We start from the raw sequence: 121,896 nt of genomic DNA, 5'->3' as shown, positions 1-121,896 counted from the left end.
ATGTGTGTATTGTGTATAGCAGGTGTATATAAGGTGTGCGCTGTACAGATGTGTATTGTGTATAGCAGGTGTATATAAGGTGTGCGCTGTACAGATGTGTGTATTGTGTATAGCAGGTGTATATAATGTGTGCGCTGTACAGATGTGTGTATTGTGTATAGCAGGTGTATATAAGGTGTGCGCTGTACAGATGTGTGCATTGTGTATAGCAGATGTATATAAGGTGTGCGCTGTACAGATGTGTGTATTGTGTATAGCAGGTGTATATAATGTGTGCTCTGTACAGATGTGTATTGTGTATAGCAGGTGTATATAAGGTGTGCGCTGTACAGATGTGTATTGTGTATAGCAGGTGTATATAAGGTGTGCACTGTACAGATGTGTGTATTGTGTATAGCAGGTGTATATAATGTGTGCGCTGTACAGATGTGTGTATTGTGTATAGCAGGTGTATATAATGTGTGCTCTGTACAGATGTGTATTGTGTATAGCAGGTGTATATAAGGTGTGCGCTGTACAGATGTGTGTATTGTGTATAGCAGGTGTATATAATGTGTGCGCTGTACAGATGTGTGTATTGTGTATAGCAGGTGTATATAATGTGTGCTCTGTACAGATGTGTATTGTGTATAGCAGGTGTATATAAGGTGTGCGCTGTACAGATGTGTGTATTGTGTATAGCAGGTGTATATAATGTGTGCGCTGTACAGATGTGTGTATTGTGTATAGCAGGTGTATATAATGTGTGCTCTGTACAGATGTGTATTGTGTATATCAGGTGTATATAATGTGTGCTCTGTACAGATCTGTGTATTGTGTATAGCAGGTGTATATAAGGTGTGCGCTGTATAGACGTGTGTATTGTGTATAGCAGGTGTATATAAGGTGTGCGCTGTATAGACGTGTGTATTGTGTATAGCAGGTGTACATAAGGTGTGCGCTGTACAGATGTGTATTGTGTATAGCAGGTGTATATAAGCTGTGCGCTGTACAGATCTATGTATTGTGTATAGCAGGTGTATATAATGTGTGCTCTGTACAGATCTGTGTATTGTGTATAGCAGGTGTATATAAGCTGTGCGCTGTACAGATGTGTGTATTGTGTATAGCAGGTGTATATAAGGTGTGCGCTGTACAGATGTGTGTATTGTGTATAGCAGGTGTATATAAGGTGTGCGCTGTACAGATCTGTGTATTGTGTATAGCAGGTGTATATAAGGTGTGCGCTGTACAGATGTGTGTATTGTGTATAGCAGGTGTATATAAGGTGTGCGCTGTACAGATGTGTGTATTGTGTATAGCAGGTGTATATAAGGTGTGCGCTGTACAGATGTGTGTATTGTGTATAGCAGGTGTATATAAGGTGTGCGCTGTACAGATCTGTGTATTGTGTATAGCAGGTGTATATAAGGTGTGCGCTGTACAGATGTGTGCATTGTGTATAGCAGATGTATATAAGGTGTGCGCTGTACAGATGTGTGTATTGTGTATAGCAGGTGTATATAAGCTGTGCGCTGTACAGATGTGTGTATTGTGTATAGCAGGTGTATATAAGGTGTGCGCTGTACAGATGTGTGGATTGTGTATAGCAGGTGTATATAAGCTGTGCGCTGTACAGATGTGTGTATTGTGTATAGCAGGTGTACATAAGGTGTGCGCTGTACAGATGTGTGTATTGTGTATAGCAGGTGTATATAAGGTGTGTGCTGTACAGATGTGTGTATTGTGTATAGCAGGTGTATATAAGGTGTGCGCTGTACAGATCTGTGTATTGTGTATAGCAGGTGTATATAAGGTGTGCGCTGTACAGATGTGTGTATTGTGTATAGCAGGTGTATATAAGGTGTGCGCTGTACAGATGTGTGTATTGTGTATAGCAGGTGTATATAAGGTGTGCGCTGTACAGATCTGTGTATTGTGTATAGCAGGTGTATATAAGGTGTGCGCTGTACAGATCTGTGTATTGTGTATAGCAGGTGTATATAAGGTGTGCGCTGTACAGATCTGTGTATTGTGTATAGCAGGTGTATATAAGGTGTGCGCTGTACAGATGTGTGTATTGTGTATAGCAGGTGTATATAAGCTGTGCGCTGTACAGATGTGTGTATTGTGTATAGCAGGTGTATATAAGGTGTGCGCTGTACAGATGTGTGGATTGTGTATAGCAGGTGTATATAAGCTGTGCGCTGTACAGATGTGTGTATTGTGTATAGCAGGTGTACATAAGGTGTGCGCTGTACAGATGTGTGTATTGTGTATAGCAGGTGTATATAAGGTGTGCGCTGTACAGATGTGTGTATTGTGTATAGCAGGTGTATATAAGGTGTGCGCTGTACAGATGTGTGTATTGTGTATAGCAGGTGTATATAAGGTGTGCGCTGTACAGATCTGTGTATTGTGTATAGCAGGTGTATATAAGGTGTGCGCTGTACAGATGTGTGCATTGTGTATAGCAGATGTATATAAGGTGTGCGCTGTACAGATGTGTGTATTGTGTATAGCAGGTGTATATAAGCTGTGCGCTGTACAGATGTGTGTATTGTGTATAGCAGGTGTATATAAGGTGTGCGCTGTACAGATGTGTGGATTGTGTATAGCAGGTGTATATAAGCTGTGCGCTGTACAGATGTGTGTATTGTGTATAGCAGGTGTACATAAGGTGTGCGCTGTACAGATGTGTGTATTGTGTATAGCAGATGTATATAAGGTGTGCGCTGTACAGATCTGTGTATTGTGTATAGCAGGTGTATATAAGGTGTGCGCTGTACAGATCTGTGTATTGTGTATAGCAGGTGTATATAAGGTGTGCGCTGTACAGATCTGTGTATTGTGTATAGCAGGTGTATATAAGGTGTGCGCTGTACAGATGTGTGTATTGTGTATAGCAGGTGTATATAAGCTGTGCGCTGTACAGATGTGTGTATTGTGTATAGCAGGTGTATATAAGGTGTGCGCTGTACAGATGTGTGGATTGTGTATAGCAGGTGTATATAAGCTGTGCGCTGTACAGATGTGTGTATTGTGTATAGCAGGTGTACATAAGGTGTGCGCTGTACAGATGTGTGTATTGTGTATAGCAGGTGTATATAAGGTGTGCGCTGTACAGATGTGTGTATTGTGTATAGCAGGTGTATATAAGGTGTGCGCTGTACAGATGTGTGTATTGTGTATAGCAGGTGTATATAAGGTGTGCGCTGTACAGATCTGTGTATTGTGTATAGCAGGTGTATATAAGGTGTGCGCTGTACAGATGTGTGCATTGTGTATAGCAGATGTATATAAGGTGTGCGCTGTACAGATGTGTGTATTGTGTATAGCAGGTGTATATAAGCTGTGCGCTGTACAGATGTGTGTATTGTGTATAGCAGGTGTATATAAGGTGTGCGCTGTACAGATGTGTGGATTGTGTATAGCAGGTGTATATAAGCTGTGCGCTGTACAGATGTGTGTATTGTGTATAGCAGGTGTACATAAGGTGTACGCTGTACAGATGTGTGTATTGTGTATAGCAGATGTATATAAGGTGTGCGCTGTACAGATCTGTGTATTGTGTATAGCAGGTGTATATAAGGTGTGCGCTGTACAGATCTGTGTATTGTGTATAGCAGATGTATATAAGGTGTGCGCTGTACAGATGTGTGGATTGTGTATAGCAGGTGTATATAAGCTGTGCGCTGTACAGATGTGTGTATTGTGTATAGCAGGTGTATATAAGGTGTGCGCTGTACAGATCTGTGTATTGTGTATAGCAGATGTATATAAGGTGTGCGCTGTACAGATCTGTGTATTGTGTATAGCAGGTGTATATAAGGTGTGCGCTGTACAGATCTGTGTATTGTGTATAGCAGATGTATATAAGGTGTGCGCTGTACAGATGTGTGGATTGTGTATAGCAGGTGTATATAAGCTGTGCGCTGTACAGATGTGTGTATTGTGTATAGCAGGTGTATATAAGCTGTGCGCTGTACAGATGTGTGTATTGTGTATAGCAGGTGTATATAAGGTGTGCGCTGTACAGATCTGTGTATTGTGTATAGCAGGTGTATATAAGGTGTGCGCTGTACAGATCTGTGTATTGTGTATAGCAGATGTATATAAGGTGTGCGCTGTACAGATGTGTGGATTGTGTATAGCAGGTGTATATAAGCTGTGCGCTGTACAGATGTGTGTATTGTGTATAGCAGGTGTACATAAGGTGTGCGCTGTACAGATGTGTGTATTATAGCTGTAGCACAGGAGGGTCTGGAGAAGATCATGGACCAGTGCTTGGTGCCTGTACCTGGCGCTGCGGAGCACATGGTGGGTGACGTCACTGCCTCCTCGGCCTCTCCTCGCCTCCTGATTGGTGGCTGATGTCAAGTTTCCCCGGCTTTCAGCATCTTCTCCGGGTCTGGGCTGCTGGGGAGCGGGGAGATGGAGCGGCTGCTGCTGGTGCTGCTGCTCCCGGGACTCCCGGTGCTCTGCTCACATAGTGACCGGGAAGAAGAGGCCGACAGCCCGGGCAGGTTCCAAGTGGTGCGCTGGGAATGGCACATGGTGCAGACGCCTTATCTGGTGGCCGTGTGGATCCTAGTGGCCAGCCTGGCGAAGATCGGTGAGTCCTGGGCACAGGAGAGATGCCCGCTCTCTTCAACACTGGCCATCCATCCGCTCTAAAACCAGCGAGCACTGGGATTACAACATAATGCCATGTACTGTGCCCCCTTATCTGACCCTGCACTGTGCCCCCTTATCTGACCCTGCACTGTGCCCCCTTATCTGACCCTGCACTGTGCCCCCTTATCTGACCCTGCACTGTGCCCCCTTATCTGACCCTGCACTGTGCCCCCTTATTTGGCCCTGCACTGTGCCCCCTTATTTGGCCCTGCACTGTGCCCCCTTATTTGGCCCTGCACTGTGCCCCCTTATCTGACCCTACTCTGTGCCCCCTTGTCTATCGCTGCACTATACCCCTTATCTCACCCTGCACTGTGTCTGCCCCCTTGACCCTGCACTGTGCCTGCCCCCTTGACCCTGCACTGTGCCTGCCCCCTTGACCCTGCACTGTGCTCCCTTATCTATCCCTGCACTTTACCTCCTTATCTGGCCCTGCACTGTGCGACCTTACCTGGCCCTGGACTGTGCCCCCTTATCTGACCCTGCACTGTGCCCCCTTATCTAACTCTGCACTGTGCCCCCTTATCTGACCCTGCACTGTGCCCCCCTTATCTGACCCTGCACTGTGCCCCCCTTATCTGACCCTGCACTGTGCCCCCCTTATCTGACCCTGCAATGTACCCCCTTATCTGGCTCTGTACTGTCTGACCTTATCTGGCCCTGCGCTGTGCCCCCTTATCTATCCCTGCACTTTACCCCCTTATCTGGTCCTGCACTGTACTACCTTATCTGACCCTGCACTGTGCCCCCTTACCTATCCCTGCACTGTACCCCCTTATCTGGTCCTGCACTGTGCCCGCTTATCTGACCCTGCACTGTGCCCCCTTATCTATCGCTGCACTGTACCCCTTATCTCACCCTGCACTGTGCCTGCCCCCTTATCTGGCCCTGCACTGTGCCCCCTTATCTAATTCTGCACTGTGCCCCCTTATCTGGCCCTGCACTGTGCCCCCTTATCTGGCCCTGCACTGTGCCCCCTTATCTGGCCCTGCACTGTGCGACCTTATCTGGCTTTGCACCGTGCCCCCCTTATCTGTCGCTGCACTGTGCCCCCTTATCTGACCCTGCAATGTGCCCCCTTATCTAATTCTGCACTGTGCCTACTTATGTAACCCTGCACCGTGCCCACTTATGTAACCCTGCACTGTGCCACCTTATCTGATACCGCAGTGTGCTCCCTTATCTGATACTGCAATTCCCAAAAACATATATATGTATATATATATATATATATATATATATATATATATATATATATATATATATATATATATATATATATATATATATATATATATGGACAAAGACAGAAGAGGGCACCTGTGCAAGAACAGTATATGGGCACTTAGCAGCCCAATAATGTGTCTGTAGCAGAAGCTGCTTGCGTGTTTGGGGGTGGTAGAGCTCTCCCTTACATCTTGGACCCCTGTGTGCCTACACAAGTTGTAACTATGGTATGCCACCCCTATATGTAGTGAAAACACCTGCTGGTTTATTAAACTCGGCATCCACCAAGGCAGGGTTAGAAAACAAAAGCAGAGCCTTCCTGGCTTGATGGAAAACAAAAACAAATAAAGTGTAAGTGTCCTTTCTCCAGACTCCTGGTAATGTCCCCCACTCCTCCTTGGAGCTCGTGGGAGTTCCTCCTCTCCCAAGACACACACCCCACTGACTCTCCAGACAGGCTTTTCAACCCAGACCATGTGATGATCACCTGACCGTGACCTCATCACAGGTCCTGTTTACACACATGCCCTGTCCGCTCTGCAGGAGGAGATATGGTGTATAACACACACACACGCACGCACGCACGCACGCACGCACGCACGCACGCACGCACGCACACACACACACACACACACACACACACACACACACCATAAAACCAGCCCATGTATGGAGCTTTCTTTGACCTTCCCAACACTTAGTGTGCTGGATGGAGAATATCCTGGTTTCATACCACTGCCGCCAACATGCGCAGTGACACATATCTCCCCTCGTAAACTGTGCCAGTGATCCTGTCACAATGAGATCTTGCAGTTCTGGAGGAATCTTTGTTTTTTTCTGCTCACACAGTGTTTACAATTCCCATTTGCTCCTCTCAGCATGCAGATGTAAAGCAGCCTGTCATTCATCGATATCAGGGTGCACGTCCTGTCGGATCACTCATGCCCCTTGCAGACTGCGGCTATATAATCCTCCCATTCTCAGCAGCACTGTCAGTCTAATGACCTATAGTTATAAATCCCTTTATCCCTCCCCAGCTGCATTCATCCCTCTCACTGTGATCACCTGCAGTGTTATTTCTCCTTCATGTCACCTTCCGCCTCTGTGGCTGTTGTAATCTGCATCCTGCCTGGAACGCTGACCCCAGTAAATGGCTTCTCGCCCCCAGCACATGGCACCATACCGCCTTTCCATCCCATCCACATGAAAGCTGTCCTGACCATTACAATATTCATCTGGACTAGGGTTGAGCGAAACGGATCGTTCATTTTCATAAGTCGCCGACTTTTGGCAAAGTCGGCGTCTCATGAAACCTGACCCGATCCCTGTGTGGGGTCGGCCATGCGGTACGTGATTTTGGCGCCAAAGTCGCGTTTCGTATGACGCGTTTAGCGCCATTTTTTCAGCCAATGAAGGAGTGTGGGCAGAGTGATGACATAGGGGTTAGGGGGCGTGCACGGCTATCATCATTTTATCGCTTGTGCGCAGTAGGGATTTGCAATGTGTAACACGAGATTTTCTATGCTGGGACGGAGAGAGAGAGAGAGAGAGGAAAAAAAAATAAAAATAATCCCCATTGACGTGCATAGGGTTTCGTGTTCCGGCCGATCCTCGACTTTTCGCAGTAATCGGCCGATTTCGCCCGACTCGACTTTTCAAAAAGTCGGGTTTTGCGAAACATGACTCGACCCTAAAAAAGTAAAAGTCGCTCAACCCTAATCTGGACTGACACATTGCAGCAAACTATCAAGATGTGAGAAATCGAGTGAAGGACCAACCTAAAAATTCTATATCAACCATAGAGGATTCTCTAGACTTTCAGAAAACCGCTTCCCCCAGATTCAGTGTGTTAAAAAACAATAATAAATAATGACGCCTTACTCACCCTACCCGGGTCCATCACTGTGTTGCCACCGCTGTTCCCGGTGTCTGTCCTGGTCTGCAGCACAGATGTCATGATGACCGCCCCGCAGCTGATACCTGAGCTCAGCAGCACTTCCTGAGTAGACAGCAGAGCCGCCGAGCTCAGTGATTGACTGCAGCGCTGCTGACAATAATAACAGACACTGGGGAAGAGGAGCAGCCTCAGACCTGGACCTGGGGATGGCGACTAATGCAGAAAAACCTCTTTTATGGAAAGTCAACTAAACCCACTGATATCGGCGGGATCAGCTTACAGAATAATGTGTAAGGGGGTGTCCCGACCCTCCACTGTAGTGGGTGAAATCCTTGCAAATCCACAGGAAGAATTGACATTCTAAATATCTCGCACGTCATGTCAATTTCTGATCTCAATATCTGCAAAATGCAAAGGAGATTTTGGCAAAATTGCAACAAAAACTGACATGTAATAAATAGCACAGTCGCTTTTCATCCTAAGACTTCTTATTCACTGACAGCAAGAAGAGATCTTGTGAACGTCGAGGATTTCCTGTTCTGCATCAGTTACATTGTATCCCCTAAGATACAGTATCAGGCACACCTCGGTTACCGTGTGCGCTTGTCATAAATATCTGCGATGTCCTTGTGCCGCGAGTGTTTCCATGGAGCTCAGCGAGCTGCAGGACTATTTATTGCTTCTATTAAGTAAATCAGCTGCGATCGCTAAGTGACTGTAGAGAAGTTTGAGGGGACTCAGAGTGGGAGTTTGCACCAGTGAGGTGGGATGTGAGCCTGAGTGGGGTTAATAACTGAACTGGATAAAAAGCCATGCGTGGGGGAAGGGGAGTAATGTCACCGAAATTACTGGGAATCACACAGTGCAGCAAGAAAGATGCTGAATAGAATCCATGGAAGTGTATGTGGTGTGTGCTCCCCCCGAGTGACATTATCATTATCCCGTACTTCGAGTGACATTATCAGTATCCCGTACCCCTAGCGTAAGCGTCCTTATCCTGTACCCCGAGTGTCATCGTCATTATCCCGTTCCCCAAGTGTCGGCGTCATTATCCCGTACTCCGAGTGTCAGCGTCATAAATCTGTACCCCGAGTGTCTGCGTCATTATCCTGTACCCCAAGTGTCTGCGTCATTATCCTGTACCCCGAGTGTCGGCATCATTATCTCGTGCCCCGAGTGTCGGTGTCATTATCCCGTGCCCCGAGTGTCGGCGTCATTATCCTGTGCTCCGAGTGTCGGCGTCATTATCCTGTGCTCCGAGTGTCGGCGTCATTATCCTGTGCCCCAAGTGTCAGCATCCTTATCCCATTCCCCAATTGTCAGCATCATTATGGTAACGTTCACATTTGCGTTGTTGGGCGCAGCGTCGCCGACGCAACGCAAAACGCATACACAACGCAGCGTTTTTTGACGCATGCGTTCAACGTTTACATGAATTTTGGCCGCAGAAAAACTGCACCATGTAGCGTCGGCTGCGCCCGGACTGTTGCGCCCAAATGACCCATGCGTCAGACAACGCTAGACAACGCATATCGGCGCATGCCCATTCGCCCCTCATGTTAAAGATAGGGGCGCATGACTCATGTGTCGGTATCCGTCGGCGACGCTGCGCCCAACAACGCAAATGTGAACGTAGCCTATCCTGTACTCTGATTGTCAGCGTCATTATCCCGTGCCTCGAGTGTCGGCGTCATTGTCCCGTGCCCCGAGTGTCGGCGTCATTGTCCCGTGCCCCGAGTATCGGCGTCATTGTCCCATGCCCCGAGTGTCAGCATCATTATCCTGTACCCCCAGTGTCAGCGTCATTATCCTGTACCCCGAGTGTCAGCATCAGTATCCTGTACCCTGAGTGTCACGGTCCTTATCCTGTACTCCGAGTGTCAGCGTCATTATCCCGTGCCCCGAGTGTCGGCGTCATTGTCCCGTGCCCCGAGTGTCGGCGTCATTGTCCTGTACCCCGAGTGTCAGTGTCATTATCCTGTACCCCCAGTGTCAGCGTCATTATCCTGTACCCCGAGTGTCAGCATCATTGTCCTGTACCCCGAGTGTCAGCGTCATTATCCTGTATCCTGAGTGTCAGGGTCCTTACCTGTACCCCGAGTGTCAGTGTCATTATCCTGTATCCCGAGTGTCAGAGTCATTGTCCTGTATCCTAAGTGTCAGGGTCCTTATCCTGTACATTGCGATTGCTTTTAGAACAGTGCAGTAAGTTTGTTTGTCTTGCAATGTAGGTGTTCTCATTTTTTCTCCTCTTTTTCTTTGAAATGAACCCATCACAGCCATTTTACTACTGAAACTAGATTTTATGGCTTCATAGGTCCTAATACAATAAGACGTGATATCCACCTTGTAGAATTTTTTTTTTGTGACGGTAAAATGAAGCTTTGAAGCCACATGCAGATTAGGTTGGACGTGTATTGGGGGTGTGGCAGTGCGCCGAGTACTTGACACACCACCCACAGTGCATTTCCCAACTTATTTGTATGTGGCTTTTAGCCTGATTTCTATTACTTGATTCATAGTAAAATCCCGTTGACGAGTTCCCTTTAAACTAACTTGGCTCCTGGTCCCTATTCAGCTCCCGTCTGCTGTCCTGGTATTTTGGCTCATCCTACATTTCTTGCATCGCCTTCTTTTTCTTCCTGTGAGTCTTGCAGACATCAGCGATTCTGCCTGAGGGAAATTACACCGTGTGCTGGGCTACTGGATCATTACATAACATATATTACTACTGTGTTAATTTACACCATATGAGGCTGACTGAGCTGGCCGTTGTATAACTACAGCAGGGAGGCCGCTGTATAACTACTGCACATCAGGGAGGCCGCTGTATAACTACAGCACATCAGGGAGGACAGCTGAATAATTTCAGCACACCGGGGAGGGCCGCTGCATATCTACAGCACATCGGGGAGGCCACTGTATAACTTTTGCACATCAGGGAGGACAACTGAATAACTACAGCACATCGGGGAGAGCCGCTGTATAACTGCTGCACATCGGGGAGGGCGCTGTATAACTACTGCACATCAGGAGGGACAGCTGTATGACTACAGCACATCAGGGAGGCTGCTGTATAACTACAGCACATCGGGGAGGCCGCTGTATAACTACAGCATATGAGGGAGGCCTCTGTATAACTACAGCATATCAGGGAGGCCGCTGTATAACTAAAGCACATCGCGGAGACCGCTGTATAACTACAGCACATCGGGAAGGCTGCTGTATAACTACAGCACATCGGGAAGGCTGCTGTATAACTACAGCACATCGGGAAGGACTGCTGTATAACTGCATGTAATAATTATAGGAGATAACTCAGGAGACTCTTTGCGTGGAACAAGACAACTACAGGACACAGTTTTATAAGTGGTAAAGTCTATATTATCACACGGTGATTCAAACAGGTGCAGAGAGAAACTCAAGTCCACAACACTTGGTGCAAATAATAAACGCAGCTTAGCAGTCTATAGGAAACTTCAGAGGAAAATGCAATCACGCAGAAAGTCTATGAAGCACAATTATTCATGAGGATACTTGACACGAATAAATCCTTGTCATAGTCCAAACACAGATAGATAAGCTTATAAGGCAGTTCAAATCATATCTTAGCTCAACCAGGGAGGCCTGGTTAATAGTCTCAGGTTTTTGCAGAGCAGAAACAGCTTACATGTCCAGCAAATGAGATGGAAGTAAACAGGAGCAGCAGATGAAGGAGGATTACTGGAAACTGGTGTATGCAGCAGGAACTCAGAGCAGAGTAGCAGGATCACCACACAGGTTCACAGGAGCAGTTATATAGCCAGGGAGTGATCAGAGGTCAGGAGCTGGATGCAAGGCAGAATACTCTAGCACAGACTGAAGGCTGGGGTGGAGTTTTATAGCAGGAAGACACAGTGCACATGAGACCAAAGACGCCATCTTGGAAAAGGGCAGTAATGCACAAAAGGTAAAAAATGTTCAGAGTCCTGACATACGCTGTATAACTACAGCACATCGGCGAGGGCGCTGAATAACTACTGCACATCGGGGAGCGACGCTGTATAACTACAGCACATCGGGGCGGGCACTGTATAACAACAGCACATCTAGGATGGCCGCTGTATAACTACTGCACGTTGGGGAGCTACGCTGTATAACTACAGCAACACTGATTTCTGGATATATATATAGATAAATCAAAAGTGTGCTGCATTTTAGTAGAACAAAGCTATGACATAAGCTTCATCTATCACTTAGTAAGTGATAGATGAAGCTTATGTCATAGCTTTGTTCTACTAAAATGCAGCACACTTTTAATTTATCTATATATATGTATATATCAAGGAATCAGTGTTGCTATGGAAACGGTAAGGTTAGAATCCCAAATGTCTTGATATTTCTAGGCTGTATAACTACAGCACATCGGGGAGCTACGCTGTATAACCACAGCACATCGGGGAGCTACGCTGTATAACCACAGCACATCGGGGAGCTACGTTGTATAACTACAGCGCTTCAGGGAGAGCCGCTGTATAACTACAGCACATCGGGGAGCTACGCTGTATAACTACAGCACATCGGGGAGCTACGCTGTATAACTACAGCACACCGTGGAGCTACGCTGTATAGCTACAGCACATCGGGGAGCTACGCTGTATAACTACAGCACATCAGGGAGAGTCGCTGTATAACTACTGCACATCGGGGAGGGTGCTGTATAACTACAGCACATCGGGGAAGGCGGCTGTATAACTACAGCACATTGAAAGGGTTGAAGACAAATCCTCTAATGAAATGACTTACAAAGTTCCCTAACTTTTTATGCTATTATGCATTGGTTAAACACCTCCCCCGGTTTGGAGGGTGGTGTCTGTTCCTATAAATGCGACATAGCATTGGTATAAGGCGCCGCTCTTTTCTCGTATTAGAAGGGGCTTGTCTTCTGTAGGAAGATGATTCTCTGTTTCTTATCCTCAATTTCAGTAGTGTCTTCAGTAACTAAGGAAACTGTGTCTTATTTTAGGAGCGTGTAATTAGCACACTGGGAACATGTCAGCCTGGTGGTTAACACTCCGGTAATTAATATTCAGGGTTGCTAATTAATTTGAGGGCTTGACCATTGCAAGCTTCTTGAGGGCTGTTCCAATAAGTAGTGTTTCAAGTGCACTTGATGGAGGGAGCCATATTGTGGTATGAACCTGCAGTCATGAGAACACTTGTCTGTTCTCGAAGGTTCTTACAATCAACCATGTTGAAAAAAAGACACTTTTTCACCTCCGAGCATTGCCAGTTTTATTAGCATCCTCGGCCTATACTGTAGGACCCTATTTTATTCTACAAAAATAAAGGACATTTTTAGAAGTCCTTGGCTATAAGTGTGCGAGGTCCTCATCCATGTATCTTCATTACTTTGCAGTGTTCCACTTGTCCAGGAAGGTGACCACCGTCGTGCCGGAGAGCTGTCTGCTGATCATCCTAGGACTGGCCCTTGGAGGGATTGTCTTGGCCATAGCCCAGAGGGCTGAGTTCCAGCTAGAGCCCAGTATGTTCTTCCTCTTTCTTCTCCCGCCAATAGTCTTGGACTCTGGATATTTCATGCCGAGTCGCCTATTTTTCGACAATATTGGTGCAATTCTCATGTATGCTGTGGTTGGCACAGTTTGGAATTCCTTTGCCACTGGAGTAGCCCTATGGGGCGTCAAGCTATTGGGGCTCATGGGTAAGTCCAAAGATCTGTTATCCTAAAAGATATATATAATAGTAAAAATGAGCTGCAAATATTAGTTAAGTTCCCTCAACAGGATGTAAATTATCAGTGGAGAGATAGTAACGTTTGATAATGGCTATTGATATACAGGGATGGGCCACCAAGCATGGCACCTCTTACCGAAATTGGGGCCCTTCATTTCTGAACGTTCCTGTTCTCCCCGCTTGTGTTACTGGGAGAGACACATAGAGCTTTCATCCAGCCTATATTACTGGGAGACGCACAGAGCTCACATCTAGCCTTATATATTACTGGGAGAGACACACAGATCTCACATCCAGCCTATATTACTGGGAGAGACACACAGACCTCACATCCAGTCTATATTACTGGGAGAGACACACAGACCTCACTTCCAGCCTGCATTACTGGGAGAGACACACAGAGCTCACATCCAGCCTGCATTACTGGTAGAGACACACAGAGCTCACATCCAGCCTATATTACTGGGAGAGACACATACCACACATCCAGCCTATATTATTGGGATAGACACAGACCACACATCCAGCCTATATTACTGAGAGAGACACACAGACCTCACTTCCAGCCTATATTACTGGGAGAGACACACAGACCTCACATCCAGCATATATTACTGGGAGAGACACACAGACCTCACATCCAGCCTATATTACTGAGAGACACACAGATCTCACATCCAGCCTATATTACTGGGAGAGACACATATCACACATCCAGCCTTTATTATTGGGAGAGACACACAGACCTCACATCCAGCCTATAATTACTGGGAGAGACACACAGATCTCACATCCAGCCTATATTACTGGGAGATGTACAAATAAAAAGTTGCACTCTATTGTGCTAAAGCATGTGAAAGTGAAATATCTAAAGCACTGAAAACTCTAGGAGAGGAAAAGTGCAAAATAGGGTCTTTTCTCCGGAGGAGGAAGTTATGTGAACTTTGAAACGCGTTAAGAGAATAGTGAATAAAATACCAATTTCTTTATTCATATACTGGGATTGTGATTTCTACAGCAGCGCTGTCAATATTCATGTTTCCTTCTATCTGCTATTGTGAAATATCGGAAAATATGAATAGCAATATGGCTTCTGAATACTAGAAAAAAAGAGAAGTTTTGCACATAATTTGGCCAAGTCAGTGAGATATTCACATTGATAGGGACCCATCAGTTTTTGAGACCACCTTGACGTTGGTTGATGGACAGGCATGACTTAGCCAAATTATGTACAAAGTCTCATTTTTTTCTTGTATTCAGAAGCCGTATTGCTATTCATATTTCATATATTTCACATTGATGTCACAATAGAGTGCAACCTTTTTCTTGTATATTGTATATGGAGGTAGCTGCTCCTAGTTTGCACCTATTCACACTAGCTTGGATGTGCCAGTCAGTATTTTGTTATTTGTATATTATTGGGAGACACACACAGACCTCACAGCCAGCGTATATTACTGTGAGAGAACACAGAGCTTACATCTGGCCTATATTAATGTGAGAGACATACAGACCTCACATCCAGCCTATATTAATGTGAGAGACACACAGACCTCACATCCAGCCTATATTACTGTGAGAGATACACGGAGCTTACACCTGGCCTATATTAATGTGAGAGACATACAGAAGTCACATCCAGCCTATATTACTGAGAGACACACAGACCTCACATCCAGCCTATATTACTGGGAGAGACACACAGACCTCACATCCAGCCTATATTACTGGGAGAGACACACATACCTTACATCCAGCCTGTATTACTGGGAGAGACACATAGATCTCACATCGAGCTTATATTACTGGAAGAGACACACAGGCCTCACATCCAGCCTATATTACTGGGAGAGACACACAGATCTCACATCTAGCCTATATTACTGGGAGACACACACAGATCTCACATCCAGCCTATATTACTGGGAGAGACACACAGATCTCACATCCAGCCTATATTACTGGGAGACACACACATATCTCACATCCAGCCTATATTACTGGGTGAGACACACAGACCTTACATCCAGCCTATATTACTGGCAGAGACACACAGATCTCACATCCAGCCTATATTACTGGGAGAGACACGCAGACCTCACATCCAGCCTATATTACTGGTAGAGACACACAGATCTCACATCCAGCCTATATTACTGGGAGAGACACACAGACCTCACATCCAGCCTATATTAGTGGGAGAGACCTTCCCACACAAAAAAATCTGAAACTTTAATCAGGCTGCATTTCAGGGGGTCTGAAAATGAATGAAGGAATGAATATTGCTGATTGAAACTTAGAACATTTTTCTTAAAGGGGTTTTCCATTTTCTTTGGTTGTAGTTTGTTTTAAAAAGAAAACTGTGCTTTACACACCCTCCCCGGGACCATTTCTCCCTATGTCTGGTATTAACTGTAGAGCTGATTTCACGTTGACAGTGCTGCAGCCAATAACCGAGCTCAGCGACTCTGAGCGCCTCGTGCTATCTACTCACGCAGAGCCGCTAAACTCACTGTTAGACAATAAGACGCACCAGGACAGCAGCGACTCAGAACTGGACGCGGGGAAAGTGGAAAAAAAACTCCGTTTTTTTTAACAAGCAAATTGCAGCTGGAGGACAGAAAACCCCTTTAATTTAAGGTTACCACTGACATACTGACTACGCACATCTGTGATTTTGATGAACCTCAATCAGATGCCTCATTAATGGCGTCTGTGTGCAATTACATTACGGACCCCCTGTGTAAGTTTGTTCTGCGAAACGGTCTATGGGCATGTGACTAAGGCCCATAGACTATAATGGGCACATGATCTATCTGCAAAAAAGAAAATATTGGACATGTGAATGAGGCATAATTCTAAGGGGACTGTTCCAGTTGTAGCAAACGACCACTTGTGTAAATAATTGGCATTGGTGAATTTGATCCCTGGCGAGCTGTGTACTCCTCTATTTATTTATCAGTGGTTCCTGGCCCTCGTTACTCTGCACATGTAAGCTCTCGGAGTAGAGTTAATAATTCATAGAGACACATTGTTGGTGTTATATACATACATCAATAATGCAGAGCTCGGAGGTTGTCCTCCTGACACGCTCCAGACTCCTGGGGGTCGGATGATTATCGCCATCACGTGCTCCACTCATGCAGGATCGTGTGTCGTTAGGACAAGTCTGGATGCATCGTCTGCACTTTTGCATCGCAGTGCGCACCTAGGACACGTGATCACGTAAGGAGAACAAAGGATCAGAAATCGACATGCATGTCAGACATTTATCAGGAGAAGAATACGGGGAGTCCTGCAGCAGATGCATGGATTCCCGCCTGCAAGACGCATTTATGTGAATGGGACAGTCACGTGTTCCTGCAACTACCTCATCCTTAGCGTCAGGATGATTTATTCTGGACCTCATCCCCATGTGGCCTGGAAGTGATTAAGGAAGACAATGGTCAATAAGTATTGATCGCTGCCAATTAATTCATGGTTGTATGATTAGTTGCTCTTTATTAGTGGCAGCAGGATTCCAGCAGACCGTCAAAGCAGCGGCATATACGTTCACAAGGGACAGATACGTAAATTTTTTTTTTTTTTTGCCCTCGAGTTGTATGAAGAAAATCCGCAGCGTCTTTACAGCGAGTGTTTACAAAATATCACACTTAGGAATAATTTTGCATACAATACGTGTGTTTTTGGCATCTTTTTGCTTCGTTTTTATGTGTGTTCTTGAAAAACAATGTATGTGATGTGTGTCTATGATATTGCTTTTGTTGCAGACCCCCAGGTGGACGCTGGATTGATGGACTTCCTGCTCTTCGGCAGCCTTATTTCAGCCGTCGACCCCGTCGCCGTTCTGGCCGTGTTTGAGGAAGTTCACGTCAATGAGACCCTGTTTATCATAGTATTCGGGGAATCGCTGCTCAACGACGCCGTCACTGTGGTACGTGCCTCACACATTAGGATGTCATGGTAAATTTGCAAAAATGGCTGAACTAGGTTTAAAAGTCTTCTATATTATGCTCCAGAGCTGAACTCACAGTTCTGCAGGCTTCATATCAGCTTTCCTGATATGTGTAATGTACACAGCTCGTTACCGTATTTTTCGGCATATAAGACGCACCGCAATATAAGACGCACCCCAAATTTGGGGTGAAAATGCAGAAAAAAAGATTTTTTTATAAGATGGGGGTCTGTCTTATTGTCCGAATTTAAGATCTCTTACCTGAGGGCAGGCAGTGGCAGAGCAGGGTCACAGGAGGCATGGTGGTGGCAGAGGTGAGGTGATGCTGAGGTGCGGTGGGCGGAACGGTGTGCACCTGAGCAGGGTCCCATCCTGCTTAGGTGGGCGACGCCATGGCCTGGTGTCCATGGGGAGGTTGCTGTGGCGGTGGCAGACATGCGGTCACTTTCTCAGGTGGCAGCGGCCAGGGTCCCTTCCACATTTGAGGTGACGCCGCAGTAGTGAAGGAGAGCAGCAGAGCTGGGTGGTTTTCCTGGTGGCGGCGGGCTTACCGGCATTGTGGCGGCGACAGAGGTGCGGGCATGATGTGGCACGGTGAGCTGTATGGCGTGAGCAGGTCCCATCCATATTTGAGGTGAATCTGCGGCCCGGTATTGATGGAGAGCAGCAGCGCTGGTGAGTTACGGTATTTTCTGTTGGCGGCGGCCATCTTGCTGAGGCCGCGCGTGCGCAGATTCACTACTCTGCGTCCCAGGGCTTCAGGAAAATGGCCGCCACGATCTCCATCTGCGCACGCGCGGCCTCCCGCGGCCATTTTCCTGAAGCCCTGGGACGCAGAGTAGTGAATCTGCGCACGCGCGGCCTCAGCAAAATGGCCGCCGCCACCGGAAAATACTGTAACTCACCAGCGCTGCTGCTCTCCATCAATACCGGGCCGCGGATTCACCTCAAATATGGATGGGACCTGCTCACGCCATACAGCTCACCGTGCCACATCATCCCCGCACCTCTGTCGCCGCCACAATGCCGGTAAGCCTGCGTTCCGAATATAAGACGCACCCCCCATTTTCCTCACAATTTTTTGGGGGAAAAAGTGCGTCTTATATGCCGAAAAATACGGTATGTCCGGACCTCTGTGCGGAGCTACATTCATCTGCTTCTAGGAAAGCTGGGAGAGCACCAAGCAGTGCTGGTACGGTGTAGTCACTGGCCGTCACCCAGCTCTCCTGCAGTCCTGAGTGGTATATCGGTCTAGATACTCCGCTATCAGCCCCGGCTATTACTGGCAGAAATAGATCAACATGGTGATCTCGGATTTTACAGAGTGGTGTGTCAGCTGCCTCGCCACGTCTTTAGCAGCTGCGAGCGACCTCTTTGTACCGTCACATCGTCTTGGCTGCACCGTTATAGGATCAGATGGTGCAAGAGCTGAAAACCAACTAGTGCAACTATCAGCGCTCATGTCGTGTGTAGCTCTCATCTACAACAGATGTAAGGTACGGTGCAACTTTGGCTCCCTGAGTGTGCTGAGGAGCTGACAATCTAATGAGCCACAGTGAAGACCTGAGGCTCTGGGCCTGTAACAGTAATTTATTGCCCAGATGTGAGAGATTAAAAAATGCTTTTCGCATAGTCCTAACACGATTATTTATAGCCTATGAACAGGATAAACTATAAATGTCTGATAAATGCAAATCTCTATCCCAAAACCCGGACCCTGGAGAATGGAGAGGGGGCCACGCTTGTGGAGGAGATAATGGAAAGACTAAAGGTACCTTCACACTAAGCGACGCTGCAGCGATACAGACAACGATGCCGATCGCTGCAGCGTCGCTGTTTAGTCGTTGTGTGGTCGCTGGAGAGCTGTCACACAGACGGCTCTCCAGCGACCAACGATGCCGAAGTCCCCTGGTAACCAGGGTAAACATCGGGTTACTCACATTCCGGTGCCCGGCGTCCGCTTCCCTGCACTCCTCCTGCATCCTGTGTCAGCGCCGAACATCTCCGGCATCTCCCACAGAGCACAGCGGTGACATCACCGCTCTGCTTTACGGCCGGCACTTACACAGGATGCAGGAGGAGTGCAGGGAAGCGGACGCTGGGCACCGGAATGTGAGTATGTGTTTTTTTTTTTTACTTTTACAATGGTAACCAGGGTAAACATCGGGTTACTAAGCGCGGCCCTGCGCTTAGTAACCCGATGTTTACCCGGGTTACCAGTGAAGACATCGCTGGATCGGTGTCACACACACCGATTCAGCGATGTCAGCGGGAGATCCAGCGACAAAATAAAGTTCTGGACTTTCAGCAACGACCAGCGATCTCACAGCGGGATCCTGATCGCTGCTTCGTGTCAAACACAATGATATCGCTATCCAGGACGCTGCAACGTCACGGATCGCTATCGTTATCGTTGTAAAGTCGCTTAGTGTGAAGGTACCTTTACGCATGAGGTGGGATCTGCATATCAACGTGTAATGCCCGACATAGGCATACACCTCTAAAGTCTATGTAGCAGAGCCAGGTAGGACAGGGTCTAGTCCTAGCCCTGCTGGATTTGATTAGATGCATCTGCATGACTTTTTTACTAGAACCAGGGCCTGTGGTCACAAAATATGTCAGTCTACTGGATGGAGCAGATTTGAATGTGCTGCTGGTGAGTGACCAGCCAAAATGTGAGCTGTAGCTCAGAAATAAACGTGTTGGTGTCTCTTTGAATGGAGACTGTACGGATCAGCTAGGAAAGCTGAGCAGTCTGTGTGCTGGAGCTGGTGACTGACCAGCCAGAATGTGAGCTATAGTTGAGAGAGGGACGTTCCAGGGGTCAGCTAGGAAAGCTGAGCAGTCTGTGTACTGGAGCTGGTGAGTAACCAGCCAAAATGTGAGCTATAGCTGAGAGAGGGACATGCTGGAGGTCAGCTAGAGGAAAGCTGAGCAGTCTGTGTGCTGGAGCTGGTGAGTGACCAGCCAAAATGTGAGCTGTAGCTGAGAGAGGGATGTGCTGTGGGTCAGTTAGGAAAGCTGAGCAGTCTGTGTGCTGGAGCTGCAGACAACCCTGTGGAAGCTGCAGCCTGATCAGTGTGAACTGTGCCTGGGATTGAACACTCTTGTTTGACGATGGAAGCTGTTGGAGCTCGGGCTGAAGGTGACACCGTGACTGGGGGGGATCGGCCTCTTCTGTGTATGAAGTAATCTGTGGGGTGAGTCCGCAATGACATATATCTGTTGAATTGGCTGTTTATTAGCTGTGATCCCTTTGTGCCTAGAAGAGATTGTTTTGTTTTCGGTTTTGATTCCCTTGGAGTTTTATGAAAATGTAACAACTCTGCTGGCATCACTGCATGGCCTCCCATCCCCCACCTGCATTACACTCAAACTCACTTACTTCTCTGGGCCTTGTTGTGACTTCTCTCTGCTGCCAGCTCCATGCTGTGTGCCTCATGTCTGCTGTTTGCTCTGTGCATGCTCTGTCTGTGTGCATAGGGGTGCGACTGTGTGCACCTTGCTAAGGTGTCCCTGGCCAATCGCCATGAGGCTTCCTGTATTTAAGACATCCCCACCCATTGGTGGGGGCCTGTGCAACTTACTCCCTCAGCCAGTTCTTTGCTGCTGAGGTGCCAGGCCCTGTCTCGCTTACTCTGTGTCCTGTGTAGCCACCCAGAGGGGCTTAGTACCCTGGTCTATGTCCTTGTGTAGCCACCCAGCGGGGCTTTGTACCCTGGACTATGTCTGCCACCCAGAGGGGCGTCGTACCCTGGCTTGCGTCCATGTCTTTGTGTCTTGTCCGGTTCCTGAGTTTGTCTTAGCCTAGTCTTGCTCCTATGTCCGTTTATATCCCTGTCTTGGTTTCCTTTCCCTGTTGTGCGTACTCTGTGTCTTGCTTTGCCCTACTCTGCCCTCTGTGTCTTGCTTTACTCTGCTTTCGGCTCCGCTCTCTGCAACCTTGCTTTGCTCCTTGCTCTGCATTCTGTGACCTTGCTCTGCACTCTGTGGTTTTGCTCTCGGCTCTGCACTCTGAGTCTTGCTCTGCACTCTGACTTTGCTCTGCTCTCAGCTCCGCACTCTGTGGTTTTGCTCTCAGCTCTGCTCTCTGTAGCTTTGCTCTGTACTCTGACTTTGCTCTGCACTCTGTGGCCCTGCTCTGTGGCTCCGCTCAGCTCTCGCTCTGCGGCTCCGCTCCTTGCGGTTCTACCTGGCTCCGCTCCTTGCGGTTCTACCTGGCTCCGCTCCTTGCGGTTCTACTTCTGTCGCTCTTGGCTCTGCCTCCTGCGTTTCTGCACTTGGCTCTGCCTCCTGCATTTCTGCACTTGGCTCTGCCTCCTGCGTTTCTGCACTTGGCTCCGCCTCCTGCATTTCTGCACTTGGCTCCGCCTCCAGCTCTTGGATCCGCCTCCTGCGTTTCTGCACTTGGCTTCCCCTCCTGCGTTTCTGTTCTTGGCTCTAGCTCCTGTGCTTTCACTCTGCATCCGCTCTTGCGGTCTTTATCTACCTATTATTAAGTCCTCCTGTCTGAACAGGTTCTTACCTGTTTTACATGCCTGCCTGCAGACCGGTCCCTACCGGTTCTTCCAGTGTTCCAGTCTTGTCCGCCTGTCCTGCCAGAGAGCCAGCCGTGCCTGCCTGCCTACCAGAGAGCCAGCCGTGCCCGCTTTCCTGTCTATGTTCCGTTCCCCGGTGGGATCAGCAGCCACAGCCAGACTCCACCCTGGAGTGGTACCTGGTAGCTTCCTATTGCACAAGTCTGACCTCACCATCAGAGGCTCCAGCGAACACCTAGGAAGCTACTTGGTTACGCCCCTTCCAGGGAAGTTTGGTCTGTGGTCCAGTGGGGCCACCCCCCCGCACGCCCACGCCAACCAGTCTGGGCACGAGTGTGACAGAAAGAAAGAAACCTTCACGTTTGGCCTAAACCACATTGCCTGTGTGAACGCTCCCTGAGAGCGCGAATCCCTACATCTCCTATAGTAGATTTTCTGCATTCTCTCCATAAAACACGTCAATCTTTAGTGCGTCATATTTGATTTTTGGCCGATTTGCATCAGTCATTGATATAGAAGTCGATCGGGCGCTCATTCTGACCTGGACGAATGCTGACGGGAACAGAACGATCATTCATGCTTCATCCGGGGCAACATGCTGCCGATAATGAGGAGTTTAACGTCGGCACAAATTATCTGAACAGCAGATGATCGAGCATTTTGCTTCTTCGCCATGTGAGGCCGATTACACAGGTATGCAAACTGCAAAATTTGGTTTTATTAAAGTTTATTTCAAATCCAATGACTGATCCTTTTTTTTTTTTATGCCCCGATATAAAGAAACACTTCTATTTTTAACCATCACTTATGGATTTTGCACACAACGTGCGTGAAATTGCATACAAGCCAGATGAACAAGAAACATTTGTTATTGTAGCCAAAAACTCAATAATCTATTGAACATTCATTCTGCAACTTTATTGGAAACTCTTTTGCCTTTTTCCTTTTCTCTTCAAAGCTTCTTGATCTCTTTTCTCTTATAGAAGGCCTGCGGATCTTCTCTGTGAAGTAGTTTCCTCTCGTGTTCACGTTCCATGTAACTTGGTATCCTCATTCCATCTCCTTGATATCCTGGTGAAATCTTTCTCCTTGCTCTTCGATAACCACACCAAGGTTTTCAGGAAAATACTCCAAATGGAAACGTAACGTCAAATTCATCAGACAACCCAGGGCTCTTTGTAACTTTTCAGCATGTTCTCCAAGATGGACTTACCTTTTTGGATCTTTGTTGTTACCTAGAAATTTCTTCACAATTTCTGTAAAAGAAACCCAAACCGTTTTCTCAACAGCTTTGATTTTTGTTTCGAACACGTCGTCCTTCATGAGTTTCCGAATATCCAGACCCACATAAATGCGTTCCTTCACTTTTGCTTCGGACAGTCCCTGAAACTTGGTACAAAGGTACCTGTCTCTATTTCTTTTGGTAGATCTTTCATCTGTCCAAGCTGTATGGGATGACATTTTTTTAATATTTGTACTGAGTTCAGTGATCGAAAGTATAAAAATCACTTCTTACTTTTCAAACAATTTTACGCATGCGACCTGTGTAATCAGTAACGAGCATCTTTATTAACGATCCTTTGCCGATTATCACCTCCTCTAATTGTGCCTTACTATAGAGGGGCTTTATATTCAGAAGATTCTTTGTTACATTTTTCCTCTGTTTGCTGATACAATAACGATACATAAAACCCAGCAGGACTGATCTTCATGTGACCTGTTATCGGACGCCAACACCGGGCACTGCTCGTCTGGGAGCTCAGGGGATAAAAGCGCTTTTGTGACTCCGGATAATAAGACATTTAATAAGTGAACCCTGTGGCCCCATGCAGGTACATGAACAATAGGAATCCTGATCGATAACCACACTGACATCGCCGGCTCCCGTTCAGACCTCCATCCCCGCCACATGGATGACTTGTTATTTCATTGTGATTTCATAACCCTCTTATATCAGGGAACAATGGCTGACCTGACCCTCGTGTAACACCCGGGGTCTTTGGTCCCCCCTTTAGCTGTGGCGGCTCGGACCATACTTTTACAGATGTCGTACATTATGACTCACGTCGTTTTTGTGCTTTTTTTTTTTGCAGGTTTTGTACAAAGTGTTTAATTCCTTTGTTGAGATGGGACCGAGGAACGTCCAGGCCGCAGATTACGTGAGAGGCGTGGGTGAGTACTCGCCAGAGGCGCTGGGGTCCATCTGGCACCTCAGATTCTGCTTCGGCCCTTGTAGTGATGAAGGTTATAGCAGAGGAGCTGGGTGTGATTCACACTGCACGACAAGTATGTGCACCCCCATGTCATGGAAGAAGGCGACAGAAATTGTCTCTTCCGCTTCCACCAACGTCCCAGACATATTTTCATGTATTTATTGTGGATAAATGTACAAAATGATATCACTGATTGCATTTTTTGCTTCCACATGAGCTTTTCACTATGGTGCCTGCATGGTCTTTCACAATAGGTGATGTCACAGCTCGCCTCCTCCTCCTGTACAATGTCTGATAACACCTCTACATACAGTAGATAACGCTGAATCCACCATTCACAATAGGTGATGTCACAGCTCACCTCCTCCTCCTGTACAATGACTGATAACACCTCTATATACAGTAGATAACACAGGATCCACCATTCACAATAGATGTCACAGCTCACCTCCTCCTCCTGTACAATGACTGATAACACCTCTATATATAGCAGATAACACAGCATCCACCATTCACAATAAGTGATGTCACAGCTCACCTCCTCCTGTACAATGACTGATAACACCTCTATATACAGTAGATAACACAGGATCCACCATTCACAATAGATGATGTCACAGCTCACCTCCTCCTCCTGTACAATGACTGATAACAACTCTATATACAGTAAATAACACAGAATCCAAATTTCACAATAAGTGATATCACAGCTCACCAGTCCAAGCACTACCGTCCCTGGGAAGCAGCCCAGGGGCCGGAGAAGAGGTCGTTTACGGCCTATGGGCCTGAGGTTCCCCACTGCTGCTATACATGAAGATTGACAGATCAGTGTGGGGAGAGCAGTAACTTTTACACCAGAGTCCATGAGCCTCAGCCAGGAATGATCTTGTGTCCAGGGGTCCCTTTGCCTCCCTTAGCGCCCTTTGCCTCCCTTAGCGCCCTTTGCCTCCCTTATCGCCGTTTGCCTCCCTTATCGCCGTTTGCCTCCCTTATTACCCTTTGCCTCTCTTAGCGCCCTTTGCCTCCCTTATCTCCCTTTGCCTCCCTTATCGCTCTTTGTCTCCCTTATCTACCTTTGCCTCCCTTATCACCCTTTGCCGCCCTTTGCCTCCCTTATCGCCTTTTGCATCCTATATCTCCCTTTGCCTCCCTTATCGCCCTTTGCCTCCCTTAGCGCCTTTTGCCTCCCTTATTGCCCTTTGCCTTCCTTATTGCCCTTTGCCTCCCTAATTGCCCTTTGCCTCCCTTATCGCACTTTGCCTCCCTTATCGCACTTTGCCTCCCTTATCTCCCTTTGCCTCCCTTATCGCCCTTTGCCTCCCTTATCGCCCTTTGCCTCCCTTATCGCCCCTTGCCTCCCTTATTGCCCTTTGCCTCCCTTATTGCCCTTTGCCTCCCTTATTGCCCTTTGCCTTCCTTATCGCCCTTTGCCTTCTTTAACGCCCTTTGCCTTCCTTATCGCCCTTTGCCTTCCTTATCGCCCTTTGCCTTCCTTATCGCCCTTTGCCTCCCTTTTCACCCTTTGCCTCCCTTGTCGCCCTTTGCCTCCCTTATCGCTCTTTGTCTCCCTTATCTACCTTTGCCTCCCTTATCACCCTTTGCTGCCCTTTGCCTCCCTTATCGCCCTTTGCCACCCTTTGCATCCCTTATCGCCCTTTGCCTCCCTTAGCACCCTTTGCCTCCCTTTTCTCCCTTTGCCTCCCTTATCGCCCTTTGCCTCCCTTTTTGCCTTTTGCCTCCCTTATTGCCCTTTGCCTCCCTTATCTCCCTTTGCCTCCCTTATCGCCCTTTGCCTCCCTTATCGCCCTTTGCCTCCCTTAGTGCCTTTTGCCTCCCTTATCGCCCTTAGCCTCCCTTTTTGCCCTTTGCCTCCCTTATTGCCCTTTGCTTCCCTTATCGCACTTTGCCTCCCTTACCTCCCTTTGCCTCCCTCATCGCCCTTTGCCTCCCTTATCGCCTTTTGCCTCCCTTATCGCCTTTTGCCTCCCTTATCGCCTTTTGCCTCCCTTATCGCTCTTTGCCTCCCTTATCACCCTTTGCCTCCCTTATCTCCCTTTGCCTCCCTTTTTGCCCTTTGCCTCCCTTATCTACCTTTGCCTCCCTTATCTACCTTTGCCTCCCTTATCTACCTTTGCCTCCCTTATCGCCCTTTGCCTCCCTTATCGCCTTTTGCCTCCCTTTGCGCCCTTAGCCTCCCTTTGCGCCCTTAGCCTCCCTTTGCGCCCTTTGCCTCCCTTATTGCCCTTAGCCTCCCTTATTGCCCTTAGCCTCCCTTAGCGCCTTTTGCCTCCCTTTGCGCCCCTTTGCGTCCTTTGCCTCCCTTTGCGCCCCTCAGCGCCCTTTGCCACCCTTATCGCCCTTTGCCACCCTTATCACCCTTTGCCTCCCTTATCTCCCTTTGCCTCCCTCAGCGCCCTTTGCCTCCCTTTTTCGCCCTTTGCCTCCCTTATCGCCCTTTGCGCCCTTAGCCTCCCTTATTGCCCTTTGCCTCCCTTATCGCCCTTTGTCTCCCTTATCGCCCTTTGCATCCCTTATCACCCTTTGCCTCCCTTATCACCCTTTGCCTCCCTTAGCTCCTTTTGCCTCCGTTATCGCCCTTTGTCTCCCTTATCGCCCTTTGTCTCCCTTATCGCCCTTTATCGCCCTTATATCTCACCCATTTCTCTCATTCCCCCACAGGCTCCTTCTTTGTTGTCAGCCTCGGAGGCACAGCTGTCGGCTTAGTGTTTGCCTTCTTGCTCGCCCTCATCACCCGCTTTACGAAACGTGTCCGGATCATCGAGCCTCTGTTCATCTTCCTGATTGTGTACCTGGCCCACCTGACCGCGGAGATGGTGTCGCTCTCCTCCATATTGGCGTGAGTGCTTTATCCCGAGCTCTGCCCTAAATGGTTTTTTTATCAGCACCTTGATTTTCTTCTTAATTTGTGCACTGTGACTGGTAGTGTTGGTGGGCACTGTGACTGGCAGTGTTGGTGTGGCACTGTGACTGGCAGTGTTGGTGGGCACTGTGACTGGCAGTGTTGGTGGGGCACTGTGACTGGCAGTGTTGGTGGGCATTGTGACTGGCAGTGTTGGTGGGGCTGTGACTGGCAGCGTTGGTGGGGCAGTGAGACTGGCAGCGTTGGTGGGGCACTGTGACTGGCAGCGTTGGTGGGGCACTTTGACTGGCAGTGTTGGTGGGCACTGTGACTGGCGGTGTTGGTGGGGCACTGTGACTGGCAGTGTTGGTGTGGCACTGTGACTGGCAGTGTTGGTGTGGCTAATGAGTGGAAGCCGTGGGTCAGTGTGTGGCTCTGTGACGGGGAGATGGCCGGGAGCCGCCATGTCTTACACCAGGGCCGTGATGCATGGAATAAGTATAATTCAGATGTAATAATTGATCTTCTAACCCGTCACGTCGTGATCACCGCTGCCCGGAGAGGAAGGTGCCCAGTAATGCGCGGAGCGGGCAGGGGACACTGCGAGGATGAAGATGCTGCATCACTGCGGCAGAGCCAGGTATGGGGGGCCGCATCCTCCTGCAGCCCCCGCTTCTGTTTGTTTCCTCACTGCCCTATATAAGAGGAGCTGAGTCATGAGGATGTGTGAAGAACAAGGGAAGAAGAAAGCTCCTTCGTGACTCACCGGCGACCTGCAAGTGACAGACGCCGGTGCCCACACACTCCGCCCGGCTCACACTCCGCCACCCTGCTCGCCCTGATACTGACCATCACTTCTAGAATTAACGCTTCATCAATGGATAATGAAACTTTCTGGAAATCTCAAAAAAGAAACATTGTAACAAACGCTCTTGCTGTGTAACAACCAGAACAGGCTGTGTATATGAATGTTTCCATACACTCTTATCATATGCTGATTACAATTTGCCAGGCATCCGATCAGTTTCTCCTTTTTTATAGAAATTTCCTAGTAAAATGTCCAATTTTAGTGTTTTTAAAAAATTGGATCTTTTAGAAAATTGTAAGGTTTGAGCTCCATCTCGTGGCAGTTTAGTGTTGGTACAGTGCACAGTGTAATTTGTGTTTTTCTCTTTGGATATGTTTTTTTTATCACTGACACTGCTGGGATTTGTAGTTCCACTTCAGGTTTTTTAACCACTTCTTGTTGCATTATAAAGGCTATGTTTTTTACAGGTTTAATGCAGGACTACTTTTTGTCCTATGCACAGGGTGACATTTTGTGGCTTATGCTGCAAAAAATATGTGGAAGCCAACATCTCCAACAAATCCAGGACCACCGTCAAGTACACGATGAAGACATTGGCCAGCAGCTCCGAGACCATCATCTTCATCTTCCTGGGAATTTCGGCAGTGGACACATCTAAGTGGACGTGGGACACAGCGCTGGTCCTGTCCACGCTCCTCTTCATCTTTGTGTTCAGGGCCGTTGGTGAGTTTTTGCATTTTTTTCCCTCTGTAGCAGAAATAGGTGAATGTGTGTGTGCAGTGCAGGTGTCCGTCTGCCTCCGGAGCCTACAGGAGCTGATCAGCGAGCTCTGATATGGAGGAGCCGGCCGGCAGATCGCCCACAACACCTGGAAACATTTTCCCAAAGATGACAAATCTGATTTATTAAAGGCCACGTTTGTGTTGCAGGAGTGGTGCTGCAGACTTGCGTATTAAACCGCTTCCGACTCCTCCCGCTGGACAGGATAGACCAGGTGGTGATGTCGTACGGGGGTCTGCGGGGGGCCGTCGCTTTCGCTCTGGTCATTTTGCTAGATGGGAGGAAAGTGAAAGCCAAAGACTATTTCGTAGCAACAACAATCGTGGTGGTATTTTTCACCGTCATGTTTCAGGTGGGTGAATCGTCTTATTCTATCAGGTTAGGATAGAAATGGGAGAAATAGCTGATACTTTTTTCATTGTACACTATGTTTGAAGCAAAAGAGTAAATATTCAATCATAAGTAAGTACAAGTCTGAAATGTTATATTGTGTATTTATATAATGAAGCTATATAAAAAGTGCAGTCACTGTGTGCATACATTACATCCTGTGTTATACCCCAGAGCTGCACTCACTATTCTGCTGGTGCAGTCACTGTGTACATACATTACATTACTGATCCTGAGTTACATCCTGTATTATACTCCAGAGCTGCACTCACTATTCTGCTGGTGCAGTCACTGTGTACATACATTACATTACTGATCCTGAGTTACCTCCTGTATTATACTCCAGAGCTGCACTCACTATTCTCCTGGTGCAGTCACTGTGTACATACATTACATTACTGATCCTGAGTTATACCCTGTATTATACCCCAGAGCTGCACTCACTATTCTGCTGGTGCAGTCACTGTGTACATACATTACATTACTGATCCTGAGTTACATCCTGTATTATACCCCAGAGCTGCACTCACTATTCTGCTGGTGCAGTCACTGTGTACATACATTACATTATTGATCCTGAGTTACATCCTGTATTATACCCCAGAGCTGCACTCACTATTCTGCTGGTGCAGTCACTGTGTACATGCATTACATTACTGATCCTGAGTTACATCCTGTATTATACCCCAGAGCTGCACTCACTATTCTGCGGGTGCAGTCACTGTGTACATGCATTACATTACTGATCTTGAGTTACATCCTGTATTATACTCCAGAGCTGCACTCACTATTCTGCTGGTCCAGTTACTGTGTACATATATTACATTACTGATCCTGAGTTACATCCTGTATTATACTCCAGAGCTGCACTCATTATTCTGCTGGTGCAGTCACTGTGTACATACATTACATTACTGATCCTGAGTTACATCCTGTATTATACCCCAGAGCTGCACTCACTATTCTGCTGGTGCAGTCACTGTGTACATACATTACATTACTGATCCTGAGTTACATCCTGTATTATACTCCAGAGCTGCCCTCACTATTCTGCTGGTGCAGTCACATTACTGATCCTCAGTATTTGGTGTTGGGCTCCGCAGCGACGTCCTCTGGTCACACATTGATGCCTGCTGTGGTTGGTGATTGTGATGTTTTTTCACGATGTGATCCCGGCTCGTCCTCGTCGCTGCCTCTGTATCGGGCTGTGATTATCTGGTCTCTTTTGGTCTCTTTTCTCCATTGTGGACTCAGACTTGAACTTGTCAGTGAAACACTGTAACTCCAGAGATCTCTTATCCAATCAGTCTCGGCCCCTCGTGGACTTTTGGTTGTATGCGACTCTGTCATTATCGTTACATGCGGCCTTAAAAGGTTAAAACTTCCCTGCAGTCCCTCATTATGAGTTAATGTTCACATGAATCTGTGGTGGTCTGGTGGTCCTAGGTCCATGAATAACAATACATAACGAGTGCTCCATATACAGGTGGGCTATCTTTGGACAGATTTTTATATATATATATATATACATATATATATATATATATATATATATATATATGTGTATGTACCGTGTGTATGTGTGTATATATATATATATATATATATATATATATATATATATATATATATATATATATATATATATATACACACACAGTACAGACCAAAAGTTTGGACACACCTTCCCATTTAAATATTTTTCTGTAATTTCATGACTATGAAAATTGTACAATCACACTGAAGGCATCAAAACTATGAATTAACACATGTGGAATTATATACTTACCAAAAAAGTGTGAAACAACTGAAAATATGTCTTATATTCTAGGTTCTTCAAAGTAGCCACCTTTTGCTTTGATGACTGCTTTGCACACTCTTGGCATTCTCTTGATGAGCTTCAAGAGGTAGTCACCGGGAATGGTCTTCCAACAATCTTGAAGGAGTTCCCAGAGATGCTTAGCACTTGTTGGCCCTTTTGCCTTCACTCTGCGGTCCAGCTCACCCCAAACCATCTCGATTGGGTTCAGGTCTGGTGACTGTGGAGGCCAGGTCATCTGGCGTAGCACCCCATCACTCTCCTTCTTGGTCAAATAGCCCTTACACAGCCTGGAGGTGTGTTTGGGGTCATTGTCCTGATGAAAAATAAATGATGGTCCAACTAAGCGCAAACCGGATGGAATAGCATGTCGCTGCAAGATGCTGTGGTAGCCATGCTGGTTCAGTATGCCTTCAATTTTGAATAAATCCCCAACAGTGTCACCAGCAAAGCACCCCCACACCATCACACCTCCTCCTCCATACTTCACGGTGGGAACCAGGCCTGTAGAGTCCATCTGTTTACCTTTTCTGCGTCGCACAAAGACACGGTGGTTGGAACCAAAGATCTCAAATTTGGGCTCATCAGACCAAAGCACAGATTTCCACTGGTCTAATGTCCATTCCGTGTGTTCTTTAGCCCAAACAAGTCTCTTCTGCTTGTTGCCTGTCCTTAGCAGTGGTTTCCTAGCAGTTATTTTACCATGAAGGCCTGCTGCACAAAGTCTCCTCTTAACAGTTGTTGTAGAGATGTGTCTGCTGCTAGAACTCTGTGTGGCATTGACCTGGTCTCTAATCTGAGCTGCTGTTAACCTGCGATTTCTGAGGCAGGTGACTCGGATAAACTTATCCTCAGTAGCAGAGGTGACTCTTGGTCTTCCTTTCCTCGGGCGGTCCTCATGTGAGACAGTTTCTTTGTAGCGCTTGATAGTTTTTGCCACTGCACTTGGGGACACTTTCAAAGTTTTCCCAATTTTTTTGACTGACTGACCTTCGTTTCTTAAAGTAATGATGGCCACTCGTTTTTCTTTACTTAGCTGCTTTTTTCTTGCCATAATACAAATTCTAACAGTCTATTCAGTAGGACTATCAGCTGTGTATCCACCAGACTTCTGCACAACAAAACTGAGGGTCCCAACCTTATTTATAAGGCAAGAAATCCCACTTATTAAACCTGACAGGGCACACCTGTGAAGTGAAAACTATTCCTGGTGACTACCTCTTGAAGCTCATCAAGAGAATGCCAAGAGTGTGCAAAGCAGTCATCAAAGCAAAAGGTGGCTACTTTGAAGAACCTAGAATATAAGACATATTTTCAGTTGTTCCACACTTTATTGTTAAGTATATAAGTTCACATGTGTTAATTCATAGTTTTGATGCCTTCAGTGTGAATGTACAATTTTCATAGTTTCATGAAAATCTAGAAAAATCTTTAAATGAGAAGGTGTGTCCAAACTTTTGGTCTGTACTGTATACATATATTTTTTTAATTCTATGGTTGATTCTCCTGTAGTTCCACAACAACTCCACTGGGTGGCAGAATCTGCTGCATCTTATAAGGCTATGGGGGTGAACATTAAATTTTTTTGGGGCCTTTTATGTGTAACTGGAGACCTGTAGAGAACAGCAGATCTGTAGGTGAAGGCTCGATGAGTTTTAAGCTCTTTCTGTGGGGGGCTGCATACTGGATCATATCCACAGATTGGCACGGGGTCATATCCATCGGCCGGTCAGGGGGTGTTCACACCTGTATGTGCTTGCAGACAAACCTAGTGAGCTACGATAGGAGGAAGCACATTGGAGGCCAGCAGCATACAGATGCTTCCTCCGTCACTGACAGAGAGCCCTACCCCGGCCATGTGTGCGTCTGAGCCGCCATGTACAGAGGAACAAAGCCCGCATCCCCCCAGTAATGTGACCACAAGATGAAGTCACCCCCCCAGGACAGTGAAGTCACCGGAAGGTTTGGCTGCCGACCAGCTCCTCACATCATCCATCCGTCCATCTTGCATCTCAAGGCTTTATGCACAATAGGATAATACTAAAATATAAAATCACGTTTACTGTGGCATCTGATAATCCAGAAATTATCTGATTCTATATAATTTGTTTCCACAACTAAAATGGACTAGTAACACTGGAGAAGCCTACAGTGTGTGCTACAATTGTGTTCTGTGCAGTCCCGGAGTGATACACTGTAGCTGATACATTCCTGCAAGTTCAAGCTCAGTGAGTTCACAGCAGATCACCAAAAATGCTCACAGTGATCTGCTGTGAAGACACTGAGCTTGAACTGCGGTGACCTCATCACTGACTTTTTCCATCGCACTTCAGTCCTGCTGGAAATGCAGCCTCACTGACCGGCGGTAACCTCGATGAAGTCACAGCTAGTCACTGAGGCTGGTTCTCAGCCTGGACGGTCGCATCTTGCCACCGTCTAGGTTCAAAACTATTCATCCCCCAGACATGGATTACTGCGTGGGACAGAACAACCGACGGGTGAGGAATATTGTTGTTTTTTTATTTTTGGTTTATTACAGAAGACGAGGGATTCCGTGGAATTAGGTGTTAGGTATAACTGTGTTTGTTATTTGTAAATAAAAATGGAAAACTGTGGTTTGTTTAATTTCTAATAAAAGACTTTATTCTGTCTGTGTCTTTATTTACCATACAACTATAGGATTAGTAACGGATAGGTGTCTTATAGATGCATTTCTATTACTAACCCGTGGGCTTGATGTCGCCTGACAATACAAAGGTGACATCAACCCCACAAATAAGAACCCCACTTGCTCCTGCTACCATGCAAGTGGGAAGAGCCGGGCAAAATTCCAGAATTGGCGCATCTAATAGATGTGCCTATTTAGGGCGGCTGCGGGTTGCTATTGTTAGGCTGGGGGTCAATATCCTAAGCTGTCTGCTTTAGCATGACTGGTTGTGCTGATCGCCGGCAGAGCAGGGGAGAATGATGAGAACCATCTTCAGCACCCGGCTCTGGGGAATAGCGCTTACTGTAGCGCTTCTTCCCTGGTGACACTGTCATCTCCAGTACTGAAAATATCAGGACGTGTGAAACCGGCCTTAAAGTCAGTTCTGCTACTGGCAAATACCGTACGTCGTTGCAGCGTTCAATACAATTTTCAAAAAGTTTCAGTCTTCATCGCACGTTGATTATCTACAATTTGTGACTTTTTTGCGATTTTCATTTTGCCACTTTGCACTTTTGACAAATATATCAAGTGAGACTTTTGAAAGTTAGAAAAAAAAAAGTCTCACTCCAGAAGGGACGGATAGAAAACTGGAGAAACGGCTCTAAACAGAAATGTTATAGGTAAAGATGTGGCCGATTTTTCTCCATCTTCCTACTGGACGATAAATATCCGTAATTCAGAAATCCATCTTTGACCTACTGAAAATTCAAGATGTAAAATGTCGCCCATTTTTGTGCATAAAACTATGACATTTGTGACTTTTTTAAAGGGAACCTGTCACCTGAATTTGGCGGGACCAGATTTGGGTCAAATGGGTGGGGTTTTCGGGTGTTTGATTCACCCTTTCCTTACCCGCTGGCTGCATGCTGGCCGCAATATTGGATTGAAGTTCATTCTCTGTCCTCCGGAGTACACGCCTGCGCAAAGCAATATTGCCTTACGCAGGCGTGTACTATGGAGGACAGAGAATGAACTTCAATCCAATATTGCAGCCAGCATGCAGCCAGCGGGTAAGGAAAGGGTGAATCAAACACCCGAAAACCCCGCCCATATGACCCAAAACTGGTCCCGCCAAATTCAGGTGACAGGTTCCCTTTAAGATAGAAAACGGATCCCAACCCCCTGCTAAATTCCCTCCAGTGTTATTAAAGCTGCCATTATACAATGATTATACTGCATTTGCATAAGAATGGACGACCCCTTTAAAGAAGTGACAGGGAAGATTAGGTTAAGTGGATAATGTGACAAGTCCATTCGTTTCTCTGCAGGATGTAATTCACTTACACCTTGTCCTGTGTCTGTGTAATGTGCCGCCTTGGATACATCAGCTGCACCTCGGCTCCGTCCAGCAGATCATAACCAGATAATACAATATATTAACATGAGCTCAGCTTGTGGCGGCCGCGTCTAATGTGATGGCAATTGTACTACAGACATTAAAATTCACGGACATATGTTTATAAATTATCCCAAAAGATACCCAGGCTATAGCAGCAGATACAAGAAGATGTATAACTAACCAGGTTATACCAGCAGTGCTTATACACAGTGCCTTGAAAAAGTATTACAATCACTAAGTTAAATGTATTTTATTGGGATTTTCTGTGATACAATACAACGTAGCAAGGATTTGTGACGTGTAAAGGAAATGATACAACATCTCCTAAAAATATATCTGAAAATTGTGAGGTGCACAAGTATTCAGCCCCCTTTAGTCTGTTCCCCCTAAGCAAAAAAAAGTGGCCAAAAAAAAAGTGGCCAATTGTCCTCAGAAGTCACATAATTCGTACATTGTGTCCCCCTGGGTGTGATTTCTTTTAAGGAAAACTACAGCTGTTCGGTGAAGGCCTCGGAGGTTTGTGTGAGAGCATTAGGGATCAAACAGCATCATGAAAACCAAGGAGTCCACCAGACAGGTCAGGGATAATCTATTGAGAGGAGTAAAGCAGGAGGGTTAGGTTATAGAAAATAGCTCATGCTCTGAACATCTAGCTGAGCACTCTGCAATCCATCATTTAAAAATAGACGGAGTATAGCACAACTGCAGAACTACCAAGACATGGCCGTCCACCTAACCTGATATCCCAAGCAAGGAGAGCACTAATTTGAGATGCTGCCAAGAAGCTCATGGTCAGCGGAGGATCAGCAGAGATCCACAGCTCAGGGGGGAGAATCTGTCCACAGGACAACTATTGGTCGTAAACTCCACAAATCTAGACTTTATGGAAGAGTGGCAAAAAGGAAGGCATTTTTGAAAGCCGTAAGAAGCACAATTTGCAGTTTCTGTGGGCACAGCGCATGTGGAAGAAGGTGCTTGGGTCAGATGAGACCAAACGAGAATTTGTAGGGCTAAATGCAAAACCTTATGTGTGGCAGAAAACTTACACTGCACTCAAAATACCAAAGAAGGGGCCACACAGGTGGATTCTATTGATCATCATTAGGCATTTAGGACAACATTGGATCATTCAGAGATCCACAATGAACTTCTGGAGTGAGTTTGCTGCACTGAAAGTAAAGGGGCTGAATAATATTGCACACCCCACTTTTCAGTTTTTGAATTTCCACAAAAATTTTAAATAATCAATAAATTTCGTTCAACTTCACAATTGTGTTCCACTTGTTGATTCTTCACCAAAAATTTACATTTGGTATCTTTATGTTTGAAGCATGATATGTGGGAAAAGGTTGAAAAGTTCCAGGGGGCTGAATACTTTCGCAAGGCTCTGTACAAATGCACCTCACAAGTTTCAGTTCCATATTTTAAAAATAATTAGTACACCCTGTATCATTTCCTTTACACGTCGCACATACTTGTTACTTTGTGTTGGTGTCATATAAAATCTCAATAAAATATATTTAAGTTTGTGGGTGAAACATTAACAAATGTGGAAAAGTTCACGGGGTATGAAGACTTTTTTTAAAAGCACATTAACCTAGGAATCTTCTGTATAATTATAGCGCTCCAGGGCTGATGTGCCGCTCTGGATTATGGGAAAGCTGGGTTCCACCACTCATGGCCATCATTGTCTCTCTCCGGGAAGCCATTGAGGATGCGGCATATGGAGCACATACTACTTCTTTGATCTCGGTATAAAGCCTCCTTTATTTCGGATTCTATGTAGGAAAACATCTCCTTATTATCTTTATTCCCGTCCTCTGCGTTTGCGGTCGCAGCAGTCGCCGTCTGTCAGTTCCCATCCAGGGCCGCCATGATTACTGATCAGAGACGTCTCCTGTCCAGTATCTGCGGGTGTCACATCCATAGATCATCCCGTGACAATAGGGAGTAACGAGGCTCCTTAAAAGTCAGTGGCCCCAAATACGGGGGTCACAAGGGTCCCAGCAGGAGAGGCACATTGCAGATGGTCAGAGAAGAAGCCAGCCCCCCTCATTGGGATTATGAGGTTTTTATTGTATGTTCATCATTGACCTTATTGGATGTCAGTATATTGAGCTTTTATTAAAGGGGATGTCGGACATAGCATCCGGATGTGATTGATGTCAGGGTACCATAGGAAGAGTCTGAAGACCCCAAAAATGTCCTAAAATATGACATTATCAAGGCTATTCAGGGGTCAGAAAGGTGGCCAAAATAGCGCCACAGCTGTCACAGGCTGGTTGTGGTATTGCAGCGCAGCCCCATACATTTAATTAGATCTGATTTACTTTGAATTAATGATTCAATGTTAAAAAAGTATGGACCATTATAAAAGCCCATAATATGACTCTGCACAGCCACCATCTTTTCATGACGACCATGGACCCGACATGTTTTGGGTCCTGGGCTTAGCAAATCCAAATTCTCGTAGCCATCTTTCCCCCCGATCATACAATGGTTTGGCATTCCTGTGGTCCTCAGCCGAGCTGAGCTCAGGCTTTCCGGCAGCTGCCTGGCATTAGGTGTCGAGCTCGCTTGTATCATGAGACACATTTATCTCATAGGTCAGGGGTCCGCTGCCGTGTCCCGGTGGGCCCATATTTTCCTGGCATAACCTGGAACAATCTAAAGTTTTCAGAAACTTTTAACACTCACCTACTTTTCTTGTATTTCAGGGTCTGACCATCAAACCTCTGGTCAAGTGGTTAAAAGTGAAGAGACGAGACCACCACAAGCCGACGCTAAGCGAGGAATTACACGAGCACGTAAGATCGTCGGCCGCGACAGCTGCTCATCCTCCGTCCCCAGCAAATCATCCGCAACATCTAATTAAAGGGAACCTGTCACCCCGGTTTTTCACTCTGAGATAAAAATACCGCTACATAGGGCATGAGCTGTGCTTTACAAAAGTGTTTTTTTTCTACCCTGATTCCCCACCTAAGCTGCTGAAATTACTTACCAAAGTCGCCGTTTTCGCTTGTCAATCATGCTGGTCTGGTCTGATGGGCGTGGTGACAAAGCTGTTTCTTCCCCCAGATCTTGCTTGGGTTTTCGTTGGTGGCGTAGTGGTTTGCGACTGCGCAGGTGACGAAAAAGAGCGCGATCTGTGCTATATCCCTGGTGATCGGTGGGGGCGGCCATCTTCCTGTGGCCGCGCGTGCGCAGTTGGAGCGCTCTGCTGCCCGGGGCTTCAGGAAAATGGCCGCGGGCTGCCGCGCATGCGCAGATGGAGATCGCGGCGGCCATTTTTCTGAAGCCGAGATGCGAACTCTGCTTCAGGAAAATGGCCGCTGCGATCTCCATCTGCGCACGCGCGGCAGCCCGCGGCCATTTTCCTGAAGCCCCGGGCAGCAGAGCGCTCCAACTGCGCACGCGCGGCCACAGGAAGATGGCCGCCCCCACCGATCACCAGGGATATAGCACAGATCGCGCTCTTTTTCGTCACCTGCGCAGTCGCAAACCACTACGCCACCAACGGAAACCTAAGCAAGATCTGGGGGAAGAAACAGCTTTGTCACCACGCCCATCAGACCAGACCAGCATGATTGACAAGCGAAAACGGCGGCTTTGGTAAGTAATTTCGGCAGCTTAGGTGGGGAATCAGGGTAGAAAAAAAAACACTTTTATAAAGCACAGCTCATGCCCTATGTAGCGGTATTTTTATCTCAGAGTGAAAAACCGGGGTGACAGGTTCCCTTTAAGAGCTCAGGGCAAACCGCAGGGTCAGGGTCAGCTCCTCTGTGGCTTAGGGGGAAGCCGTGGGGGTCTACATAGAGATATAAGAGGGCATCATCATGTCATACCATCATCTTCTATTAAAAACACTCTTAAAGGGGGTGTCTAGCTGCTCAGACCCCCACCGATCACAAGAGCCAGGGGACAAAATTTCCCTGTACTGAGCATGTGCGACCACAAACCCCTATACGTAGTAAATAGAACAGTGGTCGCACATGCTCAGTACCACTCCATTCACATGGAGGACTCTGGGACCCCCTTATTTGTGATCTATGGGGTCCCGGCCATCAGCGATCATGGGACCTGCGGATAGGGGATGTATGTTACAGGGAAAATTAAAACTTTCATAACTATTGTTAAGTTTAGCTGCCTTCAGTCATGAAAATGTTTTCTCTCTTCTTCAGGCCTTTGACCACATTATGGCCGCCGTGGAGGATATAATTGGACATCACGGCTACCATCATTGGAGAGACAAGTAAGTACACCCTGACTTATCGCAACCTGCATGATTAGATAACACATCTGTCCTTGTTTTAACTGAGATTTCCCACCTGTCGAGAGAGACACATAATTACTTATTTAAAGGGGTTCAGAATCCCCCAAACAGCACCACCCCTGTGTACAGGCTGTGAGTAGTAGTAGTAGCTTGAAACTGATGCAGAATCAGAATCTAAAGTTTATTAGAAAGTTGCAGAAAACTTAAGACTGATTGTGACCAATCCAGATGATAGTGGTGTCTCTTTCTAACGTGTCTTCTTCTGGTTGGCCACCATTGAATGCTGCAGGTGGGAGCAGTTTGATAAGAAATACTTGAGTCAGCTCCTGATGAGGAAATCTGCGTATCGCATCAAGGATGAGATCTGGGAGGTTTGCTACAAGCTGAATATTCGGGATGCACTGAGTCTGGCAGATCAGGTACTCTGCTCCTTCTGTAATAATCTGGGCGTTAGGCAAAAGTGACCTCACTCGCAGCTTAGGTGGATGCGGATGTATGTGGACTATTTCTGACAAGCGGGAGTGCTGCCCCTGCAGAATGGGCGGGCTCTTCCTGTTGAATGGGCGGGCTCTTCCTGTTGAATGGGCGGGCTCTTCCTGTTGAATGGGCGGGCTCTTCCTGTTGAGTGGGCAGGTTCTATCTGTTGAGTTCTTTTCCTGTTGAATGGGCAAGCTCTTCCTATTGAGTAGGTGGGCTCTTGTTGAGTGGGCGGGCTCTTCCTATTGAGTAGGCGGTCTCTTTCTGTTGAGTGGGTGGGCTCTTCCTATTGAGTAGGCGGTCTCTTTCTGTTGAGTGCTTTTCCTGTTGAGTGGGCAGGCTCTTCCTGCAGAGTGGGTAGGCTCTATCTTGTTGAGTGCTCTTCCTGCAGAGTGGGTGGGCTCTATCTTGTTAAGTGGGCAGGCTCTTCCTGCAGAGTGGATGGGCTCTATCTTGTTGAGTGCTCTTCCTGTTGAGTGGGTGGGCTCTATCTTCTTGAGTGCGCTTCCTGTTGAGTGGGCACGCTCTTTCTGCAGAGTGGGTGGTCTCTATCCTGTGCCCCCAGAACAGCACTTGTCCTGGCTCATATTATGCAGACTCAAAATAGATTTCCTGGCGTGATGTCCGATGGACGGGGCTCGGGGGCCGGACATATTTATACCTCAGTATCTCTGATGCTTGTATTTTCTCCTTAAATATTCACACGCCGACTCATTTCGTGCTAACTCACGTCTGTCCTACTAATCCTATAACCGACCCTGTCTCATAGGGAGGTCACATAGTGTCACCGGACAGACTGTCCTTACCATCCATGCCGAGCCGAGCGTCCATGTCGGAGACGTCAGTGACCAACCTTCTGTAAGGAGCGCTGCCTCATCCTGCTTGCATGGCCTCCATCTTCTGTCCTCACATGGTGACATCATTGCATGACTTCATCACATGACATCATTCCAGAATTACATGTATGACATTTAACATGATTGTTTCATCCCAGGCGGGAGAACGGGAGCAAAGCATGTCTGGATCTCCAGGTGATCGACACCGTGCGGAGCGGGAGGGACAGGGAGGACGCGGCTATGCATCACGTGCTGACGGGCGGCCTCTACAAGCCTCGCAGGATGGTGCGGATCATCAAGCCTCCTGTCATTAAAGGGTCCTGCAGTCAAAATTGACCTTCACAAGAAACTTTTTTCTCTTTAAAGTGCAAGGCCAGCTACAGTCGCCATTTCATGACCCAGGATGAGCAGGAACGGCAGGAAAAGGAGGTTTTCCAGCAGAACATGAAGCGTCGATTGGAGTCTTTTAAATCCACCAAGCACAACATTTGCTCGTCCAAGTCACGGGTGAAAAAGGACGGACGCAAGAAGGTAAGAACGAGGCGAGCCGTGAACCTAGGCCCCCTCTAATAAAACTGTGAGCGCACAATAAACTATACATACACATTAGAATGATGGCAGAAGTCGGGGAAACCGTCGTGCGGGATTACGGCTCTCTCCTCGAAGATGCAGTAAATTAGTAGCAATCCTAAGGGTTCGTTCAGACATCCGAAAACGGACCGCTAACGCACGGACTGGCCGCGGCTCTCTCGCTCCGAGTGTGACGCTCCTACTCCGGCCAGTCCGCGCAACGCGTTTCAATCTCAGACCGATTTGCACGGATGTGTGCATGATCCCTAATACACACTAGTAAGATGGCGGGAGTCGTGGCGTGAGCACGTGAGATTGGCAGAGCTGAATCCTGACAGTGTGCATGTTACAGCGCTTACCAAAAATTCGCCCTATCCTGAAAAAAAAAAACCTTTACTACCCTGCGGATTAACTACCTGGAAAATCTGCAGCGTTTCCTACGCACGTGCACATGTACAGAGCTGAGATCACGCCGTGGACAGATTGGTGACCCGCAATGTGGCGCAGGCTGTTTATTGTGGTTTCCTCTGGCAGCGCGATATATAATATTGAGAATTTCTTGTTCCAAAGTCATCTTTCCCCCGGAGTGGAAACATCCAGATCGCATGTATTTACAAAGGTTGCATTGACATAATGGTGCCGTGTGCACATCCCCGCCATCCCGGGTAATTTTATCCTCTGATGGTTATCACATGAGATTCATTTCAAGATTTTTTCCTTGTAAGAAAACCTCAGACGTAAGAGAGGAGCCAGCAATGTGTATAAGCCTGTGCATTAACCTCATCGGAGCTTTCCCCGTGGTCGCACGCCGCTGATTTACAAACATTGATGCAGATGGATAGCCGTAAATATAATTTAAAGAGATTCCTTTTATCTAAAAATAAAATAAAACCACAATGAAAATATTATAATTTACTTTTTGTAATTGTTTCACATTTATAAGAGTGGGGGCGCTATTGCACTGTTGTCTATGGGAAATATGCTCCCAGCTGTGGCAGAAAGCGATACTGCAAGTGGCAAAATTCGGTGAAATTATTTGGAGAATGAAAACCAAAGCTCATATTGTCAAGCAAAGTCTAATAAAATTAAAATTAAATAAAAAGCTGTAAAAACAGCGCAAAAAAAAAAAAAAAAAAGAAGAATGAATTTGGCATTAAAATTCTCTCTGGATGGACGGTTGGAAAAGGCTCCCTCTCAAGGCCTTAGTATAAGGTTCAGAGAACCCACCACATTGTGACTTAGTAGGAAAGCAGCGAGTCAGCATTCTGCGCGCACACGCTTTTATTATTAATCCACATTCTCCATCGCTCGGGGTCTGCCAGCACCGCAAGAAAATAGCACGAAAGAATCTGATCTGGAGCGGGAGACGTGTCCTGCGCCTCTGCTGCCAGCTCCGCTTCCCATGCAGCTTTTTCCAATCATTCTTGGGGATGCAAACGCTTCATTTCCTATGGGTCGCGAGACTTTACAAGCTACAAAATGGGCCTGTGAGCGGCGTCGGCTGCTGCCCGGATAATCACAGCTCTCTGCCTCTGACTTAGATTTTCCAGCAAGCGCTGCGGTACGCTGAGCGCAGGATGGGTTTTATACAATCCATTAACCCCAGTTCATCTTCATTTTTGTGCCTTTTTTTCTGGACTTTTTTTGTATTTGCACTTTATTCCGTACTTGCTTGGTTTCATCTTCTTTTTGCTTTGCTTTTTTTATATCTGGATGTTTTAGCTCAGTTCATCATTTGCAACTTTTGAAAAGTTTTTGCAAACTTTTCGTGAAATTGTGCAATCCGTCTCATTATATTTTTGTGCAGTTGAAAACTAGTATGCGATATTTTAAAGGATTGTGTGACTTTTTTGCTCTAAGGGTATGTGCACACCGCTACTTTTTCAGGCAAAAAGAAGATGCATTTCTGTACAATAAAAGTCTCCCTGTGCATCATGTTCAGCATCTTTAAACTTCAGATTTCTAAAAACGGTCAAAAGAAGTGACCGGTCCTTTTTTCTGATGTTTGGGAAAAAAAGTACAGCAGCGGCTTCTTCCTTATTCAATAGAGTATAAAAAATGACATTACAAAAAAGCTGTTGGAAAAACATTCAAGAAAAAAAAAACAACACTAAAGAGGTTTCAGGAAAAAAAATTCTGGAGTTTCCTGAAGCTTATTCTGCAGGATTTGTAGTGAAAATATAATATATTTTACATTTTCTAAGTTGTTTCACAGTTTACATTAATAAGAGTTGGGGGAGCTATTACACTGTTTTCTATGGCAAATATGCATCTGAGCAGTGGCAGAGAGTGGTACTGCAGGTGGCAGAATTTGTTTAATTTGGATAATGAAAATCAACAGACACATTGTCCAGCAAAGACTAAAAAATGAAAGTGTAAGGGTATGTTTCCACGGTCAGTAAACGCTGCTTGTTTGACGCTGCAGCGTCAAACAAGCAGCGTCCAGATGTTCCAGCATAGTGGAGGGGATTTTATGAAATCCCGTCTCCACTATGCGTGGAAACCCGCACGCGGCGGCCCTGCGACTCCGGACATGCTGCGCGTCTTTTCAGATTGCAGCATGTCCGTACACCTTGCGGGGACGCAGCGTCCCCGCAAGGCATATCACAGGGCCCTATGGCGAGGGGTGCGATGATCCCGGATGTGTACTGTACACATCCGGCACCATTGCGTCCCAGAAAGGGGGCGGGGCTTAGCGCCGAGCGGCTTCGCCGCTGCGGCGTAACCGCCGCGTAGCCTTAACGTGGAGACATAGCCTAAAATAACCCCTGTGTAAAAATAGCGCAAAAAAAAGCAGAATGAATTTGACATTAAAATACCACTTGTTCCTTTGAGTTGCCCTCTGGATGGAAAAGGCTTCAGGTTGCGAGAAGAAATATCGGGTTCACCTCAGTTTAAAGAAATATGATTTGCACCCACCCTACAGAGGCACAAACATTTTTAAAGACTAAAAAAGAACATCTGTAATTTTGCACAACCCCATGAAAAATTTGATGCAAAAAATGACAACAAAGACCATAGGATAAAAAAAGGCGCTTAGAAAAAAAGTAAATTATATTAGAGAGAATATTAGCTATTTCCCTGAGGAATAACAGAAGAACAGCACAAAGTTATTAAAAATACGCTTCTGAATTGTTATTTCCCGGGGAAAGAAAGAATGTAATGAAACAGGGGTGTCGGGGGACGGGTCCTTGCTGCAGTGAGGAGCGCTGCTCTGCAGGAAAAAAGCCGATCACATAACTTTATTTTCAGGAAAACTGTGGGGGTCCCGGATGTCGGATCATTGACTAATCATTAAGTACGGCGTATCCCAGCGAGATTCTGTCACTTGATTGGAGCTGCACTTTTGGATACTGTGGATTTACATTACAATGATAAAACTTTATTGATTTAAATCTAAACATCCCCAATTAATAAGGAAGCCCCCCCTACACCCCACCCTCAGATCTGCATCACTTGCTCGGATCTAAATTTACTTCTGACAGATGCAACTTGGCTGAACATCTCCTCCTCCTCCTTCTCTTCCTCGGGTCCCGGCTAAATTGGCCCGCGTCCCCAGAATTGAATGGATCTGCCTCTGTTTCCAATAAAGACAGCAATAAAACCCATAAAAACAATCCTAAAACCTTCAATAAATCTTATAGAGCGGCATCATGGCGCACAAGCGGCTGCCGTGATCGGATCTCCTTGCCGCGTCAGATTCCTCTGCCCGTGCCCTTTATGATCGAGACGCTCGTCCTCAGGTTGACGCTCACTCAGCGGCTTTATTCTGTATACTCAATATGCGGAGGGTTTTTAGAAAGACGGACATTGATCCTTTTACATTCATCTCCTCTAATCTACTGGCTCCCCAGCTCTGGATCTATGGGTGCAGAATGGAGCCTGAGCTCCTGCCGATCATCCCATCAGATGTAGAGGTCAATGGGCGACTGATCATCGGAGCAGCAACCATGACAGTTTTGTTTTTTGTGGCACAGCCTTAGATAACTGGCTGCTGCTTTCCATTTCCAGTACTTCCAATATAGTTATAGTGCTAACCGAGCTTTACTGACCGCTAATCCTTAGCTTAGGACCTCCCGAACGATGGTGCCGAGGAGCCTCCAAGGCGGCACCGCTCCTTATTGGGCTGGAGCATTTCTGATAACTCCATCCCCTCTTCCAGTATCATCCATGTATGGCGCTGTACCAGTTTCAGTGCCCCACGGGCGGCAGGACGCAGACCCCCACAAATCTCATATCCGAAGTCCTGGAAATACATAAACCTTTAAACAGCTTTGTGTTGCAGTGACGATTTGTACGGAAAATATTGATCTTTCTCATGAAGGATTTTTTTTTTTTTTAACTCAAATAAATTTTTATTAAGAATAACATTACAATTGACATGTTACATTCTTGTTTTCAGTACAAAGTTTTCCCCCCAAACGAACCCCGCAATCCCAACTTATCCCGCCCCCCAATAAGACAGCTCACCTTGTTTAATAGCTCCACACTCAAATCTATAGGATGACTATCCCCTCAGTTAGGACCATAGGCCACGTGTTATGTTTACACCAATTCAGGGTCTTGATTTGTCCATACTCTATAACAAACCTATCCCATGGCAAGCCACGGAGACCACAATTTATTGAACAATTCAATTTTCCCTCTTTTCTGCTAAAACCCCATTTCCAGCTTCAAGCCCTGCTTCACATATTGGAGGAATTCTCTTCTTGAAGGCGGCTCGTCCTTAATCCAATTTCACGCTATTACCTTCCGGGCCAGATATAGCAATCTGGTAATAGCTGTCTTCAGGTTGTTATCCACTCCAATCTCATCCATGCACCCCAACAAGCACAGCATCGGGTCCCCTGTATGCTCCTTCCACACGACTCAAAACTACCAACCAAAAAGCAGCCAGTCTCGGACACGTCCACATCATATGAAATATATCTGCATCTGTAGATTTACACCTCGGGCACTCAGAATCATCACGCAAGCCTCCCTTCGGAGATTTGTAAACTCTGTGTATTACATAAAGCTGTGACAGCCTATACGGCTCGCTCAGAGACAGCCGTGGAACCCACTCCAGCACCGACTCCCAAGTTTCATTCTCCATTGGGCCCAGATCCCTCTCCCACTTAGCTCTCGCCAGTATTGGAAACCTTAACAGGAAAGTGTGCAGCAAGTCTTTATAAAGAGTGGAAATAACCCCCCCAGGAGTCCCTTCACCACACACATACTCTAACACTATATCCCTTTGAATTCTGATGCCTCCGTCCCTATTTTGAGCTCCAAATGCATGTCTCATCCACAAATATTGATATTCCCCTGCAGGCCCGAGATCAAATTCCACCTGCAATTGGGAAAAGGATTTCAACTCTCCCTGCTCAATTATCTGATAGACATATTGAATCCCCTTGGCCTGCCATTCTGGTAGTACCCCCATTGCCACAAACTCCTTTAAATTATTATTATGCCATAGCGGGGAGAATCTGGTCAGACCCGTAATCCCACGTATATGTTTTAGTCTACCCCACAGCTTACATATCAATAACATAGTCGGATACAGTTTCCCCAAAGCCCCCAGGGAGCCATCCTCCAGACATTGTACTGCTGGCCTTCTTTTTGTCACCTTTTCCATTAATTGCTGTACTGCCCCGGATGACCCTTCATGCGCCCAGCCCTTTAAGTGCTGACTCTGGGCTGCAAGAAAATATACTTCAGAGTTAGGCAATGCCAAGCCCCCATCTTCCTTGGGTCACTGAAGTGTCTCCAGTCTGATACGTGGATGTTGTCTCCCCCATACCAAATTCCTGAACAGGGAGTTAATCTGCCGAAATTTCCCGCGCGGTATCCAAACTGGCGCATTATGAAGAACATACAGAATCTTCGGCATCAAAATCATTTTGAAAAGATTCACCCTGCCCACCACAGATAAATGCAGCTTAACCCAAGCATCCACTTTTGCCTTAAGAACACCTAAGATCGGAGTCAGATTCCTATGTATGTAATCCGTAACCGGCATAGATACCCATATCCCAAGATATTTAAATTGACTTACCACCTTCAGTCGCCCATCCTCCAGCAGCTCACTCCCCTCCTCCCCTACGTCATCCACTTTAAACAAAATAGACTTAAGGTACCGTCACATTAAGCGACGCTGCAGCGATATCAACAACGATGCCGATCGCTGCAGCGTCGCTGTGTGGTCGCTGGAGAGCTGTCACACAGACAGCTTTCCAGCGACCAATGATGTCGGTCCCCGGGTAACCAGGGTAAACATCGGGTTACTAAGCGCAGGGCCGCGCTTAGTAACCCGATGTTTACCCTGGTTACCATTGTAAATGTAAAAAAAACCCAGTACATACTCACCTTCTGATGTCTGTCAGGTCCCTGGCCGTCTGCTTCCCGCACTGACTGTGAGCGCCGGTCGGCCGTGCGGGAAGCAGACGGCCAGGGACCTGACAGACATCAGAAGGTGAGTATGTACTGTTTTTTTTTTTACATTTACAATGGTAACCAGGGTAAACATCGGGTTACTAAGCGCGGCCCTGCGCTTAGTAACCCGATATTTACCCTGGTTACCATTGTAAAACATTGCTGGCATCGTTGCTTTTGCTGTCAAACACGACGATACACGCCGATCTGACGACCAAATAAAGTTCTGGACTTTCAGCAACGACCAGCGATATCACAGCAGGATCCTGATCGCTGCTGCGTGTCAAATACAACGATATCGCTATCCAGGACGCTGCAACATCACGGATCGCTATCGTTATCGTTGCAAAGTCGTTTAGTGTGAAGGTACCTTTACTCCAGTTTATCGTCAGTCCTGACAGTGAGCCAAACCTTTCAATAATCCCAATAGCCCCCCCCCAATGAAGCAACCGGGTCAGCTAGAAACAGTACAATATCGTCCGCATACAACGCCACCCTCTCTTCAATCATCCCATATTTAAACCCAGACATCTCGTCAGACTGTCGAAGTTAAGCAGCCAATGGCTCCACGGCCAGAGCAAACAAAAGAGGAGAGAGTGGACACCCCTGCCTTGTCCCTCTAGCTAATTGTATAGTCCGTGATAACTCCCCATTCACCCGGACTCTGGCCATCGGCTGCGAATACAGCAGCCAAATCCAGGACACAAACCGCGAGCCAAACCCCATATATTGCAACACCTGCCAGAGATATCCCCATTCTACACTGTCGAACGCCTTATGGGCGTCTAAAGATGCAATAACTCTCTGGCCACAGTTATCAGACCTAAGCTGCAGATTCATAAATAGCCTCCGTAGGTTGACCGCCGTGGATCTATCAGGCATAAAGCCAGATTGGTCTGGGTGCACCGGGCCGGAGATTACACTCGTCAACCTCATCGCCAACACCTTGGCCAGAATCTTGACATCTATAGTGAGCAAGGAGATTGGCCGGTATGAGTCGGATTGCCCCAAGTCTTTCCCCTCCTTAGGAATCACCGCTATTATGGCCTCTCTCATGGATGTAGGCAGTCACTCCCTAGTCTTAGCCTCCTCTAGGACCGCCTTTAATCTGGGAATTAGCACCTCCCCCATATGTTTATAGATCTCAGCAGGAAACCCATCTACTCCAGGCGCTTTCCCATTAGCCATAGACTGTAATGCCCGACCCAGTTCCTCCTCCGTGATAGGAGCCTCCAAGCCCTCTCTATCTGCATCACTCAACCTCAGGAGCTCCAGTCCCTCAAGGAACGCCACTATGTCTCCCACCGTCCCATCCACCCGAGAGGAATATAGGTCCTTGTAAAAATCCACAAAAACCTCCAAAATCTCTGGAGTTTCAGAGATACTCGTACCACTTCCGGAAACCAGAGAATGGACAAACGAAGTACTTCTCTGTGCAGAAGCCACCAGCGACAGCATGTGACCTACAGTTTCACCCTCCTGATAATAAGCCAGCTTCATGAATTCCCACTTCCTTTCAGCTTTACCCAGCAAAATTTCATCCAGATGACTTTGAGCTGCCTTTAATCTCTTCCCAGCTTCCGGAGTACCCAGTGTCACCATCTCATCCTCCGCTGCCCTCAACCCATCAATCGCTGCCTTTTCTGCCTCTCTCGACTTCCGCTTACATCTACTAATGTCTCTAAACAGCAGCCCTCTTAAGTACGCCTTCATGGCTTCCCATACAGTAAGAGCATCTACACTCCCATCATTCAGCTCAAAAAATTCCACCAACTCCCATTTTATCTTATCTAGATCTATACTGTGCAGCCAGTTAGGGTGAATCTTCCACTCTCTCCTGTTCACGGCCCCTGTCCCCATCGGCCGAAACACCACCTCAATTGGACTATGGTCCGAGAGGGCCCTAGGCTAATATCTCACATCCCCTACCATCGTGTCCAACAGACGGTTGCCCAGTGCCAAATCAATTCTGGATAGAGTACCATGAGCCGGTGAATAACATGAGTACCCCCTTTCCCCAACATGCCTAACTCTCCATAGATCAATCATACCCACTTCACGAATATAAGTCCCAAACGTACGTAGTAATGTGTCCCACTGTCCTATTCTGGGAGTTTTTATTTTTATCCCAAAAGTCATCACTTATATTATTAAGATCCCCAATAATTAGAAATGGTATCGGGCCCCAGCTTTCCACCCTCTCCAGCACCTCTCTAATTTTCTTACTTGAGTATGGAGGTGGAATATACATCGCCGCTATACACATCAACACTCCATTTATTTTGCATTGCACCACCACATACTGACCATCCACATCCTCCTGTACCATCACCTCTTCATACTGCACTCCCACAGGTACCAACACTGACACACCCCTAGAGTACGTAGAGAAGGTAGAATGGTATGCCCTCTGTATCCAGCGCCTGTTCAATACATCTACCTTTTACTGCACTAAATGTGTCTCCAGCAGGCATATCATTGAGACCCTCTGTTCTCGAACATACTGCAGACTTGCCGCCCGCTGAGTTTTATCCGCTAGGCCTCTTACATTCCAACTCAATATTTTAATGCAGTCCCCCATCATACGGCTCATCATTCTTCATAGTATCCACTTTTCCAAGTATGAGCTGTCTAATCCCTCCCACCCCCCCCCTACCAACTCCCAACTTGCCCCCCTAACCCACCCAATACAACACATTCTACCTCTTATCAAGAGTGGGGCACCACCGCCCATTGCGAACACTCTCCCTTACCTAACCCTCTCCATGCGCCTCCCGCTGCAGTAACAATCCAAATTTCCCACAGTTTTTGTTTTTTCCAACATTCCAACTTAAAAAAACATGTAGAGAAATTACCAAACCAATTTGCAGTACCCGGCATGACCCACCTCCCCCATACTTATTAATCGTTATCCCCTCTGGTCAATCACTCAATATGGCACAGCCGAGCCCTCAACCGCTGCTCAACCCTTTAACCAATGTGCCATTAAACGCAAATCCCTCCTCCAGCAACAGAGAAACAACTCCCGTCCGGATCTCGCCAAGATGTCAATCGCCCTTTCCTTTAAGTTTTTTCGCATTAGTATCAATCCGCTGGATAGCGTCCTCTGGTGTCAGGAAAAAGTGGGTCTTATCAAAAGCCAAAATCAACTTTGCGGGGAACAGCATAGAGTATTGCACTCCTAGTTCCCTCAGTCGTCTCTTAACCCCAGTGAATTTCATCCGTTGTTTCTGAACTGTAGCAGAATAATCTGGGTAGATGGCAATCTTTTGACCTCCAGCCGTCAGATCCTCCATTTCTCTAGCCTTTCTGAGGATAATGTCTCTGTCCCTGTAGTTCAGTATTTTGGCAAGCATGGTACGGGGATTCGCTCCTGGGGCAGGGGGCTGCGTCGGGACCCTATGAGCTCTTTCAACAGCAAATAATTTTGTCAGCACTGTGCCCCCAATTTTCTCCAGCAGCCAGCTTTCAACAAACTCTGTGGGATTTCTCCCCTCAGTCTTTTCAGGCAGCCCCACTATACGTATATTATTCCTTCTGGATCTGTTTTCCAGATCCTCATTCTTGGCAGCAAGCTGTGATATTGCTTGGGCAAACTTTTTCTCAGCTTTTTGCAGTTTAACTATGTGGTCTTCTGCCGTGCTCACCCTCTCCTCCACCGCTCCCATACGTCTGTCTATCTTTTGCAGGGCTGCATTAATCTGTGCTGTGTCCCCTTTTACCTCCTGCATCTGCAGGGCTAGGGAATTCAAGGATTGCTGGCACGAGGATATCAGCACAACAACGTCTCTGAGGGTCGGCTCCTCTTTCTGCATTAAGCCTTCAGGTCCCCCCCCCTGCCCCCACCATGCTGCCTCTCTCCTTTCCCCTCTGTACCTCATGCTGTGCAGCCAGGACTGTATCCTCCTCCTTATCAGCTCCAGTTCCTTGCTCTGCCTCCTCCGCAGCTTCCACTCTGGCATGCTGCTGAAGCTTCGCCGCCACCTCCATACGCCGTTGACATGCGGCGTTCTCCCTGTCAGCTTCTTCTCTGACCTCAGCGCCATCTTGGCTGGCTCCTGCATCGCCAGCACCTGTATCCTTCTGCCTCCGTCTGGTCATTGCCTCTGATGCCGGATCCACCACTCAGCACCGCTTTGCTCCCCAGACCTTCAGCTAACCGGTTTGTGGCAAAAAAGTCCGGTAATCAATGTTTGCACAGGATATTTGTCCCTTTAGCAGCGGGAGCACTCTTCCCTGTGTCCACTCACATGGCCAGCTAGGACACGCCCCCCTTCTCATGAAGGATTTGACTTTGAAGTGATTGAAGCTTCTCTTTGTCTTTGTAAAGTTCTCAGCGTCGGTCCTGACCCGTGTCCACCACCCGTCATTAATCTATCGACGCTCACACTGGACGCAGGTGACTTTCATTGTCCGCGGGACTCGCAGGTCAAGGTGCAGCGCCCCAAGAGTCCTGGTTGCTGCAGTAATATTATTCCTCCATCAGAGGGAGTGATATTACATCTGGAGGCAATAAAGGAGATCTCCTGTCCAGGTATCACAACACACCACACACTTCACAGTCCAGCCACTAGGGGGAGCAAAGGGTTCTATCTATTAGGCCACTCCTCACAGTTAGGTAAAACTAGTAGTTGGAGGGAAAGTTAGTCAGAAAGTTCCTGGCTGGAGACGGAGAGAGAAAGGTCTCCAGGCCGAGCTGGCTGGAGCGAGGTCCAGTCAGATCCAGACTACGATCTGAGGAGGACGAGGGTCCACGGAGCTGCGCCTGCACCCCATGCGGCAGCATCCTCAGAAAGAGACATTGAAAGGAAGCGTGTTCTAGTGAGTGAGAAACTAAGGCATAGCAACAAGTGGATACCAGAGAGGATAGTAGACGTGAGGAGCTGCATCCTTCTGGTGCGCGTTCCGGTAGCCAGAATACCGAGGTAGTAAAGTGCTCTACGCCATTGCTTCAGAGACTGACAGGACAGTCAATTCCAAGTCAATTCCGTCTCTAGGCTCCCTATAAACAAGCCTCAGGCCATCAGTCATACGGGTTTTGTTCTATCCGACCACGGGGAACAGAGAGAGAAGAGTAATAACAGTGAGGACTTCATTAGAGCTTAAGCAAGTGAGGACCTACTGTGTTACTGTGCGCATAGGAAGGCTATTGCATTCCACCTGGATAAGGAGACTCTGGATTTGCCTTCAGACCAGCCGGACTCTGCCTACCCCGTGATCCGGCGCCCAGGACTGTGGACACTGAAGCCTTCAGTAAAAGGTAAAGAGACTGCAACCATGTGTCCTCGTTATTCCCTGCGCCTTACACCATTACCATCTACACTCTGGGAAGCCCTGGGGATACCCTCCACCTGTGGGGAGGTATACCATCTAGCTGCCATAACATCACCCCAGCGGACCCCTAAGCAGCGTCGGTCACCCTGACCGAATACCACAGGTGGCGTCGCGAACATCATACAAACTACACCTTTAATTGCACACCACTCAAAGGGCCACGGACTGGGTCAGGCCACCGTGACATCCCCAGAACTGAGAAGGACCCGGTACCGAGTACCTCATTGCCCTTAACGTGGGGGCACTCCAAAGGCGTGCCGGAATGAGCCCTCACCCCCTCGACCAGATCACATATCTGGGGTCTGTCATATAGTAATGGATGCTCCTTTACCTTGAGTTGTCACGTGCATTATCCCTAACTTGTCAGGTTGCACCTACTTCATGTACGGTATTTGTAGTAATTTCTTTTTATGCTTTTTTTCTTAATTCATATAGAGAAGAACCAGCATGGAGCTCAAATCCTGGAACGGAAGACACAGCCGAGTGGTGAGCTGGGAAAACACCGGTAAGACTTTCTGCGTATCATCATCAGTCAAATTTTTGGCACCTGCAGATCAGGAGAGATCCATTTAGTTTCTGCATTTTCAATCCCTTAACGCTGCAGAAATTAGTCTCGGTCCCCCAAATCTTTATTTCTGGAGACATATATCCAAAATTAACATCTACTCCTTGCTTCCTATATACCTTATTAATACTGCGCCTGCTCTCAAGCAATCAACATCTACCTCTATGCAGACTATTAGCAAGCAGCAGTCCGTTTCGGTCCGGCAGCCAGTCCTGTCCCCAATTGCAGCCGGTCTTCATTTCTGAGCCCTCCTACCGGGCTTAGTCAATGGCACTTGTGATGTCATTAAATGCGACGCCATTACACCTTCAAGCACCAGAGAAGCCAAGAGAGTGAAGACCGTCCATGAAGAATTGGACTGGACCAGGGCAGGACATATTGTATTGCTCATCGCTGCAAACCGTGCACTTACCATGTTACGCAACGCACCTAGATCCACTGCAAATAACCTTTCTGAATGTTCTCCTACCATCAGCGTCCATTGTGATCACCCCCGACTCGGAAGACGAAGGTTCAGATATCGAGATAGAAGAGGACGAGGGGATTACCTTCATTGCTCGAGCTACAGATGAGATTCTCCACAGTGTTAAACTCTCAGGTAAGACGTCGCTCCTCAGTTAAACCATGCACATCTTCAGGTTCAAAATCTGAGCTATCTAACCATTATTGCCTCCCCCTCCTGTAATCTCTGCCTACTTGTTAGAAAAGTTATGAAGTTGGTGCAAAATGGTAAAACTTTTGCACAAACATGACGTTAAAGTTAGAAAACTTGCAGAAAAACAACAACAATGAATTGTCCCTCAAGGTTTTATCTGAAGACTCTGTTATTGTCAGTCTATGATTGATGAGGTTTTCCTTGACTTGGAAACTTAAGCAGATACCGAGGTCCTACAGAAGTCGATGAGCTAAAGATGGAGACTGCTGTGACTCACGATGATTGTGGACATTTAATGTGATTCACGTTTGCTCCATTTCTCTCTGAGTCTCATCAGTTCCCATCTGATCTTCATCTGCTTCTATTTAAGATTAATTTCAATCAGGTTGTTTGGTGGATGACACTGCTGTGAACTCCAAAAACTTTTATCATATCCACAGGAATGTTGGGCGTCTGTCAGAGTCCTCGAATTGTCCCGCCGTCGCCAACTATGGCCGAGAAGGTTCTTCCGTGGAAAGGAGAGCCGGATGAAAACACGGTCTGTATCTCTTCAGAGACTACGAAAATAGTCCCGGTGGATCTCCAGAAGTCCTGGAAACAAAGCATCTCCTCTCTGGAGAGTGTCGGTTCTCCACCGGTTCTTGAAGCCAACCTGGATGGAGTAAAGTGTTTGAGGCAGGAGATCTGCAGTCCGCCGGGACTTGAGACTCTGCCGGAGACCTGTAGCTGCTTTCCTTTCACCAATTCTCCGTCACAAGGTATAAAAAGTCACTTATATTCTGACGTCCAGCAACAAGAACTTCAGCCATTAATGCCTCCAGGAGAGGTCTCTGGGTTAAGTCCTGCATCCACCAGGCACGGCCATAGCAAAAGACGATTGCAGCTTCATCGAACTTCTAAAATATGAAGCTGGTTATGGTTGGAGGCGTCGACTGGATGAGTAAAATCCAGGGTTCTCCGTCAAAGGCTTTGATAGGACATATGTAGACGCTCGTGAGAAGGAATGACCTGGTAATGGTGGCCTCATCATCAGATGCCATGTGTCACCAGTGCAGAACCTTCTCCATATGTAGGCAAAACTAAGGTGCTTCTGCCCACCAGGCCACGTTCATAATCTCTGATCCACCATGCTGAGCACTGAGCCACATGTACGACATCCTGCTTTCCGCTGTATATCTTCCATCCCTAATGTTTCTGGACAGACAGTCGTGGAGACGTCTTCACTTTCTAATCTCCCGCCTTCTAGTTCCTGCCTTACGGGACTGATTTTCTTTGTTTTGTAAAACTTTACAACTTTGTACAGTTACTATTTTTATTGCTGTTATTTATGTGCCGCATGTGAACAGCTGCTGATACGTTCTAAGTTTTTAAGGTGTTTTTTCTAGGCATCTGTACCTTTTGCATTGCACCGAATGTATTTTTGTATGCTATTTTAAGATATGCTTCCTATAAACGCTGCATTTGCTATTCAAAGCGTTAAACAGACCCCCGTTACCTTTCGTTATTTGGCATTTTTTGTCATCTAGTGTGTTATAAAGCTTAGATTACATCTGTGCTGTATTTCGGATCCATTATAGGAACAGAAAAACGAAAATAAAGGCAGGGACGGAGCTCGCACACGTCGCAAAGTCATTAATTCTGACAGCAACAGGTTATGTCTTCAGAGGTATTCACCATACAGGACGTCTGCAGACAGATAAGCATGACAAATTATAAATCATATGAAAGCGGTAGTCTCAATTATTAAATTGCTTAAATTAGCATGAAAATAAGCAAGTTTGCAATTGACTTGCTTTTTCTATCTGCGTGTCATTCTTCTGCTGTGAGAGCTTTTATCTTACATAGTGTACAGCTAGTTTCTACCAGACCCTGTTGAGTGTGCACAGTACTTACGTTCCAGGAGAGAAGTTAACAACAAACATACCATATCATTGATGTCTATACAACAGTTATCTGCTGATGAGCTGTTGTTATAAATCTTGCAAAATCACCGACCCCCATCATCGCTTTTTCCAGATCAGGTCTCCTTATCAAAACTCTTACTTCACTGAGGCGTGTGCAAAGCCGGTTTTCGAAAAAAGTGGGACCCTGGGCAAAAGTTTAAAGTGGGGCCCCAAATGCTCACATATTGCTCCATCACACAGAAACATTTCGGCCGTATTTCGGCCCGAGTTCAGGCTGTTAAACGAGTGTAATCGACAATATGGAAATCGTTCGATCCTTGTTTCCCGGCCTCTTTACGCTGGCTGAGGAAGAATGATGGGGACACAATGATCACTAATAGATCAATCTGTCCCCTTTCAGTATCATATTATCAGCAGCACATCTGCAGCTTACACCGGGCGATGTGCTGCCGAGAACAAGGGTTTCTGTTCCGGCATAAACAATCCAATCACTCGATGAATAGGCAGCATTTTGCTTGCCTACTGTAATGCACTCCATAGACCTCCTTATAGTATAATACAGTCCCCATAGTTCTTCATATAGTATAATGCACCCAACTGTCCTCCATATGGTATAATGCACTCCCCATAGTCCTCCATATAGTATAAATAACTTCCTATAGCCCCCAATATAGTATTATGCACCCCATAGTCCTCCATACAGTATGATGAACTCCCCATAGTCCTTCACACTGCATAATACTCCTCATAGTCCTTCATATAGTATAATGCATTTCCCATAGTCCTCCATACAGTATAATGCACACCAAATAGTCCTCGATAGAGTATAATGCAGCCCCCAGAGAGTGCATTGCAGCCCCAGAAAGTAAAATGTAGCCTCAAATAGTAGAATGCATAGAGTATAATGCAGCCCCCATAGAGTATAATGCAGCCCCATAACATATAATGCAGCACATAGCGTATAATGCAGCCCCATACAGTATAATGCAGCCCTATAGAGTATACTGCAGCCCCTATAGAGTATAATGCAGCCCCCATAGAGTATAATGCAGTCTATAGCGTATAATGCAGCCTCATAGGGTATAATGCAGCCCCATAGAGTATAATGCAGCCTCACATAATATAATGCAGCCTCATAAAGTAAAATGCAGCCCCCATAGAGTATAATGTAGCCTCAAATAGTATAAAGCAGCCCCATAGAGTATAATGCAGCACCAAAATGGTATAATGCAGCACCATATAATATAATGCAGCCTCATAGAGTATAATGCAGCCCCCATAGCATATAATGCAGTCTATAGTGTATAATGCAGCCCCATAGGGTATAATTCAGCCCCATAGGGTATAATGCAGCCCCATAGAGTATAATGCAGCCCCAAAATGGTATAATGCAGCCCCACAGATTATAATGCAGCCTCAAATAGTATAATGCAACCCCCATAGAGTATAATGTAGCCTCAAATAGTATAATGCAGCCCCCATATTACTCCAGTATTATGGTCTCCATATACTCACCGATTTAAAAATAAACAAATACATACTTGCCTCTTGTTCCCCTGCTGATCCGGTCTCTGCAGCGCATCTACTTAGCAGCTCTACTGCTCGGCACAGCATGGCGCACAATGAAGTGACATCATTGCTCCCACTGCATCAGAAGCACAGGGGAAAGGGAGGACCACCTGACGCTTTCTCCTCCATCATTGATTTCAGCTGTATTGGCATCTTTGATGCTGATACGGTTGAATGCGTGATGTGGGGGAACAGCGCCGGTGCTGGCACCGGGACCCCCTGATTCAAGGTCCCCATAGCAGCCACGTGGGGCCCCTGGGAGAGTGGGGGCCCTAGGCAAATGCCAAGTTTGTAGACCCTTATACAGATGGTGTTTCAGCTTGTCTTTATATTTTAGGGATGGAGGTTTTATATTTCGCCTTATCTGCTGCTTTCAACCTGGATTTTTAATGCTTCAACTAATGAAGAAGTGGAAAACTGCGAAAATCAACAGAAGATGCGATAATTAGTATCTTATTAAGGTAACAAAGTAAACAGTTCAACTATAACCAACTTTTTAAAGTAGTCGTTCATCTCTTCAGTGATTTTTCTTCTTTATTTACATGCATGTATTTGGGATTAAAAATCATTTTTACATTTGGTTTTCATTGACATTCACTGTTTGGCTTTTCCAGACTCTTTTGTTTCTCTGCACATTCAACTTTGGCGTGTCCTGCGGACATAAATCATCCGAAAAAGACGGATAAAAGAGCTGAAAACTCCCTTTCAGACCTTCGTGGAAGGCAGACTGACAGATTCTCAGTTGACTCATTCTGCAACGGCATACGGCAGTGCGACACGGAGGCTATAGAAGGAAAAACGTTGCAACATTTTTCATGAGACCTAATTGCAAAAATCACTTACGACCCCAGTTACATGCAGATATATAATGTGTACACAACCCCCCTTCATAAAGATCCTACTGTGTAGTAAGAGCATATGAAAGAGGAGGATCCCTTTAAGAATCATTGGCGGTGTCTATGGAGTGCATAGTACGGGGACATATAGAATAAAAAGTGGCGGAACTGGATGTGGTTTTTCCTTAGCTCCTATTGTATTGATTTCTTGCACATCTGAGCTGTCCGACCATGTTCACACAGCATTGTACATTTTTATCCAATTTTAACAATGCATGTCCTTTCGTATTAAGTAGGTAGGTTTCGCCGTCATTGCACGCCAGTTCAGCCAGAGGTTGCAGCCGGTGTCAGTAACCTGAATATTGTTTTTCTTGCCTCCCGCCATCTCTGTGTGTGGATATAAATCCTAAGCTCTTATAGAGGACTGTTAAATACCTTGTCACCACCTGCACAAAGGCGGCTGTGTTGACTTGGGCAGCCCAACCAATCCTCCCCCTTCTTGTTCTAGGAGCCGGAGTGACACAGAAGCTGCAAATCCTCTGAGAACGGAGCAGCGAGGGCTGTACATCAACCACGCCGGAGAGTTGGGAGAGCCTTGAATACAGATCACCGCAGGTAGGACTGTGCTAGAACAAGTTCTGGAACGTTATGTCCTTCTGATTCTCTGTTTACACCAGGGATACAATTGTGAATTTGCTACAATGTATCCAGTGACATGCAGAAATCGCTCTCCTATACTGATCGTTTGCTACAATGTATCCAGTGACATGCAGAAATCGCTCTCCTATACTGATCGTTTGCTACAATGTATCCATTGACATGCAGAAATCGCTCTCCTATACTGATCGTTTGCTACAATGTATCCAGTGACATGCAGAAATCGCTCTCCTATACTGATCGTTTGCTACAATGTATCCAGTGATAGACAATCCTCTGTGAGCTGCAGAAATCTCCTATACTGATCTTTTGATACAATGGCTCAGGTGGACAGGTTCAGTTTTATAGAGGATTGTACACACTGGAAAAGCTTGTAAAAAACCTTCAGCCGTAAAAAAAAAAGGGCTGTATCTGTTTTCGATTGAATTCACTGACGGCAAGTCATCATCTGTCCTTTCAGTTGTTTAAGACAAATTTACACTTTTCATTGACCTTTTTGTAACGTGCGTTGTTCAATCTCATTCATTTCAGTGGGTTTCAAAACTGCTGAGTCCATTCTCCTTCATGATCGTAAATAATGCACCGTTCGTCCAAAATTCTCCCTGTTGAATTTATTAATTAGTGCATGAAGTAGGACAGTGATGTGATCCTAATTTAGGTATTGCCCCATTCTACACAGCTGTCACTTTGTAATTAAATTACCTATCCTGAGTTACTTAATGTATTATACTCCAGAGCTGCACTCACTATTCTGCTGGTGCAGTCACTGTGTACAACTATCTATCATCGGATATGACACATATTATCTTGATATCGGGCCTCCTGATGAGCCTAAGCAGGCGAAATGCGTTGAGGCGTTAAATAGTAACGGCGAATGATGAATTACTGCCGATACATCAAGAGATGAGTATTGATGAATTCCACATACTATGATTTTTCAGCAGTTGTATGCGGGCTGTATGTAAAGTTAGTATCAGTTCTTCCTATATTGATATATATGTATCAGACTAAAGGAAAGAGGGATCCCCAATTGCATCTATGTATGTGGACTGTATAGGTGGTCGAGTTATTACTACTCCATAATGTGGGTTATTTATGACATATGTATGTAAGCCACCTTCATTGGAACAGTACTGTTCATCGATAGAGCGGTATCATCTATCTCCTTTTCATCACATTTCGCCATGTGTTCATGCATTGTTTTTATACTCATTGGGGACCTAGTGTTTCCCTAGTACAGATTGCTCTCTGTCTAGTGATAGAGGATCCTCTAGTCCGTGGGTAGAGGTTCTCACTAGTGGCTACAGGGTGCATCAGGGCCTTTAGGGTCAGTCATCGTGGAGCGGGGGCGCCACAACGTTCCCCCCTAGGGCGTCAACCTCCGCAGCCAGGAAGGGGCTTGTGTAGATGTTGGAACTAGGGCTATCTAGTTTTCCCCATTAGGTTTTGGGTATGTTCTTTGTGTTTGAGCACTTGTTTTGTTTGAGTTTTGTCACTATAGTTTGCCTTGGTTTTTAATAATAAAAAGTGTTTTTATATTTAGGGCTGTTATATATGATTTTGACTCTTTTACCCTTACATTTTTTTGAGATTATACTCCAGAGCTGCACTCACTATTCTGCTGGTGCAGTCGCTGTGTACATACATTACATTACTGATCCTGAGTTACATCCTGTATTATACCCCAGAGCTGCACTCACTATTTTGCTGGTGCAGTCACTGTGTACATACATTACATTGCTGATCCTGAGTTATATCCTGTATTATACTCCAGAGCTGCACTCACTATTCTGCTGGTGCAGTCGCTGTGTACATATATTACATTACTGATCCTGAGTTATATCCTGTATTATACTCCAGACCTGCACTCACTATTCTGCTGGTGCACTCACTGTGTACATACATTACATTACTGATCCTGAGTTACATCCTGTATTATACTCCAGAGCTGCACTCACTATTCTGCTGGCGCAGTCACTGTGTACATACATTACATTACTGATCCTGAGTTACATCCTGTATTATACCCCAGAGCTGCACTCACTATTCTGCTGGTGCAGTCACTGTGTACATACATTACATTACTGATCCTGAGTTACATCCTGTATTATACCCCAGAGCTGCACTCACTATTTTGCTGGTGCAGTCACTGTGTACATACATTACATTGCTGATCCTGAGTTATATCCTGTATTATACTCCAGAGCTGCACTCACTATTTTGCTGGTGCAGTCACTGTGTACATACATTACATTACTGATCCTGAGTCACATCCTGTATTATACTCCAGAGCAGCGCTCGCTCGCTGTCCTTACATATGGTGGGGTTTATTCCGCTCCTCAGGTGACTCTGTGCTGGGGCTTCTCAGGGGGGTAGAGTAATTCCGGCAGGGTCTTTCATGACTAAATACCAGATCCTTTTACTAACAGTCCATGACACCCTTGTAACCAGATCCTGCTCCTCATCATTTCCCTGTGACTTATCGTCTGCAGCAGGTTTAATGACAATCACATCTGTCCTGTCTGCCCTCCCGCCTCATAAAATGCTCAGTTACCTTGTGAAAGCTCAGACTGGAAGGTGATTATGTGGGGGGCTACGCTCCCAGGAGGGTCTCTGCTGCCGTGTGATGAGGGCGGTGTAATTTCACCCTTTGTACGCCTGACCTGCAGTCACACTTTGCGGATCATCCGGTGGCTGAAGCAACAAACCTGCAGCAGAAGTTACACGTTAAGTAGGGATCAATGATCCTTACTGATCAGATGTGAAGTCGCTATTAGAAGAAAGTCTGAAGTATTAGTGCCATTGTTGCAGAATGTCTTTTCCTATTTGCACCCTTGGTTCTTGCACCCACATAGATGCCAGCAGCCGCCATGTCCTGAGCCAAAGCAGAAGCCAGGAGCCCAGGCGGCATCTGTAGATGGAGGGAGGGAGGGTTCGGAGGGGGACGCACAGCCCGACTGTGATTCATGTCAGAGCTGCAATTATTCCACAGGAGTTTCCTCTCCAGTCACTCAGCTGCTGAGTTAATATCAGGATACAGAGTTTTCCTAAAGTCTCCAAACGTCAGGATTCGGAGTCTTCCTGGACGAAGCCGTGAGAATCGCCAGCCCTGTCACTGTGAGTGCCGGTAACTATCTGCCCCTACGAGACCGTAGATATTGCACATGCATGAGCCGTCACGTTGTACACGTCCTTATTACTATCCGTACAGCATAGACTGTAGTCACCAGCATCGCTGTATGGATGGGTACGCACACGGGCAGGGTCACTGATGCCGGACGTATGGATTGTGCAGAGTCACTAATGACAGACGTATGGATTGTGCAGGGTCACTGATGCCGGACGTATGGATTGTGCAGGGTCACTGATGCCGGACGTATGGATTGTGCAGGGTCACTAATGACAGACGTATGGATTGTACAGGGTCACTGATGCTGGACGTATGGATTGTGCAGGGTCACTAATGACAGACGTATGGATTGTACAGGGTCACTGATGCCGGACGTATGGATTGTGCATGCTGTGCTGCGCCACGTGCACTTTACGCTTTATTTTGTTATTTTTCATGGATCTAAATCTTTTTTTTTTCTTATGTCATTTGCATCGCTACAATCTCATCTTATCAGTTTTTCAATCTGCTTCTGGGAAAGTAATCGTGTGGGACGATTGATTTTTGGTAAAAGCTGTAGTTTTAGTGAATCCTTCAGATTTGGTGATTATTAATTGCTGAGCTGCGTTCTTTTGCCGAGGCGGCGGTGTTATGGGAATATTTGGGCTGCTGCTTAGTAACATCAGATGCCGCCTAAAGGTGACGACACCAGGTCTCCTGCTCTTCTGCACTGTTTATCACATGCCAGGCACTTCCTCGACCTCCAGGAAGCTGCGCTGGATCCTAGACTTCCCGAACCTTGTGAAACCTCTGCTGGATTCTAAACTTCCCTGACCTCCAGGACCCTGCGCTGGATCCTAAACTTCCCTGACCTCCAGGACCCTGCGATGGATCCTAGACTTCCAAGTTCCCGGACCTTCAGGAACCTGAGCTGGATCCTAATCTTACCGGACCTCCAGGATCCTGCGCTGGATCCTAGACTTACCGGACCTCCAGGACCCTGCGCTGTATCCTAAACTTCCTGAACCTCCAGGAACCTGTGCTGGATCCTAAACTTCCCAGACATCCAGGAACTTGCACTGGATCCTAGACTTCCCAGACCTCCAGGACACTGCGCTGTATCCTAGACTACCTGAACCTCCAGGAACCTCTGCTGGATCCTAAACTTCACGGAAGTCCAGGATTCTGCGCTGAATCCTTGACTTCCCGGACCTCCAGGAACCTGCGCTCGATCCTTGACTTCCCGGACTTCCAGGAACATGCGCTGGATCCTAGACTACCTGATCCTCCAGGAAGCTGCGCTGGATCCTAGACTTCCCGGACCTCCAGGACACTGCGCTGTATCCTAGACTACCTGAACCTCCAGGAACCTCTGCTGGATGCTAAACTTCACGGAACTCCAGGATTCTGCGCTGAATCCTTGACTTCCCGGACCTCCAGGAACCTGCGCTCGATCCTTGACTTCCCGGACCTCTAGGAACATGCGCTGGATCCTAGACTTACCGGACACCCAGGAACCTGAGCTGGATCCTAGACTTCCCGGATCTCCAGAAACCTGCACAGGATTCTAGACTTTCCGGACCTCCAGGAACCTGCACTGGATCCTACACTTCCTGGACCTCCAGGAAATTGCGCTGGATCCTAGACTTTCTGGACCTCCATCCGGGACCCTTCTGTGCTGGATCCTAGACTTCCCAGTCCTCCAGGATTCTGCGCTGGATCCTTGACTTCCTGGACCTCCAGAAACATGCACTGGATCCTAGACTCCCCCAGACCCCCAGGTACCTGAGCTGGATCCTAGACTTCCCGGACCTCCAGAAACCTGCACTGGATTCTAGACTTCCCAGACCTCCAGGAACCTGATCTGGATCCTACATTTCCCGGACCTCCAGGAACCTGCGCTGGATCCTAGACTTTCCGGACCTCCAGGACCCTTCTATGCTGGCTCCTAGATTTCCCAGACCTCCAGGATTCTGCGCTGGGTCATAGACTTCCCAGACCTCCAGGACCCTGTGCTAGATCCTAGAGTTCCCGAACCTCCAGAATCCTCTGCTGGATCCTAAACTTCTCTGACCTCCAGGACCCTGCGCTGGATCCTAGACTTCCTGTAACTCCAGGAACCTGAGCTGGATCCTAGACTTCCAGGGTCTCCAGGAATCTCCACTGGATCCTAGACTTCCCGGACCTCCAGGTACGTCCACTGGATCCTAGACTTCTCGGACCTCCAGGAACCTCCACTGGATCCTGGATTTCCCGGACCTCCAGGAAACTGCACTGGATCCTAGACTTCCTGGACTTCCAGAAACCTGTGCTAGATCCCAGACTTCCCGGATCTCCAGAAACCTGCGCTGGATCCTAGACTTCCCGGACCTCCAGGAACCTGCGCTGGATCCTAGACTTACCGGACCTCCAGGACCCTGCGCTGTATCCTAGACTTCCTGAACCTCCAGGAACCTCTGCTGGATCCTAAATTTCCTGGACATCCAGGAACTTGCACTGGATCCTAGACTTCCCGTACCTCCAGGACACCCCACTGTATCCTAGACTACATAAACCTCCAGGAACCTCTGCTGGATCCTAAACTTCACGGAACTCCAGGAACCTGCGCTCTTTCCTTGACTTCCTGGACTTCCAGGAACATGCGCTGGATCCTAGACTTACCGGACCTTCAGGATTCTGCACTGGATCCTAGACTCCCTTGACCCCCAGGAACCGGAGCTGGATCCTAGACTTCCTGGATCTCCAGAAACCTGCACTGGATTATAGACTCCCCTGACCCCCAGGAACCTGAGCTGGATCCTAGACTTTCCGGATCTCCAGAAACCTGCACTGGATTCTAGACTTCCCTGACCTCCAGGAACCTGCACTGGATCCTACACTTCCTGGACGTTCTGGAACCTGTACTGGATCTTAGACTTTCTGGACCTCCAGGACCCTTCTATGCTGTATCCTAGACTTCGCGGTACTCACAGGACCTCCAGGAACATGCGCTGGATCCTAGACTTACTGGACCTTCAGGATACTGCACTGGATCCTAGACTTCCTGAACCTCCAGAAACCTGCACTGGATCCTAGACTCCCCCGGAACCCCAGGTACCTGAGCTGGATCCTAGACTTCCCGGACCTCCAGAAACCTGCACTGGATTCTAGACTTCCCAGACCTCCAGGAACCTGCACTGGATCCTAGACTTTCCGGACCTCCAGGACCCTTCTATGCTGGCTCCTAGATTTCCCAGACCTCCAGGATTCTGCGCTGTGTCATAGACTTCCCAGACCTCCAGGACCCTGTGCTAGATCCTAGAGTTCCCGAACCTTCAGAATCCTCTGCTGGATCCTAAACTTCTCTGACCTCCAGGACCCTGCGCTGGATCCTAGACTTCCAGGGTCTCCAGGAATCTCCACTGGATCCTAGACTTCCCGGACCTTCAGGTACGTCCACTGGATCCTAGACTTCCTGGACTTCCAGAAACCTGTGCTAGATCCCAGACTTCCCGGATCTCCAGAAACCTGCGCTGGATCCTAGACTTCCCGGACCTCCAGGAACCTGCGCTGGATCCTAGACTTACCGGACCTCCCGGACCCTGCGCTGTATCCTAGACTTCCTGAACCTCCAGGAACCTCTGCTGGATCCTAAATTTCCTGGACATCCAGGAACTTGCACTGGATCCTAGACTTCCCGTACCTCCAGGACACTGCACTGTATCCTAGACTACATAAACCTCCAGGAACATGCGGTGGATCCTAGACTTACCGGACCTTCAGGATTCTGCATTGGATCCTAGACTCCCTTGATCCCCAGGAACCTGAGCTGGATCCTAGACTTCCTGGATCTCCAGAAACCTGCACTGGATCATAGACTCCCCTGACCCCCAGGAACCTGAGCTGGATCCTAGACTTCCCGGATCTCCAGAAACCTGCACTGGATCATAGACTCCCCTGACCCCCAGGAACCTGAGCTGGATCCTAGACTTCCCGGATCTCCAGAAACCTGCACTTGATTCTAGACTTCCCTGACCTCCAGGAACCTGCACTGGATCCTACACTTCCTGGACCTTCTGGAACCTTTGCTGGATCTTAGACTTTCTGGACCTCCAGGACCCTTGTATGCTGTATCCTAGACTTCACGGTACTCACAGGACCTCCAGGAACATGCGCTGGATCCTAGACTTACTGGACCTTCAGGATACTGCACTGGATCCTAGACTTCCTGAACCTCCAGAAACCTGCACTGGATCCTAGACTCCCCAGACCCCCAGGAACCTGAGCTGGATCCTAGACTTCCCGGACCTCCAGAAACCTGCACTGGATTCTAGACTTCCCAGACCTCCACGAACCTGAGCTGGATCCTACACTTCCCGGACCTCCAGGAACCTGCGCTGGATCCTAGACTTTTTGGACCTCCAGGACCCTTCTATGCTGGATCCTAGACTTCACGGTACTCACCGGACCACCAGGAACATGCACTGGATCCTAGACTTTTACCGGACCTTCAGGATTCTACACTGGATCCTAGACTTCCTGGACCTCCAGAAACCTGCACTGGATCCTACACTTCCTGGACCTTCTGGAACCTGTGCTGGATCTTAGACTTTCTGGACCTCCAGGACCCTTCTTTGCTGTATCCTAGACTTCACGATACTCACAGGACCTCCAGGAACATGCGCTGGATCCTAGACTTACTGGACCTTCAGGATACTGCACTGGATCCTAGACTCCCCAGACCCCCAGGAACCTGAGCTGGATCCTAGACTTCCCGGACCTCCAGAAACCTGCACTGGATTCTAGACTTCCCAGACCTCCAGGAACCTGAGCTGGATCCTAGACTTTCTGGACACCCAGGACCCTTTTATGCTGGATCCTAGACTTCCCAGAACTCCAGGATTCTGCGCCGGGTCCTAGACATCCCAGACCTCCAGGACCCTTCTGTGCCGGATCCTAGGCAGACTCATCTTTGCTATTTTGATAGCGATGCATTGTAGCTTTGTTTTGCACTGTGCTCCTTTCCCAGTGTTGTCCCATAAACAACATGACATCATATTTTACGGGGTGTAGAGTAACCAGGATTAGGGTCAGCGTTAGGTTTAGAGCTAAAGTAATAAAATAGCTATATAAAAAAATCACAAGAACAATCCATAGGTTAGAGGGCGGAAAATACTTGCCTTGTCCAGGGCCGAGGCATACAGGATAAAATTGTATGCTTTGGAGGCGTCCACCGAGCCCACAGTCTCCTGTATGAATGGAGAGGTACTGAGCATGTGCGACCACTGCTCTTATAGACTGAATTGTCGCACATGCGCACAAGGGGAACTTTAGTCTCCATTTCCCAAAATCTTCTGTTATCCTAGCTTTGGAAACCCCAGAAATCATAAGTAGGTGATGTATGTTTATGGACAACCCCTTTAAGGGGGTACTCTATGCACTATTACTATGATTACTGCAGGGCCCGATGGTGCGGGTGCTGACACATGGATTCAAGAAGAACAAGAATCCCTTTGTCATGCTTCATCCCGAATGCCTTTTCAGTGCTCCATCCCTTTAATCCCTGCACAATTTTTTTTATTTTCTGAAATGTTCCTTTAATGGAAGACAACGGCACATGTTTCTTTAAGACCCAAGTTACTTATAACCGCTGCAGCCTGATGTCAGATAATCCCAGTGGATTACAGTACAGAAATAGTCATAAAACACAGCGCAGGGAAAAAGTGTTTAGGGGGTGGCCGCAGGGCGTCTTCTCGATAGCAGCGCGTCTTCTTGATAGCAGCGCATCTTCTACGCAGTAGTGCGTCTAATCGGCAGCAGTGTGTCTTCTCGGCAGCAGCGAGTCTTCTCAGCAGTTCGTCTTCTCGGCAGCAGCGCATCTTCTCTGCAGTAGCGCGTCTTCTCGGCAGCAGCGCATCTTCTCTGCAGTTTGCAGGGTTTTGTGGCTCACCTACTTGTTGGATCTGTCTGTCGGTTGTTGTGGATCTGTTTGATAATGAGAGCAGCTGTTTCTGGGTGTGTGGTGGGGGGCTCCGCTCTATGAATGTTGTCATTGTCAATGTATGATTCACAGGCGAGGCGGGGCTGAGATTACAGCCCTGCACCTGGTAACTCACTCCCGTAACACTCATCTATGGGCCGGCATGCTGTCAGGCTGCAAGATATAAAAATGTATCACTCTATGTAAAAACTGGAGTCCACCATGAGAGAAACTTGTCCCGCTGCTGTGTTTGTCTACACTGACACATTGTAGCAGACCCCAGCTGTTTGAAGAGGACAAGCTCAGGTTGGGATTGTCGGATAACCCTTGAAAAAACGAGCACTTTTGCAGTTTACTGCTTGTTAAAATTTGCAATCGTTCTTGAGATATTCACTCTTTTCTCTTTTGTTTACAGCTGTTGCCATGGAGATGTAAACAAAATATTAACAAAAGAAATGTGTTAATATCTCAAAAACTACTGAAAATTTTAACGAGCAGTAAATTACAAAAGTGCTCGTCTTTAAAATCTCTATCCGGCAATATCCCATCTTCATAGATGCGATAACCCTTTAAGGTTATGAATATAGACAATAAATGCTTCCATTATAATAATAATAATAATAATAATAATTTTTATTTATATAGCGCCAACATATTCCGCAGCGCTTTACAAATTATAGAGGGGACTTGTACAGACAATAGACATTACAGCATAACAGAAATCACAGTTCAAAACAGATACCAGGAGGAATGAGGGCCCTGCTCGCAAGCTTACAAACTATGAGGAAAAGGGGAGACACGAGAGGTGGATGGTAACAAATGCTTTAGTTCTTTGGACCAGCCATAGTGTAAGGCTCGGGTGTTCATGTAAAGCTGCATGAACCAGTTAACTGCCTAAGAATGTAACAGTACAGACACAGAGGGCTATTAACTGCATAAAGTGTATGAGAACATGATGCGAGGAACCTGATTATGTGTTTATGTTTTTTGTTTTTTTGTTTGTTTTGTTTTTATTAATGGGCCACACAGGGATAGTTAGGTTAATGCATTGAGGCGGTAGGCCAGTCTGAACAAATGAGTTTTTAGGGCACGCTTAAAGCTGTGGGGATCAGGGATTAATCGTATTAACCTGGGTAGTGCATTCCAAAGAATCGGCGCAGCACGTGTAAAGTCTTGGAGACGGGAGTGGGAGGTTCTGATTATTGAGGATGCTAACCTGAGGTCATTAGCGGAGCGGAGGGCACGGGTAGGGTGGTAGACTGAGACCAGAGAGGAGATGTAGGGTGGTGCTGAGCCATGGAGTGCTTTGTGGATGAGGGTAGTAGTTTTGTACTGGATTGTGGAGTGGATGGGTAGCCAGTGTAATGACTGGCACAAGGTAGAGGCATCGGTGTAACGGTTGGTGAGGAATATGACCCTGGCAGCAGCATTCAGGACAGATTGGAGTGGGGAGAGTTTGGTAAGAGGGAGGCCGATTAGTAGAGAGTTACAATAGTCCAGACCAGAATGAATAAGTGAGACAGTAAGAGTTTTTGCAGAGTCGAAAGTAAGAAAAGGGCGAATTCTAGAAATGTTTTTGAGATGCAGATAAGAAGAGCGAGCCAGTGATCGGATGTGGGGGGTGAATGAAAGCTCGGAATCAAGGATGACCCCAAGGCAGCGGGCATGTTGCTTTGGAGTAATGGTGGAACCGCACACGGAGATTGCAATGTCAGGCAAAGGTAGGTTAGTAGAGGGAGAGAACATGAGGAGTTCAGTTTTTGACAGGTTCAGTTTCAGATAGAGGGAGGACATGATGTTAGAGACAGCGGTAAGACAATCACTGGTGTTTTCTAAAAAGGTCCGCGTGATAACAGGAGAAGAGGTGTATAATTGGGTGTCGTCAGCATAGAGATGGTACTGGAAACCAAATCTACTGATTGTTTATCCAATAGGGGCAGTATACAAAGAGAAGAGGAGGGGGCCTAGGACTGATCCTTGAGGAACCCCAACAGTAAAGGCCCCGTCTCACATAGCGAGATCGCTAGCGAGATCGCTGCTGAGTCACAAGTTTTGTGACGCAACAGCGACCTCAGTAGCGATCTCGCTATGTGTGACACGTACCAGCGATCAGGCCCCTGCTGTGAGATCGCTGGTCGTGTCGGAATGGCCTGGACCTTTTTTTGGTCGTTGAGGTCCCGCTGACATCGCTGAATCGGTGTGTGTGACACCGATCCAGCGATGTCTTCATTGGTAACCAGGGTAAACATCGGGTTACTAAGCACAGGGCCGCGCTTAGTAACCCGATGGTTACCCTGGTTACCAGCGTAAATATAAAAAAAACAAACAGTACATACTCACCATCTGTTGCCCGTCAGGTCCCCCGGCGTCTGCTTCCTGCTCTGACTGAGCCGCCGTAAAGTGAGAGCGCAGCAGTGATGTCACCGCTGCGCTCTGCTCTCACTGTACGGCGGCTTAGTCAGAGCAGGAAGCAGACGGCAAGGGACCTGACGGACATCAAATGGTGAGTATGTACTGTTTGTTTTTTTTGGTAACCAGGGTAAACATCGGGTTACTAAGCGCGGCCCTGCGCTTAGTAACCCGATGTTTACCCTGGTTACCCGGGTGCTGCAGGGGGACTTCGGCATCGTTGAAGACAGTTTCAACGATGCCGAAGTCGTTCCCCTGATCGTTGGTCGCTGGAGAGAGCTGTCTGTGTGACAGCTCCCCAGCGACCACACAGCGACCACACAGCGACGCTGCAGCGATCAGCATCGTTGTCTGTATCGCTGCAGCGTCGCTGTGTGAGACGGGGCCTTTAGGGGAAGGTGAGAGGAGGAGGAACCAGCAAAACATACAGTGAAGGATCGGTCAGAGAGATAGGAGGAGAACCAAGAGAGAACGGTGTCCTTGAGGCCGATGGAGCGGAGCATAGTGAGGAGGAGCTGATGATCCACAGTGTCGAATGCTGCGGAGAGATCCAAGAGAATTAGCATGGAGTAGTGACCATTAGATTTAGCTGTTAGTAGATCATTAGAGACTTTAGTGAGGGCAGTTTCAGTAGAGTGTAAAGAGCGGAAGCCAGATTGAAGAGGGTCAAGAAGAGAGTTATCTGAGAGATAGCGGGAAAGATGGGAGTGGACCAGGCGTTTGAGGAGTTTAGAGATCAAGTGAAGATTAGAGACAGGTCTATAATTAGCGGCACAATTTTGGTCGAGGGATGGTTTTTTAAGTAATGGATGTATGATGGCATGCTTAAATGAGGAAGGAAAAATACCGGAAGTGAGGGAAAGGTTGAATATTTTTGTTAGGTGAGAGGTGACAGCCGGGGAAAGGGACTGGAGGAGATGTGACGGAATGGGGTCACTGGTGCAAGTGGTCGGGCGAGAAGATGCAAGGAGCCTGCTTACTTCTTCTTCAGTAACTGGTTCAAAGTCAGAGAGTGAACTAGATGCAGTGGGGGAGGGAGGACAGTGCATGGTATGAAGAGATTGGGAGATGATTTCCTATCGAATGTGGTCAATTTTTTCTTTGAAGTAATTGGCCAGATCGTCAGCGCAGAGATCTGTGGTTGGGGCCTGCTCTCTTGGGTTGAGTAGGGACTGGAAAGTGTCAAAGAGATGTTTAGGGTTATTTGACAGTGAGGTGATGAGGGTGTTGAAATAGGTTTGTTTGGAGAGGTGAAGGGCAGAGTTGTATGTTTTTAGCATGAACTTATAATGGATGAAATCTTCGGATAGACAGACAGAAAATGGTGGCGGAGATGGTGGGTAAGTAAAACAGAGCGTGGTGGAAAATTGGGGAGTAATAAAGTGTAAAATGAGTTCTAGACGTTTCATATCTAAAGATGTACCAGATTTATCAAATATGATCATATATATATATATATATATATATATATATATATATATATATAAAGGAAAACAGCACAAAAATTAAAGAAAAAAACAGGCTTTAATGCCTGAATGGCGTGGCACCGTTTCGGATATAGTATCCTTTCTCAAGCAGTGAACATACAAATGAAGTGAGTATATATAGAGAACACACATGTTTTTCAATAAAAGATCGTTTACCAGTCTTTAGCTATTTAAAACATCAAAACAGTAACGATCATTAAGCCAAAAAGTGCAATCAGTGCCATTATAGTAAATCTATTCAATATGACTCATGTACATACATCATAAAGTGCACAGTGATAACTTTTAAAATTTACCAAATGGTCAATCAAAACAACTCAGGTGTCCCAAATCTGTGAAACAGAACATGTTGCACACTTACAAATATAGTCTCACATGTGTATAAATCTCCGGCGTTCTCCTGACACCAGTGCGCATGTCTATGACATCAGCACAAGACCCAATGAATTATGGTCCGCATTTGCGCACTACTATGCTGAATGTATCAGCGCCATGTTGGAAAGGTGCATACCTAATTATATCCCAACATGTTATACTGTCCCCAGCGTCTTCTTAATATAAATGCGCATGTCTGTGACATCTATGCAAGGACCGAAAGAATTGTGGTCCGCATCTGCGCATTAATACGCTGAGGGCGGCGGCGCCATATTGGAAAAGGTGCAAAAACCACAGAGGATTAATATCTTAGAAAAGCAAAGTAGTTATATCGCCATTAGTCTGCGCAACTTGTAACAATTCTTTTTATTATATTTACAAAAAAAAACACATTATAGCTCGTCAGCGCAACTACTGTATACTGGCATAAATAACAACATTATATACGATATAGTCACCAAAATAGAGGACCACACTCATATGTTTAAATAATAAACATAAAAAAACACATAATAGGCACAAATGGTTGGAGCATGAGCTCAATATAGTGTGAACAGTCCCTGACTCCCCACAATTAAGCAAGGAGTCATAAACCGGAGCAGGAAAATGGGGACACAAAGGGGGTTGGGAAATCCCCCATGTATCACCAATTACCCGCACTGACACCAAACAACCAGATGTATTATGCCACAATTTTAAAGAAACAAAAAAAGAAAACAATGAATGCTGTCTCATAATTCATTTAATACACATATTGAAAATTTACAATATCATTATAGAATTAGTTTACTAAATAATTTGCAAGTAATGCTAGTTTCACAGGCAGGGACATCTGAAAAAGAAAAAAGAAATATTAAAATCTCTATACAGTACAGTATATTTATAGCAGTGCATATACGGTAGAAACAACCACTCTATTTTTTATAAGATTGGATTCAACTTAAAGTCTACATTAAGACCATATGGTTTCAACGTATTTAATTTCATAATCCATTCCAATTCTCTTTTTTTAAGCAGTCGTACACGATCACCCCCTCTCCTCTGGACTGGTATCATGTCTATGATGCGAAAGCGTAACTGTTTTTCCGTATGTGATTTTTCGACAAAATGCTTAGATACAGGTAAATCCATACGTTTCTTCCTTATGGTATGTCGGTGTTGATTGATCCGCGTTTTAAAATCACAAGTTGTTTCACCGACATACCATAAGGAACAAGGACATTGCAACAAGTATATAACAAATTCCGAATCGCATGTCAGAAAATGTCGTATCTCATATTTTTTCTGAGTCACTGGATGAAAAAAATAAGATCCTTTGAGCATTAGAGTACAATTAACACATGACAAACAAGGAAAACACCCCTTTCTATCATGTCCAGATAGCGTAGTTTGGCTAGATTTTTTAAATGAGCCAATGTCTGATTTTATTAAACTGGAAGCAATGGTGCGATTTCGTTTATAGGAAAAAATAGGTGGCCTAGAAAATTCTGGTACATGTGGCAGACATTTATGTAGCATACCCCAATGCTTATATATAATATTTGAAATCCCACCACTCTCCTCACAAAAAGCTGTTACAAATGGTATGCGATCAATTCTTTTTTTCTCCAATTTTTTCTGGAAAAGATCTTCTCTTTTAATTAAGTCAACTTTATTTTTCTGGACCTTCAATAGATTATCTGGGTAACCCCTCTCCACAAATTTTTTCAGAGTACCCTCCATAGATTTTTTCAATGAATCATCTTTACTTTCAATCCTCAGTTCTAATGATTTGACTAAATGGAATAGATTCTAAAGTTTTTTTCTGGATGTTGACTATTGAAGAGCAAAAGGTTATTTCTATCTGTCACCTTCGAATATAATTCAGTGACAAGTTTATTGTTTCTAATTTTGACACTGACATCCAAAAATTGGATGTCACTGTCAGAATGCACAAGGGTAAATTTGATAGTCTCGTCTATTGTATTGAGATAACCGTGAAATTCCTTCAATGAACTCTCCGAACCAGTCCAGATCAGGAAGATGTCATCTATGTATCTCCACCACTTGGCTACATAGCTGTAGTGGTGGGACACATAGATGACATCTTCCTCAAGAATACTCATATGCGTATTAATGCGCAGATGCGGACCACAATTCTTTCGGTCCTTGCATAGATGTCACAGACATGCGCATTTATATTAATATAATATAATTAGGTATGCATCTTTCCAACATGGCGCTGATACCTTCAGCATAGTAGTGCGCAAATGCGGACCATAATTCATTGGGTCTTGTGCTGATGTCATAGACATGCGCACTGGTGTCAGGAGAACGCCGGAGATTTATACACATGTGAGACTATATTTGTAAGTGTGCAACATGTTCTGTTTCACAGATTTGGGACACCTGAGTTGTTTTGATTGACCATTTGGTAAATTTTAAAAGTTATCACTGTGCACTTTATGATGTATGTACATGAGTCATATATTGAATAGATTTACTATAATGGCACTGATTGCACTTTTTGGCTTAATGATCGTTACTGTTTTGATGTTTTAAATAGCTAAAGACTGTTAAACGATCTTTTATTGAAAAACATATGTGTCCTCTATATATACTCACTTCATTTGTATGTTCACTGCTTGAGAAAGGATACTATATCCGAAACGTTGCCACGCCATTCAGGCATTAAAGCCCGTTTTTTTCTTTAATTTTTGTGCTGTTTTCCTTTTTTTATCTTTATTACTGGAGGCCAATTGAACTTTGGTTGGGAAAGCGCTGCACGACAACTGCGGTAATATGTGATGCTGTTCCAATTTTGACATATATATATATATATATATATATATATATATATATATATATATATAATTTTTTTTTTAAATTCCCCTTATGATAAATTCCCCCCCCCAAAAAAAAACCATTGCTGGTTGTGAGGGGGTGGGGCATGACACACGTCGTACCTTTGTCACTCTCCGCCCCCTCAGGTCCAGCACTAAGAGTAACACTTTGTATCAGTTTACCCTGAGCGTTCCTTTAAGCATTTTTTACGTAAAATTAGACCACCCCTTTAATTTCCAAATCAGTTTCTGAAAAAAAAACCAAAGCCTCTAAATTCAGACTGTGATCTCAGCGTCTTCCCTGGAGGTGCCCCTCAGATCTCATCCACATAGAAGACATTTTCCTGGCAATTTTCCCCGAGCCGCAAACTTCTGAGCCTGAGAACAGAGTGGGGCGTTAGTAGCTGCTGATTCACTGCGCCATAATTGCCTGGTTCCCGGCCATTACTGAGCTCGTAACTCGCCCGGTGTCAGGTTGCTTCACCAGCGGCCCGTTGTGGATTCAGCTGAAGTCATGGATTTGTGATGTCACCGAGGATTATTACTCTGTTATTATTTGCCGCGTTATTATCGGTGATTACATGGCCGCCGATGAATTGTCCATGACCATAATGTGTCCAGGACGGTAAATACCGGGGTGAGACGGCGTTACTAGAGGCGGAAGGAAAGGAAGACTATCATTATATCCCTGAGCACGCTGGTGACATGACACCGAGAGAATGTTTATAAGTTTCTGCAGCAGGATCCAGCCCCCAAAATAAAAAAGTGGCTTGTACTCACCGTCTATTATGTGTTACCCTCCAATGTAGGATGCTGGGTGTTACCCACAATGGCATACGAAGGGCCATGTGCCACTCTGTTAGCCCTATGCTAAATCTACTCGTGAACCTAAGAGCTCAGGATGAGCAACAGAAATCATCAATCTGCAGCTCCCTAGCTGCAAAACTATAACTCCCAGAATGCCCTAAAAGATAAAGACAGGAGACCAACGCTATAGGTCCCACCCAGGTAGAGGAGTTCTGCATCCTCCTGAAACAGGTGGCCCTGGATGAACAGCGCTATAGTTTCCGCCCAGGTAGAGGAGTTCTGCTTACTTCTGAAACAGCAAGCCCTGGATGAACAGTGCTATAGATCCCTCCCAGGTAGAGGAGTTCTGCTTACTCCTGAAACAGCAGGCCCTGGATGAACAGTGCTATAGATCCCTCCCAGGTAGAGGAGTTCTGTTTACTCCTGAAACAGCAGGCCCTGGATGAACAGTGCTATAGATCCCTCCCAGGTAGAGGAGTTCTGCTTATTCCTGAAACAGAAAGCTCTGGATGAATAGTGCTATAGATCCCTCCCAGGTAGAGGAGTTTTGCATACTCCTGAACCAGGAAGATATGGAAGAAGCCCACAACAGCGGCGTCATGAAGGAAAAGGAAATCTGTCCCGGAGAGATAGAAGCTGAGGTCACTTGTAGAAAGAAAAGGAAATTCTCTTTCGCTGAGGTTACTCCACAATAGCAGCTGGAAATGAGAGAAACACATGAGCGTGCCATACATGACGCCGTCCACAGCGCGGCCCCTCAGCAGCGGAGCGTCCGTCAGGCACTGATCTGTGCCTGGTCACCCAAATGCACCAGAAAGCTGCACCGGATCCCATGGCCCAGCATGTCCATGCATTACCCAGCTCGCTGATCTCATGGTGACCATGCCATGCCTCATTCCTCCTGTGGTGGCGCTGCAGGAACAGTAATTTCTTGCTCTTGTTCCCTGTTCTGCACTGGACTTCCCAGCAGTGGAGGGGGGGATCCTGTGATTAGCGTATTATCAGGAGACCCTATATGTACTTATCACGGGTCCCTTAATGTTCCTTTGGCCTCAGCTTCAGGCTGGAATCTTCTCTGACACCGAAACTGTTATATAACCTTTACTGCGTGTAATCGGAGGGGGCAGAGCGCCAGATATTAGTGCGGGCTCAGCTCAGCCTAATCCTGTCTGCCTCAGCGCCAGTGCCGCCCCATGTCACATCCATCACATCACTAACTGGTACCTGCTGCTTCACCTCTGCCGGGAATTAACTCTCCCTGACATTTCAACAGTGACTGCACCAGCAGAATAGTGAGTGCAGCTCGGGAGTATAATGCAGGATGTAACTCAGGATCAGTAATGTAATGTATGTACACAGTGACTGCATCAGCAGAATAGTGAGTGCAGCTCTGGAGTATAATACAGGATGTAACTCAGGATCAGTAATGTATGTACACAGTGACTGCACCAGCAGAATAGTGAGTGCAGCTCTGGGGTATAATACAGGATGTAACTCAGGATCAGTAATGTATGTACACAGTGACTGCACCAGCAGAATAGTGAGTGCAGCTCGGGAGTATAATACAGGATGTAACTAGGGATCAGTAATGTAATGTATGTACACAGTGACCGCACCTGCAGAATAGTGAGTGCAGCTCTGGAGTATAATACAGGATGTAACTCAGGATCAGTAATGTATGTACACAGTGACTGCACCAGCAGAATAGTGAGTGCAGCTCTGGAGTATAATACAGGAGCTAACTGTTGTATAAACACAGTGCAGTCGCGGTATATTCTGCATGCCCGATATCTTGGTGGAGTGTCCATGTTCTCATCGGTCCACACACTCCATATTCACTGCAGGACAGAAAATACAATGTATATCCAGTGCAGTCACTGTCACCACTGAACCAAGAAAGAAGAATCTCCTGTCTGGTCATTAGTTAGACTGCAGCTATCGCTGTTATGGCGTAACTAGACTGATCCTTCTGTGATGTCCTCGCTGCACAGATGTAGCAGAGCTGAGCCTGACATGTCCTGTGTGTGTATATATGTATGTATGTATATATATATATATATATATATATATATATATATATATATATATATATATATATATATAGTGCTCTCCTTCCCCCCAGGATCTATGTGACCTACTCATGGTACCCCGTCCTCTCCATCATGCACAGGAGCCATGACCTAGGGAGGAGAACGATGGTGGCGAGCGCCTTATCGCTGTCCGTGCTATCAGTGCTGTCAGACGGCCATTGTCCCAGAAGTGTCGGCTGAGGTGGCCTGTCAGTGACGACACACAAGGTCGCGCCTTTGTCCTGAGCTTGTCCCTGACAGTTAGTGCTGGTAGATATCCACCCACACCCTGGGCTTCACTTATCGCACAGGTAACCGCAGGGTAGACAGGGCTCTGACTGTCCTGCGCGTCTTCTCACTTAGATAACTCTGGAAAGTTTGGAAACTCTTCAGCATGTGGTACTCCAGTCCTGCCACTAGAGGCAGCATTGAGCTTCGCATGATTCCTACATACAGAGCCTTCTCCCCGGGGTGGTGGTCCTGATTATACAGCGCTCATGTGGTCGCACCAGCGCTGCTGAACCATTCCTACAAGCTAACCCTTCAAATCCCGAGGTCGTCTATGTGAGCTCTGATGTAAAGTTTTGCTTTAATACACTAAAAGTAAAACGGGTTAATCTAGTCTGGCTTTTTTTGCAGTTTGTATACTGCAATGTGCTGGCTTTTGTTTCAAAGTAAATGGCTGAATGTATGTGAACCCCTTTGAATCTGTATGTTTTTTTTAAATGCTTGTCGGCAACTAAACATGTGGTCTCCATAGACTATTATCAGCAGCAGCATGGGTGATACTATGGCCCTCGCGTCACATGGGACTGGAAGCAATGGCGTCAAGGCCGAGGAGCAGAATGTATCACATCTATGTGATGGAGAAGCTTCTGCGTGATCAGGTCTGATGGAGAAGGAATAATCAGATCGAGGATCCAGGGCACAGATGGCCTCCTTTGTGGTAACTTTATTATTACAGAAAAATCACAACGTTTCAGTCTTACAGGGCCTTTTTCAAGCCATAAAAAGAGAAGTATGTATCTAGGGCTTATGGCCTGAAAAAGGCCCTGTAAGACAGAAATGTAATTTTTTTGTGTGAATAAAGTTACCACAAAGGAGGTCATTTGGTGCCCTGGATCCTGGATATCTTTGTACTGATACAACCTTGTGGAGGGTTGCACCAAGTGTGCAGGGACGACAGAGCTGTGTACTGACGACAGAGGGGCGCAGGGATGACAGAGGGGCGCAGGGACGACAGAGGGGAGCAGGGACAACAGGGCGGTGCAGACACGACAGAGGGGTGCAGGGAAGACAGGGTGGTGCAGGGATGACAGAGGGGCGCAGGGACGACAGAGGGGTGCAGGGACGACAGGGCAGTGCAGGGAGGACAGGCCGGTGCAGGGACGACAGAGGGGCGCAGGGACGACAGAGGGGCGCAGGGACGACAGGGCAGTACAGGGACGACAGGCCAGTGCAGGGACGATACAGGGGTGCGGGGAACAAAGAGGGGTGCAGGGACGACAGAGGAGTGCACGGACGACAGGATGGTGCAGGGATGACGGTGGGGTGCAGGGACAACAGGGGCGCAGTGACAACAGAGGGGTGCAGGGACGAAAGAGGAGTGCACGGAAGACAGGATGGTGCAGGGACGACAGTGTAGTGCACAGACAACAGGACGGTGCAGGGATAACAGAGGGGTGCAGGGATGACAGAGGTGCACAGACTAGAGTGTGGTGCACGGGATTCATCCATTGTGAGAAGGAGTAATGGTTGGGGTGTTGGGTTTCGTAGCTCAGAGCCCTCAGGAATCTTAAATCTACGGCAACATTCTAGAGAATTTGGAGTTTCCTAATTTCTAACAACTGTGTCAGGTATAACAATGCCCTGGGCAGTAAGTGAGGGCTATAAAGCAAATAGTTGATGTGACGAATGTGCCCCCTGTGCTGACCTCCGCCCTATAAGCAAATCTGTCTACAAGCCAGGACATATTGCCCACCATTAGTGTCCGACTGCCCCGGAGCTTCCAAGATCTGGAGGAAATCCTACCCATGTAGTTGGGAATTACATGCTGCTTATAAGTCTGGAGAACTGGATGCCAGACTGGCGGATAAATCTTTTGCCAACAGTTATAAATGGCCGCCGGAGAAGGCAGGATCCGTGCAGGAAAGTGTTAATCCAGCCTGTCCTGGCATGGGTGTTATACAGAGATTTATAGTGTAATAATGAGCTTTTTCCTCCGTATTATTTGCCGTCTCCACCTGGATAAATAGGTTTGTAAATATTACATTCAGAAAGGCAAGTTCGTCATTACATGAAGCAGGGCCTACAATAATAATAATAATAATAATAATAATTTTATTTATATAGCGCCAACATATTCCGCAGCGCTTTACAACTTATAGAGGGGACTTATACAGACAACAGACATTACAGCATAACAGAAATCACAGTTCAAAACAGATACCAGGAGGAATGAGGGCCCTGCTGCTCGCAAGCTTACAATCTATGAGGAAAAGGGGAGACACAAGAGGTGGATGGTAACAATTGCTTTAGTTATTTGGACCAGCCATAGTGTAAGGCTCGGGTGTTCATGTAAAGCTGCATGAACCAGTTAACTGCCTAAGTATGTAACAGTACAGACTGCTGAGAGTGGTGGTCCGACGGCTCGGCAGCACTTACAGGGAAAAGTCTTGAGTTTAGTTGATTTGTTTTTTTGTTTTTCTTTTTATATCACTTTATAGAGAAAAAAATCTGAAATCTTGCAGTTTTCACTCCTGAGCCCCATAATAGACTGAAGCGTCCTGTTCTGCAGAGATCACTTGTCAGCAGTTGTCTTGTTCCATCACAGACAGGATTACACCAATAGCACAGAAAACATCATAAGTGATGTCACAGCTCACCTCTTCCACCTCCCTGCTTTAATGCCCAGTCTACATATTGTTGGCTACTGCGTTGGTACACAAAGGCTTTTAGTGTGGAACTGGCCATCATACAGATTCAGAAGTATCTGGCCAGTGGCCATCACTATATCTGGTCTCCGGTGTGAAACTTTGCAGCAACGACAGCCTGAAGTTTGGAGGCCATGGACATCACCATCGCTGGTGTCTCCATGGATGTCACCATCACTGGTCTTCTCCGGTGTGAGGCTTTGCAGCAATGATGGTCTGAAGTCTGGAGGACATCGATATCACCATCGCTGGTCTCTGATGTGAGGCTTTGCACCAATGACGGCCTGAAGTTTGGAGGCCATGGATGTCACCATCGCTGGTGTCTCCATGGATGTCACCATCACTGGTCTTTTCCGGTGTGAGGCTTTGCAGCAATGACGGTCTGAAGTCTGGAGGCCGTGGACATCACCATCGCTCTTTTCCTCCCGTGTGAGGCTTTGTAGCAATGACGGTCTGAAGTCTGGAGGCCAAGGACATCACCATCGGTGGTTTCCTCCAGTGTGAGGCTTTGCAGCAATGATGGCCTGAAGTCTGGAGGCCATGGACATCGCCATCGCTGGTCTCCAGTGTGAGGCTTTGCTACCTTTACTGCAATTGATGCTTGTTTGTGGGTCTTTCTGCCTTCAGTTTTGTCTTCAGCCTGTGAAACGCGGCTCAATGGGCTGAGATCTGGTGATTACTCGGCCATTGCAGAATATTCTACTTCTTTGCTTTTCACAGGATATTTTCGGTGATTGTCAATCTGTCCTGTGAAGCGTTGTCCAATCAACCTTGCTGTATTTGGTTGGATGTGAGCAGAAAGTATCGCCCCATAGACTCAGGATTCATCTGGTTGCTTCAGTAACATCATCAATAACCACCAGAGACTTGGTGCCATTGGAAGCCATGCATGCCCGTGCCATCACACCGCCTCCACCATGTTTTACACAAAATGTGATGTGCCGAGGATCAGGAGACGCTCCAAGCCTTCTCCAGACTGTCTTCTTCCCATCATTCTGGTACAGTTTGATCTTAGTTTTGAACTGTTGCTCCAATGAGAGCGCCTCTGATCGCATGTTGTGGGTTCACAGCAACAGCTTCCAAATGCAAATGCCACATCTGGAATTAGTTTCAGACCTTTTACCTGCTTAACTGATAATGGATTAACAAGAGAAAAGCCCATGTCGCCCAGTAAAGAGCTTCTGAGAAAATTGTCCAATTACCTTTAGTCCCTTTAAAAAGAGGCAGCTCTATATTAAAGAGCTGTAATTCCTAAACCCTTACTCCAATTAGGATGTGAATATCCTCAAATTAAAGCGGAGTCGACCCTTTAAAGGGACTCTGTCACCTGAATTTGGAGGGAATAATTTTCAGTCATATGGGCGGGGTTTTCGGGTGTTTGATTCACCCTTTCCTTACCCGCTGGCTGCATGCTGGCTGCAATATTGGATTGAAGTTCATTCTCTGTCCTCCGTAGTACATGCCTGCACAAGGAAATCTTGCCTTACGCAGGCGTGTACTATGGAGGACAGAGAATGAACTTCAATCCAATATTGCAGCCAGCATGCAGCCAGCGGGTAAGGAAAGGGTGAATCAAACACCCGAAAACCCCGCCCATATGACTGAAAATTGTGCCCTCCAAATTCAGGTGACAGAGTCCCTTTAAGTCCATATTGATATTATTGGATCTTGAATATGTTTTGGTAAACGGCTAAAACTTATGTCAGTGTTCAAATATTTATGGACCTAACTGTATATAGTGCACAGATACAACATGTACATAGTCATGGCCAAAAGTGTTGGCACCCTTGAAATTGTTCCAGAAAATTTGTAGCACCGACGTCCCTACACACTTCTCCCCTTCTCCGATAGGGAGGCCGACTCACTCAGCATCGCGGCCCCCGTCCCACACTTCCTCTTCCTCCGGCTGTTGCCTGGGGTCTGCACATGGCTCACAGATCCCCAGGCACTGTCCTTAAAGGGCACACTCCCTTTTTAAAGGTACAGCGCACACCATCTTAAAGTGTCCCCAGCACTGGGCACAACATTGTCACCCAAAATTCATTGGTAACCTTCAGATTTCCTGATGCCTTGCATGTAGTCAATACACCCAGTTCCTGATGCAGTAAAACAACCCCAAAATATCTCTGAGCCTCCACCATATTTGACTGTAGGTACTGTGTTCTTTGTAGGCCTCATTCCGTTTTTGGTAAACCATGGAATGATGTGCTTTACCAAAAAGCTCTATCTTGGTCTCTTCTGTCCACAAGTCACTTTCCCAGAAGGATTTTGTCTTACTCACGTACATTTTGACAAACTGCAGTCTAGCTTTTTTATGTCTGTGTGTCAGCAGAGGGGTCCTCCGGGATCTCCTGACATAGTGTTTCACTTCATTCACGTGGATAGTCTGCACTGTCACTGATGCGCCCTGAGCCTGCAGGACAGCTTGGATTTCTTTGGACCTTCATCGTGGTTTATGCACCATCTGGACTATCCTGTGTTGAAACCTTTCATCAATTTTTCTCTGCCATCCAACGTCCAGAGAGATTAGCTACAGTGCCATGTGTTGGAAACTTCTTGATTACTGTATTTTTCGGACTATAAGACGCACCAGACCACAAGACGCACCTCAAATTTTCAGAAGGAAAATAGGGAAAAACATTAATGCGTAAAATGGGGATCTATCTTACAGTCTGAATTCAGCTTACCGGGGAGGGAAGATCGGCAGCGCTAGTGAAGTGGGGTCACAGGGGGGTGTTCGGCTTGAAACAACATTGTTTACCCACAATTTTGGAAAGGTGCTAACAATTTTGTCCTGCCCATTTTGGGGGTTTTGTGTGAAAGCATGTCCCAATTTTTCTTTTTTTCTCTTTTTTTGTGTTGTTCCAGTACACACAAAGGAAACAAACCTGTGTATAACAAAACGTGTAATTGGCAATAATTTTCTGGGAGAAATAAATCATTTTCTTGGTGCCGACACTTTCGGCCATGACTGTATAAATCTAGCCCTTGCTTTTCTGATTCTCCGGTTTCTTGTGTAAGTGCACGATACAATGATCACATTACATCCTACACTCCGGGGGTCTCCCACCCTCACAACAAAACCAAATAAGAAAATATTGACAAGCTGTAAAGTGCATCAGGGGTTGGGGGGTTTCACATATTTCACGAGTCTGTGCTGGATCCTGGATAATCAGCAGGAAGCCTCTGGATCTTTTTACAACTACTTTGAATTGTCTTCCTCTATTGGAAAAACCATTAAACAGTGTTGGAAAAGCTTTTGTAGAACTACTAGTCCCAGCATGACCAGCCAGAGGCAATAATAGAGATTATGTATTATAGCCGAGACCCTTTCAGAGAATCGGACCCCATTGACTGCTTCCTTCCTCCAGTTCCTCCACATTTGATGTTACTTACAAGCTGTTGCACAAGATTGCAGGGATTATTCCATACACTGACAGCAAGCAGAGCAATTTCCACAGGAGTCTATTATTTACTTTTTGTTCCGTTGACGACACATAAGGTAAAATGACCAAACAATTGTACGTAAATTCTTATAGTTTTGTATCACTTTTCATAACTTTCTAGCAGCAGAGACAGAAGTGTGCAGAGGACAGGACAGTTCAGGACAGAGGCTCCTGGATCAGGGGAGAGCAAGGAAAGCGAGAGGAGCACATGGGATAGGACTGTTTACTTTATCACAGCTGTGGGCACAGGAAATGTCTGCAGAATTTGCATATTTCCCACCCAGTAGGGGAGACAGAGGGGCTCTGCCACTATTCCTGGGACTGGAACCACTAGACAAGTGTAGAATCCTCAGACTGGAGCTGGAGAGACTGACAGTGCGCTAATAATAAAGGAGGCTACTGACCGCTAGAAATAAAACATGGGATGAGAAAAGCAAAAAATGGCATAAAAAAGTATAAAGGCCAAGTAATGGATATAATCTACATCAAAGTCGTGTCACTTTGCAAAACAAAACACATTTTATTATGCATCCTGTACTGATCCTGTATTATACCCCAGAGCTGCACTCACTATTCTGCTGGTGCAGTCACTGTGTACATACATTACATTACTGATCCTGAGTTACATCCTGTATTATACCCCAGAGCTGCTCTCACTATTCTGCTGGTGCAGTCACTGTGTACATACATTACTGATCCTGAGTTACATCCTGTATTATGCTCCAGAGCTGCATTCACTATTCTACTGGTGCAGTCACTATGTACATTCATTACATTACTGATCCTGAGTTACCTCCTGTATTATATTCCAGAGCTGCACTCATTATTCTGCTGGTGCAGTCACTGTGTACATACATTACATTACTGATCCTGAGTTACATCTATTATACTCCAGAGCTGCACTCACTATTCTGCTGGTGCAGTCACTGTATACATGCATTACATTACTGATCCTGAGTTACCTCCTGTATTATATTCCAGAGCTGCACTCATTATTCTGCTGGTGCAGTCACTGTGTACATACATTACATTACTGATCCTGAGTTACATCCTCTATTATACTCCAGAGCTGGACTCACTATTCTGCTGGTGCAGTCACTGTATACATGCATTACATTACTGATCCTGAGTTAGATCCTGTATTATTCTCCAGAGCTACACTCACTATTCTGCTGGTGCAGTCTCTTTGTACATACATTACCTTACTGATCCTGAATTACCCCCTGTATTATACCCCCGAGCTGCACTTACTATTCCGCTGGTGCAGTCACTGTGTACATACATTGCCTGTGTGAACAACGCCACATACAGACTATTATCGCTTATCTTTTTGTGCACTAATGCCAAACAGCCAACACTGGATTGAAAGTGGTTGTTTCATCGGTATTTTTTGCACCTGTGTTTTTGCCATCATTAATTGTGTCCGCCGCACCCTGCTAGTGCATTTGGTTGGAGGCTTCAGCAGGTAAACATCTCTGCATTTTTCTCTGTGACTTTTTGCAGTCACTGTGTACATACATTACATTACTGATCCTGAGTTACATCCTGTATTATACTCCAGAGCTGCACTCACTATTCTGCTGGTGCAGTCACTGTGTACATATACTATTTCTAATTACTCTGCAATATATTCTGCTGCTCCTGAATAGTTCTACTTTTTGCTATCATATTGTCTGACCCAAAACATTCCCATAAACTCTGATTTGTTGCCTCTAAATAGAAGAATAATAATCTCTCCCGCCCAGTGCAGAGCATTGTATATTTTATACTGTCGAGTTCCTACCTGCTGTCCGTCACCTCTCCATCACCTCTCTCTCCCTTACCTCTCTGTCACCTCTCCCTTACCTCTCTGTCACTTCTCCCTCACCTATCTCCGTCACCTCTCTGTCACTTCTCGGTCACCTCTCTCCGTCACCTCTGTCACTTCTCCCTCACCTCCCTCCATTACCTCTATGTCACTTCTCTCTCACCTCTCTCCGTCACCTCTCTGTCACTTCTCGGTCACCTCTCTCCGTCACCTTTGTCACTTCTCCCTCACCTCCCTCCATTACCTCTATGTCACTTCTCCCTCACCTCTCTCCATCACCTCTCTGTCACGTCTCCCTCACCTCTCCGTCACCTCTCACCCTCACCTCTGTCCATTACCTCTACGTCACTTCTCCCTCATCTTCACCTCCCTCCCTCACCTCTGTCACTTCTCCCTCACCTGTCACCTCTCCCTCACCTCTGTCCTTCACCTCTCTCCATTACCTCTACGTCACTTATCCCTCACCTCTCCCTCACCTCTCTCCCTCACCTGTCCTTCACCTCTCCCGTCACCTCTCTCCCTCACCTCTCTACCTCTACGTCACTTCTCCCTCACCTCTCTCCATCACCTCCCTGTCACTTCTCCATCTCCTCTCCGTCATCTCTGTCCTTCACCTCTCTCCCGTCACATCTCTCCCTTACCTCTCACCATTACCTCTACGTCACTTCTCCCTCACCCTCACCTCTCTCCGTCACCTCTCTGTCACATCTCCGTCACCTCTGTCCTTCACCTCTCTCCCTCACCTTTCCATTACCTCTACGTCACTTCTCCCTCACCTCTGTCACTTCTCCCTCACCTATCTCCATCACCTCTCTGTCACTTCTCCCTCAGCTCTCTCCGTCACCTCTCTCCTTCACCTTTGTCCTTCACCTCTCTCCCCTCAACTCTCTCCCTCACCTCTCTCCATTACCTCTACGTTACTTCTCCCTCACCTCACCTCTCTGTCACTTGTCCCTCACCTCTCTCCGTCACCTCTGTCACTTCTTCCTCATCTCACCCTCACTTTTCTCCGTCACCTCTCTGTCACTTCTCCCTCACCTCTCCACCACCTCTTTCCCTCACCTCTTTCTCTGTCCCCTCTGCGTCACCCCTCTCTCCGTCACCTCTCTCCCTGTCCCATCTCTCCTTCCCCTCTCTCCGCACCTCTCTCTCCATCACCCAGAATATTGCGGCTACTAATATTCAGATGTGGAGATACATTTAGTTACGCCGGATACTGTGGACTCCTGTGAACTATGGAAAGTAAGAGACGAATAATCTGGATTTGTGGATTAGGATTAGTGCAGGAATCCCACCATTATATACTGTGTGTGTTGGGTACTGTGCCCGGCACAGCAGAGGTTAAGAGGATGTAGACATGAGTCAGATGCCAACGTCTTGGGCACAGCTACCCGGCTGGCGAGATATGTCGGGAAACCGAGCCTCTAATCCACCTTTCTACCCTTGGAAGGTAAACAGTCCGCTAAGCCGCTGAGGGCTGAATGGGGTTTTGTTTGTTGCGTAGTGTGTTGATCGGGAGCTATGGTGAACACTGCGTATATGGCCGAGTTACCAACCGTGAGATGGCAGAAAGAGCGCCGGATGTGTGGGCACAAGCTGGGCCACAGTCACTGGATCCCTGTACTGTGAGGTGTATTCATGACATAGACATGTTACAATAAAGACACGACATCCTACAATGTGAATTGCTGGTCCAGGCTTTCTGCAGAATCTGAACAAGTAGTGGCTATTAAATCTTTGAAGTCAGCAGACTTGTGAATGCAGCTCTGGAGCATAATGCCAGCCCTAACCACACAAGTCATGTATTTATTAGAGTTGGTCCAAATCGATTCACAGGAACCAGTTCACCAGCGGCCAGATATGTGATCTGTGTCTGTCAAATAGATTGAAGTCAGAAGAATTGTGAATGCAGCTCTGAAGCATTAAGTCAGCAGTAACCAGAGAGCAGCTAAAGATAAGTAACGTATTTGAGTTGGTGTAAATCGATTTCCAGGAGAGGTCCAGCGACCATCAATATGATCAGATCATGATACGCTTTTTACCTTCTTGCCTCTTTTTTGATTAGTCGGCCTGGTGTAATGTCATCGTTACATTGTGACATGATGCTACGCTGGCCAATCAAAGGAAGAGTTGCAGATGGGGAAGGTCGGCAATGGTCCTCGGGGCTCCCGTGTGACGGACACAGATCACAGACGTGGACCGCGGGACCTGAGGATCGACTCTTGCCAACGCTAATAAATACAGGACTTCTTGGGGTTACAGCTGGCATTATGCTCCAGAGCTGCATTCACAGTTCTGCTTCCTTCTATCTCGTAGTCGGCCACAGCTCTAAACATTATGACACATGAACATATCTGGGATATTATTCATTCTCATGGACGGAGGAAATGAGCAGCATTGTCGTCCTCAGCGTTGTCACCATATATTCGGTGGTGACATCATCCTTATCAGCGCTGGACTTTTCCTTCTGGGAAGTTGCCTCTGATACATTGTTGTCACTGATACATTGTTGTCACTGATACATTGTTGTCTCTGATATGTTGTTGCCAGTTCTCGTGGTGGCGGCCGGGGCTGTACAACGGGGTCTGTACCTGGGACCCCTCCTACCATTGTGTGGTCTGTGTGACTGGGACAGGTGACGGGCGTGCCGCCCCATGGCTGCCAGCGTGGATGACGGATGGGTCATTTTGGGGTCTCCACTCCTGGGCCCCTATAAAGTATCCACCTGCAGTTTCCACCTCGGCCATAGCTTCCTACTGTTTTACAACATCTCTGATGTCAGGAAATGGAAAAACTCCCTGTCAGGGTTGTAGTATTGTCTCCATTGTCTTTTGTGTGACCCCTGTAATAAGAATACAGGCAGCTTCATGCAGCAGAGGTTAGTAACTGGGAATTCTCCAGCTGCTGTAACACTAGTACAATCCCCAACATGTCCTCCTGACCTGTCTCCTGCTGGGCCTTGTAGTTCTGGGGCCGCGGGGACAGCGCTGTCGGCCCTCGCACTCCCCCCTGTGGCCGGTGTCCGCGGTGCACAGGAGGGGGCGGGGCCGGGATGAGCGCAGCTCTGGGGCTCAGTCACTACTGAACATGGCAGCGAGGTGAGCGGAGGAGCTGGAGACATGGTGAGCGGACACCGACTGTAGGCAGCGTCACCTGCCGCAGCGTGTGCACGGGCCCTGGGTGATGTGTGCGGCATGTTGTGTCCAGGGTGCTGCGGCAGCACTTGTGGTGTTTGTAACTTTCCTGCCTGACAGTTTGTGTGATGTGCATATAACGCATCGTGTCTGTGCTTTATAATCTGTGCCGTGTCGCGTCTGCGATATGTAGTGTACGCCGTGTCGCATCTGTCATATGTAGCGTGCATAGTGTCGCGTCTGCGATATGTAGCGTACGCAGTGTCGCGTCTGCGATATGTAGCGTACGCAGTGTCGCGTCTGCGATATGTAGCGTACGCAGTGTCGCGTCTGTGATATGTAGCGTACGCAGTGTCGCATCTGTCATATGTAGCGTGCACTGTCGCATCTGTCATATGTCGCATGTCATATGTAGCGTACGCCGTGTCACATCTGTCATATGTAGCGTACGCCGTGTCGCATCTGTCATATGTAGCGTACGCCGTGTCGCATCTGTCATATGTAGCGTACGCCGTGTCGCATCTGTCATATGTAGCGTACGCCGTGTCACATCTGTCATATGTAGCGTACGCCGTGTCGCATCTGTCATATGTAGCGTACGCCGTGTCGCATCTGTCATATGTAGCGTACGCCGTGTCGCATCTGTCATATGTAGCGTGCACTGTCGCATCTGTCATATGTCGCATGTCATATGTAGCGAACGCCGTGTCACATCTGTCATATGTAGCGTACGCCGTGTCGCATCTGTCATATGTAGCGTGCACAGATATGTAGCATACGCAGTGTCGCGTCTGTGATATGTAGCGTACAGTGTCGCATCTGTGATTAGTAGCGTGCACCGTGTCGTATCTGTCATATGTAGCGTACGCACTGTCGCATCTGTCATATGTAGCATGCCCCGTGTCTCATCTGTCATGTAGCGTGCACTGTGTCGCATCTGTCATATGTAGCGTACGCAGTGTCGCTTCTGTGATGTGTACTGTGCGCTGTTTCGCATCTGTGATGTGTACCATGCGCTGTTTAGCGTCTGTGATTTGTAACGTGCCGTGTCACGTCTGTGATGTGTAGCGTGTTCCGTGTCACGTCTGTGATGTGTAGCGTGCGCCGTGTCACGTCTGTGATGTGTAGCGTGCGCCGTGTCGCGTCTGTGATGTGTACCGTGCGCTGTTTCGCGTCTGTGATTTGTAATGTGCCGTGTAGCGTCTTTGACGTGTAGCGTGCGCCGTGTCATGTCTGTGATGTGTAGCTTGTTCCGTGTCACGTCTGTGATTTGTAGCGTACGCAGTGTCGAGTCTGTGATGTGTACCGTGCACTGTTTTGCGTCTGTGATTTGTAGCGTGCCGTGTCGCGTCTGTGACGTGTACCGTGCACCGTGTCATGTCTGTAATGTGTAGCGTGCGCCGTGTCGCGTCTGTGATTAGTAGCGTGCGCCGTGTTGCGTCTGATTAGTAGCGTGCTTCATGTTGCGTCTGTGATTAGTAGCTTGCTCTGTATTACGTCTGTGATTAGTAGCGTGCGCCGTGTTGCATCTGTGATTAGTAGCGTGCGCTGTGTCGCGTCTGTGATTAGTAGCATGCGCTGTGTCGCGTCTGTGATTAGTAGCGTGCGCCGTGTCGCGTCTGTGATTAGTAGCGTGCGCCGTGTCGCGTCTGTGATTAGTAGCGTGCGCCGTGTCGCATCTGTGATTAGTAGCGTGCGCCGTGTCGCGTCTGTGATTAGTAGATTATAGATAACTGGCACACTCCAATAAATTGTGATGCAAAAAGAGGGGGGTTTATTTACATACAGTAGTCACAAGTGTGACTACTTGTGACTACTGTATGTAAATAAACCCCCCTCTTTTTGCATCACAATTTATTGGAGTGTGCCAGTTATCTATATTCTATATATCAAGGTTTGGGAACCTATGACTGTGCACCTCCCCTCCTAGGCTGTGCTGAACATTGTCTATATCGCGTCTGTGATTAGTAGCTTGCGCCGTGTGTGTGATTAGTAGCTTGCTCCGTGTCGCGTCTGTGATTAGTATCTTGCTCCGTGTTGCGTCTGTGATTAGTAGCGTGTGCCGTGTTGCGTCTGTGATTAGTAGCTTGCACCGTGTTGCGTCTGTGATTAGTAGCGTGCGCCGTGTCGCGTCTGTGATTAGTAGCGTGCGCCGTGTCGCGTCTGTGATTAGTAGCGTGCGCCGTGTCAGTGATTAGTAGCTTTCTCCGTGTTGCGTCTGTGATTAGTAGCTTGCTCCGTGTCGCATCCGTGATTAGTAGCGTGTGCCGTGTTGCGTCTGTGATTAGTAGCGTGCTCTGTGTCACGTCTGTGATTAGTAGCGTGCGCCGTGTCGCGTCTGTGATTAGTATCTTGCGCCGTTTTGCGTCTGTGATTAGTAGCCTGTGCCGTGTTGCGTCTGTGATTAGTAGCGTGCGCCGTGTCGCGTCTGTGATTAGTAGCGTGCTCTGTGTCACGTCTGTGATTAGTATCGTGTGCCAAATCTGTGATTAGTAGCGTGCGCTGTGTTGCATCTCTGATTAGTAGCGTGCTCTGTGTCACGTCTGTGATTAGTAGCGTGCTCCATGTTGCGTCTGTGATTAGTAGCGTGCTCTGTGTCACGTCTGTGATTAGTAGCGTACTCTGTGTCACGTCTGTGATTAGTAGCATGCGCCGTGTTGCGTCTGTGTTTAGTAGCGTGCGCCGTGTCGCGTCTGTGATTAGTAGCGTGCGCCGTGTCGCATCTGTGATTTGTAGCGTGCGCCGTGTCACATCTGTGATTAGTAGCGTGCGCCGTGTCGCGTCTGTGATTAGTAGTTTGCTCCGTGTTGCGTCTGTGATTAGTAGATTATAGATAACTGGCACACTCCAATAAATTGTGATGCAAAAAGAGGGGGGTTTATTTACATACAGTAGTCACAAGTGTGACTACTTGTGACTACTGTATGTAAATAAACCCCCCTCTTTTTGCATCACAATTTATTGGAGTGTGCCAGTTATCTATATTCTATATATCAAGGTTTGGGAACCTATGACTGTGCACCTCCCCTCCTAGGCTGTGCTGAACATTTTCTATATCGCGTCTGTGATTAGTAGCTTGCGCCGTGTCTGTGATTAGTAGCTTGCTCCATGTCGCGTCTGTGATTAGTAGCATGCTCCGTGTTGCGTCTGTGATTAGTATCTTGCTCCGTGTTGCGTCTGTGATTAGTAGCGTGCGCCGTGTCGCGTCTGTGATTAGTAGCGTGCGCCGTGTCTGTGATTAGTAGCGTGCGCCGTGTCGCGTCTGTGATTAGTAGCGTGCGCCGTGTCTGTGATTAGTAGCTTTCTCCGTGTTGCGTCTGTGATTAGTAGCTTGCTCCGTGTCGCATCCGTGATTAGTAGCGTGTGCCATGTTGCATCTGTGATTAGTAGCTTTCTCCGTGTTGCGTCTGTGATTAGTAGCTTGCTCCGTGTCGCATCCGTGATTAGTAGCGTGTGCCATGTTGCATCTGTGATTAGTAGCTTGCTCCGTGTTGCGTCTGTGATTAGTAGCTTGCTCCGTGTCGCATCCGTGATTAGTAGCGTGTGCCATGTTGCATCTGTGATTAGTAGCTTGCTCCGTGTTGCGTGTGTGATTAGTAGCTTGCTCCGTGTTGCGTCTGTGATTAGTAGCTTGCTCCGTGTTGCATCTGTGATTAGTAGTGTGCGCCGTGTCACGTCTGTGATTAGTGGCTTTCTCCGTCTCGCGTCTGTGATTAGCTTGCTCCGTGTTGCGTCTGTGATTAGTAGCGTGCGCCGTGTTGCGTCTGTGATTAGTAGCGTTCACCGTGTTGCGTCTGTGATTAGTAGCTTGCTCCGTGTCGCGTCTGTGATTAGTAGCGTGCTCCGTGTCGCGTCTGTGATTAGTAGCGTGCTCCGTGTCGCGTCTGTGATTAGTAGCGTGCGCCGTTGTGCGTCTGTGATTAGTAGCGTGCGCCGTGTCACGTCTGTAATTAGTAGCTTGCTCCGTGTTGCGTCTGTGATTAGTGGCTTGCGCCGTGTCTGTGATTAGTAGCTTGCTCCGTATTACGTCTGTGATTAGTAGCTTGCTCCGTATTACGTCTGTGATTAGTAGCGTGCGCCGTGTTGCGTCTGTGATTAGTAGCTTGCTCCGTGTTGCGTCTGTGATTAGTAGCATGTGCCGTGTTGCGTCTGTGATTAGTAGCTTGCGCCGTGTTGCGTCTGTGATTAGTAGCGTGCGCTGTGTTGCGTCTGTGATTAGTAGCGTGCTCTGTGTCACGTCTGTGATTAGTAGCGTGCGCCGTGTCGCGTCTGTGATTAGTATCTTGCGCCATTTTGCGTCTGTGATTAGTAGCCTGTGCCGTGTTGCGTCTGTGATTAGTAGCGTGCGCCGTGTCGCGTCTGTGATTAGTAGCGTGCTCTGTGTCACGTCTGTGATTAGTATCGTGTGCCAAATCTGTGATTAGTAGCGTGCGCTGTGTTGCATCTCTGATTAGTAGCGTGCTCTGTGTCACGTCTGTGATTAGTAGCGTGCTCCATGTTGCGTCTGTGATTAGTAGCGTATAGTGTTGAGCGATACCGTCCGATACTTGAAAGTATCGGTATCGGAAAGTATCGGCCGATACCGGCAAAGTATCGGATCCAATCCGATACCGATACCCGATACCAATACAAGTCAATGGGACTCAAGTATCGGACGGTATTCCTGATGGTTCTCAGGGTCTGAAGGAGAGGAAACTCTCCTTCAGGCCCTGGGATCCATATTAATGTGTAAAAGAAAGAATTAAAATAAAAAATATTGCTATACTCACCTCTCCGACGCAGCCTGCACCTTACCGAGGGAAGCGGCAGCGTTCTTTGTTTAAAATTCGCGCTTTTCTTTCCTTACGTGAAGTCCCGGCTTGTGATTGGTCGCATGCCGCCCATGTGGCGGCGACGCAACCAATCACAGCAAGCCGTGACGTAATTTCAGGTCATTCAGTATTTTAAAATTACGCTCCGGCTTTGTGATTGGTTGCGTCGCAGTCACATGGGCGACGCAACCAATCACAAGCCGTGACGTCACGGGAGGCTGGACACGCGCGCATTTTAAAATGGGCGCGTGTCCAGCCTCCCGTGACGTCCCGGCTTGTGATTGGTTGCGGCGCGGTCAACCAATCACAAGCCGGGAGGCTGGACACGCGCGCATTTTAAAATGGCTTCCCGGCTTGTGATTGGTTGACCGCGCCGCAACCAATCACAAGCCGGGACGTCACGGGAGGCTGGACACGCGCCCATTTTAAAATGCGCGCGTGTCCAGCCTCCCGTGACGTCCCGGCTTGTGATTGGTTGCGGCGCGGTCAACCAATCACAAGCCGGGAAGCCATTTTAAAATGCGCGCGTGTCCAGCTTCCCGGCTTGTGATTGGTTGACCGCGCCGCAACCAATCACAAGCCGGGACGTCACGGGAGGCTGGACACGCGCCCATTTTAAAATGCGCGCGTGTCCAGCCTCCCGTGACGTCACGGCTTGTGATTGGTTGCGTCGCCCATGTGACTGCGACGCAACCAATCACAAAGCCGGGACGTAATTTTAAAATCCTTAAGGACCTGAAATTACGTCACGGCTTGCTGTGATTGGTTGCGTCGCCCATGTGACTGCGACGCAACCAATCACAAAGCCGGAGCGTAATTTTAAAATACTGAATGACCTGAAATTATGTCACGGCTTGCTGTGATTGGTTGCGTCGCCGCCACATGGGCGGCATGCGACCAATCACAAGCCGGGACTTCACGTAAGGAAAGAAAAGCGCGAATTTTAAACAAAGAACGCTGCCGCTTCCCTCGGTAAGGTGCAGGATGCGTCGGAGAGGTGAGTATAGCAATATTTTTTATTTTAATTCTCTCTTTTACACATTTTTACATTAATGTTGTTTCGATACCGATACCACAAAAGTATCGGATCTCGGTATCGGAATTCCGATACCCGCAAGTATCGGCCGATACCCGATACTTGCGGTATCGGAATGCTCAACACTAGTAGCGTACTCTGTGTCACGTCTGTGATTAGTAGCATGCGCCGTGTTGCGTCTGTGTTTAGTAGCGTGCTCCGTGTTGCGTCTGTGATTAGTAGCATGCTGTCACGTCTGTGATTAGTAGCGTGCGCCGTGTTGCGTCTGTGATTAGTAGCGTGCGCCGTGTCTGTGATTAGTAGCGTGCACCGTTTCGCCTCTGTGATTAGTAGCGTGCGCCGTGCCTGTGATTAGTAGCGTACGCTGTTTCGCCTCTGTGATTAGTAGCTTGCGCAGTGTTGCGTCTGACAGTAGCTTGCGCCGTGTTGCGTCTGTCATTAGTAGCTTGCGCCGTGATGCGTCTGTGAAGTGTGGCGTGCTCGGTGTGTGGTTTTTGTCACTGTCGTGCGTGCTGTCCTGTCGCTGTCACTCGTATGTTGTGTGTTTGCCCTGTGAGGGTTGTGCTGCTCGTCCACCTTTTTTCTGACCCTTGTGTACGCCCGGTGTGATCACTATATATTATGACTTGTGTGCAGTGCCTTCACGTTGTGTCACTCTCGACCATGATACGTCGGTGCCGCGAGCGTGGGGTCAGCTGCTGACCACCCTTGGGGGGGCAGTAATGGTGGTGTTAGTGGATGACACCTTGGTGAATGTATATAGAGCGGTGTTTCTGCCCTGGGAGATCAGCAGCCCCATCCTGGGCACAGATATTTATCAGTGTGACTGACCTGTGGGGCATCCAGACTGGCTAGTGCAGGGCACCGGTGCGCCCCAGACGATGACCGCTGGGGAGACTGGTGATGTACTGGATAACATGGATCCCAGAAGTGACTGCCCAGTGTTTCTGGTAATTCGCTGGCCACCTTTGGCATGGCGCTGTGCCAGGATACCTGTGCAGATGGCTGATGTGATGGGCACCTGGGATCTCCGCCGCGGTGCCCGGGATATGACACAGTGTGAAGGAGTGTTGTGGTGCTGCTGATGTGCACGGGATGTATTGATGCTGGAGCAGACTTGCACATCAGCCACGCCCTGGGGTATAACGTGCCGGTGCGCCAATGATACTGGTGCCGGCCAGAGATGTGCACGGCATCACAAGCATCCCGGTACACCGGCGGGTTCCCTTCCTATCACCCGGCACCAGAGCAGACCCGTGCGCAGTGCTCAGCTCCAGAATGCCCCCAGTACAGGACAGGACATGAGATCCTGCAGAGGATCAGGCGCAGACTCTGGATCCTACCGTGGGAAGGACGGCGCTGTGCGGCCCTGAGAGGAAAGAAACATGTTTAATCTGAGCCTGTGCCAGTGTAGAATAAGCCGAGGCTGGTGACCCGGAGTCTGCTGCGCTGCAGGTACTGCAGCACTGTGTGTCAGCGATCAGATACTGGACAGGAACGCAAGAAAATAGGACAGGTGCCGGGGGCTTGTATTTCCAGCTTGCAAAACCCTAACGTCCCTGAGCCAGCCCAAGAGTGCGGAGAAAAAAGAGGAAATTGTTTGTATTTGTATCTGCGCCATTAAGCTGAATTGATAAGAATAATAACTGTCATGGAAGCACCACAGAGGTGCCGGCATTGTACGATCCACCGCCCCGCATATACCACACATCTGATATAAACGCAGAGCAAATAATAACATGGCCCTGACTAAGGGGACCCTGCAACTACCCTGTGCTGTATCCTGAGTTATATCCTGTATTATCCTCCAGAGCTGCACTCACTATTCTGCTAGTGCAGTCACTGTGTGCATACATTACATTACTGATCCTGAGTTGCATCCTGTATTATACTCCAGAGCTGCACTCACTATTCCTCTGGTGCAGTCACTGTGTGCATACATTACTGATCCTGAGTTACATCCTGTATTATCCTCCAGAGCTGCACTCACTATTCTGCTGGTGCAGTCACTGTGTACATACATTACATTACTGATCCTGAGTTATCTCCTGTATTATACTCCAGAGCTGCACTCACTATTCTGCTGGTGCAGTCTCGGCACACTGCATGGTTTCTCCATCCCTCCGCTCCCTGTGCAGATCCGGATATTTACTTTTTGTCTGGAGGTTTTCGCTCCTCTTTCATTTCAGGCCTCTCCCTTCTCTGTACATAACTGATTGCCACCTCCATTGTCATCAAGGTAAATTTGGTGTCTGGGGAATGTGAAGGGTTAAACACTGATCTCACAATGGTGATTGCTATTGAAGAGACCACAGACATTAGAGAGCAGCATGGCCGCAGTGATCGGGTCAGTGGTCACCACTACAGGGGCATTTTCAGGTGGGGTGTACTGAGTTTGTATGTTGTGTTCAGGTATATATATATATATATATATATATATATATATATATATATATATATATATATATATATATATATATATATATATATATATATATATATATATACACTCACCGGCCACTTTATTAGGTACACCATGCTAGTAACGGGTTGGACCCCCTTTTGCCTTCAGAACTGCCTCAATTCTTCATGGCATAGATTCAACAAGGTGCTGGAAGCATTCCTCAGAGATTTTGGTCCATATTGACATGATGGCATCACACAGTTGCCGCAGATTTGTCGGCTGCACATCCCAAAGATGCTCCATACAAGGCAGGATGGATCCATGCTTTCATGTTGTTTACGCCAAATTCTGACCCTACCATCCGAATGTCGCAGCAGAAATCGAGACTCATCAGACCAAGCAACGTTTTTCCAATCTTCTACTGTCCAATTTCGATGAGCTTGTACAAATTGTAGCCTCAGTTTCCTGTTCTTAGCTGAAAGGAGTGGTACCCGGTGTGGTCTTCTGCTGCTGTAGCCCATCTGCCTCAAAGTTCGACGCACTGTGCGTTCAGAGATGCTCTTAGGCCTACCTTGGTTGTAACGGGTGGCGATTTGAGTCACTGTTGCCTTTCTATCAGCTCGAACCAGTCTGCCCATTCTCCTCTGACCTCTGGCATCAACAAGGCATTTCCGCCCACAGAACTGCCGCTCACTGGATTTTTTTTCTTTTTCGGACCATTCTCTGTAAACCCTAGAGATGGTTGTGCGTGAAAATCCCAGTAGATCAGCAGTTTCTGAAATACTCAGACCAGCCCTTCTGGCACCAACAACCATGCCACGTTCAAAGGCACTCAAATCACCTTTCTTCCCCATACTGATGCTCGGTTTGAACTGCAGGAGATTGTCTTGACCATGTCTACATGCCTAAATGCACTGAGTTGCCGCCATGTGATTGGCTGATTAGAAATTAAGTGTTAACAAGAAGTTGGACAGGTGTACCTAATAAAGTGGCCGGTGAGTGTATATATATATATATATATATATATATATATATATATATATATATATATATATATATATATATATATATATATATATATATATATATATATATATATATATATATATATATATTTATTTATATATATATATATATATATATATATATATATATATATTTGTATATATTTATATATATATTTATATATATATATATATATATATATATATATATATACACATACATACAGTACAGACCAAAAGTTTGGACACACCTTCTCATTTAAAGATTTTTCTGTATTTTCATGACTATGAAAATTGTACATTCACACTGAAGGTATCAAAACTATGAAATAACACATGTGGAATTATATACTTACCAAAAAAGTGTGAAACAACTGAAAATATGTCTTATATTCTAGGTTCTTCAAAGTAGCCACCTTTTGCTTTGATGACTGCTTTGCACACTCTTGGCATTCTCTTGATGAGCTTCAAGAGGTAGTCACCGGGATTGGTTTTCACTTCACAGGTGTGCCCTGTCAGGTTTAATAAGTGGGATTTCTTGCCTTATAATAGGGGTTGGGACCATCAGTTGTGTTGTGCAGAAGTCTGGTGGATACACAGCTGATAGTCCTACTGAATAGACTGTTAGAATTTGTATTATGGCAAGAAAAAAGCAGCTAAGTAAAGAAAAACGAGTGGCCATCATTACTTTAAGAAATGAAGGTCAGTCAGTCCGAAAAATTGGGAAAACTTTGAAAGTGTCCCCAAGTGCAGTGGCAAAAACCATCAAGCGCTACAAAGAAACTGTCTCACATGAGGACCGCCCCAGGAAAGGAAGACCAAGAGTCACCTCTGCTTCTGAGGATACATTTATCCGAGTCACCAGCCTCAGAAATCGCTGGTTAACAGCAGCTCAGATTAGAGACCAGGTCAATGCCACACAGAGTTCTAGCAGCAGACACATCTCTACAACAACTGTTAAGAGGAGACTTTGTGCAGCAGGCCTTCATGGTAAAATAGCTGCAAGGAAACCACTGCTAAGGACAAGCAACAAGCAGAAGAGACTTGTTTGGGCTAAAGAACACAAGGAATGGACATTAGACCAGTGGAAATCTGTGCTTTGGTCTGATGAGTCCAAATTTGAGATCTTTGGTTCTAACCACCGTGTCTTTGTGCGACGCAGAAAAGGTGAACGGATGGACTCTACATGCCTGGTTTCCACCGTGAAGCATGGAGGAGGAGGTGTGATAGTATGGGGGTGCTTTGCTGGTGACTCTGTTGGGGATTTATTCAAAATTGAAGGCATACTGAACCGGCATGGCTACCACAGCATCTTGCAGCAGCATGCTATTCCATCCGGTTTGCATTTAGTTGGACCATCATTTATTTTTTCAACAGGACAATGACCCCAAACACACCTCCAGGCTGTGTAAGGGCTATTTGACCAAGAAGGAGAGTGATGGGGTGCTACGCCAGATGACCTGGCCTCCACAGTCACCAGACCTGAACCCAATCGAGATGGCTTGGGGTGAGCTGGACTGCAGAGTGAAGGCAAAAGGGCCAACAAGTGCTAAGCATCTCTGGGAACTCCTTCAAGATTGTTGGAAGACCATTCCCGGTGACTACCTCTTGAAGCTCATCAAGAGAATGCCAAGAGTGTGCAAAGCAGTCATCAAAGCAAAAGGTGGCTACTTTGAAGAACCTAGTATATAAGACATATTTTCAGTTGTTTCACACTTTTTTGTTAAGTATATAATTCCACATGTGTTAATTCATAGATTTGATGCCTTCAGTGTGAATGTACAATTTTCATAGTCATGAAAATACAGAAAAATCTTTAAATGAGAAGATGTGTCCAAACTTTTGGTCTGTACTGTATATATATACACATAGGGCTATTTACAGCCTCCAGAGACGGACGCGGAGATGCTGGACTATTCTGGATCTGCAATGCTGAACGATCCCCACTGTCCACAGCTTCCAGGAAAGTGATGCAACAGTCGTGTGTCGTCCCCACCAAGTAACGCCGCTCTTTCTTCAGTATCGCACTGACCAACAAGTCTTAGTGGCCAAGCAGCTGAGACTGGAGGAGCTGATGGATGACGTCGGTAGCTCTTTTTTATTCATACATTTTTTTGTTGTGGTAAATTTAACCTTGTCCAACAGCACCCCAGAGCTCAGCATCCTGGACGGCTGAGAGTTTATGTAGGGTCACTTGGTGCCTGGACTCTCAGGTCATGAAGACTGTAGTAAATATGGGAACCCTGTGTGTTGCTCTGTCCCTACGCTTTGGTCCTTGCTCCCCCTGCCCTCTGGTCCTTGCTTCCCCTGCGCTCCGGTCCTTGCTTTCCTGCACTTCGGCCCTTGCTGCCGATCCTTGACCCCTGCGCTCCGGTCCTTGCCTCCAATCCACTGTGCTCCGATCCTTGCTCCCCTGCACTTCTGTCCTTGCCACTGATCCTTGCCGCCCTGCGCTCAGGTCTTTGCCTCCGATCCTTGCCCCCATGCGCTCCGGTCCTTACCCCCCCCCCACCCCCCGCGCTCAGGTCCTTGCTCCCCCTGCGCTCCAATCCTTGCTCCCCGATCCTTGACCCCCTGTGCTCTGATCCTTGCCTCCGATCCTTGCTCCCCTGTGCTCTGGTTCTTGCCTCCAATCCTTGTTCCCCTGTGCTCTGGTCCTTGCTCCCCCTGCGCTCCGGTCCTTGCCTCCGATCTGTGCTCCGATACTTGCCCCCCTGTGCTCCGATCCTTGCTCCCCTGTGCTTTGGTCCTTACCCCCCCCCTGCGCTCAGGTCCTTGCTCCCCCTCGCTCCGATCCTTGCTCCCTTGCACTCCGGTCCTTGCCACCGATCCTTGCCTCCGATCCTTGCCCCCCCCCCCCTGCGCTCCGATCCTTGCCTCCAATTCTTGCCCCACTGTGCTCCATCCTTGCCTCCGATCCTTGCTCCCTTGTGCTCTGGTCCTTATTCCCCCTGCGCTTCGGTCCTTGCCTCTGATCCTTGCCCCCCTCCGCTCCGATCCTTGCTCCCCTGTGCTCTGGTCCTTGCCTCCGGTCCTTGCTCCCCTGCGCTCCGGTCCTTGCCTCCGATCCTTGCTCCCCCTGCTCTCCTATCCTTGCTCCCCTGCGCTTCGGGCCTTGTCCCCCCCATGCTCTCCGATCCTTGCTCCCCTGTGCTCCGGTCCTTGCCTCAGATCCTTGCCCCACTGCTCCGATCCTTGCCCCACTGCGCTCTGCTCCTTGTCCTTCCCTGCGCTCCGATTCTTGCTTCCCCTGCTCTCCGGTCCTTGCCTCCGATCCTTGCCCCACTGTGCTCTGGTCCTTGCCCCTGGCTCTCCAGTCGCTGCCCTGGTTCTGGGCTCTGCTTATTGTTTCTGCTTTCATTTGCATCACTGCTCTCACTTTTGCATAAGGGAAGTTTGTTGCCAGTAATTAACCCTTTTGGTGCATTCTTTCTCATGTGCCGACAGTTGAGCATCTTTTTGCAAATATTTGTTTTTATGGCTTTTGTGCTGCTTAGGATCATCTTTTCCAGAGCTACTTTCAAAATTCTGCCTCTAGGTATGAGCCGTTTATCTCCAGCCTGTTGTCATTCATCCTAATGCATGTGGGGAGGGGCTGAGCTGTCAATCACTGATTAGGACCACCCACTGGACTCCAGACAAAGCCGACATTCCTTCTTGGCTGGAGCAGCCGCCCTCCCTGATTCCTTTCATGTATTTATCAGCTTTCCATCTCATGAGCTTCCTACGGCTTCTTTATATGAGGCGCAGTCGCCGTGACTGGCCGGGGCAGCACCGCTGCCGATGACGTTTTGCAATAGTTAATAAAGTTTTATTGGCAGACTCTCCCGTGTTCTGCACTGATTGTGAATCAGAATGCACTGATTGTGCACAAGAATCGGTGATGTGAGTGTAGAACATTCCGCACTTAGAACCCGCAGATATTTAGTGACACCTCGGACCGGAACAGTTACCATAAGGGTGTGTGCGATTAATAGTAGGGCGACTGGAAGCGCACAATGGCACCCAAGCTGCTGCTTTTTTTTTCTAAATCCGCCACATGGTCCCAGAGATCTACGTCTTTTTATTTGGTGGAGATTTTTATAGTCTTTACCAAAGGTGCGTGGCTCACAGGGTAATTAATTCAGAGCAGCATAAAGACACGCCCCTGAGAATCTGAGCCATGCCCCCTGTAGGAACCACAGTAACTATGTACAGTAAGTAGTAAGGCCCTGATGTCTCCCCGCAGTACGGATGCAGAGAACAGCGCAAGCTGCCGACCGCTCCTCTAACAGTACGTAGAAAGCCGTATATTAGGGAACCAGGAGGAAGAGCTAAAGTAACATCCGATGTCAGAAAGAAGGGATTTCACAGTGATCCATTATGTGTAGAAAGTGACGTTCAATAAAAGCAACAATAAATGCGTGCAGAAACCCATAATGGTGTGATGTGTACAGAGCCGTATTTACTCATCACATCCTGTATATGGTATAATTAACACCGTGAACAACGGGAACAACACACAACTGTTATTGCATGAGGCTCCGAGGAATTCTGTACTGATCCTGAGTTACATTATATTATTACATTATATTACATAGAGTATACTCCAGAGCTGCACTCACTATTCTGCTGCTGCAGTCACTGTGTACATACATTACTGATCCTGAGTTACATCCTGTAGATCTTTTATTATAAAAATGAAAAACGTAACAATAATAATAGCGGAAAACATAACAAAAAATATTAGCCAGAAAATAATCAGTATACTGAAAACTGGTCCAGCCGCTCATTCTCTCCTCTCACACATATTATACAGTATATACAGAATAATAACTACTTTGACCTTCTGGTCCGGTCACTAAACAAAATAATAATAACAAATAAAATAAACAATGGCAAACAAAAACTATATACGTGAACTTTTTTTTTTCCATATTTTTTATTATCTTTTTTTCATATATATATATATTTTAAAGTTTTAAATAAAATAACCACAAATTAAACAAATATATACATTACTAAGCTATCCTCCATTCCCAACCCCCCTCACTGACCTAAGAGCTGGTCCTGCGTCTCATGCCTCAGTCCATGTTCAACGTCCATAGGCCAGATCAGGCAGTGCCAGTTTTCCCCCAAACAACCCAGTGTCCCATAGACCCACAAGATAATCCCACCTCCCCCCTTTTCCCACCACCCAACCTAACACCTACACCCAAATCTATATCTCTATATACAATATATACAGCAGCACACACCACAATAATTACAAATCACGAAGCCCATGTTCGGCGCCTGCAGCCCTACATCACTGTATAATGATCAAACAAAACAAAAATCTACAGTGTCAGCAGCAGCCCACCACCAGGAAAGGAGATGACCAGACTAGGGCACACTAAAAGAAAAGCCCCTCCAGAGTGTGCCGAGTCTCCCATACTCCAGAGAGCGCACCTTCACCAGGTCACCGAGTATGGTCCTAAACACATCGTCCACTGGGAAGATTTTTCGTTGCGTCGATACTAAGCACCGTGCGGTCCACGTGTGATACCTAACCACTGCACCAACTAGAAATAAGGTGCAGCGGTCCCGACCACCAAGGTCTCCGAATGCTCCATAGGCCCATTCCGCATAGGAGAGACCGGCTAGCCGAGGCCAGCCAATGAAGGCACCCACCCTATTGTACACCTCTGTGTTGAAGGCACAATGAAGCAGGAAGTGGTCCATGCTTTCCAGCAGGTACCACAATGCTCCCGAGGACAATTCCTGTCCTCAGAGCTCCTACACTTCAGATTGTCCCTCACACACAGTTTCCCATGGAAGCAGCGCCAAGCCAAGTCCCAAAACTTCGAGGGGATCCTGATGGAATTCAAAAGATGCAAACCCACCCCAAGATCCCGACTTGGGCAGTCCCTGAGCGCCAGAGGCCTCTGGAAATGGGTCAACAGAACCCTATTGTCAAGGAGTTTCCTTGGCAGAGTCCTGATCGCCCACATTCCCAGACCCCACTGACGAATTACCTTCAGAACCAAGGTAGCGTAAGCCGGAAGATGTCCATGCGGTGTGCGAAGATCCTTCACTTGCCCTCCTGTCTCCCATTCCTGGAAGAAAGGCTAAAACCATCCCCTACAGGAGAATACCCAAGGAGGAGCCCTCTCTTTCCAGAGCTTTGCAATATTGATCTTAATGAAGGTATCCACAAGGAATACCACAGGGTTGACCATACCCAACCCTCCTAGTCTCCTCGTACGGTAAGTAACCTCCCTCTTGACCAGGTTCAGTCTATTCCCCCATAACAGTTGGAAGAACAAACTGTAGACCCGAGTCCAGGGAGATTCCGGCAAGATGCACACACTGCCCAGATAAATCAGTAAAGGGAGCAGGTAAGTTTTGATCAGGTTTACCCTTTCTCTTAGGGTCAAAGACCAACCCTTCCATTGGTTCACCTTCTGAGTGGCGATCTCTAGCCTGCTGTCCCAATTTTGTTTGGGGTAATCCCCCTGGCCAAATTCAACGCCAAGGACTTTTGCAGAGACTTTGGGTCCTGGAAGGGTGTCCGGGAGATCAAAACCAGGATCTCCTCCTCCCAGCCAGAGACTCTCACACTTATCCCGGTTGATCTTGGACCCGGATGCCTCCGAGTAGCGATCTACCTCTGACATCAGCCACCCTGCCTCCTCGTGAGAGGAAACAAACACAGTGACATCATCGGCATATGCCACCAGCCTCAGAGTGGCTTCCAGTGCTGCATGGTCCATCCCGATCCCAGCCAATGGTCCACGCTCCACCCTCTTAAGAAGAGGGTCAATCGCAAACACGTACAGCAGCGAGCTCAAGGGACAACCCAGGTGAACACCGGACCCAACCTCAAAAGAGCTGCCTATCCAACCATTCACAAGCGGGAAACTCTCTGCCCCACTGTACAAGGTCTTAAGCTAATCAACAAACCCCCCCGGCAGGCCATATCTCAGAAGGACGGACCAGAGGTACTTGTGATTAACCCGATCAAACACTTTTGCCTGGTCCAGTGACAGCATGTACCCCTTCCAGTGACCAGCCCTACCGTGCTCCACTGCCTCTCGGACACAGAGCACAGCACTAAATGTGCTGCGGCCTGGAACAGAGCAATGCTGGGCCTCCGAAAGGAGTCGGGGTGCAAATTTTACCAGCTGATTAAACAGCGCCTTTGCCAGAACCTTCCTTTCTGCATTGAGAAGCGCTATGGGACGCCAATTCTCAATGCAAGATGGGTCCTTACCCTTTGACAAGATGATCAGAGCAGACCTCCTCATTGACTTCGGCAGTGTGCCCGAGGAAAGACACTCATTGAATACCTCAGTCAAGAGGGGAACCAAAACGTCCTTAAAGGTCTTATAGATTTCAGATGTTAAGCCATCTGGACCAGGAGATTTTTTGGGGGCAAGCCCTTCAATCGCCAACTGAACTTTCTCTTCCCTGATCATTTCTGTCAAAACGTCAAGAGAGGGGTCTACCCCTGGTTCGGGGACTGCTTCAGCCAGGAAAGCCGACATCTCATCCCAATCAAGATCCCTCTAACCCCAAGAGGTGCGAGTAGAAGGATCTGACCACCTCCAGGATCCCTGATCTGGATCGCCTCAGGGACCCCGTAGTGTCGACCAGTCCTGTAACTACTTTACTATTCACTGACATCTTGCAGTTTCTGTAAGGGTCGGGCGAGCAGTACTTCCCGTAATCCCTCTCAAAAACCAAAGATGCATGTCTATCGTACTGACACCTCATAAGCAAAGATTTCACTCTGGAGATCTCCTCGCGGCTACCTCCAGTTGAGACAAGATGCTCGGGTTTCCTCCTCAGACCCTGATACAGGTGGTACCTGCTCAGACTCCTGAGGCTCGAGAGCTGGCGGAAGAATCTCGCCACCCTTTCCTTGAACATCTCCCACCACTCTGACTTACTACTACAAAGATCCAGTAAGGGTACCTGGCTCTGAAGAAAATCCTCAAAGGACTGTCTTATCTCCGCTTCTTCCAAGAGAGACGAATTGAGCCTCCAAAAGCCTCTTCCCATCCGGAGGGTCTTTGTAACATTCAGAGAAAACAAAATTAAACAGTGGTCGGAGAACTCCACCTCAACAACAGACACTGCTGAAGAGACTGCTTCCTCCATTAAATAAAACCTATCTATTCTGGACCTACAGTTACCTCTATGATAGGTGAACCCCTCGTGGCCTGGGGTGTGCCGAATGTGGACATCCACCAGGCAGGCCTCACTAGCTATACTATTAAGGTCGACGCTATCATAAGTCAGCTTGTCTCTGGAACCTCCTCTATCTCGGGGCCTCGTGACAGCATTGAAATCCCCTCCAAAGACAACCTGCCGACTTGTAAAAAGGTAGGGCTTGATCCTCATAAAGAGACACTTCCGATCCCACTTAGATTGGGGACCATAGATGTTAATGAGCCGGAGGTCTTGTCCCTTCATGAGGACATCTAAGATCAGGCACCTCCCCATTTCTAACTCAATAACCCGTCGGCATTCCACGGGTGCGGTAAAAAGGACCGCCACTCCGCTATACGGCTCGACCGCAAGAGACCAATAGGAGGGCCCGGGTCTCCACTCCCTCTTAGCTTTAAACATGTTTGCCATATTGGGCAGCCTGGTCTCTTGCAAAAAGAAAATGTCAGCTTCAACCCGGCTGAGAAAATCAAAGGCCGCAAATCTAGCTGTATTTGACTTTATGCTGGCGACATTAATGGACGCCAGCGTCAACGGAGTGGGTACCGCCATCATTGGTGATTGAGTTAGATGGCTTTCTTCTTCCCACTCCCCTTATCCTCTGCCTCAGAGGAGGAATCCTTCCCCCTCTTTAATGACATGGAGGTATCCATTTCCACATGTTTTTTCTTTTTATCATCCTCGTCTCTGGACTCTGGGCCAGTGTCCCCCTCCAAGGACCTTACATTCCCAGAAGAAGGAGACTCGGCGCCCCCTGTGAACCCCGCCGAAACCAGAACCTCAGCTTCCTCCTCAGAGGAAGAGATGTTTTCAAGGGCTTGGAACCGGTTAGAAAGACCAACCAGAGGGGAGTCAGTTTTTCCTTCCTTAGGTACCTTGGTCAGAGCGGGAGAAGATGTTTTATCTCCCTTCTTTCTCTTCTTTTTGGTGCCAAGCTTACGCTTGTCCTCTAGCCATTGCTTATTATCCTCATCCATACTTTCATAATGGGAGTACTCTGAGGCAGTGGCACTTTCCTCCCTGTGGATCCTCCTGACCTCCTCATCCAACTCATCATCCCTCGGGGCCTCAGCAGCAAGACTGGCGTCCAGGACAGGGGCCGCCCCAGTAGCCCGAGGCTCGCCCAGCTCCCTATCCTGTCTGCGCTTGTCTAGACGCCTTAGCTGGGCATGCGTCTTTTTATTGCTTTTCCTCCTTGGCCCCTCAGCTCCCTCACCCCTGCAAGTCCCTTCCCCAGCAGAATCAGCCTCAAGGCTTTCTCCCACCGGGGTCACGACCGCATTAGCGAAGGAGCAAGGACAACGGCTGAATGGGTAACCTAATTCACCACACAGGTGGCACCTAATCTCCACACAAGATGCAGCAAGATGGCCGATATCCCCACACAATGCACATTTCTGCACAGTGCAGTTTGCGCTGCAGTGTGTGGGGTCGATACACCTGTGACAGCGCTTTGGTTGCCCCTGGTGGAAGACCAGGATACTATCCCTACCCAGGAAGGCAGATGATGGTATGTGGGCAACCGTACCACCTGAACGCTTAAGTTTTACCATAAACGTCCAGGCCCCTGACTAGATAGCAAACTCGTCACGGTTTTTCTTTGGCATTTCTACCACCTCTCCATACCGGCCAAGCCACGTCATGATGTCATAACAAGAAAGCGACTCGTTACACAAGTCATCACGGTCACTTTCTTGACTTGGTTTTGGTGAGACACCACCTGAACGGCAAAGTCTCGCCAGCCGGGCTCATTTTTTGCCAACTCATAGTTCGACGAGAAGAGCTCAAGCCCCTTTGGCCGAACAAAGCTGACATCAAAATCAGGTGTGGAATAGGGATGTATCAAGGCGTAGATGTCAATTGCCTTGAAGCCCATCCTCCGCAGGAGCTCCACAACTTTAGACCTTGGAGGACACGCATCACTGCCCCTCCACTGAAGATGGACTACATTCCTACGCACACTACCCGGCCCAGCTGTTGGGAGGGACCACACTGTATCCCCCCTCTTTGCTCTCGGAAGGCCTCGAGGCCATGCCTCTCTATCCAGAAGGATAGATCAACCTCTCGACCCTCTACCATTAGTGATCTCTCCCCCCTCTTTAGAGCCTCCAGGAGACGCCGTTGCAACATGCCGTCCCCAGAGACGAGGATGCCCTATTTTCCCCGGAGGTGACAGCGGCAAAACTCCTGACAGGTGCTGCCACCACCGGGGGGGCAACCGGACCAGTGACCACATCCACACCAACAGCATCACCATTACCCACCTCCATAACCCCCTCACCCTCTACCAAACCAGCAACCACACCACTAGACAAAGAGTTTTCCGCATCCATACCCACCACCACATTCACTCCTGCTGGACCAGTAACAACAGGGGGTGACATTTTGACCTCCGCATCATCAGGCACAAGGGGCTGAGTCTCCCCCACAGAACTGGAGGCGACCTCACCCCTGGTCTTACGTGTGTCCTCCGCATCATCAGTTGATATTTTCCGCTGCTTTACTGTTGATACTAGGCGCCGCTGATCTTTCGCCGCTGATCCTTTATATCAGTATCTTGTTGACCAGCGGCGCCAACACAGAACAGGACTTTGGTGGGAGGACCAGAACTCCCAGCCCCAGCAACCCCCTCACACTGTCGCCGCTTCTCAACTAAGTGATCAGCGGCAACAGCATTCAGGGGCACTGAGGCTACCGGAGCTGCCTCTGACACCGGGCCACTTCCCCCTCCCACTGAGGAGCGCACCACAGTATCGTGGCCTGACTGTTCGCCCGCCACCTGGCCGCCCTCACTGTCCAGCCTCTTGGCTGATGCACCTGCTGCTACGTCCCTGCTACTACAAGCAGAGACGGAGCTATGCGCCTCACTACCGTGCTTTGTAATCTCCCCGTGCCTTTGCACCGGATCCACAGCAGAACCCGGGCTGGGCAACGGGGCTTATACAGCGAGCTGACCCTGCAGCCGACTCGGGGGGGTACAGGAAGGGGGCATATACATAGCTTACCACTTCCTGCAGCTTTGGCTTGGTGGTTTTCTTTGCCTTTTTCTTCTGTCCCCCAGGTGCCACCTCTGGTAAATGATCACCAAGATGGAAGTTCTGAAGGCACACTGGGGACTCCAGGAGCTTTATCTCTGCCATTAGCACCCCTCCCTGGCCGATGTCACTGTCCTCCCCAGAGCCAGCAGAACTGCGACGAGATGTCATTGTCGCCTGTCCAGCAGGGACCTCGCTGCACGTGGCCTGTGAGTGACTAAGCAGGCTGCCAGGTGGGGCTTTCTGCTGGTCATCATCCTCCTCATCATCATCCACCTGGCTCTCAGGCTGCAGCCCCATCTGCCTTTGCTCTCTGTTATCAACCATTTCTCTGAATCGATCTTCATTAATAAGCTTTTCCTTAAACGGTCCACTTTTTTCTCTGATGAAAGCTTTTCTGACTTCAAGCTCATTGATGTCAACTTTCAGTCTCCTTACCTCCGTCTGGAGCTGATTCTTCCTCGGTTTGGAGGAACCTGCAGCTTTTTTGCTTGTGCAGCGCAACTCTTCCCGGAGCCTCCTCAGTGTCTTACTCGCCTCTTCATACTCACGGAGGTGGCTCATGACCCAGGAGGCATAGGTGGACACAGACTCCTGGGGTCTCTGCAGCGCCCAACCCTCCTCAGTGAGGTCGGCCTCACCTCCGTGAGCACTCTGCTTTTCTCCGCCATCTTGGACACTGGCAGGCTTCTCCTCCATGGAAACCTTGCGGCTTCTCTGGGTCTCTGCAGTCCTGGGGGGAGTAGGAGCCACATTGCTGCGACTCCTGGTGGAGCGTCTCATCCCCGAATCCTCTGATGTGCAGGCTGGTTGCTGGTTCCTTCTCCCCCCCGCCAGCCTGGTCCGGGAAGCAGAAGCCTGGGACTTGGCTCCTTCACTCATCCTAGGAAACCCACTCCCTCCCTGGGTAAGAGAGAGAGCAGGTCCCCGGGTGGAGAGGTGGTGGTTCTCAGGAGCACACAGCAGGTTCAGCAGCGACCGCACCCACAATTAGCACAATGAGCAGAGCTGCACCCACTATCCTGCTGGTGCAGTCACTGTGTACATACATTACCTTACTGATCCTGAGTTACATCCTGTATTATACTCCAGAGCTGCACTCACTATTCTGCTTGTGCAGTCACTGTCTACATACATTACTGATCCCGAGTTACATCCTGTATTATACTCCAGGGCTGCACTCACTATTCTGCTGGTGCAGTCACTGTGTACATACATTACATCACTGATCCTGAGTTACATCCTGTATTATACCTCAGAGCTGCATTCACTATTCTGCTGGTGCAGTCACTGTGTACATACATTACATTACTGATCCTGAGTTACATCCTGTATTGTACCCCAGAGCTGCACTCACTATTCTGCTGGTGCAGTCACTGTGTACATACATTACATCACTGATCCTGAGTTACATCCTGTATTATACTCAGAGCTGCACTCACTATTCTGCTGGTGCAGTCACTGTGTACATACATTACATTACTGATCCTGAGTTACATCCTGTATTGTACCCCAGAGCTGCACTCACTATTCTGCTGGTGCAGTCACTGTGTACATACATTACATTACTGATCCTGAGTTACATCCTGTATTATACTTCAGAGCTGCACTCACTATTCTGCTGGTGCAGTCACTGTGTACATACATACATTACTGATCCTGAGTTACATCCTGTATTATATCCCAGAGCTGCACTCACTATTCTGCTGTGTACATACATTACATCAGCACTGAATTCCTATAACTGTATATGAAGTAGGATAATTCCTGTTGTTGCCCCAGATTTATCGGCTGAGGTGGGCACATTGAGGGTCCTGCTTTGATTGGCTGATTGCAGGAGTATGCTGAGAGTTGTAGTCCCGTTGTGGAGCATAGATTCAGCATAGCTGCCCCTTTAGGTCAGAGATGTGGAAACCTGTGTGTAGTAGATTTCTGTGTATTTTGGACCTGTGGAATATCGGGGATGGGGGCCAGTATATGTAGGTGCGGCAGGCGTGGGCGATGTGGCAGGGGATGAGAGCGCTGACTTTGCGTTCTCCTCTCCATCTGTTCTTTCCCACCCTTCAGATTTTGCAACCGAAAAGAGAGAGAATCGGTGATCTCTGACGCCCATTGTATTCTAGTTCTGATGGCGCTGCAGTTTGTCCTGCCGAATGCTCCCAGATTAACCCCTCGCTGCCTGGAAATGACTGAAGGATTTATCCAGTGAGCTATGGAAAGTCGCTGAGTCGTCAGAATTCTCCGAATGTACATAGAAGCCAATTATACATGAATGTCACGTGTCCTCGGTTTTATATTAATATCTTTTCTATTATGGGGGAACCTGTCATTATATATAGTGCTTGATATTCTGCTGACTTTGCAAGTTTTCCCACCTACACAGAATGAAGAGATCTGTAAGTTTTATCGGTACACTTCACCTGTGAGAATCTAACAATAAATTCCAGAAAATCACATTGTACGATTTTTTTTCATAATTAATTTGCATTTTATTGCATGATATAAGTATTTGATACAATAGAATAACAGAACTTGATATTTTCTACAGAAACCTTTGTTTGTAATTACAGAGGTTGGACATTTCCTGTAGTTCTTGACCAGGTTTGCACACACTGCAGCAGGGATATTGGCCCCCTCTCCATATAAATCTTTTCCTGATCTTTCAGATTTCGGGGCGGTCGCTGGGCAATATTAATATTCATCTCCCTCCAAAGATTTTCTATTGGGTTCAGCTCTGGTGACTGGCTAGGTCACTCCAGGACCTTGAAATGCTTCTTACGGAGTCGCTCCTTAGTTGCCTGGCTGTGTTTTTCGGGTCATTGTCATCCTGGAAGATCCAGCCATGACCCATCTTCAATGCTTTTATTGAGGGAAAGAGGTTGTTGGCCATACTCTTGTGATACCTGACCCCATCCATCCTGCCTTCAATACCGTGCAGTCATCCTGTTCCCTTTGCAGAGAAGCACCCCCAAAGTATGATATTTCCCCCACCATGCTTCACGGTTGGGATGGTGTTCTTGGGATTGTACTCATCCTTCTTCCTCCAAACACGGCAAGTGGAGTTGATTCCAAAAAGTTCTATTTTGGTCTCATCTGACCACATAACCTTCTCCCATACCTCCTCTGGATCAGCCAGGATTTTAATCTGTGACAACATATTGTGTTATTAATGGTAGTGTTTGAGACTGTGGTCCCAGCTCTCTTCAGGTCATTGACCAGATCCTCACCTGTAGTTCTGGGCTGATTCCTGACCTTTCTCAGGACCATCCTTACCCCACGGGGCGAGAAATTGCATGGAGCCCCCAGACCGAGGAAGATTTACAGACATCCTTCTTACATTTTCTAATAATTGTGCCAACAGTTGTCTTCACACCAATCTTCTTGCCTATTGTACTGTAGCTCATCCCAGCCTTGTGCAGGTCTACAATTGTGTCCCTGGTGTCCTTAGACAGCTCTTTGGTCTTGGCCATGGTGGAGAGGTTGGAGTGTGATTGAGTGCCACATTTCACTGTTGTTTCCTCACTGTGTGTAATACCTCTGATTGCTGCAATAAAAGAGCACACTCTTCTGTAATCAAGCGGATGTCAGACCTAAAACTTCTCAAATATAAGAATTTGCTACATATTATCCAGCCCAGATAATCCTGCATCAGCCACACAGATCTGTCCGCTGTCCTTTGCTTTGTTACAGTGTATCAGTCTGAGGTTTTGCATTGTTTATTGATAGCACAGGAGAGTGATCAGCTCATTTTCTGCACGTTTTCTCAGCACAGCTGATGTCTGACTGACACATATAGGGCAATAGTGACCAACGCGTGCGATGGGTGCAGTGAGTAAGGTCCCATCAGCTTATTGTAGATCTATAAGTGTTTTCTGAGTGGCGTCTCACCCTCCTCTTATGGCTCGTTCACACCAGCATATAACATAGCAGCCTGCTCTAGTTTCATCTGCATCTTGGATGAGTTTGGCACAGTCGGGTCTATGAGTGCGCAAATAAAATCTGATCCCATATAGAACACTCGCATTGCGTCCAGTTTTTACAGCTATATTGCCAATATTAACATGGTAAACTATTGTGTACATGTCTGAATGTCACACCGATGACAGTCGTCATCTGCGTTTTCCAGTGCCAGCAGTGTGAATGGAAGCGTAAGAAGCCGCATTCACGCTATCAGCAAGTTTCGCCCTTTGCCATGCTCCCTCGCATCCGCAGCACAAGGTGACAGAATCTGCGGCTTCCAATCCTCTATGAGTTTCGCCCTTCGCCATGCCCCCTCACATCCGAGAGCATAAGGTGACAGAATCTGCGGGTCTCCAATCCTCTGTATGAGTTTCGCCCTTCGCCATACCCCCTTGCATCCGCAGCATAAGGTGATAGAATCTGTGGGTTTCCAATCATCTGTGCGAGTTTCGCCCTTCGCCATACCCCCTTGCATCCACAGCACAAGGTGACAGAATCTGCGAGTTTCCAATCCTCTGTACCAGCGGCTTTTGCTTGACAAACTTGTGTTTTTTGAGCGCCTGACATGACTACAGTGTGAGCCCACCATGATGTGTCTGGAGGGTGGTCTCCCACCTTTCATACATTAAATCAGCATCTTTTCTGAAAGCGTTCAGCTCATGTATCAGGAAAGATGAAAGGTAATCTGTGCATACTCATCACTGCATATACAAATGAACACTTGAAAAATAAAGTACACCCCTGTGTATAACATTTTTTTACAGTGGTAGTTAATGGTTGAGTATGCCACTTTCTGCTATGGTGCTGCGTATCAGGAGGTAACGGAGGCTTTGGTTCTGGTGTCCCATGTGTGAAACTGGAGGCTCAGGATGAGCAGAGCTGTCAGGGCCTTGCAGATAAGGGTGGGCACGGCGGTGAATGTTATTGCTGTGTATGTAGTTGGGGGGCGCCTGGCGTGTGGGTTCAGGGTCCGCTGTCCTCTGTGCGACGCTTTGTGACTTGAGGCTATGACTAGCATTTAATATATTTTTGGGCACGGCTAATACTGGCTCTGAGGTATTTTGGAGGGGGGAGTGGCACAGATGGGAATTTTTTCGCACTGACCCACAATCAGAGCTTTGTTTAGTGCCGGGACTTATGCCAGTATGTGGGTGCTGCTGAGACTGGACTTCTACGGGGAAAAGACACATGATGGCCGGTGTCACTGGGTTTCCTGTGGGCTGGGAAAACATTAATGGGAGTCCTGGAGGACTGGGGTTGTCCTGGATGATTGGGGTTGCCCTGGATGATTGGCGTTTCCCTGAGTGATTGGGGTTGTCCTGGATGATTGGGGTTGCCCTGGATGATTGGGTTTGTCCTGGATGATTGGGGTTGTCCTGGATGATTGGGTTTGTCCTGTATGATTGGGGTTGTCCTGTATTATTGCGGTTGCCCTGGATGATTGGGGTTGTCCTGTATGATTGGAGTTGTCCGGTATGATTTGGGTTGCCCTGTATGATTGGGGTTGCCCTGTATGATTGGGGTTTCCCTGTATGATCGGGGTTTCCCTGTATGATTGGGGTTGCTCTGGATGATTGGAGTTGTCCTGGATGATTGGAGTTGTCCTGTATGATTGGGGTTGTCCTGTGTAATTGGGGTTGCCCTGTATGATTGGGGTTGTCCTATATGATTGGGGTTGCCCTGGATGATTGGAGTTGTCCTGTATAATTGGGGTTGCCCTGTATGATTGGGGTTGTCCTATAAGATTGGGGTTGTCCTGGATGATTGGGGTTGTCCTGGATGATTGGGGTTTTCCTGGATGATTGGGGTTGTCCTGGATGAGTGGGGTTGTCCTGGATGAGTGGGGTTGTCATGTATGATTGGGGTTGTCCTGTATGTTTGGGGTTGCCCTGTATGATTGAGGTTGTCCTGTATGATTGAGGTTGTCCTGGATGATTGGGGTTGTCCCGGATGATTGGGGTTGTCCTGGATGATTGGGGTTGTCTTCTATGATTGGGGATGTCCTGGATGATTGGGGTTGCCCCGGATGATTGGGGTTGCCCCGGATGATTGGGGTTGCCCCGGATGATTGGGGTTGCCCCGGATGATTGGGGTTGTCCTGGATGATTGGGGTAGCCCTGGATGATTGGGGTTGTCCTGGATTATTGGGGTTGTCCTGGATGATTGGGTTTGTCCTGGATGATTGCGGGTGCCCTGGATGATTGGGGTGTCCTGTATGATTGGAGTTGTCCTGTATGATTGGGGTTGCCCTGTATAATTGGGGTTTCCCTGTATGATCTGGGTTTCCCTGTATGATTGGCGTTGCCCTGGATGATTGGGGTTGTCCTGTGTAATTGGGGTTGCCCTGTATGATTGGGGTTGTCCTATATGATTGGGGTTGCCCTGGATGATTGGAGTTGTCCTGTATAATTGAGGTTGCCCTGTATGATTGGGGTTGTCCTGTATGATTGGGGTTGTCCTATAAGATTGGGGTTGTCCTGGATGATTGGGGTTGTCCTGGATGAGTGGGGTTGTCATGTATGATTGGGGTTCTCCTGGATGATTGCGGTTGTCCTGGATGATTGGGGTTGTCTGTATGTTTGGGGTTGCCCTGTATGATTGAGGTTGTCCTGGATGATTGGGGTTGTCCTGGATGATTGGGGTTGTCTTCTATGATTGGGGATGTCCTGGATGATTGGGGTTGCCCCGGATGATTGGGGTTGTCCTGGATGATTGGGGTAGCCCTGTATGATTGGGGTTGTCCTGCATGATTGGGGTTGCCCCGGATGATTGGGATAGCCCTGTATGATTGGGGTTGTCCTGCATGATTGGGGTTGTCCTGCATGATTGGGGTTGTCCTGCATGATTGGGGTTGTCCTGCATGATTGGGGTTGTCCTGGATGATTGGGGTTGCCCTGTATGATTGGGGTTGTCCTATAAGATTGGGGTTGTCCTGGATGATTAGGGTTGTCCTGGATGATTGGGGTTGTCCTGGATGAGTGGGGTTGTCATGTATGATTGGGGTTCTCCTGGATGATTGCGGTTGTCCTGTATGATTTGGGTTGTCCTGTATGATTGGGGTTGTCCTGTATGTTTGGGGTTGTCCTGGATGATTGGGGTTGTCCTGGATGATTGGGGTTGTCCTGGATGATTGGGGTTGTCCTGGATGATTGGGGTTGTCTTCTATGATTGGGGATGTCCTGGATGATTGGGGTAGCCCTGTATGATTGGGGTTGTCCTGCATGATCGGGGTTGTCCTGGATGATTGGGGTTGTCCTGGATGATTGGGGTAGCCCTGTATGATTGGGGTTGTCCTGCATGATTGGGGTTGTCCTGGATGATTGGGGTTGTCCTGAATGTTTGGGGTTGCCCCAGATCCTGGATCCAGGTCCAGGATGGTCACGGTGGTCCAGGATGGTCGCAGTGGTCCTGGATGGTCGGAGTTCACTTGTATGATTGGGGTTTTCCTGGATGATTGGGGTTGCCCCGGATGGTTGAGGTTGTCCTGTATGATTGGGGTTGTCCTGGATGTTTGGGGTTGTCCTGGATGTTTGGGGTTGTCCCAGATGATTGGGGTTGTCCTGTATGATTGGGGTTGTCCTGTATGATTGGGGTTGTCCTGGATGATTGGGGTTGTCCTGGATGATTGGGGTTGCCCTGGATGATTGGGGTTGCCCTGGATGATTGGGGTTGCCCTGGATGATTGGGGTTGCCCTGGATGAATGGGGTTGCCCTGCATGATTGGGGTTCTCCTGGATGATTGGGGTTGCCCTGGATGATTGGGATTGCCCTGGATGATTGGGGTTGTCATGAATGATTGGGGTAGCCCTGTATGATTGGGGTGGTCCAGGATGGTCTCGGTGGTCCAGGATGGTCGTGGTAGTCCTGGATGGTCAGGGTTGCCCTGTATGATTGAGGTTGTCCTGTATGATTGGGGTTGTCCTGGATGATTGGGGTTGTCCTGGATGATTGGGGTTGCCATTGGGGTTATCCTGGATGATTGGGGTTGCCCTGCATGATTGGGGTTGTCATGAATGATTGGGGTAGCCCTATATGATTGGGGTATTCCCAGATGGTTGCGGTGATCCAGGATGGTCGCAGTGGTCCTGGATGGTCGTGGTTGTCCTGTGTGGAGTTATCAGATGGGGCAGAATGGATTAAAGTGTGACATGTAAATGCAGGGTGGTTTTTATTAGTAAGGGTCACATAAGTGTCTCCGATCTTGTAACGTCTGCCCCTGACATACGACCTGTCTTATATCAGCTGATGCTGCTAATGAATGTGCCGCCAGGTGCGTCCTTGTGCTTGGCTGCAGTGTCGGCCATGTTCGGGCCACTATTACATCAAATGTTTCCTCTATATTATGTCACTATTTCTGCACCTTTATCACCCACATTCCTGAGAAGTTTCTGCATCCAGTATATCTGCCAGAGGGATGGAGTCATTAACCAGCTGGGATTCAAGGTCAGATAAGCTGCGCCTGTGCGCTGTGTCCCATCCGGGCTGCGCAGATAGACGATCCGCTACTAGAGCGCAGAATATTATGTAACAGGAGAAACGGAAATAAAAGCGGTCAGACCTACCCACAGCTCTGGGGTATAGATTGTAATGTATGTACACAGTGACTGCACCAGCAGAATAGTGAGAGCAGCTCTGGGGTATAATACAGGATGTAACTCAGGATCAGTAATGTAATGTATGTACACAGTGACTGCACCAGCAGAATAGTGAGTGCAGCTCTGGGGTATAATACAGGATGTAACTCAGGATCAGTAATATAATGTATGTACACAGTGACTGCACCAGCAGAATAGTGAGTGCAGCTCTGGGGTATAATACAGGATGTAACTCAAGATCAGTAAATGTAATGTATGTACACAGTGACTGCACCAGCAGAATAGTGAGTGCTGCTCTGGGGTACAATACAGGATCTGTAATGTAATGTATGTACACAGTGACAGAATAGTGAGTGCAGCTCTGGGGTACAATACAGGAGGTATCTCAGGATCAGTAATGTAATGTATGTACACAGTGTCTGCACCAGCAGAATAGTGAGTGCAGCTCTGGGGTATAATACAGGATGTAACTCAGGATCAGTAATGTAATGTATGTACACAGTGACTGCACCAGCAGAATAGTGAGTGCAGCTCTGGGGTACAATACAGGATCTGTAATGTAATGTACAGTACAGACCAAAAGTTTGGACACACCTTCTCATTTAAAGATTTTTCTGTATTTTCAAGACTATGAAAATTGTAAATTCACACTGAAGGCATCAAAACTATGAATTAACACATGTGGAATTATATACTTAACAAAAAAGTGTGAAACAACTGAAAATATGTCTTATATTCTAGGTTCTTCAAAGTAGCCACCTTTTGCTTTGATGACTGCTTTGCACACTCTTGGCATTCTCTTGATGAGCTTCAAGAGGTAGTCACCGGACACGGTCTTCCAACAATCTTGAAGGAGTTCCCAGAGATGCTTAGCACTTGTTGGCCCTTTTGCCTTCACTCTGCGGTCCAGCTCACCCCAAACCATCAGGTCATCTGGTGTAGCACCCCGTCACTCTCTTTCTTGGTCAAATAGCCCTTACACAGCCTGGAGGTGGGTTTGGGGTCATTGTCCTGTTGAAAAATAAATGATGGTCCAACTAAACGCAAACCGGATGGAACAGCATGCCGCTGCATGATGCTGTGGTAGCCATGCTGGTTCAGTATGCCTTCAATTTTGAATAAATCCCCAACAGTGTCACTAGCAAAGCACCCCCACACCATCACACCTCCTCCATGCTTCGCGGTGGGAACCAGGCATGTAGAGTCCATCCGTTCACCTTTTCTGCGTCACACAAAGACACGGTGATTGGAACCAAAGATCTCAAATTTGGACTCATCAGACCAAAGCACAGATTTCCACTGGTTTATTGTCCATTCCTTGTGTTCTTTAGCCCAAACAAGTTTGTTCTGCTTGTTGCCTGTCCTTAGCAGTGGTTTCCTAGCAGCTATTTTACCATGAAGGCTTGCTGCACAAAGTCTCCTCTTAACAGTTGATGTAGAGATGTGTCTGCTGCTAGAGCTCTGTGTGGCATTGACCTGGTCTCTAATCTGAGCTGCTGTTAACCAGCGATTTCTGAGGCTGGTGACTCGGATAAACTTATCCTCAGAAGCAGAGGTGACTCTTGGTCTTCCTTTCCTGGGGCGGTCCTCATGTGAGCCAGTTTCTTTGTAGCGCTTGATGGTTTTTGCCACTGCACTTGGGGACACTTTCAAAGTTTTCCCAATTTTTTTAGACTGACTGACCTTCATTTCTTAAAGTAATGATGGCCACTCGTTTTTCTTTACTTAGCTGCTTTTTTCTTGCCATAATACAAATTCTAACAGTCTATTCAGTAGGACTATCAGCTGTGTATCCACCAGACTTCTGCACAACACAACTGATGGTCCCAACCCCATTTATAAGGCAAGAAATCCCACTTATTAAACTTGACAGGGCACACCTGTGAAGTGAAAACCATTCCCGGTGACTACCTCTTGAAGCTCATCAAGAGAATGGCAAGAGTGTGCAAAGCAGTCATCAAAGCAAAAGGTGGCTACTTTGAAGAACCTAGTATATAAGACATATTTTCAGTTGTTTCACACTTTTTTGTGAAGTATATAATTCCACATGTGTTAATTCATAGTTTTGATGCCTTCAGTGTGAATTTACAATTTTCATAGTCATGAAAATACAGAAAAATCTTTAAATGAGAAGGTGTGTCCAAACTTTTGGTCTGTACTATATGTACACAGTGACCGCACCAGCAGAATAGTGAGTGCAGCTCTGGAGTATAATACAGAAGGTAACTCAGGATCAGTAATGTAATGTATGTACACAGTGACTGCACCAGCAGAATAGTGAGTGCAGCTCTGGAGGATAATACAGGATGTAACTCAGGATCAGTAATATAATGTATGTACACAGTGTCTGCACCAGCAGAATAGTAAGTGCAGCTCTGGGGTATAATACAGGATGTAACTCAGGATCAGTAATGTAATGTATGTACACAGTGACTGCACCAGCAGAATAGTGAGTGCAGCTCTGGAGTATAATACAGGATGTAACTCAGGATCAGTAATGTATGTACACAGTGACTGCACCAGCAGAATAGTGAGTGCAGCTCTGGGGTATAATACAGGATCAGTCATGTAATGTAAGTACACAGTGACAGAATAGTGAGTGCAGGTTTATGTATTTATTGGACACTCCCTTTAAGGAATGCTGGGAGTGCTGGTGGTTGTGTGGACCTTGGTGGCTCAGTCTGTGGTTCCTGTGTTGTCCGCTCTTCCTCAGAGTTGGGATTTCAGAGGGATAATTTCCTGGGAACGTTTTACTTTCCATATTTCTGGCCTCCCCTGTGGTGTTCTGGGGGTATAAGGTGGTCTCTGCTCCCCCACATACGGAGCCTTGTCTGCAATCCCTGAGGCTCCTCGTGTCCCTCCTTGGTGTCTGCAGGGCCAGGAATAGGATATGGGCCGTTTTTATGGGAGCCGGGTGAATGTCCGCTCACTTTGTGGCTGGGATCAGATCTATATGACATTGCACCGCGGGGGGACACCGGGGGCTGAGCGCGGGGTATCTGGCTATAGACGCAGCTGTGTGAATACAGCACTGTATAAATATGGAGCTGATATATAGAATAGCAGTGATGTTTATTCCTCGGCATCTCAGCAATTACAACATAAGTTTAAACTCCGTATTGAGTGAAGCCTGCAGTGTAAAGCATGGTGGCCACATCACCTGCTTTTTGTGGTATACTGCGTGTGACCAGAGCGCGGATCCATCTCACGTTCTCCAGCGGTCATGATACTACAGCTCCCATGTGTGCAGACTTCTGAGAGTTGTAGTGTCCCAGATGGCGCCCCCTGCAGGTTTCTCATGCGCCTCCTGATTATGGACGCCCCTGGGAAGCTGAACTTTCTCACTCTCTCGAAAATTTCCAAAATTAAGAGGACAATGGATCACTTCAGGGGAAATCTGCTTAGTACAGAGATTGTGTCTCCGGTCACAGATCCTCGGCTCGGCCCCCCCGGGTGTAATATTAGCCCCCCAAGACTGAGACG

The 121,896-nt window shown here is 47.3% G+C and overlaps 2 protein-coding genes across 7 annotated transcripts in view; both read left to right on the top strand.

Annotated features, from left to right (window-relative positions):
* The first annotated feature begins 4,388 nt into the window (after positions 1 to 4,388).
* SLC9A5 (solute carrier family 9 member A5) lies at positions 4,389 to 58,495 on the top strand. Of its 4 annotated transcripts, XM_077288767.1 has the most exons (19): positions 4,389 to 4,594; positions 13,179 to 13,481; positions 17,284 to 17,447; positions 24,100 to 24,178; positions 26,899 to 27,076; positions 28,390 to 28,610; positions 28,817 to 29,019; positions 37,643 to 37,732; positions 39,107 to 39,177; positions 39,488 to 39,617; positions 40,445 to 40,533; positions 40,670 to 40,796; positions 40,878 to 41,042; positions 53,268 to 53,337; positions 53,873 to 53,995; positions 54,493 to 54,590; positions 55,630 to 55,718; positions 57,863 to 57,986; positions 58,140 to 58,495. In XM_077288767.1, exons 1-18 carry the CDS (start codon positions 4,414 to 4,416, stop codon positions 57,972 to 57,974), a joined length of 2,493 nt encoding a protein of 830 aa, XP_077144882.1. In that variant the 5' UTR covers positions 4,389 to 4,413; the 3' UTR covers positions 57,975 to 57,986; positions 58,140 to 58,495. The 4 variants fall into 4 exon arrangements, with proteins under 4 accessions (XP_077144882.1, XP_077144883.1, XP_077144881.1 ...); XM_077288768.1 differs by lacking the exons at positions 55,630 to 55,718; positions 57,863 to 57,986; positions 58,140 to 58,495 and having other exon boundaries at positions 13,179 to 13,304; positions 54,493 to 55,556; XM_077288766.1 differs by lacking the exons at positions 55,630 to 55,718; positions 57,863 to 57,986; positions 58,140 to 58,495 and having other exon boundaries at positions 54,493 to 55,556.
* A 30,716-nt stretch (positions 58,496 to 89,211) lies between these two features.
* The window catches only part of PLEKHG4 (pleckstrin homology and RhoGEF domain containing G4), an 80,989-nt gene continuing 48,304 nt past the window's right edge, over positions 89,212 to 121,896 (top strand). Inside the window, exon 1 of one of the 3 annotated variants that reach the window (XM_077288764.1) lies at positions 89,212 to 89,363. In XM_077288764.1, the coding sequence (XP_077144879.1) occupies positions 89,361 to 89,363 (3 nt within the window). In that variant the 5' untranslated portion in view covers positions 89,212 to 89,360. Of the gene's footprint in view, positions 89,364 to 121,461 lie in introns of those variants that run through there. The other 2 variants (XM_077288765.1, XM_077288763.1) reach the window with 2 other exon arrangements.

The sequence above is a fragment of the Ranitomeya variabilis genome, chromosome 2 (genome assembly GCF_051348905.1).
Source record: "Ranitomeya variabilis isolate aRanVar5 chromosome 2, aRanVar5.hap1, whole genome shotgun sequence".
Classification (NCBI taxonomy): domain Eukaryota; kingdom Metazoa; phylum Chordata; class Amphibia; order Anura; family Dendrobatidae; genus Ranitomeya; species Ranitomeya variabilis.
Note: the sequence above shows the minus strand (reverse complement) of the source record. Positions and strands in the feature narration are given on the sequence as shown.

Coding starts and splice junctions, on each gene's coding strand:
- SLC9A5 (XM_077288766.1), top strand. CDS start 4,414: ATGGAGCGGCTGCTGCTGGTGCTGCTGCTCCCGGGACTCCCGGTGCTC. Junction 4,595..13,178: donor GGCCAGCCTGGCGAAGATCG/GTGAGTCCTGGG, acceptor ATTACTTTGCAG/TGTTCCACTTGTCCAGGAAG. Junction 39,618..40,444: donor CACTGAGTCTGGCAGATCAG/GTACTCTGCTCC, acceptor CCTGTCTCATAG/GGAGGTCACATAGTGTCACC.